This window comes from Alosa alosa, chromosome 18 (assembly GCF_017589495.1).
Source record: "Alosa alosa isolate M-15738 ecotype Scorff River chromosome 18, AALO_Geno_1.1, whole genome shotgun sequence".
NCBI lineage: Eukaryota > Metazoa > Chordata > Actinopteri > Clupeiformes > Clupeidae > Alosa > Alosa alosa.
In genome coordinates, this window is record NC_063206.1 from 13,967,757 (window position 1) to 14,075,256 (window position 107,500).

At 43.1% G+C, this 107,500-nt stretch overlaps 6 protein-coding genes across 13 annotated transcripts in view; 2 read left to right on the top strand and 4 right to left on the bottom strand.

The window, feature by feature from the left end:
* Positions 1 to 7,588, bottom strand: part of LOC125311624 (serine protease HTRA1A) — a 22,045-nt gene extending 14,457 nt beyond the window's left edge. Inside the window, exon 1 of the mRNA XM_048269856.1 lies at positions 6,971 to 7,588. Coding sequence (XP_048125813.1) covers positions 6,971 to 7,430 — 460 coding nt within the window. The 5' untranslated portion in view covers positions 7,431 to 7,588. The remainder of the gene's footprint in view (positions 1 to 6,970) is intronic.
* A 4,372-nt stretch (positions 7,589 to 11,960) lies between these two features.
* Positions 11,961 to 34,883, bottom strand: LOC125311528 (pleckstrin homology domain-containing family A member 1-like). 5 transcript variants are annotated; one of them, XM_048269687.1, is made up of 13 exons: positions 34,692 to 34,883; positions 27,653 to 27,842; positions 27,151 to 27,207; positions 26,603 to 26,648; positions 23,564 to 23,661; positions 22,401 to 22,532; positions 21,432 to 21,560; positions 20,674 to 20,742; positions 18,792 to 18,856; positions 18,522 to 18,585; positions 18,340 to 18,429; positions 17,719 to 17,789; positions 11,961 to 15,071 (listed from the first exon to the last, which is right to left on the bottom strand). In XM_048269687.1, the coding sequence occupies exons 2-13, from the start codon at positions 27,794 to 27,796 to the stop codon at positions 14,705 to 14,707; spliced, it is 1,332 nt and encodes a 443-aa protein (XP_048125644.1). In that variant the 5' UTR covers positions 27,797 to 27,842; positions 34,692 to 34,883; the 3' UTR covers positions 11,961 to 14,704. The 5 variants fall into 5 exon arrangements, with proteins under 5 accessions (XP_048125644.1, XP_048125643.1, XP_048125645.1 ...); XM_048269686.1 differs by having other exon boundaries at positions 21,432 to 21,563; XM_048269688.1 differs by having other exon boundaries at positions 14,831 to 15,071; positions 17,652 to 17,789; positions 21,432 to 21,563.
* A 944-nt stretch (positions 34,884 to 35,827) lies between these two features.
* LOC125311511 (deleted in malignant brain tumors 1 protein-like) lies at positions 35,828 to 51,420 on the bottom strand. 2 transcript variants are annotated; one of them, XM_048269642.1, is made up of 23 exons: positions 51,350 to 51,420; positions 51,215 to 51,250; positions 50,903 to 51,004; positions 50,661 to 50,693; positions 49,676 to 49,990; positions 49,385 to 49,486; positions 49,210 to 49,281; positions 48,752 to 48,766; positions 48,369 to 48,380; positions 47,745 to 47,840; positions 47,578 to 47,616; positions 47,277 to 47,288; positions 46,830 to 46,844; positions 42,832 to 42,933; positions 41,776 to 41,820; positions 41,219 to 41,317; positions 41,048 to 41,089; positions 40,166 to 40,316; positions 39,858 to 40,066; positions 39,485 to 39,660; positions 38,893 to 39,290; positions 38,137 to 38,381; positions 35,828 to 36,059 (listed from the first exon to the last, which is right to left on the bottom strand). In XM_048269642.1, the coding sequence occupies exons 1-23, from the start codon at positions 51,408 to 51,410 to the stop codon at positions 36,001 to 36,003; spliced, it is 2,436 nt and encodes an 811-aa protein (XP_048125599.1). In that variant the 5' UTR covers positions 51,411 to 51,420; the 3' UTR covers positions 35,828 to 36,000. The 2 variants fall into 2 exon arrangements, with proteins under 2 accessions (XP_048125599.1, XP_048125600.1); XM_048269643.1 differs by lacking the exon at positions 46,830 to 46,844.
* A 3,113-nt stretch (positions 51,421 to 54,533) lies between these two features.
* On the top strand, positions 54,534 to 63,211 carry LOC125311512 (deleted in malignant brain tumors 1 protein-like). The gene is made up of 19 exons (XM_048269644.1): positions 54,534 to 54,631; positions 54,819 to 54,854; positions 55,295 to 55,327; positions 55,639 to 55,668; positions 56,137 to 56,293; positions 56,493 to 56,692; positions 56,789 to 56,887; positions 56,991 to 57,026; positions 57,505 to 57,525; positions 57,708 to 57,800; positions 57,890 to 57,934; positions 58,396 to 58,494; positions 58,617 to 58,661; positions 59,117 to 59,267; positions 59,361 to 59,569; positions 59,799 to 59,974; positions 60,169 to 60,566; positions 61,094 to 61,338; positions 62,981 to 63,211. The coding sequence occupies exons 1-19, from the start codon at positions 54,571 to 54,573 to the stop codon at positions 63,037 to 63,039; spliced, it is 2,193 nt and encodes a 730-aa protein (XP_048125601.1). The 5' UTR covers positions 54,534 to 54,570; the 3' UTR covers positions 63,040 to 63,211.
* Positions 63,212 to 64,965: 1,754 nt separating this feature from the next.
* On the bottom strand, positions 64,966 to 69,633 carry LOC125311521. 2 transcript variants are annotated; one of them, XM_048269667.1, is made up of 5 exons: positions 69,526 to 69,633; positions 66,161 to 66,360; positions 65,978 to 66,052; positions 65,507 to 65,593; positions 64,966 to 65,341 (listed from the first exon to the last, which is right to left on the bottom strand). In XM_048269667.1, the coding sequence occupies exons 2-5, from the start codon at positions 66,308 to 66,310 to the stop codon at positions 65,072 to 65,074; spliced, it is 582 nt and encodes a 193-aa protein (XP_048125624.1). In that variant the 5' UTR covers positions 66,311 to 66,360; positions 69,526 to 69,633; the 3' UTR covers positions 64,966 to 65,071. The 2 variants fall into 2 exon arrangements, with proteins under 2 accessions (XP_048125624.1, XP_048125623.1); XM_048269666.1 differs by having other exon boundaries at positions 64,967 to 65,341; positions 66,161 to 66,525.
* A 29,383-nt stretch (positions 69,634 to 99,016) lies between these two features.
* psda (pleckstrin and Sec7 domain containing a) overlaps positions 99,017 to 107,500 on the top strand; it is a 26,129-nt gene continuing 17,645 nt past the window's right edge. For both annotated transcript variants that reach the window (XM_048269645.1, XM_048269646.1), the window contains exons 1-3: positions 99,017 to 99,097; positions 99,739 to 100,185; positions 107,206 to 107,391. In XM_048269645.1, coding sequence (XP_048125602.1) covers positions 99,021 to 99,097; positions 99,739 to 100,185; positions 107,206 to 107,391 — 710 coding nt within the window. In that variant the 5' untranslated portion in view covers positions 99,017 to 99,020. The remainder of the gene's footprint in view (positions 99,098 to 99,738; positions 100,186 to 107,205; positions 107,392 to 107,500) is intronic.

Here is a 107,500-nt window from a genome sequence, read left to right on the forward strand (position 1 = left end):
GTGAAACGTACACTTACAAACTGCTGGTTCTTACGAGTGGCTTTATGAACCATCAGTAGGACTACCACAGATCTGCTGTGGAATGCCTCTGAATGTAATTGTGTTTAATTACAGACTGGGTAACGCAACATCACTACAGCTGCTTGTGAGAGAGTGTGCCGAAGAATGAAACAAATGAGACAGATGATTAGACGCTCTCGCTCTGATTGCATAGGGACCGAGTTTTGGGGGGCCTACAATGCTTTGTTATGTGATTTTACAAAGACGCACCCGGCTTTGAATGTGTAGTGGTGCTGCTCTGTGTTAATTACATAGCCAGCAGCCACGCTTCTCATGTCCAGAGGAGGGAACTTCCACACACACACACACACACACACACACACACACACACACACACACACACACACACACACACACACACACACACAGACACACACACACACACACACACACACACACACACACACAGACAGGTTTATTATTATAACTCAAACTGTTGGTTTCTGCCACTGCCAAAGTTCACTGGAAAAATCATGGTCAGTGTGACTTTTCATATGCCATTTTTGGGAAGGGCAGAATATTTAATAAAGACCATTGTCATAAATAACATGCTGAGTTCTGAAAGCCCTGGTTTGTAAAAGTAAAAACAGGAAAGAGGAACAAACGCTACGCCACATATTATTATCCTAAAATTCATTTCTCTTCTCAGGGTTTTCAAAACTGATTCAAAGTGATGGAAATGGAGCAGCCAAAAGCTATGATATTTACATAGGCATAATGCAGTTAGGTGAACCCAGCAGGATTTAACAAGTGCAAACAATGAGCTGCCGTTGCGCAGTAGGGTCACCAAAACAACACAGCTGCTTATCATCACATTGCCACGGGAACAGAGGACATCTTGGGTTGGACCATCAAACTTGATCTGAAAGACTTCATGACTCCAACCCATTACTGTAAAAGGAATTCCAGTCTTTCTTCCAAGGCCTGTAAAGACGTTCACTGTTGTGTCCATCTGAATGAAAGAGGACACTTCTATTCTCCTCCAGAGTCGTCGTCAGACACAATCAGAAGAGACAGCCCAAAGCCCTCAACTGTGGAGGTCCAGATCCACCTTTTCACCTTCAGTTTGTTAGTCTAACGGACCTGACTATTGTTGCAGTTGTTTTTTTATCACAAACTGGCACAGGTCTTTGAAGTCATACTTACCATGCACCATATTTGTTTCCAACAATTGTTTCTCAGAATTTGGAGACAAAACTTATTTGGTGTTGAATCAACAATGAGGTCAACACTGGGATACATGCTAAGTTCCACTGTGTGATCTGGGAGCCACCCACAAATTTCCAGAACTGCTTTGACAATGTGAGGCATCTGTCCAGCGAGGAAGGGTTTCAGCTGACCCAGGCAAAACCACGACAAACCAGACCAGACCAGACGTGGTAGCCGAGAGGCCCCTGCATCCAATATTCCACAGGCTGTTGACATGGACAAATTATGAACTTTTGGGCCCCTGGGCCCAGATGTATTAAGGGCCCCCCACTAATTGTTGCATATGTGGGAGGGTGGGTTTGGGGGTCCTCCCCAGAAAATGTTTAATTAGTTTGATGCGATTTCCTGTATTCTGGTGTTTTGGGGGTTTGGGGCCAATACTTTAATTCAATCAGATTCATAGCCTACACCCTGATCTGTTGATATTGAGGCAGTGATTCCATGCAAAGGCTTGGGCTTCAGGGCCCCCTGACCCCTTGGGCCCCTGGGCCTGGGCCCGGTAGGCCCGTGCAGTCCATCCCTGGCTGTTGACCACGGTGTGACAGAGGGCGCATGTTTATGACATCAGCATTCTGCATTCATGGTACTGCTCTGATGAGAGAGGAAGTTGGGAAAGCCAAAGACAAAGAGGAGACACAGACATTTTGGCATCTGCCATGCCAAAGTGCGCAAAGCCATTAAGAGCACAAAGACATCACACAAAGACATCTAGAGCACATAAAATGCAATATCATTAAAAGGCAAAAACTGCCAAGATCTTTAAAAGTCTTCAAAGAGGACCTTTCAAATCGAATGCCTCCAAGTGCTTACTGAACTTGAAGACCGAAGCAGAGTTGAATTCAACAGATGCCTGAAAAAAAAAAAAAGACGACATCGACCCACATAGTATTTTTTTCCACTGGATATTTTTTCTCTCTGTTGTCATTGAAATCCTGCCAGATGAGTGCATATGTCCTAACTAAAACTAAAAACTAAAACAGTGTATTTTTCTGTAGCTCACTTGGTCTCATAGCTCCAAGTCAGTCTCCGAGAGAAAGGGATTATGGGAAATGCCCTGTCTAGGGAGACATATCAGCACCGTGACCCTACTGCGCAGTGCATTTCGAGGACAACCCCCGACAGCGCTTCATCTCTCCAAATTTACGACCGTCAGACCTTCTGTCCATACTTGGACCATAATGAGGAAAACCTTGATGGGTGTTTATGTCCTGGCAGCAGAGTGAAAAAAGAGTGTAAAGAGACAATTATTCTGCTGTGAAACTCATATCTATTGGGGAAAGTGGGTGACTCTTGGTAGGGCATAGTATTATACTCTCCAGACTGAAGTCTTAAAACCCATTCCAAAGCTGCTGAAAGCAATGCTTGCCTTCCTTCTGTTGTTCTACAGCCTGTACCCACTCTAGAAGCACACTCCTTCCTGTCAATATGCTGTGCACATGCTCACTAGTAAACAACCATTTGAAAGTCTCACAGTGTCTCTGACTTGTTTCACTTACTGGGTGTGTGTCCCAGAATCATTAACAGAAATCTAAATAAAGAAAGAAAGAAAATAAAGATGTTAACACCAGTTAAATTGGAAACAGTTTAAACATGCCGAGTAAAATAAATGCTCTACATCCTCCCCGACTCTGCAGTGGGGTATGCATGAGATGCTTTTGGGCAGGCAACCACCACATCCTCGGTTCCAAAAAATCATCAGCCACCCTTATCTCATGGTCCAGTACACTGCACGTATGCCCCTAACTGCTCAAACATGATGGAAGAATCTAATCCACTCCATGTGGCGACGCCATGGGGACACATGTGGAGGGCGTCAGTGGCCTTCAAGTGCAAATCAAACTTAAGACTTGAAGAAGACTTGAACATTCAGTCACACAGGCACACTATCTCATTCTGTCCCTCATTATTCCTTTCTTACTCCCATATTCTGATCGTGTCCAATCTAGATAGATAGAGGGAGACAGTTCTGAGTTGGTTCAAACATCTGTGGACTGTATTTATTTGCTGTGGGCTGAGACCTCAGGAGAATACGTCACATTCAAATTTTCTGTTCTCATGCCAAAACGCTTGTTGGTTTTGGGCACGGATACAAATGTTTCATCAACATTTTGTTTGGCCGAGTGAAATTGGCAATATGGAAGGCCCAGGCAGAGAAAATAGCAACTTTGGCAATCTAGGGCAAGTGTTTCAAGACTCGCTTTCAGTTCGTTCTCAGAGGAAACGTGGCCTTAGCGATTCCAAGATGGGGGGGGGGGGAGGTTATCAGTTACAGTAATGAATTGTCAACATGAACAAAAGCATGTAAAGGACAGTAACATGGTGTCTGAAGGAGAGGATAATATCTACAGAGAGTCAACATCAGGAATATATGGACGGCTCGTCTCTTTCCTGACATTTACTCGTCCAAAAACAGAGTGGATGCAAAGAGGAAATTGCTTTATGGGACCCAAAGAGCTGTTCCCACAGTCTCATACCACCAGGGGAAGCCCTGGACACACACACACACACACACGGACATACAGCTCTGTGGAGAAATAGGAAATGGTGTGGAAGCATGTGGGAACCCAAGTGGTCCGCACACAAGGATGACAGTGTTTTATTAAGTCTGTCATGTCATGTCTATACATCCAGGGAGACGCCACAAAGGGCCACTATCTCAATCTAGCAATCAGTTCCAGTTGAACACACACACACACACACACACACACACACACACACACACACACACACACACACACACACACACACAAACACACACACCTGCCTGGCACTTTGTCTTAGCCCTGAAGCTTTATGAGTATTTTCCAGCAGGAAGTGAGTGCAGAGTGAGGGATTGGTTTTCTGTAGCAGGGGTCACATTACGGTAACTCTGTCCCCTCTCTCTCTCTCCCTCCCTCTGTCTCTCTCTGTTTTATACTGCCTATGTGAGCTGGCAGAGGACACACACCCACCTGTCACAAACAGCCTAAATCATCATAGCAACTGTTCCCAGAGGACTGGTAGTGATCTCTCTCTCTTTTTCTCTCTCCCCCAGTTTTTCTCTGTACACGTGTATGTGTGTGTGTGTCAGTGTCTGTCCGTCTGTGTGTGTGTGTGTGTGTGAATGTGCGAATTTGTTGTCACAGTGTCTTTGTGTTTGCTTCAGTGTAGATGTGTCCCTCTCCAGTATCAACATTGTCAAACGGTCATTGAGTGGGGGTCTACTTGCCCATCTATTTATCTCTGCACCATCAGCGGAGCGAGACAGCAGGAAGTCTGCATAGGACCACGGATACAGACTCCGCGGCTGCTCTATCAGGGGACGGGATCTAATGGAAGGGGACTGCAGATATGGAGTGGGCCACCACTGCGTCCGGGTTCACAATATACAGAGCGGTGAGAACCGTCTTATCACAGCCATCAAAGAGGAAATGATGGCAGAGTGGAAAATGGAGGCAAAAAAAGGAGGGTGAGATAGAGAGAGAACGAGTGAATGTGAAGGAAAAACACACCGAGTTAAGAACGAGGTTGAGAGAGAGTGATGCATGGATAATGGAGGTACGGAGAGATACGGCCGTCGGGTCAGAGAGTAAAAAAAAAAAGTAGTGGAGAGTGAGACGCGGACAGACAGTGATAAATCACATTGAACGCACTCCTCCATTTCACAGGGAGCAGGGAGTGAAGCGGGCAGAGAGCGATCCAGATGAGAGTTAACCTCCCGGCCCGGCACATGTGAGAGACACGCTCTTGCACTCAGTGACACTCCACATCAAAGGCTGCGGTCAGTCGAGGCCCTCCCTCAGATGGTGCACCACGCACGAGAACTCCCACGGACGGCATAGCACAGAGATCTCAACCCCACTTTCCAAGCCAACTCATGTCAGTGTCAGCTTTCTTGGCTTGATAACAGGATTTAGCTTTTATTTCATATCTGCTCTACCCCCAACCTCCCTCCACTGCTTCGCCTCCACGTTTGCCTTTGTCTTAAGAAAACACTTGAGGCACCACTGGGGTGTTTCTGGATATTTCCCATGCATGTCATTCGTCCAATTAATTGACTTTCAAACTCATGTGCGCCACGATGACTGCAGAATTTGACCTACATCCAAAGCCAGCCAAAATAACTTGCATAACCCCCCCAATCCCCACCCCCTACTTCAACTTCAGAAACAGATGCAAATGACATCATATGAAGTGCTGCCCGGCTTATTTGCTTTTTTTTTGGAGGAGAGGCCTCCGTCCAGAGCACTGGGACCTCTAGCAGCTTGGCACCCTACTGTACTTCTTCATTGGACCAATATGACAGCAGCTTGGACTGTAGGAATATATTGAGACGAAAACGTATCCTAAACGTTGTCAAGAGCACGGCTGGAATAGCACCTCAGGCACGGAGCAAAACACTGAACGCAGGGAAACTCCAGCTTAACTGAGAATGAATAAGCTGCATAGCATTAGGAGACCTCAGCGGTGTTACGTCTGGGATGAGAGGAAAAGTTGCATGTAGCTTTTTTTCTCCACCATTTGGGCAACAAAAAAAAAGCTGGAAGGCAAATTTTTTAACATTTGTGGTGCATGGATCATCTGAACCGCAGACACCTGTCCTACTAGCACCACCGTGCTGATGATAATGACAGGCTTCATAGCATGAAAAAAGCCCTTAGCTCCTGGATATGTACCTAAATAGTTATTAGGGAACACGTCGTAGTGAAGTTAAAGGGTCAAAGTAATGGGAGAGCTATTGAAAAATTCAACATCCCATATGACATATGGTTCAAAACAGACAGGAACACATAATAATCTACATCTGTAAATCCAAACAATTTACTTCATACAGCATTTTCCAACTTTAAGCATCTGTTTAAGACACTTCACCAAAACCATATGTGTTTTTGGTAACATCTATACAGTAACCGTAGCCTCTCTTTGACTTCCCTGAGGAATGTTATAAAATACATGCACACATACTCAGAGATACAGAGACTAAAACAACAGGGGGCCTTTAGAGTGGAGTGCTGCTGAGGCAGGCAGACACAACTGTGAGACTGGTATGGTTTGTGTTATGTCACATTGGCCCAGATAGAGAGGGGACTTCAACTGACACCAGGATGTAGGCGTAGGGGTCTACTTCAAGGACAGTAGACCTATGTGAATAATAATGTTAATGTTTGTAATAATACAAATACCAAGAACCATATACATGGTTAAACCCCATCAAGCTGTCTCTCTATACTATGTGCATTTTACAGAGAGGAGCCGGAGTACCTTTGATCTCAGCAAGCAATTATTTCCCCTGTCACCAGAATAAAGCAGTTCCAGACAAAGGGATCAGACACAAGAGTCACATTCTTGGCCAATAATGTTGAAGCAAGCATTTTGTATGCGTGTTAAATTCAGCATAGACTTTTAATGTGTGCTACAAATCAGTGTCAGATGCAATAATAAGAGTCGTTCATATAGAAAAAAGTCCCGTCCACCTTCAAAGAAAAGGAACAGGATTCCAATAAATGTTATACTTATTATGACAAAAGTGATGGAAGGCGCATCAGGACAAGCTACCTCATCAGCTCAGGACACTGGCACGGCAAAAGTGATCTGTTAACTTTTTTTTGCTCCTAATTTTGGTTTCAAGACATTGTTTTGCATTCAAATATAATTATGTTGTGAACATAGTGGCAGCTCATTTGCTGTCTTTAACTTGTAAGTGTCCATGTGAATAACTTACACTTTCCGCAAGCTCCACGCTGGATGAAAAGGACTGGCGGCTGCTGAAGTTTCTGCGCCCGACTACTGACTCGCTTGAGTTCGCAGATATTCCGGTAGGACACTCCATCGCTTCCACAGACGGGCTCCGTGGTTTTGCATACACAAGATCCAGCTTTGCCTCTTCTCCGGACCGTCGCGGTGTACCCTACCCCAGTCGCCACAGCGCACTCTAGTCCCTCACCGCACACCGGGTCTCCTAACTTCCCGATGCCGCCACATGCTTCGCCCTCTCCAGAGGCGCACACGGGACAGCAGTTACACTGGTCCAGAACTTGTCCCGTTGAACACTCCTTTGATACGGTCGGACACATTGTCTTATCGCAACGGTCAGGGCACCCGATTATATATCTTTTGGTAACTCGCGCTTCAACTGAAAACGATGCTACGAATAGACTTAAACAAATTATTATGAAAACCATGATTAAAATAATAAACCAACGATAAATGTTCTAAGTTTCAAATGTGCAGTTTCCAAACGTAGCCTATATGAACCAGACTGTCAGGGAATTAGCTGATCGCTTATCACACTCTCGGCCTGCTACCTTTGTGCAGCTAGAGGGCAAATCGGTCTCTCCACTTTGCAGTGCACACAATACGCAAGTTTGCATAGGGCCTGGCGAAGCGTTTATAAATGCGCCCCCAATTCCACATGAGCCGGCACGCTTTCTCACAATATAAACAAGCGCTGTGATTGGTGGCTTTGTGAAGCTGAAAAGAAAGGAGGGTTCGGTTCATCTTTGTCTGAGAGGCGTCCCCATCTTTGTCTGAGAGGCGTCCCCTTACGCTGTGCACAATTCCGGATGGTATCAGATAAACCTTGAATCAGAAGGTTATGTAATGTTATGTTACGTTTAATGAGACAAAACCTTAGCCATATGGGCGAGGTCCCCAGCACTGCCTTAAACGTGCAATTTGGGATCATGAGGGCTTTCTTTTTTTTTTTTAAGAGGTGCACTAGGGGCTACAGCATATATATATATATATATATATATATATGCTGTAGCCTAGTGCACCTCTTACAAAAAAAAGAAAAGCCCTCATGATCCCAAATATATATATATATATATATATATATATATATATATATATATATATATAGAGAGAGAGAGAGAGATAGATAGATAGATAGATAGATAGATAGATAGATAGATAGATACTTTATTGATCCCTAGGGGAAATTCAAGAAAATTCATTTCACACTCATTTAGATTTTCTGGAATCCTTACCTTTGAAATTGCTTTATTATGAAACTAATGTTTTGATTAAGACATAGTTTCACAAAGTAATATTCCAAAATGCAATTCAGCACTTTTATGTCACAATCTTACCCATGATCCATTTAAAACTGAACTGTTGCCATTGACCTATTATTTCATATAAAAGATCTCTGCAGATCTCTGAACTTGGCTTTGGGTTAATGTTTGTCTTTGATCTGTTCTCTCTCAGAGTTATACTACAGCAAATCATGTGATTTTCTTTCTACTGTGTAATCCTATGCATGTGATAATCGGATGGATCTGTCATACGTCTTTCTCTCACTAGTTTCAAAGTCTCATGATTTGCTCACATGCAAAGATCACATGTTAACAATCAAATCACAAACAAATATACCTAAACTCATCAATCTTTGGAGAACACAATACACATGGGCTTTGATTAAGGATCTTGGAGTAGAAGTAATCACTGAAATGTAGCTTTTTGATGATGGTGTGCTTTTTCATACTAACAGTCTGTCCCTTTACGTGGCCAAAATAAACTGTGAGGTAATTCCCAAATCTCCAAATTAGTGACATTCTCAGCTGGTTGGTGATGAAACATATAAGAAGTGAATGAGAGTATACATTTAGACTGGGCACAAGAGAACAAAATCTGTGCCAGACAGTCTTGGTGCAATTTAAGATCATGTGTTTGCATTCTTTATTGGTCCCAAACACTCACTTACTCAACATCTCTTTTTCCTCTCTACTGCGTGCCAACGCACGCACGCACGCACGCACGCACACACGCACGCACGCAATGGGAGAAAATTCAGTTTGTATGTATTATATGGATGGGATTCCAAGTGTAAAATAGACTAATTTATGTACACTTCAACACATATTATGGAATATGGCATTCCAGACTGGTGAGTAAAATAATATCCCATCTATTTATTTTGGATGGTCCAGGGATATATAAAACAGTCTGCAAAAATGTAGAAAAAGGGACTAAGGACTCTCCTGTGATGCTTTTTAATCAGGCATAATGACATCATACTAAAGAGCGTACAGAAACCTTAAGTGAAAGTAAAAAAAAACAACTCCAGGATTTAAGGCATACTTTAGGAGAGTGGCAAACAGATCTATTATTTGTGGTATCAGTGGTGTCTGTTTTTACCTAATAAAAACTGTGGAAAATTAAATGACCCTTAAATGCAGATTTTGGGAACATGTGCACACTGGGGGTGGGAATTCAGGGGAGACATTTAAAACGAATTTGCGGTCTGAAATAATGCACACACTGACCAACAAATTGCAGTTGTGTTTTCATGAGGCTTTGTGTCTAGAGGCTTGTATACAGTATACTCCAGCAGGGAGGGACCAGGAGCCCCGGCCATAAACCTGTTTCTTACACTGCGATTGGCGACTGGCCCAAGATATTTTACTAACAAGGTTTTAACGAGGCTATTGGATGATTAGTAAGGCCCCTCCCACAAGCCCATGAAAATAACTAATGGTCCCTGTTGCTAGGCAGTGCTGTTCTTGACTGAACTTGTCACTGTATTCCAAACCATGAATATCTTTAAGGCATCATGTCTCTGCCACTAATAGTCGCTTCATAAAGGGGAATGAGTAATTCTGCTGGTTATTTACATCCAACGATATGAACTCAGTCAAGTCATATTGCACGTCACGTTGACAAGCGACCATGTGGGTCGCAGAACTCCATTTAGCACCATGAAGAATGGTCAGTGCTTCAGTTGATACAGGCCTAGTGCTGATCTGAAAAAGTTTTCTAGCTACTGTAACAGTGACTTAAGATTCCCTTGTTAGTACTGTACAAGCAAAAAGAAAAGACTGCTAAATCATTATTGATGGTTAATGCTTGGGAAGGGGCATGGTTGGGTTCAGAGATGTTTTCTCAGTTACAGACACTGACGTAGTCTTGTGGAGGGTCCATGAGGGTGTGATGCTGTTCAATGTCATGCATGTCTGAAAAGCTATGCTTAATTTCTTCGTCTCAAAGAAAGCAAGACTCACATGAGGCGGGTTATTCCAGATGGCTCGAGAAAGAGACAGACAGAGAGAGACTTGATGTGTTTTTCCAGCACTTTCCTTCAGCCATGGAACCCGCATGGATTTCGCTGTTGTCACCTGCCATGGTCCTCTGATGTAATTGGACTTAGGTTAGGTCATACTGCAAATTCAGCCTCCATCATTTCTGGTTAAACAGAAGACAAAACTGAGAATGATGAAAGTATTGAGTATTTCCCAGAAATGTTACAAAAAGAATACCCATTAAACATGGCCACAGGTGCAGGTTAAAGTTGCAGTTGGCAACTCTGACAGATTGAGGGTATTTAGCCAAAATTTTGAATGTTTACAACTCTCGTGCCCCTCCCCCACTACCACCGAGCACCCTCTCATCAAGTTTGTGCTCGTCAGTGCGCACCAGGCTGCACCAGACTGTAATTGACAGTCAGATCTTACACAGCCCTGCTCTGATTGGACCAGAAAAAACGGGAGCTGTTGTAAAACAAATAACAGGCTCTAGGTGGAGGTAGAAGTGCGTTTTTTTTTCTTTCTAAAACCGACTGATTTATGTTGTTCTGTCGGAGCATAGTGTCGCTTTCAGTGAATATAATCAAAAAAATCTTGCCAACTGCAGCTTTAATCCATCTAATGCACAGATACATTTCAGTGACACTTACTGTATGTTGTCTAAGCCGGTGTTTCCCAAACTGTGTGCCATGAGGGCTGTGAAGGCGTGCAACAGGAAAATAAATCCACATTTGCCCAAAATTGTTGGCTTTTGAAATCACATTTTATAAAATCGCTTCTAAACCTGACTTGTTAATCTGACATTTTACACATTGTCCATCTTTCTTGATACTTTTATTTAGGCTTATATTGGTCAAGGAACTTGCATAGCCTGGCCTCGTCTGCCTCGTATTTCAGCTCATTTTCAGCTCACAGGGATACTAGTCTGGCTCCTCCTAATGTGTTTATGTTTAATCAGAAACAACAGGGAGGATGCTGGTTTCGCAGTTGAAAGTGACTGAGATAAACAGCACTAAGAAGAATGTGTACATTTATACAGCAAAGGTAAATACATGTATGATGCAGGTTATTATCAGTTTGTAAAGGTTAGGCAAAGTTGGAAGTACGGTAATGTTAGGAATCTCTGATCAACATTTGAAATCACTGGTTCAGCCTAACCAAAGTTAATGCAAAGTGTACTCCATTACAATGCTAGGGTTGGAAACATTTGCCAATGGGGAGTAACCAGACTCTCTTCAAAGTGAAACTAAGTGAGCGGGACTGGTGAAACCTTGCATGCAACTAACAGCCAATCACACCTCAAATGCTGCACAACAATATACGATGAACCTTACTCAACCCCTTCTGAACAGAAAAAAAGCAGAAAAGCAGAGCAACAGACGGATGGTAGGATACAATAATGCTGGAGATTCCTGACATTGTGTGAGTTGTTTGGTGGCAGGGTGCATATAAACAGCAACTAACTCATGTTGTGGCTTTTTTATGCTTAATATCATGGTATTGTGCCATGAGATGTTCCCAGAGTAAATACAGTGAGCGAAAAAAGTTTGGAAAACACTGGCAGGATTTGCTGAACAGGTGCAACATCCAATGCTATGGCAAACACACACCAAGAGATGGCAGCACAGTCTTATTTCCAACTACTGCTGGTTTTTATGTGGCCCATATAGTTCAAAGACTCAATTGTTTGAATTAAAAAATGTTTATTCCTCTTTTTGTACCATAGAATAAATAACACAAAATTAACAAAAAAAATCAGTAACACCAGTTGTGTTGAACCGAGTGGAATCAGGATTAAAACAATTTGATTATTTTTAAAAGTAGAAATTACGCAGGCACTTTTTCAGACAGTAATACAGGTTTTGCAGCAAACTCACAGACCCTATTAAAACACTCACACAAATAAACTCATACAAGCAAGGGGCTGCTTACTTCCACATAATTACACACATATAGTTTGGCAGGGCATGTACAGGCCCATGTACAGCAGTAATCTAGAGGAAAACAGTGGAATACAAAAGGTCCTGACATGAAACCAAACACAGCAGTATCTCCATCCAAATACAAAAAAACGGTTTGCAGTCTATATGGTCACAGACACCAATGGTATGATCGTCAATGGGTATAAAATGGGCCAATCACACAACAAAGATAATCAGCTGACCACATCCAGTCCTGCTGCTGTGACAAACACAAGAATTTGTACTGGTTAAATAATAAACCGCATTTCAGTTAAATGGTAACAGAATTAGTGGACCTCTTCAATGGAACTGTTGTCTTCCACTCTCAGTACGTCAACAAAAAGTCATCAACACGTCACTTGTCGAGACAATGCGTGTTTAAATACTCTCATACCTTTAAAACACATGTAAAATGCTTTTTGTGCCTTCCATTCAGCGTGTTCATGAGCAGAAATTATATCGAAAAGGTGTGAACCATTGCCATTTCATTGGCATCCATTTCACTCAAGCCTTTGTACAGCTTTCTTGAAACCATTGAGATCACAGCAAATGCAAGCAGGAAAGAAAGACAGCCTAGGATAACAGAACATCTGAAGAAGGCAATTCAGTATGCCTTTGCTGGCACATGTAACACAAATATATAAACACTTGGTCAATTCTCCTGTGCTCAATATTTTAAAAAAGTATACAGAAGTAGAGCAAAAAAACACAAAACACAATCATGGAATCCACATCAAGTGCTAGACATGGGTTCCATGGACATTGAAGTTCTCTTCGCCTCTGGTTTAGTCAGTAAAAGTAGGAACCATCAATCTAATGCAAGATTAGATTTTTAAACATTGTTATAAATCTCTTTATTAAGACTCCCTCAAACCAATGAGCTGCCACTGTCTTTGATTGTTTGTTTTGCAAGCCAAAGCGACTAGTCTGCAGCTTGTAGTTTGTAGAGTGTACCACACACACACACTCTTCGCCCCGATAGGTAAAACATACCTCCACTGAGGTAGTCTTCAGTTCGGAGTTTTGGGTACTTCCGTACTTTCTCTCTTTGTGCTTTCCGCAGTGAGCTCAAGTCCAAGCAGACACGGTCCCAGGATGATGCTTGTTCTGCACCCTTCATTGCTGGGCATGCAGCTATTGGGCTATTGGGGTCACAGTGCAGGGCTATACACCAGACCTGTACGCATGCTCAGCCAGTATGCATTTTTGGTAGCCTATTTATCATAAGAGCTAAAGGCGTGCTGGGGTAGGGGACTTCTTTTCTGGTACGCAGTGACACTCAAAAAGTTGTTGCAAAAATATATATTTTAATTCCTCACATACTGCCTTTCATTTTAAATACTGTATTCAAGGTTCCAACTTTGATTGGCTGAACCAGAAACTAAATACAGTGACTTTCACGGTTTTCAAACAGTAGATTTTAGAAATTTTAAGGGTAGTACCTATAATTCTATATTTACAACACGGGAAGATACATCTGTTTGTTTTCAATGTTAGCTTTAAAATCTATATGAAATATAAGCCAGGACAAAATCTGATTGTTAAATTGTGTGTGTGTGTGTGTGTGTGTGTGTGTGTGTGTGTGTGTGTGGCATGGCCCATGATTAGTGAGTAATTTAAGGCTGTGAGCTGAGCATGTACAAAACACTTGCCTGCTTCATTTATCTGTTTAATGATAGCATATTTAATATATGGTTAGAACAAAGTTACGGTAGAATAAACTGGTGACTAACTGCTTGGGTTTTTTAGGGGGTTATTTTCACAGCTTTTTGCCTGTGTTGAAGTCCTGGCTTCAGATCATGTCAAGCAAAGAAAAAGAAATAAAAATGTAGGAGGAAAAAAGGGATAGACAGTTCATTCACTCAAACAAATCTCTCTTTCCACATCATCAGTAAGAATCCTAGAAAGGATATGTTCTCAGTGGACAGCTGTCTGTCCACATTGCCTTTAAACTATTTCCCCCTTTTCCAGTCCCTTCATTACCAGCCTTTTCCTGCAGCCTATAATCTCCACTGGCCTCCCTCTGCAAACCTACTAGCAGCCTGCTAGCCTACAGCAATCACACATTGGAGTCCTGCCATTGCTATGGTTCAGGGCTGGCAGCACGGCCACTATGGAAGAAAGCCTGTCCAAATTTGAAAAGATAGAATAAAATGAGAGGGGTCGGAAAGAGCACCCCAAAGTATGTGCTGATCGGTCCTTGACGACCATCCACACTGTCTGTTAGCTTGCCTGGAGGACGATGCAAGTGAAGAGCCCCCATTGTTAATGAATCCCCCCAAGCTTCTCCAAACTCTTCTCACCTGACAGGCCAAGACTTCTCTCTCCATGATTCCAGTTTCGTCTATCCAGTCGCCACACTCAATCTCTCCAACTGTGTTTTCCACTCCCATTTTCTACCAACAACCAATGCAAGGGGAGGGGTGTGTGTGTTTTGTGTGTGTGTGTGTGTGTGTGTGTGTGTATTAAAGATCAGACCAAACTGACAGGCAGCTCAGCATCATCCAGATCCAGGGGGGGCTCTGTGGAAGGGCATGGCTCGAAGCTGCTGCGGCGGCGCCACGGCGACTCGTCGTCCTCCTCCTCCTGCTCTTCCTCCTCCTCCATCTGCTGCTGCTGCAGCTGCTGGCGGCTCACTTGGAGAGACGCGTCTCCTGCAGGGACAGGCGGGCCTGCGGCCGGGGGAGCGGCAGCAGGCTCATGAAGTGCTCGCTGTCCCAGGCCAGGCCGCGCGGCACCTCGCCACTCGCCGCAGGGTGGCACGCCCGCCGCCGGGCGGCTGAGGGGAGGGGCCGCACGAGAGGGAGCGGTAGAAAAAGGAGGACCCGACAGAGTGCTCCTGCATGAAAAAAAGAAGAGAGAAAGACTTATCATATGTATGCTAAAGTTTGATATCTGTACCATTCAGTCTTTAAAATATAAACATCTACGGAATAGCTAAAATCCTCTATGCTCATGAGCTTGTTAGAGAAGTCACAATTGGTTGAGGGGGGAATGACTAAGGACATCATAGGATACCGGCACTTCCACATGGTAGCATTTTTCCGGAAACCTCTCATTTCTCCACACATGTACAGCCAATGAAATAAAAGGGCTCACACTAGACATTTAATATGCTGGCAACATGAAATTAAACGGATCGTGATCTATGAAGTGCTTTCCTCCACCCCTACCCAGATACCGCGTGCATCCCAGTCAGCAGATATCTTGCTTACAAGGCCAGAGAGTCACAGTGTGTGAGAGCAGAGGGGGAACTAGCAGTGGAAGAGCAGCACAATCCATTAAGGGTTGGTGGTCGTAGCAGTAGCAATAGTTCTAGTGGCATCAACAGCAGTTGTGGTAGTACCAAAAGCAGTGGCAGTGCTAGTAGAAAAAGCAGCAGTAGTGATGGAAGATAGGTAGGTCTGGTAATAGCAGCAGTTGTAGGAGTAAAACCCTCCTCGTGGTAGCGGCCATCATTGTCAAGGTCTGAGAAACACACGTTGTGGAGTTGTCAAGGCTGTGGTTAGTCGCAGTCGCAGGAGCAGCCATAGACTTAATTATGGTAGTTGTGGTAAGTGAAGTCAGTTGAGAGCTAGCCGAGTAGCATTGCGGGTTGTTGGTTTTAGCGCTGTCGTTCCCGTAGTAGCCAGTCACAGTGATTGCAGCATAGGCAGTGGTGGTAGCAGTCGCAGTAGCAATTTAGAAACGGTAGAACGGAAGCGGCACAGTGCTCATTTTTGAGTTAGTGTTTCTGTATTAGGCCTCCCTTTCTGAAAGAGAAGAAGGGGTGTAGAAGGAAGAAAGAGAAAAGTGTGAGAGAGAGAGAGAGAGAGAGAGAGAGAGAGAGAGAGAGAGAGAGAGAGAGAGAGAGAGAGAGAGAGAGAGAGAGAGAGAGAGAGAGAGAGAGAGAGAGACAAGGGAGGAGGGGAGACAGGACTAGTGTGAGAAAGAGAATAGAGCATACAGCTGCTCATGTAATGAGTTTTGCAAATAGAAATGAAAAGAGTCGCAGGGAAACTATAATGTGACATTGTTATTGGATGAAAATGACTAAAACCCCCGGTACAGGCCCTGCCCCCGACGGACAGACCGTAAGCAGAACTAAGTGAGTAAGTGAGCACACACACGTACTGTATGTGTACTGATTAGCTTCTTATGATAACTACAAACCTTCATCCAGTGGTCTGAGGTACGCAATCCCATTTTAACCCACAGACCGACTTACAATGAGGTTCCACATTGTGGCTGTGGCAAATCAATGTGGGAATAAATTGGTTGTGTGTCGATTTTCCTGTTCCTCTTTATTTACCGACATTATTTAGAATTGTAACAACCTTTTTCAGTGAAGGTTAGGTTTTGAGAGGCTCCAATGAGTTTCAGTCAACAGTACGTGTGAACAAATAACCTACTACTTTTGGGAGCACACATGATTTAAGTATTTTCTAGGTATTGAGCTTACATTGCTTTGAATAAATGTCTCAATTAAGAAAGGTAATTTTTTGTATGCTACTTATATTAATGTAGTAGGAGAGGCTCTTTTGATATCAACAGTTATCAAGTCTGATGTTAGACTATTTAAGGTCATATCAGTACAGACCACAGAGGATACATTCACTTGATTAGGCTTACTATATTTCACAAAAAAATACATATGCATAATACAACTAATTGTTTATTCACCATCATGGTTTACTGATGAGACTCAAAGTGAGGAAAAATGAGAGGGTCCAGTCCCTCCAGGATCTTGCAAAGGATTATTTGTTTGTTGTTGCCGTTAAAAAAAGTGATTTTCAGCTAAATCAAATCAGCTGCAAATAATGTTGAAATATTGTGGTAACAAGAGGAAATGTCTTCTTTAATTTCTTTTTAAATACTTCAATTTGAATTTCTGAAAATGCAAAAACGCAAAATCTGGAGGAACTGAGAGTTGAATAATGGTAAGACAGGGTTTAGGGGAAAACTCAGAAACAATGCACCAACATAACCATCTCTTCCAACTCCGTCCAATAACTAACGCAGGAAGTAGAAAAGGGGAGAGGACATGGGTTTGTTGTGATGCAGAGAGTATCTGCTAGTTTGGTTGTGGGGGGGGGGAGATTGTTCACCTTGTTAAAGTGAAATATGTGGTGTGACACTTTGCCGTTGGGGTGTAAGCATTAGGGAGAGATGGGAGATCAGGTGATGACTGCAGGGTAGAGGGAAGGCAGATGTAGGCTCATTAAGTAGTTAAAAAAAGGATACACCCTTTACAGCAGAGACATGTTTTACCCATGTTGGGTGAGGAGGAGAGACAGTATTGAATTCAGGCTGAATGACAAAAGAAAGACAAAGGGGAACATAAGAGGAGGAGGAGGAAGAGGGGAGAGGAAAGGGGTGCTGAGTTTTGAGCGTGGGAGCGTGTGAGATGGCGGGCACGGCTGAGCTGCACTGAAATCACCTCTAAACCACAGGGGAGAGAGAGCAAAGGCCAGAGAGGCGGCTTTGAGGTAGCGGAGCTCACATACGTGCTGCCTTCAGCGACGCGGGCCCAATACCTCTGAATACAAGGGTTCGAATGCCGTCTGGCCTGACGCATCTGAAACAACACAGTGCAAAGCCGCATTAGAAAAGAGAGAGAGGTCGGGGCTGTCTGGACTCTGTCAAACCCCTTCAAAAAGAGATAGAAAGAGAAAGAGACAGAAAGAGAGAGAGTGAAAGAGAGAGATAGAGATGGAAAATGACAAAGAACAGGAGACAAGAGAGAAGAAAGGGCTGTGGGTTGCATCTGCAAGTTTTTTTTCCCTTTCTCAGCAAGGACCATGTTGCTAGCACTGACTTCTGTCCTTCACCTGCTGCAGTCAGTGCACACTCACTGCCACATCTCCCATTTCTGTGTGTGTGTGTGTGTGTGTGTGTGTAAGATAGTGTGTGCAAGTGGAGGGCACAGGTGGCACACACTGTGGAGGGCAAAAGAAGCACGCATGGACAATGAAGGTCATTTGAATAAGTCATTTGGTCACATTCATTCATATTCAAGATAAATGCTATATCATAGCATGAATTTGTGTGTAGGTGCCCATACAATTTATGTGTTTATGGCAAGTGTATGGGCGTGTGTGTGTGTGTGTGTGTGTGTGTGTACATACTGAAGCGGCTGTTCTGCCAGGCCCTCTCTGGGCTACGATGGCCCCTGAGATGGCTTTGATCCAGCTGTGCATCTCCTCTGGGCTATCAGCCTGTGGTGGACAGATGATGAAGTCAGGAAACTAAACGACACTGTCTTGTTAAGAACGCTGTTACGCAGTGGTACCACTTTAGGACAGCTCACCTGGATGTAAAAGGTTCTGGAGGATGTGACTACTTCAAATAGATTGTCTCTCATCATTATGTCACTGTAGATATATAAAGAAATGACATGTTGCTCAAGTTTATGATGACAAAACAGGAATAGCTCAACCGTGATAAAATGAAGGTGGTAATGACTTTTTAATATAGGACCCTAGAGAGTTGTCTGTGCTTTTTTAATTAACAGTAATAATATAGGGAAGAGAAACTCCATCGGTTGATGATATCAGTGCTTAGATTCTCACTTCCTCACCTCTGCTTGCACTCCTGAACTTTGTGGACCTCCTTCAGCGCGATCAGACGCAGAGGCTCCTTCTCCTGTCAGGAAGGGAGAGGGTTAACAACATATCACGCTCACTTATTTTAGCCTGAGGGCTGAGCTACACCAGGCACGGAACTGAAGCGCTCCGTTCGCGATGCGTCTGCTGCAACAATTAGCTTCCATTATAATCAATGGAAGTAGCTACACCAGACGCAACAGTGGGGCGACAAAAAAAAAAAATTAGACCATTCATCTAAAATGGATTTTTACGCGGTCGCTGAACGAACGCTTCAGTTACGCTTCTGGTGTAGCTCATACCTGAGAGCAAACGTGATGATAATGAGGGCATAAAGAAGGGTGCGTGTACATGTGCAAACACAAGCACACACACACACACACACTTCCTATAACGCATCTTGAGCTCAAAGGTCACACGCTCAATGCAACAAGACACCCACAAGACGGAAGTGAGAGTATTATTAAATAAGTCTTGCAACAGAGACAGGAGAGGTAGTATGGGTTGGTCTCTGGAGTGATGGCACCGTCTACTGTAGTTACCAACTAAAGCTGAAACCATCATGGTCCAACATAAGATTTCCCTCCCACTGGCCCCTCGGGCCAGTACATCTGATTGTGCTGCAACGGAACGCTTCAGTTACGCGCCTGGTGTAGCTCATACCTGAGAGCAAACGTATGATAATGAGGGCATAAAAGAAGGGTGCGTGTACATGTGCAAACAAACACACACACACACACACACACACACTTCCTATAACGCATCTTGAGCTCAAAGGTCACACGCTCAATGCAACAAGACACCCACAAGACGGAAGTGAGAGTATTATTAAATAAGTCTTGCAACAGAGACAGGAGAGGTAGTATGGGTTGGTCTCTGGAGTGATGGCACCGTCTACTGTAGTTACCAACTAAAGCTGAAACCATCATGGTCCAACATAAGATTTCCCTCCCACTGGCCCCTTGGGCCAGTACATCTGATTGTGCTGCATTTATTTCAGTGCTCGATGTGTCATGCATGCAGTTGTGACATAAACAGGACTCTGATGTCCGTGGGCCTCTGACATTTTCAAATGTTTGTGATTTTGGGGTCATGTCATCAAAGTTTTATCATCATAAATTTAAAGCCACCTGTTCAGACAAATTCATTTGAAAAAAATACAAAAATAAAAACGTCAGCTGTTGTAAGTGGCATCAGCCTCAAAGCAACATTGCAGGGTAAGAACACTTCACAACATGTAGAGACTTGCCTTTCTGAGGATAATCTCAGAGCACATATGAACACTCCCACTCAATGAAGAGGTGGAATTTCAGAGGCAAAGTCCTTTGCATGTTCTGGCATGTACTGCAGCATGCATGTATATGTATATGCATATGCTCATGTAAATAGCCTTCCAATGTATTGAGTACATCAATCTCCACATACACATACATGCTACAGTTGTGTTCAGGTCCTGATAATTATATCATATATATAAATTTAATATATAAAATTAAGACCACTGCACATTTTTCTGACGTCATCCTACGGTTGCTGAGTGACATTCGAATGAGTTGACCGTCATATTCAAAATTAAGAGACCACTGCATATTTGAATATGGCCGTCAACTCCTTCGAATGTCACTCAGCAACCGTAGGATGACATCAGAAAAATGTACAGTGGTCTCTTAATTTTTTATTTAGTGAAAGTATATATATACACTTTCACAGGTCTGGAAGGCTACTCAGCCACTTGGTGTTGCTGGGACCAGGGATCAGACATGTTTGGGTGGGTGGCAGGTGACAGTGCCATGTGTGGGAGGGAGACTAAAGACTTTTTGAAGTGCTGTGGGAATTGAAAGAATGAAAAGAACTCACTAGATCAGACTTGAAGTAGCTCAAGGAGTTCTCCTCCAGGATGAAATATCTACGCTTCCAGTTCTTCATCTGTTGAGTTAAAAGCAAAAAATAAAACAAAAATCACAACTTGACGTTGTTAAAGGTGTTTTTTTTGTTATACCCTAAACAACGCAATAATCTTACCATTCAAATAACTTTGTATTCAGAGAAACAGCATAGTGAAAATATTTACCATCTACTGCCACAATGTCAGTTAAAGCAACAATTTGGACTTTGTTAGGTATACTTTTAAACAACCACTTTTGGTACCATGTTCAAATTCATTTTGATGGAATATGAGTGAAGAACATACAGACACCCTCATCACTATGCATCAGATAGTTCTGTGACTCTGGTCAGAACACCGCAAAAATGCCTTCATAGCACATGGCAACAATATTGCCAAAAGACACCAGTTGGAATGGAGGCAAGCTCATATCAGTGCAAACAGGACTGTTGGAGGTGTTTTTAAAGTTGTATTTTATGTGGTGTCTATAAAGTTGTATATGCTTTCTAGGTAGATAGCTCACAAGTTTTGGAGGAAAACTCCAAAATGCTCTTCTTGACGTCAACCTTAACCAAAACTGCAGCTAAACTAAAACCAAATCTTGCTGCATAAACCAATTGAGGCTTTAACGACAACAACCACCGTACTACATGGTTGAGTCAAAGTCACACCTCCAGCCTAAGTTTCATCAGTAAGCCAACTGCTGCTGTCGGCCGCGTGCGGTGCTCACCACAGCTCCTTGCTTGACGCAGTAGCCGGCCTTGAGGATGGTCTGCTCCTGGGCTGGCCGGTAGGGGTGCTGGCTGTGGGAGCGCTTTAGCGCCTCCCGGTCGGCGCCGTTCTGGCCGTCTGCTCCCTCCTGCTGAAGAGTGACGCGCGCACACACACAGGCACAGGTTATCACACTCACAGACACAAATATATAGTCCTCAAACTTCAGCATCTCACTCACCACCACCACCAGATAGAGGCAGACATGCAGGTACAGAGATCACTCATGCAGACACAAACATACAGCAGACAGACACACCCGACCTTGCCATCATGAACAGACACAGAGGCAGACACACATGCTCCGCATCACTGCCAGACACATGCATCAGCATGACTGACATACTTCAGCTGGGTTTCCACTGAGTCCATTTGCATATCCTATGGGCATTAAATGAAATTTGGCTTAAGAATACCTTCATTGGTTCAGCTGTGTTATGGGAATTGGGCTGTGCTATGTGGGCTAATGTAATGGTAGCCAGCTGGTCCGTAGCTGGTTCTTCCCTACTTTTCTTTCTAAGACTACAGTATCTCCTTTGACCACACTTTGTCTATTGCTTAAATTTCTGGACGCTCATCCTCTGGTAGTAATATTTATTATAGTATACTATAGTTACCTAAGGTTCCCTTTTACAATGTAGCTTATTCCTCATTTTGTAAGTCGCTTGTGATTTAGCTTCTGCTAACTGACTAAATGCAAATGTACAATGTAAATGTAAAAAGTTGGATGGAAACCCAGTTTCAGACACACCCAACAAACTCCACATCACTGACAGACAGACACCCCACAATTTACCCAAGCATCTCAACATAACTCAGCCCCTTCTTCTCAATCCTCTGGCCTGGTTCACATCAGAGACTGAAGAGCAGGTAAGCACACACATCCTCCACAAATGATAATCCATTGCCTTGAGAGCAGCGACTGTACCTGTGTCTGTGTGATGATGGGGACCCCTCCTATGATATCAGTCCTGTAGGAGACCTGCTTCCTGGAGCCCAGGGCCTCACACTGGCCTCTCTGCAGTTCACCTGCCTGGGCTGCCTCACAAGGCTTTGGCACCTGGACACACACACACACACACACACACACACACACACACACAATTATATAATGCACACGCACACACACTTTACAATTACTTCAGTCATAGAGTATGAGTGGTGTGTGCGTGTTTGTCTGGCGGTTATTAGCTGGTAAGTTGAGATTCCCCTGACTGTAAAGCACTTTGGGAGCCTTGAAAAGCACTATATAATGTGGCACAGTTGTCGTTGGTACATTAGTCTATGTGTATGCATTCTGGTGTCTTCAAGGGAGTTTGCATCACTTGTGTGTGTGTGATTACGTAAGGGTGAGTACAAGCACATGAGTGTCTATGTCTGTGTGTCATGTGATTGTGTGTGAGAATTTGTGTAAAATTATGTAGTGTGTGTGTGTGTGTGTGTCTGTGGGAGAGGGGTGTGTGTGTGTGTGTGTGTGTGTGTGTGTGTGTGTGTGTGTGTGTGTGTGTGTGTGTGAGCATGTGTGAGGTCAGCTGAGGAAGTGATGATGCAGGAGCGTGGTCCGTGTAAACAATACAGCATCCTGTTGTGCAACCTGCGGGTGTGTTTATGTGACATAGAGGGTCTGAGCCACTTTCACAGTAAAGACAAGACAGACAGATGGATCCAGACAGAAAGACATAGAAAAGAGTAATAAAAGAAAGAAAGAAAGAAAGAAAGAAAGAAAAGAAAGGAAGGAGGGAGGGAAGGGAGCTAAATGTGAAAAGGGGTGAACAGAGAAAAAAAAAAAGAGGGAAAAACAGTCGCACACAAAGGGTGTAAAGAAGTAACAGAATGATGAACAGAAGAGGGGAAAATTAGGAGGAGGAGGAAGAGGAGGAGGAGGAAGAGATAATGGGGTGGGGTGGGGTAGCAGAGTGTGTGTGTGGAGGCATATTTGTGCTGGCAGCTGGGTGCACGGAGGCCTCTAATTTCCCCACTGTGAAGCCCGCTCCACTAATCATAGATACCAACACATTACACACTACATTCACTCACAGCAAGGACAAATAGGAACCAAGGCCTGTGTGTGTGTGTTCACAAAATACTCACAGTGATTTTGGTTGCATTGTTGAGTGCATTGACCCACTCCACAAGGTCCTGCTGATCATTCGCCTGCAGGAAGAACTTCCTCATGCCGGCGTTAATGACTGCAAACACAGGGAGAGAAGGGGAGAGAGAGAGACAAACAGAAACAGAGGGAGAGAGACAAACAGAAACAGAGGAGAGAGAGAGAGAGAGAGAGAGAGAGAGAGAGAGAGAGAGAGAGAGAGAGAGAGATAAAAGTTGGAAAGGGCAATCAATGGCCATTCAGCTCAGCACATTTTGAACTGGGGAAAGCTGCTTGTAATTCCAGTGGGACACTTTTCAACTGAGCACCTCAACAGTGGTCCATTTCAGCCCCTAAAGAGTTCACGCCTAGGACAGCGCTCACACTCCCAGTGCACATCTCTCCACATTCCCCTGCAGCGCTCCGCACCGCAGAGAGTTCCGCGCTGGCTAGAGGGTTGTGGAGTGAGAGCGCACATTAGTTCTGAGTGAGTGAAAGTGCCCCAGAAAGAAAGGGCCTCCCACTCCTGTTCTGTCATTTATTTTCTGCTCACTCCTTCTTTGCTGAAGTAAACTCGGTTACTAAAGGAGGGGATGGAGGAGGGGCGTATGGTGTGAAGAGGTCTGCAAGCACAATGGAGGCCCTTCTTCCTCCATGAATGTAAATTAGTACGAGAGAGAGAGAGAGAGAGAGAGAGAGAGAGAGAGAGAGAGAGAGAGAGAGAAAATGGAGAGACTGAGCAAAGGAGAGAGAGGGTGAGATGGGAGGTCAAAAAAGCAAGGGAGAGGAGAGAAAGAGTGACAGACGGAGAAAACGAGAGTGAGTGTGGGCGAGTTAATGTGTGCAACCATGCGTGTAATGGGACTGTGTGACTAAGGTTGGCAGTGTAGGTGTGCATGTGTGTGTCTGTCAGAGAGAGAGAGAGAGAGAGAGAGAGAGAGAGAGAGAGAGAGAGAGAGAGAGAGAGAGAGAGAGAGAGAGAGAGAGAGAGAGAGAGAGAGAGAGAGAGAGAGAGAGAGAGAGAGAGAGAGAGAGAGAGAGAGAGAGAGAGAGACCATGTGTCCGAGTGATACGAGAGCATGTGTGAGGCCTTCTTGTTAGTTGTGTGGTGTGTTTTGATGCCTCAGGGTCAGCCAGGCGTGTTTATCTCAACATTTATCTCGGCAGAGACCTAGTTACATTTTAGCCCAAAATCTGTGGAGGGGAAGCATGCACAAATGAGCCATACTGCCTGGCACAACCAACCCATAAAGTGGAACTCGAGATTCCACACACACACACACACACACACACACACACACACACACACACATCCATCCACCCACACACACACACACACACACACAGACACAAACACACACACACTCACGGGTCTCTGTGGTTGAGTCACTGTGCATAACCCACTCATAACTCATGCTTTTGGCCTGGGCATCTGTATGATTCACACACCGTCGGCTTTGCGGGCCTCCTTACCGTAAGGCACAGATAAATAGCCAAGCAGCCCCCACCACCATAACAACATGCAAACAGTGCCACTCCATAAGTGGAAACACATTTGGGTTCGGAAACACAACAATGGCAACGGACATGCACGCTCAATTCAGATTAAATCACCACAACAGACTCACATTCACAATCTTCCACTGCACATCCAGATGGCAATGTACAATGACTATTCTGAATGAACACATCGAAACCATCCATATGCATGGCTTACAGTCAAGACACTACTGAATAGAACATTACAACTAGGTTACTGCAAAATAACAATAAAAAAGCACATGAATACTGAAAGAAAAATTGAAAGAGACCTGGTACAGGTCGGGGTTAATCTATTATCCTGATTGACTGAAAGAATGACACAATGATACACGTGCACTGCAGTCAAAGCCGTTTGCCTCACATATGGATGGCGATGTTAACTACCTTCAACTCCATGTGTTCAGCTTTTACCACCATACCGCCAAGAAAGCATTCACCCAGAACCCCTTGCTCTAAAGGACATTTTGTAGGTAATGGCAGAATCACACCTTAATCCAGATTATTTATAAATACTCTACACTAACAAAGAAAAAATTCTGATGAGGATGCCAGCATCTTGTGAGAGATGGTTGTGTGTTTGTGTGTGTGTGTGTGTGTGTGTGTGTGTGTGTGTGTGTGTGTGTGTGTGTGTGTGCATGCGTAAAACACTTAGAGAAGTGTGTGTTAAAATCTATGTGCACTGCCAGGCAAGTGTGTCAAGCATACCATGCATGCTTTAGAGAGATTCCTGAATAAAAGTGTGTACTACTGTTTAAGTTCCTTACTAACAGCAGGTGTGCCCAAGGGCCAGTCCCCTGCTCCCTGTCTGGGCAGCATGGAGGAGGAGGAGGAGGAGGTGGAAGAGGAGGACAGCCGGGTCTGGCCCTGCCTGAGACGACACCACTGTTGATAAGACCAGCAGCAGAGGACGTCCCGTCACGTCCGAGGAAATCCCACTGTGAGCCTTTGTATGCCTATATGTGTGTTCACACACATGTTCGTGTGTAACAGAGAGTGCATGATTGAGTGTGTGAAAGTTTGTGTGGGAGTGTGTGTGTGACAGAGAGAGAGAGAGAGAGAGAGAGAGGGAGAGAGAGAGGGGGAGAGGGAGAGGGAGAGAGAGAGAGAGAGGGGGAGAGGGAGAGGGAGAGAGAGAGGTTGCATGTCTGAGTGTTTGCAAATATTTATGTGCGGTGTGTGTGTGTGTATGTTTCTGCATACGAGGGTGACTGACTGTGCAAGTGTGTGTGGGACGAGGACGGCCAGAAGGAAACGGGAGCGTGTTTGTTAAACAGAGCTCACTGTGAAAAGGGTCAACACTGAGCCTGGGCCTGGGACTAAGCGGGCAGCTCATCGCACCCCCCTCCTCCACTCCCTCCCCGGTTTCCTCTGCCGCTGAGAAAACCAGCAATACCAGAACACACCCACGAGCCACAGGATGAGCCATACGAGGCCTGTGTCTTTGCATATTCTCACACACACAGACACAGACACAGAGGCTCGCACTGTACAGTACTCACCGAAACAATACTCGGCCTTTGGCCTCAGCTTGGTGGCATCACTGACCTGAAGTAAAAAAAGAGAGAGAGAAGAGAGGAGGAGGAAGAAAGAGAGATGGAGAGAGAGTGAGAAAGAAAGAAACATAGAGAATTCATCATGACAGGCGTTGGTTGCCTTCAATCCAGCAGGAACTCAATGATACACACTTTCATTGAGCAATGCCAAAACTACCACAAACCCACCAATGCCATAGTTAAGTTACATCAACAACAAAAAACGAAAACACAGTAAAAATAGGTTCTATGGGTCAGACGATGTGAAGAGGTCTGCAAGCACAGCAACATGTTCTAGTCTCTTGACAGCAACATGTTCTAGTCTCTTGAAGGGCTGACACAAAGTTGGTGTTAAATAAAGGATGCTCTGCAGACTGAGGCTGAGACAGAGACTCAGAGACCACTACCAACACATTCTTCCAAGGAAGAGGCCTTACATAATTTACACTGGGCTGTGTGATGATGGTGGGATAGAGAGAGAGAGAGAGAGAGAGAGAGGGAGAGAAACAACTCACCTTGGAGATGTAGGTGAGCTTAAGTGAACCCTGACAGGCTGCACCTATGGGCAGATTCTGTCCAGACATAAAAAGAAAAAGTGTCAGACAAGAATGCAAAATGTAGTTCACTGACACAGACAAAAAGCAGAGGACTCTCAAAATAGACATTTATGTATTATTGATAAAGGGGATTCTCAGAAGACAAGACTATTGTGACAGGGTTGCACACATGTTTAGTATGCCTCGGGTGATGCTCAAGGGATGCCAGGAATGTACAAGTTAAGTCAAAGCTAAAGCTAAGGTGCAATCTAACATTTGAGACAAGATGCTTATCATTACACTTTTTATTTTTATGTTCATTTTTTGGGCAAAATATATGTTTAATTAAGATAGGCTAGTAGCAATTTTTTTTAAAAATAATATTAGGCCGAAGGTGTGCAAGTGCTTCACAGCATAGGCCTAGATATCACGTCAAATTGATTTTATCTGCATGCAACTTCTCCAATGACTGGCTGCTCACCTGTGGGTTGTCCATGTACCAGACGAGACTCCCCTGCAGCCCCGTGTCCAGGATGAAGTAGCGGCGCAGGAACTTGCCGCTGCCCTCCTGCTCCTCGATGTCCAGGAAGCCACAGATGCGATTCTGCCGATCCACGTAAGGCATGGTGCCGGCTGCTCATGCCACAAGCACGCAACGTCGCCAGCAAATGCTGTAGTGGAGGCAAGACGACACAGGGCACTGAGTGTCTCGCAGCGGAGAGAGAGTGAGCGAGAGAGAGAGAGAGAGAGAGAGAGAGGGATGAGATCTCCCTCTCCGTCTGGCTCTGTTTTCTTTTCTCCAGCTCTCGCTCTGTTCTAGCTAACGCTTTCCCTGCTTCTCCTCTGCCTGCCTGCCTGCCTGCCTGTCGTTCCTGTGATTCCTTCCTACCATGCCTTGCTCCACACAGCACAGTTTGGGGCTGGATCCAAACGGCCACCCGAGTCTCAAGAATCCCATTCATCGATTCAATGTGTGTGAATCACACAGCAGACCCACGTCACATACCCCAAAATCTCTGGAGATCAGTATCAAACAGGTGGCGTTCCAGGCAAATTTATCAGTCTAGATAACAGACCTACTGAGGGTAGACCTACAGACTGGAGCCTGCATGCGGGCCTGTAAGTCAAAGAGAACTGCACATACCAGCTGTGTCTGAGTGCAAGGCTAGTCTTAGTGTACTTACTGTACCTACCAACATGGACATTAACCTACTTGAGCCACAATGCTAAGTTGGTCAGTGATATTACCCAAAACGAGAACAGCGTCAACAGCAGGAACAGCATGTGTTATGTCACCATGACCACAGATGATTGCTGGAACAAAATGTCTGCTTCTGGCCAATCTGCATATTCAGCAAAAGAGATAACTCACAAATTATATCAGGCGTTGATACAAAAAAAAAAAAGCTAAAATCACTCAATACACTATCGGTTTAAACAGACAGCCTTGCCACCACCCCAGACCTGTAAACTCACAGGACTAATAACACACATCCGCCCTGCACCCTTCAAGACCTGAGTAACAGTCTAGTGCAGATGGGACCTACCCACGCTGGGGCCAGGCTGAAACAGAAGGAGCTGGAGAGCACAAATGGTGAAAGTTGCAAAGAAAGGGTGGAGTGGTGGTGGTGGTGGTTGCGGGTTGTGGGGTGGAGGTGGGGGGCATGAGGAGGGAAAGACTCAGACTCGCACACAAGACAAGAGTCTGCAGCTGAGTGGGCGGAACAAGGGCCAACAGTGTGAGCACGAGACGAGTGAGAGCGAGGAGGAGGGAGGGAGGAGAAGGGAGGGAGGGAGGGAGGGAGGAAGAGCAGGAGACAAGAGAGCGAGGACAACACTTCTCTCATTTATAAATAGCGAGCGTGAGGAGAGAGACACAAGCCAGTGGGGCGACAGGGAAAGACACGTCAGCCTGTGGATGAGGGGGACGGTACTGGACAGGACTGAGGGAGGTGAGAGAGAAACAGAGAGAGAGAGAGACAGGAGAGAAAAGAGATAGAGTGATGGAGAGTTAAAACACCCTCTGAATTAAACAATGCTCCCACAGACAGATAATGGCAGCCGTATCTCCTTCTAAGACTGCGGGCCTGGACACTTCAGGCCTGCGAGCAACAGAACGATGATATGGAAAAAAGGAGAAAGAAGATGAAGCACACAAAGGGCTTGTCAAAGACACAAAGGCAGCTGTGTCACTGTGTGTGTGTGTGTACTGTGTGTGTGTGTGTATGTGTGTGTGTGGGGGGCAACAATGGAGGGGCAGAACTTTAGCATGATTCATCCAGAGGCCCTCCTCAGATCACATCGTGCCACGTTCTGGGGCCTCGAGTATAAAGCGGTCTCTTGTCTGCCGGAATGTCCCCCTGCCCCACAGAGTGTGAGGGTTGGCGTCACCCTGACGAAGGAGACATGGACGTGCCCACTGCCCAATGATTGACTGGAGAGGCAGCCCCATTATCCTCTCATGATAACAGGACGATTCCAAATTGAAGCTGGAGGCTCTCTGTCCTCATCTGTTAGGACTGTGGGTGTATGCCTGCCTGTACCTTATCGCTTACAAAAGTATTCTCCTACACACACACCCTCACACACACACACACACACACCTCATCTGATTTGGAGAGGAGACAGGGAGGAAAAATAGGTCAGGTTTAAATAAACGGAATGAGTGAAGTCACACTAAGGACATCAAAGAATGAGGAAGTGAACACAATTTTGGTGTAATGACTGCAATGTAGTCTCTGGATGCACAACCCCACTCTTTATCACAGCACAAGACTGGGTTTTTATCAGTACGAGGTAGAACTACAGCATTCAACATTCTGTTATGTTGTTTAAGTTATGCGAAAAACATGTTTGAGAAAGTTCAATCAAAGAAATATTGCCTTAAAAACAATCCTACCACCAGATGTTGTGCTGTGCAAATTATCCCTGATCTTAAAATGAGTTATTCTTGAAAGTGTGTCACCTGAGAAACAGCAGACCAGCTCAAGAGGTGTGTTAAGGAACTGGAATACGGAGGAAATAACAGCACAGCATTAGCCTAAACACATGCTATCCTCACATTTTTGAAAATACAAGCAACTAAAGCAATAACACATCCTTCTAACACAAAGGATGCAGTAGCTCAATTGCTTAACAAAATCACAATGCAAACTGCATACAGTGTAACCCTAGGGGTCATTGCACATCAATTCAACCAGGGCCCACGCATTTAGGTCTCAAAAAAAATCTGAAAAAAAAAAAATGACCAGCTGTACCTATGTTACCCAGGAGACACACTGCAAAATTACTTTTATGTAAGATCAATACTTTCCAAGTTATAGCTAGTTTTACAGGGAGAGGGGGGTGTCGATTTTGTTTAGCCTCTTTTTTTTTGTTGTCAAAGTTCACAAGCCCATACTTCAAGAACTAAACCATGTAGGAAGCTCAAATCAAAAAACATAAACAAAAATGTCAAGCTTGGTCTGGATGATCCTGCATGGTCATAGCTGTCCCTCAAAGTTGATCAAAATGTTATTGGAGTTTTTGGCTGTGCTCTGTTCGGGCTTTCAGAAGACATATTTGTACTCAACATAGGTTCTTAATTTATTTTCCTTACTGAGATAAGTAGAAACTCTCACAAAACACTGAATAAAAAAGAAATTCCTTCAGGGTCTGAACAGCAGACCTCACAAGTCTGAAAAAATACTTTTGAATCTCATTTTCAGAGCACCCTAACATCTTGTGGGAATGTACGAAGATTTAAAAAATCTTTCTCTTTTCCTTTCCACCCTGAACATGGGCAAAATGCACCATTGAGATCAATATGTTTTGTATAGCATTGATGGCCATTTGTAGTGTGGAAAATAAAAATGGAAAAAAGACGAGTAAAATTGGTGTTCTAAAAAGAAGGAATTGTGGAGAATAAAGAAAACAAACCTCTCCTATGAGTGGGAAAAAAATATTGAGAGAGCAATATAATATATAGAAAGAGTCCTTATTTTTCTCCTTGTATATAATACTGAGAGGGCAATAACTTGTATAACTTGCAATACATTATTGATATACTGGCATCAAATATCAATATTTTAACTAAAATATTAAATTCTATAATTCATATTTAGACTAAACAGACTAATCCGGCGCTTATCAAATGAATAAGGCTAATACTGTACTCTACACACTGTTAAATTAGCTTCATATTTTAAAGCAACACCAAAGAACTTTCCCTCTGTCGCACGCACGCAATTTGTTTATCCAGCACCGGCTTTGCAAATAACGATTTCCACAGACAAGGTAGAATATGTTGCACAATTTATGAAAGTACGATGTATTGCGACATCAGATGCAAGTCAAATTTGTAGTTTCTTATGTCTCAATCTATCGAACTACAGATCCGCTACCCGATCTGGCAAACTTACATAGTGCGGTTATAGCTGATAAATGGCCGCAAAGCGAATGCAGAAGTGCCGTTCACCCTGTTACAAGTTGATGAACCACTGAAACGATTTTGGAAACATTATTTTAAGGTACAAAAAAACTCTTTAGTGTTGCTTTAAGAGGCACTAGACCTAAGTTAAAATACTATGCACTTTGTACACTGTTTCAATTCAGTTGCCAGTGAATGCAGTGAATACATCCATAATTCCAGCTTGTTGACCTTTTCTTTACTCTCATTACTCTGAGCAAAATACTGGGACAGTATTGATGCACATGTCTCATACAAAAGTGTGACATATCGGTGCATGTGTCGCTTGTCAGGAACTCTTGGCTCGGTGAGCACAAAAGACACAGGCTATAACAGGCTATAACTTTCCATTCTGAAGTCTTCGTATCAGAAAAGCACCTCAGCTTACAGCACACTGCATGTGTGGGAGGCTATTGTGTTTGACTAGAGCGCAACAAGAGGCAAGCCCGGTCATGTTCACCTCCAACTTCCGTAAAGCACACCAAAAAGAAGTTTGAGAAGAAAATCAAACTCAAGCACAGGCCAAATGCACAGGCCACTGTACAGGCTACCACCTTGACTTTCAAAAGCTACTGCAGCAAGGTAGCTTTCAATATCACACATTACCATTACAAGGCTGTGCAAAAGATAAGCCAAATAAATCACCTAGACTGAACACACCTTCTACATAACTCTAGAAAAGCCTGTCTTTGCATTTAGAACTAAAATAGTTAGCGGCTTAAGGAACCCCAGGGATATCAGCTTTTTGTTCTACTCATTAAAATATTGCTAGCAGGAAAGTAATGCGTCACCATTTAAATGATTTTGCAGTGAACAGGGAGAGGCAGTGGGCATGTTGGAATGACTGAAGGGGTAGACATATGCGTTTGCAGGGTGAAATGCAGCCTGCATTTTTATTTATTTTTAAATCTATCACAAACAATTCCAATGGCATGAAGGGAGACGAGTGTCCCAGATGAGCCCAAAACACGACTGAAGTATGTATGTGTGTGTGTGTGTGTAGGGGAGGGGGGATCTTTTTGACCTACTTTATACAACATTGCAGAAGGAATCAGTAGTATGCAAGGCTGTGGATGATTGCTGTGTGTGTGTGGACGTATGTGTGTTTGTTTGTTTATTATTACATTGGATGACTATTTGGACAGGGTCAGGGAAAATAGGATATACTTGCTCTAATCTCCTAATCTTGCTGAGTAATTCCATTCATCCCGCTCTTTAATATATGATTTAATCCCTTCTATAGCTTTCTCCCTCCTGAATGTTACATAGCTAGTATCTGCCATAACCTAGGCCCATGTTCTGAATGTCTTCAGAATAAAGGTCTCTAACACACACTTCTTACTCTTCTCCTCAGTTAAAAAAAAAAAAAAAAAAAAAAAGAATTCACCCTAAAACCCTCCCTGAGCACCAGAGAAGGTAATCCAGACCTGCCCAGCATCTGAATAGTATGTAATAGTAGCTGTGTGCATTTTCTTTTTTTTTCTCTCTCTCTCTCTCTCTCTCTCTCTCTCTCTAAAAAGACCTCTGCAAACAGCCAGCAACAGCACAAGGTGAAAACCAGGTCAGCATTAGCTTCAGGCCCCAAATCCAAACTCTGCCTCTCTGGCAGTTGTTAGGCTGGGGTCAGCCAAAAAAATATATAAGATAAAGCTAGCATAGCACTGAACAGGCATGAATAGCAGTGTTTTGGCTGTTTGAATCCAATAAACAAATAGAAAAACAATAAGGTAACGTTGGATTTTCCCCTAAGGAGAAGTCTCTTGTGATCGTGATCTCAAATATCTAAATGGACAAAATTATGACAACAGACTTTTCAGCAGTGCTGAACAACAGTTTGCATTTCACTACATTCTACCTGTCTGTGTAATGTCTCTGAGAGACCAGTGTGGCTTGCCTAGTTTGCAGCAATAGGTGTGCATGGCCAGGCCACCTTGCAGCCCACGTGAGTTTCCTGTGTTTTGCTGTGAAAAGGAAGGAAGTCAACTTAGGTGAGCTTCTGAGTTAGATGTAAGGTGAATGGTATGTAAATGGTAAATTCTTGCATTAATCCCATCAGTAAACTTCTGACGTGGACATACCACAAAGGCAAACTAAATGATTGTCCACTTCAGTACAGGTACATAGATGTGAATCTATCATAGTTTACCACACAGCTTATATTACAAGACACATAGGTCAGGATGTTTAGTATTTGGGTATGGTGCTATGATTTTCTATTTAGCAAGGCTTAGTCAAAGCATGGGAGTGCTTTACCTAACAGATGCATTATCAATGTTAGATATGAAGTCGTAAAAAGACGGGCGAACATGATCGATAAATGTATTGCATCTCAAAAGTCACCACAGCAAAAAGAGAACTTGTCATATCAATATCGCTGTTAACTATTACAAGCACGTGTACACTACACACACGATATCAAAACAGTGATACTTTAGAACCAACTTTGTCAACCTCACGAACTAGCAACCACACAATTTACAAGTTAGCTTTTCCTTTATTCTAGTCTTTCCAACATCTGTTGTGGCCTGATTACTTGTGTTTGAGACTTCCCCAGCAGATTCACTTTAACAGTGCTTTCAGGACGAACATCACAATCTGTAAACATATGGAGCGAGACTTACTGAAAGGCTTTAATCGCCAAATCTCTGTCCAAAGTGAGATGGTAACTTTGACGTAAACCGTACACAAAAAGTTAGATTAGCCAGCGTTTGCAAATGTTATCCTAGCCAACCTCACTGGAGGGAGAGCTAGCCCTAGCTCCCTTGCACGATAGCGATCACTGTTAACGTTAACCATAACCAGCTCCTGTCAAGACCCATTTCCACCATATCTATAACATAATTTCTATGTAACGTAAAACAATGTTGAAACGGTAACTTTTCAGTTTCCTTAACGTGGTCGTATGGCGTACCTTGATAGCTAGCTAACTGGCTACGCAGCTAACGTTAACTTCTGTCGCAAGTTTGAACAAGTTCAAAATCAATGCTAAATCTGACAACAGAGGAAGCCAGTTTAATAAATTTTTATAAACAGTTTACACGAGTGAAGACGCTAGCGTCAGCTGGCAACTTACATGGTTCTGTACAACTGAAGAAGTTGGGTAGACAGCGTGTATAGGATTTCAGCCCATCTCCCGTTTTCACCTTGGTGCCTGCGTGAGCGTGCCTGCCCTGCCTGTCTGTGCGGTGGCACCACAGCACACTAGCGTAAGCTCGTTGAACTGCGTTACGTTTACAGCGTGCTGTATCAGTAGTAGACAGTCTGATCTCCGAGACTATCCTACTATCAATTGACATTAGACCTAGGTCAATAAATACAATGTGCAATAAACAAGGGGGAAGGATCAACATTGGGACAATAAAGATCAGTAACGTATGATTTAAAGACTAACCTACATTAATCAGAAACAGTAGGCCTACAACCATGTCACCTGCATTTTCTTTACTTTAATTCGGCCATTTTGCTTAAAGTCTAGAATATTGTCTAATTAGGATCGATCGTCTATTGGCAGTGATAGTCAAGGAGCATCTGTGAATGGAGGTGCGTCTTGGCGTCTCCTACCTAATTGCACCTAACCTATAAAGTTGCTTGAGATTTTAGGATAGTTGAAGTTCAGTTGGTCTACACAGAGTGTAATTCTGTTTCTGTTACAGAGTGCCATCTGTTGGTGAAAAGGGGGCTCTTTTACCATCGAATAGCCTATAGGGGCCCTAGGCCTATCAAACAGCACAGCTCTCTATGGGGCTAATGATGTCATCCTCAATTGGAAAGCCTTCATTGTACAAGCAAAGGCAGTCATAATATGCATCTTACATAATTTCCTTGTGTAGTCATAGAAATTAGGCTGTGTAATGTGTGCTGGAGTGCCCTTATAGCCATTGACACCTTTTTAGGTGTGTGTGTGTTTCTTTCCTGTTCCGTCTATCTGTTTATCTGACCATTTTGTTACTACTCTGTGTATCTATTGTCATCCCTGGAGTAGCTAGCAAGTCTACCGTAGACTATTAGTCCTAGGTTGGGTGTCTTTCGCCAATTTATTCTTGTATTGTAGTTACAGGGGGATGATTGTATTGTCATTTGGGAATAGTTTTCTCTTCTTTCATTTGAAAATGACATTTTGAGTCAAAAATCTTAATCAAAATGAAATGTCATGAATAATACTTGTTGCTGTAAAGCCAGCACACAACAAAGTCTGCACAACTCTGCTTGTTGCCTTTTTGGAATGCTTTAATCATTTTGTTGACAGACAAAGTTTTGGAAAAAAAGAGAGTAATTTGCAGTAAGGCATCAGAGAGCCACTCTGATATACATGATTTGTAAACAGAAAATAATGAGATGAATTTATTGATGAATTTGGACCGGTGAGAACATGAGTGGCTTCTTCAGACATCCACCTTAGCCACGTTGTCCTCCATCTGCTTCACCATAGGATTCTCCACATCTGAACACAGAGAAGTCAGATTTGGTCCAGTTCATTAATCCGCTAGCAGTTAGTCTAACTACTACTGATATATTGTATTCTAATGCAATGGCACACCACATTAACCATAACACATTCCCATACATTGACTTATTTGAGGCGGCCCACCACAGTATCCACATTGACCACCACACAGTGATTTTCCAGGTTGTACTAAATTGTGCTTAAATCTGGTTAGCATCATAACCATGCTATGCTAATTTGTTAAAGGAGAATTCCGGTGTGATATTGACCTAAAGTGTATTGAAACATGATATTGAGTGTGAACGTATGTCTCATAGCCCATCTCAGCTTGTCCCCAGCACTCCAAAATCTGGCGCTAGTTAGCCGATGCTACCAACAGCTTTTTCAATAGTGGTGCTTCGGCATCGGGCTAGCCATGCAAATAAATCACTGTTTTACACCCATTTATGAGGCTCAATGTATCTCCACACTTCATTGGTAGACTTCGAGGGCCCTGACATTTAAAAGCGAGACATTGAGAACTTTGAAAAAGCACTGGTAGTTTACTTACAAGACGATTTATATAGACAGTATCTTCTAAGTTTAGCGTTTGCAGCCATCTTGAATTTAGTCACGATAAGTTCGGCGAAAGTAAGAATGAACAGGTATGATAAGGGATCAGATTCCAAAAATAATTCAGTGGAAATGCATGGATTCCAGTTTCTTCCAGTAGCAGCAACTGGCCCGATGCCGAAGCACCACTACTGAAAAAGCTGTTGGTAGCATCGGCTAACTAGCGCCAGATTTTGGAGTGCAGGGGACAAGACGAGATGGGCTATGAGACATACGTTCACACTCGGTATCATGTTTCAATAAACTTTAGGTCAATATCACACCGGAATTCTCCTTTAAAAACTGTTGCATTCAAGTTAATTCTGCAAACCTACCACCACAAATATAATTTAATTCTGTGGGAAACACTGACAAGTATTTAAGTTTGTCATGGTCCATTTGACTTTCAAACAGGGTAGTGATCACAAGTTTTAAGCGAGAAACTGAAACAGTTATATTCAATCTCTCAAATATCACCTTCTCCATTATGATATACATCTCCAAGCAAAACATTTCACACATAAACTGTCATTCTGCCTTTTGTCAGATGCAAGGTTTGTCCAAGTGTTCCTAGAAAGTGATTTAATATGTTTTGCTTGAATTTATGCATTTGGTTCTGAAGAAAGACATTTCTGGGAAAAAGTTCCAGTAACACTGGTGCATGAAAAATCATTCAATCATTAGAGATCCCAGTATGTAATGGATTTACAGTGGCTCAGCCTATAGTTGCAGCTGGAAGTGCATGGAATGCATGTCTTTTGCCTGTGGTGGTAATTAACACCTTTACACCTTAAACTACTATGTTAATTAAGTATATGAAATTGATCAGTGATAAAGGATGTAACTTACAATACTTAGTAGTAAATCATGTTGGACTCAGTATTAGAATTTTATGTGTTAAACATACTTTCATAACTTAATTCCTTATGACTCATATATTAACATACCATTAATCTTACATCAGTTAAAGCATTAATGATCTACCACATAGATAAGCAATAAGCACAGAGAGGCCATAGTTTACACTGATTTTAGAACAGCTAAGGGGCGTTGTTAGGCACGACGTGCAAGCAGATTACTATAGATCGAAATGCGGTCAAAATGTATGTTTGTGTTGGATCTTATACAACCGCATCAAACACGATTCAGCCAAATATAATCAAAGACCGGAACTATTCGTTTTAGAATGGAATTGCAAGTGCACCATCCCTTACTCCAGGAACTCCTTGCTAATTTCAAGTCTTACTTCTGTGAAGGGACCATGGTGGCTGTGTGGTGTGTGTGTGTGTGTGTGTGTGTGTGTGTGTGTTCAAGTGTGTTTGCTGTGTTTGCAAATATATTTACCCTACATGGGTGCAGGTTCTTAAGGGATATCCTAAACAACATTTATAACAGGCCATGGGCATACTTCATGGGTGTTTACACCTATATGACTGCGCTATGCATGCACTGCAGTGGCAAGTAACCTAAGTTGGTACTTAACCTTTCAGCCTGATAGGCCCCAGGACCATGGTGGCTGTGTGGTGCTCAGAGTCCAAACTTCGAGCTTTGCGGGTGCGGCATCCGTCTCGACAGCGAGAGTTGTAGTCATTTTTAGGGCAGATGATGACCTTGCACTGCAGGTACACATATTCATGTGCCCGCAGGAACTTGAAAGCCTGGAAGCGAAAGCCTGCGTGACTCTCAGAGCCGCTCACATAGGAGTAGTATGTTGTGTCTTTTGGACACCTGTGAGAGAAAAACAGTGTCATTGCAGAGTTACCTGTTCTGTCATACTGTAGGCAGCATTACCAGCTTGGTCATGTGCAGGGATGGATTACTGGACGGGCCTACTGGGCCCAAGGGGTCAGGGGGCCCTGAAGCCCAAGCCTTTGCAGGGAATCATTGCCTCAATATCAACAAATCAGGATGTAGGCTATGAATCTGATTGAATTTAGTATTGGCCATCCCCAAAATGCACCAGAATACAGGAAATCACAACAAACAAGTTAAAAAAATTCTGGGGGAGGACCCCCAAACCCCCCCTCCCAAATATGCGACAATTAGTGGGGGGCCCTTAATAGATCTGGGCCCAGGGGCCCGAAAGTTCATAATCCGTCCATGGTCACGTGAGCATTATAGCTGAAGATTTCAAATTAAATTCTTCATAAACCAACCATAACAAATTTGGCCCTTATGTGTTATTGTATTATATAATGATTAAACACATGTAGAGGTACTGCAATCCTAGTAGTCTTACCCATTGACCAGTAGATAATAGGCGCGGTAGTCAGCATAGTCATGTGGGTTTGGTGAGGCCACACACGTATCCAGAAAGAGGACGAGGCTGCTGTCAGGTCTCCTTAGGCTCACCTTAACGTACATGTACTGATTGAGAGTTACATAGTACGGATTATCATGAATTTGCTGGTAGAAGCTCCCAGAGGTGTAGAAAGCCATGGTAGTATTGAATCGACCAGTTCCAGTGATGGTAAAGGTGGAAATTTCTCTGGCAACATACATGATCTGTGATACGGAGTCCTTTTCCATGTGACAGGTAACAGACAACTTGAATTCACTTGAATGACGCGTGATCTCCCCAGAGCTGGTTGAATATGCCCGCACAGCATTTTCATAAATTACACGACCGTTGTCAAACTGAACAGAACAAGGGGTAGGGGGTAGGGGCCAAAACAAATACCAATTATTCAGTTAATCCATGCAAATCATAACTAGGATTTTTAAACAAACTACATTCACTGTATATTCTACACAACTGACATATCTGAAGAGAAACACAACAAGGTTGTATTTGTGCTGTGAAGCGCACCTTCAGGTCGAATACCACGTACCTTTCTCACTGTTCCACAGCGGTTGAGAGGAAACTCAAACATCACCTGGTAACTGTTTGTGGTCGGCCGACAGTGTTCATCATTGACATAAAGATCATGACCATTGAATCCCTGACTAGCCAGGAAAGATCTTGAAATAACAATGTTCATGTTGTCTAAAACACACTGCACCCTGCCTATAAAAAGAGTTGAGTATAACACAATATTAATATTATATTAATATGATCACATTATATGCATAATAATCCTCTATCATAACATTTTGTAGCCACATGCTCTAAGTTGTTTTTCTTCAGAGTGGAGTTCAGTTGAGTAGAAGACTGGGAGTTGATGCTGTACAGTGGCTGATTCAGGTTTCTCAGATGTCACTCACCTTTATCAGTCGGCAGGGAGCTGATGAATTGAGCCTGGAAGCCACGACCTACTACACTACTATCACTACGGAAACGCACAGTCATGTAGTTGGAGGAGGAGTGGAAGGTGTCCAGAGAGGAGTTGTGGCAGAGCCGACCCAGCTGGTTGTGGCCCACTGAGGAGCCGTCATGCACAGTGATGTAGTCACAGCTACAGCAGCGCTCCATCCTGAAGACATAAGTGCATGGGAGCAATTGTGGCACACATTTGCAGAGTAATAGTGAATGTTTAGTAAAAAATAAGGCAATAATGCATCTCTCCACTCACTCCAAATCTGAAAAAGTGAGGAGGATTCTTTGTCCATAAGGAGCTGACAGACTCCACACACAGTAGGCATTATCATGGTAATAGCCTGGATAATATGGGCTGGAGAAAGTTCCAGAACCATTCAGGTGTCCTCCACATTGTGGATGGTCCGCTGGAAGAATTTTAAAGATTTTAAAAATAATGGATGTCCACAATGGACTTTTGCCTTCACAACTATTTGTTTACTGCCTAGTGAATAGAGGATAAAAATATTTTAGGATCAGTGCAGTATACCAGGTTTTCGAATAGGGATGTTTTTAAAGTGAAGTTAAAATGAAATGTTATTTTAATAATCAAAGTGTTTCTCATTTGAACATTTATATAAAAAGTATAACATCCTTTTCCCAATATGTGTCGATGTAGGCTATAGTCATCGAAGAATCAATGCAGAGTAAGGAATAATGGCGAATACATCAAACTGTTAAATTAGGGGCAGCCGTGGCCTACTGGTTAAGGCTTCAGACTTGTAACCGGAGGGTTGCAAGTTCGAACCCCGACCAGTAGTAGGCACGGCTGAAGTGCCCTTGAGCAAGGCACCTAACCCTGCTTAGGCACTGCTCCCCGAGCGCCGCTGTTGTTGCAGGCAGCTCACCGGGATTAGTGTGTGCTTCACCTCACTGTGTGTTCACTGTGTGCTGAGTGTGTTTCACTAATTCACATTTTGGGATAAATGCAGAGACCAAATTTCCCTCACTGGATCAAAAGAGTATATATACTTATACTTAATACTACATCATGCATCTAAGTATTGTATCATGCATCTAAGAGCAATACAGGGTGTACTGTATACATCAAACAATATTGATATACTATCTAAAGATAACAATCTGAAAGTAAATGTACGTGTTGAGGCTGGTGGGTCCCAGGTTGTGCTGTGGCAGTAATCTAGAGAGATAGGTGGCGAGAGAAAGAAGACCGAGAGAAAGACAGAGATTAATTTCAAAGCACAAACCAACCATTATCAAATTACTTTAAAGAACCAATCAAACCAACCAATCAAAGGTGATTTATTACCATTATAATCATGACAGCAGTTTCCATAGTATTGACATGAACTTGAGCAGGAACAGCTACCAAAGTTGTAGCCACAATTGTACCGGCAGGAGTTGTAACCTAAAAGGCAGAATATATATGAATATACTGCATAGTAAAATAGTCTATATATTAAAGGTACAGTAAGCGATACACAATTTCAAGCCCATCATAATTTTTGTCACATTCAACAACCATGTCCTCATGATCCACTAGCTATCCAGTCTGTAAGTACACTGTGAAAAAACTCGGTCGCAGCCCAGGCTCCGAAAACAAACAAAGTGGGGGCAGGCTTTCCCTCAAACAAAAAGGAAACCCTGTTTCTATGAGAATACTGAAGGGAGGGGTTAGCTCTCTGGTGTGTTTCGTTTGGTCCTTGGTTAAAATACAGTATAGCCTACACTGTCTTGGACAAAAGCATCTGCTAATCATTTTAAATATAAATATAAACGTAAACAAACGAGATTTCCTGCGCAGACTGCAACTTTAATACTGATATTCTGTGGGATGGTTCTGCAATGAATATGTAGTAGGCCTACTTGTGGTGGCTGGTTGCTCTGTTGTAGACCTACTTCCACAGTAATCTAGAGAAAGAGAGAAAGAGAGATTCATTTCAAAGCACAAACCAACCCATATCAAATTACTTTAAAGGAACATGCCACCCAATGTCAGTAGTAATATATGTTCTTACCTTAACTTTCACGAGTTGAGTCATACCTCTCTCGTGTCGGTACGTGCACTCAAACGCTCTGGTGCGCAGCGCGAATGTGTTAGCATGTTTCTATGCTAGCGGGCTCAGACGTAGCCATAGAGGGAGGAAGATAGCAGTAATCAAAAACATCCACGTTTTCCCTACTTAAATACAATTGCACGAGTAGTTGATAAAAATGTGTAAGGTCACACAACATAAAACGTGGCGATTTTCCAAGCGAATAAACAGGAGAACTACAATGTGTGGCGCAATAGCACTTGGGAGTACTTCGACCTAGCGTAGTTATATTAATTAACACCTAATTGTAGATCCTATCCACCACAGAGTTCAGCCGACCCCTCAGCCTCCCCCTCCCCCTCCGAGGCACACACACAGTCATTTCCGTAAAAAGAGACCTGCCCTGCTGTGGTTAGTTTGAGCTGACTTAGCAAAGTAGCAGGTAGTGGTAAAGTAGATTGTGAACAATCATGGTTATAACATGTATTGTGAAGGGTTGTGATAACAATAATTAATATTACTACACTAGGTCGAAGTACTCCCAAGTGCTATTGCGCCACACATTGTAGTTCTCCTGTTTATTCGCTTGGAAAATCGCCACGTTTCATGCTGTGACCTTACACATTTTATCAACTACTCGTGCAACTGTATTTAAGTAGGGAAAACGTGGATGTTTTTGATTACTGCTATCTTCCTCCCTCTATGGCTACGTCTGAGCCCGCTAGCATAGCAACATGCTAACACATTCGCGCCGCGCACCAGAGTGTTTGAGTGCACGTACCGACACGGGAGAGGTATGACTCAACTCGTGAAAGTTAAGGTAAGAACATATATTACTACTGACATTGGGTGGCGTGTTCCTTTAAAGAAAAAGGTGATTTATTACCATAGTAGTCGTAACAGCAGTTTCCATAGTAATCGCATGAACTTGTGCAGGAACAGCTACCAAAGTTGTAGCCACAATTGTACCGGCAGGAGTAGTGGTGACCTACAAGGCAGAAAATCATCATGCAAGTGTAGTAATATTCCATGTGTAAAGTGAATATTCATGTGGTAAAAACCTGCAAGTCTTAATGAAGTCAATTATCGTTCATATCCTAGATGTAGGCTTAAAAGGCCTTGAAAAAATGTGTGGGTAAACAAGAACACTAAACAATTGACAAGCTTGGAGTTCTCACTTGCACCATCTTTTTCAGCATTCACGCCTCTCTCCGAGAGTGAAGTATCTAGACTCCTGACATGCAGCCGTCCTACCACATGCTCGCTGGACCCTATACCTACGAGCCTACTTCAGTCCATCAGCCTGACCATCGCTCCAGCTATCACACATGTGATCAATGCCTCGCTAACCTCCGGCACATTTCCAAAAGCGTTCAAAATGGCCCGGGTAACACCGCTACTTAAGAAAGCTTCTCTCAACCCTGCTCAAGTCGAGAACTACCGCCCTGTCTCACTCCTGCCTTTCCTATCCAAAGGCATTGAACGAGCAGTCTCCAAACAGGTCTCTGACTTCCTTTCACAGAACAACCTTCTGGATCCAAGTCAGTCTGGGTTCAAAAGCGGCCACTCTACCGAAACGGCTCTGTTGTCTGTAACAGAAGCCTTAAAGAAGCCAGAGGCGACGCTTTCGGTCATCAGTACTCATTCTGCTTGACTTATCGGCTGCCTTTGACACGGTTAATCACCAGCATCCTTCTCTCTTTACTTTCGCTAACATGGGAATCTCGGTTCTGCTCTCTCCTGGTTTGAATCCTACCTCACAGGGCCTTCGTTTAGCGTATCATGGCTTGGTCAGCTATCTGCACCTCACCATCTCACCACAGGGGTCCCCAGGGCTCAGTGCTGTGCCCCCTTCTCTTTGCTATCTACACCACCTCCTTGGGACAGATTATCCGTTCGCATGGTTTCTCATACCACTGCTATGCAGGCGACACACAGCTCATTATCTGTCCTTTCCACCTGATGACCCCTTGGTTTCAGCACGGATCTCGGATTGCCTCTCAGACATAGCTACATGGATGAAGGCACACCACCTCCAGCTGAACCTCTCAAAGACTGAACTGCTGGTCCTCCCAGCTAAACCTACCATACATCCACGACATCAACATCAAATTTGAATCCCTGTCTGTTTCACCTACCAGGACTGCAAAAATCTAGGAGTTGTTATCGACAACCAACTAAACTTCTCAGATCATGTTGCCTCATTAAGCCTGGTCATGCCGTTTAGCACTCTACAACATACCGGAAAATCAGGACTTACTTGACTCAAGATGCTACCCAACTTCTGGTTCAGGCAATAGTCATCTCACGACTCGACTACTGCAATGCCCTCCTGACAGGTCTCCCAGCCTGCTCAGTGAAACCACTTCAGATGATCCAGAACGCGGCGGCGCCTGGTCTACAACCAACCCAAAGGGCACATGTTACCCGCTGCTCATCCAGCTACACTGGCTACCTATGGCGGCCCGCATCAAATTCAAGGCTCTAGCGGCTTGCCTACAAAGTAGTCTCGGTTCTGCTCCCACCTACTTGAATGCCCTCATACAGACATCACGCTACCTCCAGACATTTCGCTCCTCAGACTGACGGCGTCTAGCTCTACCACCCGATGCACGCTCAAGCCAATCAAACTTTTCTCATCTGTTGTTCCTCGTTGGTGGAACACACTGCCAGCTCCTACAAGGGCAGAGACATCCTTCTCCATTTTCAGAAAACTCCTGAAGACCCAGCTCTTTAGAGAACATCTCTTCTCATAGCAACACTTACAACAAGTCTTACTGATCCTAGCACTCACCAGTCGTCTCAAACTGACAAGTAACTGTTAAAAACAGCACTCACTGATGCACTTATTCTTACTGTACTCTAATGTTTTTAAATTGTCCTAAAATTGTTGAGAACTGCTCAAAAACTTAAACTGTTTACTATGTTGTTAGTCGCTTTGGCTAAAAAGCATCAGCCAAATGTAATGTAATGTAATGTAATATTACAAAAAAAAAAATTGTATCAAGTGATGCCACTTGTAACGGTAACTGACTCGGTGGTGATCCAGTAATCTGGAGACCGTAAAGAGTGTTTAAAATGCACCTTTGACTCATTGACTCATGAAAGACATTTAGATTAAGATAGCATCTCTTTGTATTTGAAGGTTCATTACATTTTAACAGATGATTTAAAATGAGACAATGAACATATGTTGTTTGTTTTGCATGAAAATGAAACTTTAGCATAAGTTACCAGGAAGACTACAATGCTATGTCACTCATTCAGTAACCTCAACCAATCACCTACTTTCACCTGCCTTATAACGACTTTTCTAACATACCTGCTTCACCGCCTCAGGTACTGTCTACATGAAGATCCCACCTTCCTCCCCACCACCACTAGTTTTGTCCCTGTCAACCTGTCCCAGGGGGTAGCTCTGCCCTGCCAGCTTTCACCATGTAGGATTTGCCAGGTCAAGCCACTTCAAGACCTGAACCACTGACGGGCTGGGCTACGCCAAAGACTTTTACTATTTCATCGCACATTTACCAAATATTGTACATTTCAAACCATCGAGCCACAACTTTACTCTCTGAGTGTTTCTGGTAGAACTAAAGCTATTGTGTGATGTATGGGAGCATTGAGCTGATCCACCAATGTTTAAATTTAGGATTGTAGCAAAGGGAGAGAGCAGTGACCCCTACCTGGTCTTGAACCCAGGTCTCCAGGGTACTAACCCTGCAGCTTGACCGCAACCGCAAAGAGCCAGGCCGGTTGGCGAGCGCACATACTCAACTGTAGTGACGGTACACTGCCCTCCCCTTCGGGAAGCTGGCCCATGCACTTCACGCACACTGACGACCCTCGTGCAACCACCAGCCGTACTTTTCCAATCTCAGGTTGCCCCACACACAAGTGCTTCACCCATCTCTGGGATCCCTCACACAGGGGTCAACCTATCCTGGGGGTCCCTCATACGGCTCACACACTGGGCAAGCTTCCGATGACCTCACAGCAAGCCATCCCACTGCTGCCACCAAATGTTAAGGGTAGATGTGTCGGCGGTTGTGAGGTAGATGGAACAGCAGGTGGAAGATGGGATTTTATTAATCCCCCAAATAAGGCCAACATAAGGCAATGATAAAGTAAGTAAATGTGAACAAAGCACTAAGGAGAAATAAAATACTTCTCAATAAAGAAAGAAAAACAAAAGAGTTGATAGTCAAAACAATACAATATACAAAATATTCTAATAATAAGATGAGTGCAATGGACTACAAAGCTAGTGACTTGGGCTACACACATAAGACGAGCTCTCGAGACTTATACCTATTCAAATCGCAGCTCTCTCTCCCAAACACCTACAGGCATGGGTTTAAATAGGGCCTGATTACACTCCTAATTGGATCAAACCAATCCATCATAACAGCACAGGGGTGTTTCAGGATACCCACAAGCTAATACAGCCAATAAATAAGTCTACGAATCTAGACAACATCTACTGAAGATTTAGCATATCTGCTGATTTTTGGCATAACCAAAAACTATATGAACAGGCTAAATAATCATTAAAACCCAGAAATCATAGCACGCACACATTTAAATGTCTCTCATAGTAGGCAGCGCCTCGCTGCCGTGACGGTGGCTACTCGCCCCGTCACAAGGATCTTGCTCAGCTGAAATTTGCAAATAGATTTGTGTGTGCAGTTGTTTCATTCAATTCAGTTAGACTTAAGACTTAAATTAGGACCATAGCCTCAAAGTGTCTCAGATAATATTTCAGTTTTAATCTAGAACACTAAACAAAACTATTTAAGTTTTAAACTACTAAACTACTAAACAATGCACACACTTTGTGAAACTTATTTTAGGAAGAACAAGTGATGCTGACTGGAACAATACCTGGAGTGGTGGCCTCTTCAGTGGTCCAATAATCCGGAGACAAAATAAAGAGTGTGACTCATGACTCATGAGTCATGACTCATGAAAGTGAAGTATTCATATGTTGTCTATGTATATTTTCTGTTCACAAATTACTGTTATTGGGTAGGCCTATGTATTGCATATGTATTGAACAATGACGTAAATAAAGGGTAGGCTATAGATGTTACACAAATTCACCAATGTAGCACCAATGTAACACCAAGTAGAAAGAGATGTTGCCTTGTTATTAAACTAGCTTATGTTTAGTAGTTTAGTTAAGACTTTGCACTTTGCCCACTTTTTAAATTAAGACCATAGCCTCAAAGGGTCTCAGATAATTGTTCATTTTTATGCTAGAGCACTAAACAATGCACACACTTTGGAACTTATTTTGGGAAGAACAAGTGATGCTGACTCAAACAATACCTGGAGTGGATTCTTCAGTGGTCCAGTAATCCAGAGAAAAAATAAAATGTTAATGAGCAACCTTTCACTCATGAAAGAGAAGCATTCATGTCATCTATCTATAAGATATATTTTCTGCTCACAAATTACTGTTATTGGGTATCAGTGTGACACCAAGTTCAGTTGGTCTAGTTAGACTTAAATCTTTGCACTTTGTTTACTTTTTAAGATCCAAAATGTATTGGATTACAGGGTGTAGGCTATACATCAAACAATACTGATATACAATCTGAAGACAACAATCTGAAAGTAAATGTATTACGTGTTGTTTGTGGGTCCATGGTTGTGCTGTGGCAGTAATCTAGGGGGAGAGAAAGGAGAGAGAGAGAGAGAGAGAGAGAGAGAGAGATTAATTTCAGACCACAAACCCACCATTTTTAAATTACTTTAAAAATCAATCAAACCAACCAATCAAAGATTATTTATTACCATAGTAACCATGACAGCAGTTTCCATAGTATTGGCATGAACTTGAGCAGGAACAGCTACCAAAGTCCTGGCCACAGCTGTACCAGTTGCAGGAACCTAAGGCAAGGTGTTAATGATCAACCTTTGACTCATTTGCTAATGAAAGTGACGGATTCATATGTCGTCTATATGTATAAAATGTAGAACGTAAAAGTATGACTGCTTTTGGTAGCCTATCAACATGACACCAATGTGACACAAAGTTGCACAATTAATCTTTTTTTTTTTGAGAAAAAAACATCTTTGCACAAATGTACAGTTGCTTCATTCAATTCAGTTTGACTTAAGACTTTGCAGTTTGCTCACATTTAAAATTAGTACCATCATAGCCTCAAAGGGTGTTTTTAGATTATTTAGTTTGTGGTAGAATTGTTGTATAAAAGCAATATAGCATGATTGAGAGTGGGATTGGTCATGGATTTTCCCACAACTGTTGTTGCCATTGTTATCAAAACATTTTGTACATTTTGCCTTGTTATCAAAACTACCGGTAATATTGTTATTTAAACTGAAACACTAAACAATGTGCACACTTCTTCAAACTTTTGTGGGGAACAACAACACTGATGCTGACTGGAACAATACCTGGAGTTGTTTCTTCAGTGGACCATGTAATCCGGATACAAAATAAAATGTTAATACACAACCTTTGACTCATTGCTAATGACAGTGAAGTATACGTCCTCTATGTCTAAAATATATGTTCTGTTCACAAATTATTGTTATTGGGTATCAATGTGACACCAATATGACACCAAGTAACATAAATGGGTCCGTTTTTCCCAAAAAAAGATCTTTGCACAAATTTGAGAGTGCAGTTTGTTGAGTTGAGACTTTGCAGTTTGCCCACGTTTTAAATTAGGACCATAGCCTCAAAGGGTCTCAGTTTAAAAGCAGAACACTAAACAATGCACACACTTTGTGAGCCTTATTTTAGGAAGAACAAGTGATGCTGACTGAAACAATACCTGGAGTGGTGGCCTCTTCAGTGGTCCAGTAATCCGGAGACAAAATAAAGAGTGTTAATGAACAACCTTTTACTCATTGACTCATGAAAATGAATTCATATGTCGTCTATGTCTAAAATATATTTCCTGTTTACAAATTACTGTTATTGGGTATCAATATGACACTAAGTTATGTAAATGTGTCCTTATTTCATAAAATAAAAAACTTTTTACAGATTTGAATGTGAAGTTGCTTCATTTCAACACATTAGCAAGCCAACAATATTTTAACTTAAATTTGCACTTTGCAAATTTGGTGACTTGTTATCAAATTAGCACTTTGCCCATTTTTTAGTAGATATAGTAGATCTTTAGTTGTATATTTGAACATATTTTCATTTGCCTTTAAATTGTTTTGGGTAAACATGCACTTATTTTGAAATATGTGGAATTCTAAAAGCTAATGTATGATATGTTACCTGTTGATGGTGTAGAAGGTGTTGTTGTTATTGTTGTTGGTGGTGGTGCTGTTGTTTGCACTGGGCAGTAATCTAGACAGAGAGGAAAAGACAGGAAGAGATGTTGGAGAGATAACTCCCATGTACATTTTCAACAATCACAGCAATATCAGTAGTCTTCCACAGTATTTCTTACCAAAGAAGCCAGGGCAACAGTTTCCACTGTAATGACAGAAGGAACTACAAGAACATGTATCAAAGCTGTTGCCACAGTTATTCCGGCAAGAATAGGGTCCAACTATTCAAAATAGAAAGAGACAGCTTAATAACAAGTATTTCTAGAAGCATACAGAGTTCTGGTATCAAACTCCAAATTGTACATGTGGTTGAATCGGTGTCATACGTAAGTAAGCATGAGATAAACTGAACAAGTTAAATGGAGTCTTTGCCTCTGAGGTTTTTGGTTCCTAAACCCTTGTAGCCTTACCTTCACACACCACCCCAGCATCTTCACTGTGTCCACAGTTGCTGATGCCGTAGCCATTATGCCGACACTGAGCCAAAGAAGTCTCACTGCCTGTGCAGTAAATATTATCCAACCAGATCTGTCCGTGGCCTGCTCCAAAATGAGCATGTGTCAGAGCTTCCAGGGCTGGCCCGCAACCCACCTGTCTGCAAGCCACTTCAGCACTGGCCATGTTCCACCCGTCATCACACACAGTGCCCCAGGTGCCACCGATCTGGACCTCCACTCTCCCAGAGCAGGAATTGTTGTGTCCAGTTAGTCGTATATTTATGTCTTCTATAAATGAAGAAATAAAGAGAGGGACAAAAGAACAGGAAGTAAGGCATCACATTACTAAATTGTTCGTCAGGGAGAAGAATCAACTTGTCTGGGATTTTTCAATCAGACTTGCAGACAGCTCTGTTGTGGCTGACATGGAAACCTGTATACTTGTTACCTAATGGATATCCACTTCTTACTTACTGTTTCCATTACTGGAAGGTTAAAAACTTAATGTGCTACTCTAAAAAAACTCTTAATGTGCTACTCTAAATAAAAAAAAATAATAATAATAAAAAACAAAAAAAACAATATATATATATATATATATATATATATATATATATATATATATATATATATATATATATATATATATATATATTATATATAGAAAAATATTATTCTATATTACTTTTTTCTGCTGTTAGTGAATGTGTGTGTGATGTCTGTATGCTACTGAGACCTTGAATTTCCCCTGGGGATCAATAAAGTATCTATCTATCTATCTATCTATCTATCTATCTATCTATCTATCTATCTATCTATCTATCTATCTATCTATCTATCTAAAGTAAGGAAGGAAGGCAGCACATGATACATTGATACTGTATGTTTACTTTTGATTGATGCTATACAGACGTGATACATGATGGGATCATTCTGAAAGGAATATATAATACTGTACCTGTTGGTGCTGCCGTTGTTCTGTAACAGTAATCTAGTGAAGAAAATTAAAGAGAAAAGATCAAATATTTCCAAAGCAACACCTTTATCAATGCCAAGAACCAGCCAGCCATATAAGTCCAGGGGTGCATTTCCCAAAACCATATTTGCTAAACTGTTAGCAACTTGGTTGGCAATGGGAAATTGCATCAGAACCAACAAAGTGGTTTTGGGAAATGTGCCCCAGATGAGTGGTTACATTACCAAAGTAGTCGTCACAGCAGTTCCCATTGTATTCACATGAATCTCTACAGGAGCAGCGGCCAAAGCTTACACCACAATAGCCATTGCAGGAGTTGTAGCCAGCTACAAAGTAAAATTACCAACCTCATCAAACTTGAATGTTAGAAACAGATGTTTCTAAAATATGAACTGCACAGTTGATAGCTACTGGATATTTTTCTAACCAGTGTACCAGCCATGTACCGACAACTAACATATGACAAATAAGCATATGAGAAAGTTTTTTTTAAGAAAAAAACCTGAATGTCAAAAAAGTAACTAAATGGTTGTCACCTGGATCAGTGCCAATATCTGGTGTTGTCCAGTAACCTGATAGACCAAATTGAATATTAGTTCATATTATCAATAATATGCCTATCTATACATTATGTCTGTTATGGTAACTCAGAGAATATCTGTAACTTGAACCTTGAACATTGTTCACAGCAGCAATGGAGCAAAGCACAATAATAATTGGTCTAATCTCCATCGTTCCCCTCAGCGTGAATGTGTCCCCAGTGTCTGGCCTTATATAATTTATTCAGACCTCGAGCAGGATCTATCCTTATGGCAGTCATAACCCTAGGGAAAATGGCATGTGTCAACCAAACCTTTATTGGTGGAAAGTGCACATCTGTCAAGTTGAAATGGATGAATCACTTGTATAGCCTAATGCATAAACCATCCTCAAAGACGATAACATGAGAAATAGGAAAAAGTATTTTCAACATAAATCGAGTTGAGACAGCAGATAATAGTCTTCCTCTTCCTTTACACAATATAGTGATACGTAATGATGATATAATTAATGTTTTTGAATGGGCAATTTGAGGATCATAGGACTATAATGCAAATGATAAAGTGAAAACACACATTGCAGACATAGCTGCCTGACAGTAATATGTGAAGAAAAAAAACATTGCTTTGATTAGAAAACTGCAAATGTTCCATGTTGTTTCATCTTGTTGCAGACTTTCCCCTTGATATAAAGAGGCTTCATCTCTCTTCACCTGTCTGCATGAATTGCAGTGTCATTTATGAGCATCAACTACACTCGCTGGCTGTCAATAAAATTGTGCAGTAGTATCAGACTGTATCATAAAAGACTATGAAGGCATTTGCTCACATAGAGCTTTAAAGTTGTACATGTTGGCTTCTGAAACTTGATGTTTTATAACCATCAGTGGCACATCCAAGAGGGGTCTATGTGTTCTATGATGGGAACTCAAGTTTAGCCCAATATATTGATTCAGCTGTGCAGTATTGAGTGATGTTTCTTGCTGTTACAGGTACAATGTGTGTTTGCCACTGACATAAGAGTCAACAATCCTTTACTGGTTTCAGTGTCATAAGACCAATATTTCCTTTTCTTGTCTCATTTAATCTCTCTGAAATGCACAATGTGGAAAGAGGACATCATTTAGCAGGGTGAGTGGTGGCCATTGGCTTATGCAGATACATTTTTTCACTACAGCCTTTTCTCTGGGGGCCCCCTGTCAGTGCTGGGCCCTTAGAATCATCCTAACTTCCTCCCTCTAGCGGCGCCCCTGATTATGAAACCCTCTAAATGCATGCCTGCAAGTTTCGTGGAATTTTGTTCATGGGGGACCTATGCAATTCATAGAATATATGAATGTGTACATTTAGTGACTGTACACTATGCATGCACATATCATGAACACACGCAAACACACACATAAAGATACATGCACACACATGCAGGTACACACACAAACACATAAACACACACAGGCACACACATATTTTGTAACGCTTTGAGGTACATCTAGTTAATCAAAATATCTCTTCATAATAATTTGGAATGTGGAGTTTTGGTGGTTTCCTTGGGAAATCAAGACTGGATTGACTGGGGGAAAAAAGACACAATGGCAAAAATTTCTTTGCTATTTAGAAGTCATTATTGGGAGAAAACTAAGTTGCCTGTATGCTGTGTTATAGTATAATTAGATACATCAAGGACCATGGATCATGTGGACCTAGCACAGCAGTGATGCATATGAGTATGAATGCAGCCATGGCTACCTTGAAAACACTGCCATTCAGCGTTGTCCAGTGGCATTGTTGAGCTAGAGTAGTTTTGGATTTGGAGTCTTATATACTAATGAGTTGTGATAACACTATATACAAACTTGAATGCCATGTATATTTAAAGGAAACTTGCATAAATAAAATGTGAGGAAAGATGTTGTGAATATACAAATGTCTTATTATATGCATCTGGCCGTGGCTTTGACTTTCCCTTAGATTCAATCAATCAAACAATCAATCAAATCAATCAAATGTTTATTTGTCACATACATTATACAGGTAGCCTATAAATGCAGTGAAATGCTTGTTCCACTGACTCCAAGAATACTCCAAAGGATATATAAAAAAAGGGAGAAGAATAAATAAAGAAAGTGCAAAGTGTTTAGGCTATGCTGGTGCTCCTGCTACAATCCTCATTTAGATTCCTGAACAGGGCTGTTTTTGTGGTTTATGTCAGGAGGCATGCGTGATCAGGGACAGTAAGATACCTGTACTACAGTTTAAAGAGCGCTAATGCAAAAAAAAAATTCAAGTCTATGATAGTCTGATAGCCTACAGTACCAAAGCTTTAGTGAAATATATTGCGTGATGCATTATAGCCTATTTTCAAGCTCCATTCTATAATAGAAGTAAGGGATAATGTATTGTCCACTGGTCATAATCGGAAAATAAGTCCCGCAGGGCAAACAGGACCCCGACACGAAGCAGACTATACATTTTAGAGAGAGTTAGCAATAACACTGAGAAAATGGCATGCTGGACTTGTTGAAACTATACAGTAATAAAAGATGGAGAGATTCCTGGCTGTGACCATGTCAGTAGCAAACACACACCAGTAATAAAGACAATAAGGAACTGACTATAAGGATCTCTGTCACTGCACAACTGAACCAATACACCACATCAAACTTGAATTCTCATCACATTGATTTGCACAAGAATGTGCAGTGCTAGAGCTCTGTTCTAGAATCTTTGGTTGGGACACAGCAGTGACAGCAGCAGGTATAATTTTAGAAGCCAACATGTGCAAATGAATATTACCAGTGCACTCAAGTAAACTACTAGTCTGCTATTCATATGCTTATATGCAGTGCATGTAACTAAACCAATTACAATAACTTTATTGGCTGCCATTTTGTGCTATATAATATGTAAAGCTAGTACCCATTCAAGCAGAGTGATGAGCCAGCGACATTATCACAGACAAAACAATGGAAACAATTCCCTTTTCCTGATATTGTTGGGCAGTTATATCAGATGCAGCTTATTTCATATTTCATTTACTCATTCATTCATTCATTAATTCATTCATTATTAATTAATTCATTCTTGTCAATGAATTTAACACAATGCTGGTTGAAGACACACACATATGTATGTATGCAAACAGCTGCATGTACTGTTTAAGCCGACACTTGGCCTAACTAAATAAATTAAATGGCGGTAATCTGTTAATTTCAGTGTGACAGATGTGGATTTCCCATCTTTGTTAGCATGAATTTATGACTGTCATAAAGAAGGATCCTGCTCTTGAGGTCTCAAGTTGAGCATATATGGCCTGACACTGGGAGCTTTGGGACACATTCAAACTGAGGAGAAAGATGGAGATGAGATCAGTTGTTCTTCTGCTCTGCACCTTTGCAGCTGTGAGCAATGGTCAAGGTAAGCGAGCTTTTTGGATTGTTACAAGTTTTCTCTAAGATGTCTGAGGCAAAATATAAGATTAGTTATGATACAATACAATCGGTTATGATCTTTTACAGCCACAATATGTCTACACATCAGTATCAGTTCACTATTCTAAATTCAGTCAACGGTTGTTTATTAACACTCTTTTGTGGCTCTCCAGATGCTCCACGTTACTGGTACACCAGCCCTTATCCAGGTACGTTTCCAGTCAGCATCACTTGTTTCCAAAAATGTTTCACAAAGTGTGTGCATTGTTTAGTGTTCTAGTTTAAACTGAAATATTATCTGAGACCCTTGACGCTGTGGTCCTAATTTAAGAAGTGGGCAAAGTGCAAGTCTAACTTAAGCTAATTTCATAATGAGGCAAAATGTATTTGCAAATTTAATCTCAAATATCGGTGGTTTGGCTAATGTGCTGAAGAGTCAAACTGAATTGAATGAAGCAACTGAACTGCACACTAGAATCTGTGCAAAGATCTTTTTATGAAATAAGTACCAATTTATGTAACTTGGTGTCACATTGCAATACCAATCATTTGTAAACAGAACATGTATTTTATACATAGATGACAAATTAATACTTCATGAGTCAGTTAGTCAAAGATTGTTCATTAACACTCTTTATTTGTTCTCCAGATTACTGGACCACTGAAGAGGCCACCACTCCAGGTATTGTTTCAGTCAGCATCACTTGTTCTTCTCAAAATAAGTTTCACAAAGTGTGTGCATTGTTTAGTGTTTAGTAGTTTAAAACTTGCATATGAAGCAACTGCACACTGACATTTGTGCAAAGATCTTTTTTCTGAAAAAAAGAGGATATTCATTTATGTAACTTGGTGTCACATTGGTGTCACCTTGACACCCAATAGCTTATTTGTGAACAGAAAATGTATTTTATACATAGACAAATTATGAATACTTCTCTTTCTTGAGTGAATTAGTCAAAGGTTGTTCATTAACATTCTTTATTTGATCTCCAGATTACTGGATGACTCATGATGCCACCCCAGGTATGGTTCCAGTTACCATCACAAAAAGTTTCACAAAGTGTGTGCATTGTTTAGTGTTCTAGTTTAAAACTGAAATATTATCTGAGACCCTCTGAGGCTATGGATCCTAATTTAAAAAGTCGGCAAAGTGCATGGTCTAAACTAAAGTAAACCTAAAGCTAGTTTAATAACAAAGCCAAATCTATATCCAAATTTGATTCGCTGGACAAGATCCTAAACTTAAACATCAGTGGATCAGCTCAATGCTCTCAAATGCCACACAATAGCTTTAGTTCATGCACACACGTTGCTCATCGAGTGACTTTGCTCTTTTCCCATCATTTAAATTAGGGTTATGTTCTTTCATTCTCCCATTTAAGTTACTGGTAATCTATTTAAAAAAGTAATGAACCTTCAAAGATTAATACAAAAATATGTTATCTTAATCTGAATATTAATGAGAGACTAACACAGAATACTATCTTAAAGACCCATCTGCACCACCATGTGGTGGGTACTTGACTTCATCATGGGGTGTGATTGAAAGCCCTAACTATCCTCATGGTTATGCCAACAATCTTCACTGCACATGGAGGATCCGGAGTACAGGAAACCGAATCATATCCATTAATTTCCTAAACATCAGGTAATTTAATTTTTTAAACAAACAATCCTATTTGGAGACAGTCACTTTTTTGCCAAACAGACCTTGAGTACTTTCTTTACATTGCCCATGTGCTAGGGAGCAGCTTCCTGAATTCCGATATCCTGTGGCAGGCATCAATGAAATTCAGAAATGTTGCTCATGTTTATTAATCTATTCTGTCCTTCTGCTCTACATTCAGTCTAGAACAAGCTACTGGCTGCATGTATGATTCTGTCAGTGTCTACAATGGCCCCACAACATCTTCAAGTCTCCTCAGCAAAATGTGTGGCAACATCAATGACATGGTATTGAATTCCACTGGAAATGATTTGACAGTCATTTTTAGGACTGATAACAGTCAATCTCTGTCAGGATTCCATGCCGAGTACACTTTTAACGGTAGGTCATAAGAATGTTTTTTTTCACGTATACACGAAACAATCCTCATTTATCCACCAATTTTTAGTAATTAACTTCTTTCTTTCATTTTTATAGATGTGCCCTCTTGCAGATACAACTGTGGCAGAAGTTTTAATGCATGTTCTTGTAGTTCCTCCTGTCTTTTCAGCGGAAATTGCTGCCCTGACATCTACAGTAAGAAATGTTGTGATAAAGTGATACTATGGCTGTGGTTATTGTTAAAGATAGATGTGCCAGCTCTCCCTCATTATGTTTCCTTCTCTTCCTTCCTGTCAAGATTACTGCCACGTAGATACATCAACAGCATCACCAGGTATCCATTATGATACATAGCTGTCAACAGCAGGTATCATACATGACACATAGCTTTTATGATAACGGATAAATATTGACTTAAAACTATAAAAACAAATGACAATATCTTCATTATTTCTTTATACCAAAGAAAAAACAATGCTTCTTTTGTATCAGACTTGGCTAATGTGCTGAGGACACTGAATGGAATGAAACAACCACACAATCAAATCTGTGCAAATATATTTTTCTGAAATAAGGAGACATTAGAGTAAAACTATAAACACAACTGATAATAATTTAATTATTTCTTTAAATCACATATATAAACACATATTCAGCTACTACACAACATAAATTATTTTGCTTGGATAAGTTTTATTTACTTTGGTGTCATATAGATAACCAATAATATCAGAAGAAATATGATTACTTCACTTTCATGAGTCAATGATTCAAAGGTTATGCATTTTAAACACTCTTTATTTGGTCTCCAGATTACTGGACCACCGGTTCAGGTACAGTTCCAAGTGGCATCTTACCCAGAAATATTTTTCAAGGCCTTTGCAGGATATATGAACATATGACCATTGTTCTATGTTGAGACTGGCAGATTTTGTACCACATGAATATAAATAATCACTTTACACATTGAACATTACTCCATTTTCATGAGGTTTATGATTTTTTTGCCTTGTAGGTTCCTGCTTATATAATTGTGGCTACAACATTGGTAGCTGTTCCTGCACAAGTTCATGCCAATACTATGGAAACTGCTGTCATGATTACTTTGGTAATAATAAATCACCTTCGAAAATTCTCTGGTAATTTGAGAACGGTTGATTTGTGCTTTGAAATTAACCTCTCTCTCTCTCTCTCTAGATTACTGTGAAAGTATCTCTACAACATATCAACCAGCCACCACGAGTAGGTCTACTATTTATCGCAGAACCATCCCACAGTATATCAGTATTAAACATGCAGTCAGCGATTGCGCAGGAAGTCTTGTTTGTTTACATTTATGTTTAAATTATATTTAAAATTATTAGTAGACACTTTTGTCCAAGACAGTGTAGGCTACATTGTATTTTAACCAACGACCAAACAAAGCATTCCAGAGATGTAGCTAAACCCTCCCCTCAGTATTCCCAGAGAAACTTCACACAGGGGTTCCTTTTTGTGTTTGCTGCCCCAGTTTTCGGAGCCTGGGCTGCCTACAGAGACCGATTTTTTTTACAGTGTAGTCACAGAATGGGCAGGTAGTTGATCAGGAGGACATGGTTATTGAACGTGACAAAAATATAATGGGCTTGAAATTGCGTATGATTGCTGACTGTACCTTTAACAATATTTTACTATGCAGTATACATATCTATTCTGCCTTTTAGTTTACAACTCCTGCAGGTACAATTGTGGCAACAACTATGGTAGCTGTTCCTGCTCAAGTTCATGCCAACACTATGGAAACTGCTGTCCTGATTACTATGGTAATACATCACCTTTGATTGGTTGGTTTGATTGGTTCTAATTTGATAATGGTTGGTTTGTGCTCTGAAATTAATCTCTGTGTCTCTCTCTCTACCTGTGTACTTTCTCTCTCTCTTTCAAGATTACTGCCACAGCACAACCTGGGACCCACTACCAGCCTCAACACGTACTACATTTACTTTCAGATTGTATTTAGTTTATCAGTATTGTTTGATGTATACACCCTGTAATCCAATACTTTAGATGCATGATGTAGTATTCTGCACTCTGCCTCTAATTTCATAGATGAACAGTTTGATGTATTGGCCATTATTCTTTACTCTACATTGATTCTTCAGTGATTATAGCCTACATTGACACATATTAGGAAAATGATGTTATACTTTTTTTATATTAATGTTAAAATGAGAAACAGTTTGATTATTAAAATAACATTTCATTTTCACTTCACTTTAAAAACATCCCTATTCGAAAACCTGGTATACTGCCTAATGGTGCCCTGATCCTAAAATACTTTTATCCTCCATTCACTAGGCAGTAAACAAATAGTTGTGAAAGCAAAAGTCCTTTAAAAATAATTGTGGGCATCCATTATTTTAAAAATCTTTAAAATTCTTCCAGTGGACCATCCAGAATGTGGAGGACACCTGAATGGTTCTGGAACTTTCTCCAGCCCATATTATCCAAGCTATTACCATGATAATGCCTACTGTGTGTGGAGTCTGTCAGCTCCTCATGGACAAAGAATCCTCCTCACTTTTTCAGATCTGGAGTGAGTGGAGAGATGCATTATTTTTTTTACTAAACATTCACTGTTGCTCTGCAAATGTGTGCCACAATTGCTCCCATGCACTTATGTCTTCAGGATGGAGCGCTGCTGTAGCTGTGACTACATCACTGTGCATGACGGCTCCTCAGTGGGCCACAACCAGCTGGGTCGGCTCTGCCACAACTCCTCTCTGGACACCTTCCACTCTTCCTCCAACTACATGACTGTGCGTTTCCGTAGTGATAGTAGTGTAGTAGGTCGTGGCTTCCAGGCTCAATTCATCAGCTCCCTGCCGACTGATAAAGGTGAGTGACATCTGAGAAACCTGAATCAGCCACTGTACAGCATCAACTCCCAGGCTGTCTTCTACTCAACTGAACTCAGAATAAAAATAATCCATCACAGTAATCCACTCTGAAGAAAAACAACTTAGAGCATGTGGCTACAAAATGTTATGATGGAGGATTATTATGCATATAATGTGATCATATTAATATAATATTAATATTGTGTTATACTCAACTCTTTTTATAGGCAGGGTGCAGTGTGTTTTAGACAACATGAACATTGTTATTTCAAGATCTTTCCTGGCTAGTCAGGGATTCAATGGTCATGATCTTTATGTCAATGATGAACACTGTCGGCCGACCACAAACAGTTACCAGGTGATGTTTGAGTTTCCTCTCAACCGCTGTGGAACAGTGAGAAAGGTACGTGGTATTCGACCTGAAGGTGCACTTCACAGCACAAATACAACCTTGTTGTGTTTCTCTTCAGATATGTCAGTTGTGTAGAATATACTGTGAATGTAGTTTGTTTAAAAATCCTAGTTATGATTTGCATGGATTAACTGAATAATTGGTATTTGTTTTGGCCCCTACCCCCTACCCCTTGTTCTGTTCAGTTTGACAACGGTCGTGTAATTTATGAAAATGCTGTGCGGGCATATCCAACCAGCTCTGGGGAGATCACGCGTCATTCAAGTGAATTCAAGTTGTTTGTTACCTGTCACATGGAAAAGGACTCCGTATCACAGATCATGTATCTTGCCAGAGAAAATTCCACCTTTACCATCACTGGAACTGGTCGATTCAATACTACCATGGCTTTCTACACCTCTGGGAGCTTCTACCAGCAAATTCATGATAATCCGTACTATGTAACTCTCAATCAGTACATGTACGTTAAGGTGAGCCTAAGGAGACCTGACAGCAGCCTCGTCCTCTTTCTGGATACGTGTGTGGCCTCACCAAACCCACATGACTATGCTGACTACCGCGCCTATTATCTACTGGTCAATGGGTAAGACTACTAGGATTGATATGTCTTGTTCCCCTCCCTCCTCTACATGTGTTTAATCATTATATAATACAATAACACATAAGGGCCAAATTTGTTATAGTTGGTTTATGAAGAATTTAATTTGAAATCTTCAGCTATAATGCTCACGTGACCATGGACGGATTATGAACTTTCGGGCCCCTGGGCCCAGATCTATTAAGGGCCCCCCACTAATTGTCGCATATTTGGGAGGGGGGGTTTGGGGGTCCTCCCCCAGAATTTTTTTAACTTGTTTGTTGTGATTTCCTGTATTCTGGTGCATTTTGGGGATGGCCAATACTAAATTCAATCAGATTCATAGCCTACATCCTGATTTGTTGATATTGAGGCAATGATTCCCTGCAAAGGCTTGGGCTTCAGGGCCCCCTGACCCCTTGGGCCCAGTAGGCCCGTCCAGTAATCCATCCCTGCACATGACCAAGCTGGTAATGCTGCCTACAGTATGACAGAACAGGTAACTCTGCAATGACACTGTTTTTCTCTCACAGGTGTCCAAAAGACACAACATACTACTCCTATGTGAGCGGCTCTGAGAGTCACGCAGGCTTTCGCTTCCAGGCTTTCAAGTTCCTGCGGGCACATGAATATGTGTACCTGCAGTGCAAGGTCATCATCTGCCCTAAAAATGACTACAACTCTCGCTGTCGAGACGGATGCCGCACCCGCAAAGCTCGAAGTTTGGACTCTGAGCACCACACAGCCACCATGGTCCTGGGGCCTATCAGGCTGAAAGGTTAAGTACCAACTTAGGTTACTTGCCACTGCAGTGCATGCATAGCGCAGTCATATACAGTAGGTGTAAACACCCAAGAAGTATGCCCATGGCCTGTTATAGCCTAAATGTTGTTTAGTATTGTTTTCAAACCCTTTCTTGCCTTCAACTAATTATACATGTTATATCCCTTAAGAATGTATCGTAAATATATTCTTCATTAGAAAATAACCCAAATACACATGCAAACACATTTGAACACACACACACACACGCACACACACACACACACACACACACTTAATGGTAAAGTAGTACCTTCACAGAAGGTGTAAGACTTGAAATTAGCAAGGATTTCCTGGAGTAAGGGATGGTGCACTGGCAATACAATGGGGCGGTCATATTACACACCATTCTAAAACGAATAGTTCTAGTCTTTGATGATGATTGGCTGAATCGCGTTTAATGATGTTGTAAAATCCAATACAAACATACATCTTTACCGCATTTCAATCTATAGTAGGCTAGCTAATGCGCTACCACAACTTACACAAACGTTAGAGTAGCTGCAACTTGATGTTGCTTGGCAACCATTCAGATAGAGGAAATATATTTCTTGGCTGAAGAATGATTATCTATGAACAAATCGTTACATTTCTCGTTGCTTTGCCTTTACTTTATGAAACTTTGCCAGGTATTTATAGCAACAGTTTTAGAAAAGCAATTCTACAACAGCTAAGGGGGGCTCCGCTAGCGCGTTGTGCCTAACAACGCCCCTTAGCTGTTGTAGAATCAGCGTAACCTACGGCCTCTCGTGGCTTATTGCTTAAATAAATCGTTACATTTCTCGTTGCTGTGCCTTTGTTTAATGACATCTTGCCAGATGTATGTAATAACCGTTGTAGAAAAGCAATTAGCCACTCCATAGTTTACACTGATTTTAGAACAGCTAAGTTAATTAATGTTTTAACTGATTAATGGTATGTTAATACATGAGTCATAAGGAATTAGCCTAAGTTATGAAAGTATGTTTAACACATAAAATTCTAATACTGAGTCCAACATGATTTACTACTAAGTATTGTAAATTACATCCTTCATCATTGATCAATTTCATACACTTAATTAACATAGTAGGTTAAGGTGTTAATTACCACCACAGGCAAATGACATGCATTCCATGCTCTTCCAGCTACAACTAGGCTGAGCCACTGTAAATCCATCACATACTGGGATCTCTAATGATTGAATGGTTATGCATGCACCAGTGTTACCGGACCTTTTTTCCAGAAATTTCTTTCTTCAAGACCAAATGCATAAATTCAAGCAAAACATATTAAATCCCTTTCTAGGAACACTTGGACAAACCTTGCATCTGACTAGGCAGAATGACAGTTTATATGTGTGAAATGTTTTGCTTGGAGATGTGCATCATAATGGAGAAGGTCATATTTGAGACATTCAATATAACTGTTTCAGTTTCTGGCTTAGAACTTGTGATCACTATTTTTTGAAAAGTCAAATGGACCATGACAAACTAAAATACTTGTGTTATGGTTAATGTGGTGTGCCATTGCATTAGAATACAATATATCAATAGTAGTTAGACTAACTACTAGAGGATTAATGAACTGGACCAAATCTGACTCTTCTCTGTATTCAGATGTGGAGAATCCTATGGTGAAGCAGCTGGAGGACAACGTGGCTAAGGTGGATGTCTGAAGAAACCACTCATGTTCTCACCGGTCCAAATTAATCAATAAATTCATCTCATTATTTCCTGTTTACAAATCATGTATATCAGAATCGCTCTCTGATGCCTTGCTGCAAATTACTCTCTTTTTCCTATAACTTTGTCTATCAACAAAATTATTAAAGCATTCCAAAAAAGCAACAAGCAGAGTTGTGCTTACTTTGTTCAGTGCTAGCTTTACAGCTAAGTATAGACCTTTTTATCAACTTGTGTTCTATTGAATATAACCAGTTTTGTACTTCCATTTGCTATGTATGGCCTGTAGGCCTCACTGACCTGATGCAAGTCAGAAAGGGAAAGATTGGGGAAAGGTTCCAATGGGGGCTGGCATAGAAGCAAAGAGGGGGAGTGAGGGTGTGCTTTTTTGTGTGTGTTTTAATGTACAGAAGCACATACAGTCCATCTGATCAATAAGTATGTGCCTGGACTCAATTTTATACACTGACCATTTTCTCATCCATTCATTTCTAATGGTCGGTCATTTTTGACCGGAAATACACATGGGTGTTCATAGTTAAATAAAACGCTCAAATTGTCATAAAAATTATCAAAATTTGTTTTGTGTGTTCAGATGCCCTGAACAAAGTCAAGGAGCCTCATGGTAGTCAAAATAGGTTAACAATATTTTTGAGAGAAAATAATTCTCAATCGGTCACATTTGACCGCGAACACAACAGGAGGGCTATATTAGGTAAAAACATCTAATTTTCCCGAATTGAGTGATAGGGTATACAAATTAGAAAAAAAACAACGGTGGGCCTGTTCACTAATTTATATATTTTTGTAATGTAATAATCATCATGACATTTTTTTAGCCGCTAGGTACTTGGGGCCCTACACGCTCTGCGTACTCTGTGTATGGGCAGCGGCGGCCCTGGTGAAGACTGTAAAGTCAGGGCTGTCCAATTTATCAAACCACATTACACTGCAATTACGTAAACTAGTCTAGTGTTGAATGAAACGCAACATTATTATGTTCAATTTCTTGCACTGTTCACTTTTGCACTACCACCCTTGCACACACTCCACCATAGCACCTTAACATGGTCAATTCATCCAATGATCAGTCCATACCAGACCTGTGTGATCAATTCACATGCCCCTTTAAATTTACACATTTCTGTATATATGATCTATCATATTTTGCCTCAGCAATGAATTTATCCAACAAAATCATATAAGATGAATATGAAGCACCTTACTGTACTTCTGAACTGCAAGGCAAATGATCACCATCCTTGGTGCCACTACTTCATTGTGTTCTTATGAGCCTTTGCTTACTGAGATAATCAAAGAGCTAAGTAAGTAAGTAAGTATATAAATTATATATACTCTTTTGATCCCGTGAGGGAAATTTGGTCTCTGCATTTATCCCAATCTGTGAAACACACTCAGCACACAGTGAACACACAGTGAGGTGAAGCACACACTAATCCCGGTGCAGTGAGCTGCCTGCAACAACAGCAGCGCTCGGGGAGCAGTGAGGGGTTAGGTGCTCAAGGGCACTTCAGCCGCGGCCCACTGATTGGGGTTCGAACCGGCAACTCTCCGGCTACAAGTCCGAAGCGCTAACCAGTAGGCCACGGCTGCCCAAATCTAAGCTATCAGTGTTGCCAAATGTTTTCACATGGGTTTTCTTAATGGTATCCTTAGAGACCAGTAGAATTTTACCGAATTTGATGCATATGACTGACAGCATGCCAGGATTCATGCCCCCATTAATTCTAAATGTACAGTATATAAAAAACAAAATAATTCCAAACACATAATTTTAAGCATATAAAAATATTTTTGCTCAAAAGCTTGTTTATCTCAGTGCAGATACCTTCATGGTACAAAAACATTCATTGGTAAATCATACCAATACAAATACAACATGTACAACACACAATATTGACTAAAGATGTATTTAATATATTACTGTGATATTTTTTTATTTTTTTTATCAGTAATGATAATAATGTGACTTTCACTGCCGGGTATGAGACATGTTTTGTCACATCATTCTTTTGCAGCTGAAGACAGAAGCTGTTTTGGACTGTTTTCCTTGACTTCTTCATCCTTATTCCTTGTTTTCTTTTCCTCTTTCTTTGCTCTCTTCTTCTCAGCCTTCATCACTTTCTTCTCGGCCTTCTTTGCCTGCTCTTCTGCCTTCTTAAGGGCTTTTTGCTGCTTTTTCGTTTCAGCCTTTCTGACACGCTCCTCCAGCTTTGCGATCAGCTGCAGATCTGCCATTTTCTTGTCTGCTGTCGCACTGCTGGTGTTTGCATTCTAAAGAAAATAAAGCACAATTCATGAATCTTTTGAAAAGAGTGACTCACATGTTAAAACTTCTTAATCTGTTAAGAACATTTTTATTCACAATTCAAATACCATAAATATCCACTAACAGATCATAAGCAGAGCACGCCTGGGAAAAAAAGTGAAGTGAAGTACCTCAGAAGCAGCACAAGAGGAGCAGCATGAGAGGAACCACCATTTTCTGGGTTGTTTTCTAGCTGTTCCTCCCAGGTTAAGGGCACCCTGTGTGAGAAAACATGCAGACATGACAATGCTGAAGAGACTTGGAAACTCTAGAAAAGTCTTGTACATCAGTAGACACGTTCATCTGTTTGTGAATGTGAAGCACTATATATCTAGACTTAGTGTAAGGACCTATAGACAACATAAATAGCCCGCTTTCTGCGTAGTGTGTTTGTAATTGCACTTTGTCATATTTGCATATTTGTATATATATAGGCCTATATTATATTATATTATATTATAATATATTATATTATATTACATTATATATTTGTATTTAAATACTTCTTATGTGTCTTGCACCATTTCACCAAGTAACATTTCTTGTTATTTCTTTTTTTGTGTGGAATAAAATGATTCTGATTCTGATTCTGAAGAATATACCTGAGGAACAACATGAGAGGTGATAATGTGTCCAGTCCCACTGGTTTTGTCCATGTATTTGAGACTGGTGGTACTCTAAAGAAAAAAGAACACTCAATTTTTAATACACACTACAATGGTTAAAATGTTTTGTGTTGCCATTAAGTAGCCATATTTAATCAACACAACAGCAAAGTGTCTTACCATTTTGGCCATCAGGTCTTTCATCATCTTTTCCCTTCTGATAGCCACAGACATGAACGCAGACTGCAGGGCCTCCTCTCTCTCCCTCATCTGCCTCTCCCACTCCATTCTCTCCTGGATCATTTCCCTCTTCTGGGCTTTCAGTGCCATTTCATGGTCTTCCTTCTGCTCTTGCAGGAGATCCTGGAGGTTTCTCCTGTCTGCCTCAAGAGCAAAAAAGTACTCCTCAAGCTCCCTTAGCTCAGAGACCCTAAAAGAGGTGGTGGTCTCCAGTAAGGATGCTCTGTCTTCCTGCTGCCTCTCTCCAGAGGTCCTCACCTCCATCTTTATCTCAGATGCCTGAGTTTCCATGAACTTCTACAATGCTGTAAGAATAAGTCCATATCACAGACTCATAATATAGATTAACATCATAATTAGCCTACGAGTTGTTTGCAGTAGGCTATGATCTAAATGGCAGGCTGTCTTATGCTATTCCAAAGTAAAATTTCAGTAGTTAAGGCTTTATTTGAAGGATCATTATGTGTCTCTTCATTCACGCCAATTAAACGTATGAAGATTGAGCTAGTTTTACGAAGAAATAGAGTGTATGTGGGTGTTGGAGAAGCTTCCTCATGAGACAATGTGCTGTGTATTGGGGGCAGTGTGCTGTAAGTATGTTGGGGATGTGTGTTGGGAAGCTTCCCTGATGAAATAATGTGCTGTGTATGTAGGGGGCAGGGACTTACTATTGCAAGCAGAGTACTGTATGTAATGTATGTGAGTGATGACAGTGAAGATGTGTGTGTGGGCGGGGAGGAGTGGAGCAGTGACTGTGTATGTGTGTGTGTGTGTGTAGTGTGTAGGTGGGTAGGTGGGGGCAGTGTGCTGTAAGTATGTAGAGGGATGTGTGTTGGAGAGATCCACAAGACAATGTGCTGTGTATGTGGGGGGGCAGTGTGCAGCAAGTATGTAGAGGAGGCTTACTGTAGCAAGCAGTGTGCTGTATGTATGTGAAGTGATGACAGTGATGATGTAAGTGTGTGTGTTGTGTTGGGGGTCAGGGACCTCTTGCAAGCAGAGTACTGTATGTAATGTATGTGAGTGATGACAGTGAAGATGTGTGTGTGAAGTGGGAGTGGAGCAGTGACTGTGTGTGTATGTGTGTGTAGTGTGTGTGTGTGTGGGTAGGTGGGGGCAGTGTGCTGTAGGTATGTAGAGGATGTGTGTTGGAGAAGATCCACAAGACAATGTGCTGTGTGTATGTGGGGGGGCAGTGTGCAGCAAGTATGTAGGGGAGGCTTACTGTAGCAAGCAGTGTGCTGTATGTATGTGAAGTGATGACAGTGATGATGTAAGTGTGTGTGTTGAAGGTCAGGGACTTACTATTGCAAGCAGAGTACTGTATGTAATGTATGTGAGTGATGACAGTGAAGATGTGTGTGTGGGTGGGAGAGTGGAGCAGTGTGTGTGTGTGTATGTGTGTAGTGTGTGTGTGTGGGTAGGTGGGGGCAGTGTGCTGTAGGTATGTAAGAGAGGATGTGTGTTGGAGAAGATCCTGAAGACAATGTGCTGTGTATGTGGGGGGCAGTGTGCAGCAAGTATGTAGAGGGAGGCTTACTGTAGCAAGCAGTGTGCTGTATGTATGTGAAGTGATGACAGTGATGATGTAAGTGTGTGTGTGTTGGGGGTCAGGGACTTACTATTGCAAGCAGAGTACTGTATGTAATGTATGTAGTGATGACAGTGAAGATGTGTGTGTGTGGGAGTGGAGCAGTGACTGTGTGTGTATGTGTGTGTGTGTGTGTGTGTGGGTAGGTGGGGGCAGTGTGCTGTAGGTATGTAGAGGATGTGTGTTGGAGAAGATCCACAAGACAATGTGCTGTGTATGTGGGGGGCAGTGTGCAGCAAATGTATGTAGAGGAGGCTTACTGTAGCAAGCAGTGTGCTGTATGTATGTGAAGTGATGACAGTGATGATGTAAGTGTGTGTGTTGGGGGTCAGGGACTTACTATTGCAAGCAGAGTACTGTATGTAATGTATGTGTAGTGATGACAGTGAAGATGTGTGTGTGGGGTGGAGCAGTGACTGTGTGTGTGTATGTGTGTAGTGTGTGTGTGTGTGTGGGTAGGTGGGGGCAGTGTGCTGTAGGTATGTAGAGGATGTGTGTTGGGAAGATCCACAAAGACAATGTGCTGTGTATGTGGGGGGCAGTGTGCAGCAAGTATGTAGGGAGGCTTACTGTAGAAGCAGTGTGCTGTATGTATGTGAAGTGATGACAGTGATGATGTAAGTGTGTGTGTTGGGGATGGGGGTGGAGTGGGGGGTGGGGGGCAGAAAAGGCTAGGCAATCAAGGACATGGGTAGATGGAGGAGAAATCAAAAATAATAAATAAAAAGTGTGCAAAAGTTGGAGAAAAGTCAGATATATGTGTGTGTGTGTGTGTGTGTTTTGACGTGTGATGAAATAAGAAAATAAATAAAAGGTCTGTAGCATAGGGAGAGGGATGTAAAAGTGCTAAAAGTCTTGTAGGTGTGTGTGTGTGTGGGGGGTCATGAGTGCTGAGGGTGAATGAGTGCAAAAGTCAGTATAGTGTGAGTTCAGAGTTGGGAAATGTTTGAGAGTGCTGAGAGTGAATGTGTGCAAAAGTCAGTATAGTGTGAGTTCAGAGTTAGGATGGCCTGGGGATAAAAACTTCTCCTGAGTCTCTCAGTTCTGGCTTTGTGACTATAGGCGTCTTCTTGATTTCAGCGGTAGGAATAATCCATTGTTAGGATGAAGAGTCCTTCAGAATCTTTTGGGCTCTTAGGAGTACTCTTCTGGAATAGATATCTTGTAGAGCAGGGAGTTGAGTTCTTATAGTACGTTCAGCTGAGCGCACTACTCTCTGCAGAGTACTACAATCTCTAACTGTGGAGTTCCCATACCAGGTGATGATGCTACCAGTTAGAACACTCTCAACCGCTGAAGTGTAGAAGGCCTTCATGATGGATGTAGAAACTTTGAATTTCCTTAGCTGACGAAGGAAGTAGAGTCGTTGTCTGGACTTCTTCAGAACATATTGAGTGTTAACAGTCCATGTTAAGTCTTCAGTAATGTGGACACCAAGGTATTTAAAACTTGTGACTCTCTCTACAGGTTGCCCGCTGATCATTAGTGGGGTGTAACTGTAGTTCTGCTGCTGCCTTAACGTACGGCGATTGACTGATGTGAAGTTAGGTTTGGGCCTTTTAAGTAAATGTCTGTTTCAAGTTGTCGGCGTCGGCGACCTACAGCCAAAGTGTTGTTGAGTTTGGGCCTAGAGCCGGTAAATCGAACGCATTTCCCCTTCGCTGTAAAAATTGAAATAGTATAATACAGAACAAAAATAATTGATGGAGCTCACCTCTAAATCAGAAGAAGGTTGTAAGATCAACGTGTCTGAGTTATGTCGAAAATCACTATCAAAAATCAAGCCAAAAAATCTGCGTGCCGATCGCTTTCCAAAATGCAATGCAAGTATTTGATAGAATGTTTGGTTGTTTCCATGACATTGACTGCAAGATAGAATGGAACGTCTTAAAACGTAGGCCCAGAACTGAAGGGTTCTATCATAGAACTTCTATAGCTCATCCTCATCGGCCAATCACACATGCCACCGCGATTTTGTCATTTCAAATAAAACACCACATTAACCTGGTACAGTTATCATACTATTATATCATTTTAAATTCATTGAATTGTACCACACATAACGCTACTAATCACGCTGACTTTGTTGAACACGAGACGTGTAATATAGCTCATTAAAGGAAAGTGATCCGACACAAGTTCGTGACAAATCAGTAGGCCTACTGTCGCCTTCCATATGCATAGGCTACTGTATAAATCAATATAAATTGATGGATTTGGAGTTTGGAGAACTATCCTCATCCATGTTTAGCTGATTGTTCCACCTAAAGGAGAAGCTGTTAAAGCATCTTCACTCGTACGTGATACCCAGCACAGGTAGCAAGACATTGTTTCCATTTTCCAAACAAAGCATGCATCGCCGTCCTGAAGTTTGGAAACAGTAAGGATAGGCTATTAAATCCAGGCTAAAGTCCAGTCTAACTGGAATCAACAAGAACAATTATTGGGGGGCTAGTTGTTGTTTGACGTGTAGCCTCCAGCTAGGTCATGAATCGCCATCCTACAACAGGTCAGCAGCTCGTCAGCACCTTGGACAGCGACTAAAACACAGCTCCTTGCATCATTGCTCTCGCTAGATCCTGCAGCCACACCAGACAGCTGATTGCAGGATCTTACTTACTACCCATTATGTCTATGGCGTGTAGGCCAGCAACAAAGTTTATCCACTCATCTCTGTTCTTAAGTCAAAGTAAATCCATCAAACATAATAAAGAAAATTGCCCTCTTTTGAGGAACCACAAGTTTTATATATCATACTGTGAAGATACAAAAGGGTTCCTTTTCCCTATCCCACTCCATCTCTCTCCAACTTGCTTCCTGTCAGGCTACACTGCCCTGTCAAATAAAGGCAAAAACAACCCAAAATATACTTTGAAAAGGAGAAAGGGGTTTCTGCTTTGGCACAAAAGTCCTCAAAATGTTCTTACAGAATAATAATATTATCACATTCTGTCACTATCTGTTCTGGCAAACATTTCTAAGAACAATGAATAGTTCCTTCTCTGTGCTAGTCCTTACACAAATGAAATGTTTTGCAGCAAAGTTGTGAGTGCTTTGTGGGAAACAAATGAGGTCGCTAGAAAACATTGGCAGAAGTAAGTTTGCCAATGTTGGCTGCTAGAAGCAAACTTCCAGCAAAGTTCTTGCAATAATGACAAGTTTGCCACTAGTGGCAAATGTGTTCACCAGTGATTTGCCACCACACTTAGCCAATAATGTCAAACTTCTAGTGAACTTTTGGTGACAAACCTAAATTTGCTGCACCATTGCCAAAAGCTGTTTGCCAAAAACCTAATTTGCATGTGAAAATACAGTGGTGGAATGTACTGTAACGAAAGTACAAATACTTCGTTACTGTATTTAAGTAAATTTTCCACGTATTTGTACTTTACTTAAGTAGAATCTATAGTATAGTGCATACTTTTGACTTTTACTTCGTTACATTTTGCAGCAATTATCTGTACTTTTACTCTGCTAACTACATTTCTACAACACCATCGCTCCTTTTTACATTACATTTTATGATCAGTTTTTTTTTTTCTCTGACAAACACGTTTGTTTTACCAGGGGGCTGGGTTGCTACCAAAGATTCCAGAGCGCTATGTGCCCCGCTTCCCCGCTTCTAAATCTTTGAAACATAGGCTTCTGCATTCCGTAGGCTATAATATTTGTCTTATATTCAATCATATATATTATATATTGCCTTATTTCACATTTTCTTATATTTTTCATTTCTTATATTTTTGGGTTCACTGTCATTTCCGCCACATTGTACAAAATAGAATCCTGGGATCATTGTTTTAGATTTGCATATCTAGTAAATTCTATACGATAGCCAATCTACAGGGTATTACATGGATGTATTTTTTGTATATCTAATGCTAACTCTAACAACTTGCATCAAAAGACTAAAATATCATGATATTATATTTTAGAAGAAAAGGGGTCAAATTTCCACTACTTTTTTCATGGTGGTGGTGGAAATTACATGGTGACAGGTTGTGCTGGAAATGACATTGCCCATGCTAAAAAAAAAAAACAGTTTATTTGCTTCATAGTACTAAAGAATCTAGTAGGGGGGAGATCATAATTACATAACATATAGTAGGGATGCATTTTTTTATTCTTAATGCTTTTGTTTATGTATGTCATGTCATCTCCACCACACTTTGTCTTTTCCGCCACACACTGTCATTTCCATCACAACACATATTTTAAGTTAAACATATAAATATAATTGTGATGTATGAAACTTTTGAGTTTTGGTATTTTGGTAACTTGGTTGGGCCGTAGGCTAGACCAATCATCTCAGCCTAGCTAGTGAATGCTGAGATGTCTGTATTCAGTTCCTGCTTGAGCCGAGTAAAGAGCGAACGTGCCGCAAGAGTGCTGACTGTTTAGCCTACTGTGTGTTATTTAGTGGAATACACTACAAAAAAATTGACGACGAGGATAAAACGTCTAAAAGTTAGACAATATGGTGTTAATAGGAACCGCGATAGGGGAATTCATCCCAAAGATGGAGTCGTGGTCGGCGTATGTGGAGCGCTTTGGAACAGTTCTTCGTGGCTAACGACATCGATGCAGACAAGCAAGTCGCCTTGCTAAGCGTAATGGGTGCAACCATAGATATTAGAAAGCTAGACACCGCATTGGGCTCCAAAACGTACGTAAATAGTGACGCCATCTTGGTGGGGGCAACAATCACTGGAGGCCAATGGAAGAGCATGTGACTCTGACTGGAAATCAGACAGGTGTCTCTGATTGCCGGCAAGTGTTGCCCATAGACAGTAAAGATGTTTGCCCCCAGCAATATGCCGGCCGCGTTTAAGATGCTACCTAATAGAACTTGACGGAAAATGTGGTATCTAGCTTTCTAATATCTATCGGTGCAACGACTTATGGACTATTACCACATGACAAGCCGATATGGTTGCCAAGTAAACTTTTAGCATGGACGGGGCTCGGCTCAGGTCAAAAAGATGCTGCAGAAAATGTCCTCGATCTCCTCGAAAGATCTCCTCGATCGGGCATGTTAAAGCATGGAGCGCTCTCTCTCGACACCAGTCTGCAAACACTTTTCACTTTAGAGAGTATAGCGATCGGGTTGACAAGGCTCTGGCACTCTGTATGGTTTCCACCACCGAGAGTGGCAACCCCGCGCTAAGTAGCCTCAGCCTCTCGGGCCAAGCCGCCAGCTGCCATCTCTCCGGCGCCGGATGCCAAATCACCATGTCCGCCTGGGACAACAGATCTTTGCGGGCTGGGAGTTTCCACGGCTTGCCGTGCAGTAGAGCCATTAGCTCCGGAACCCATATCTGATCCAGCCAATGAGGGGCTATCAGGATAGTCTCTTGCCTGTCTCTCCTCACCCTCTCTAAGACCGCCGGTATCAAGGCCTTCGGGCCATTCGTGGGCTAGAGCGTCTACTCCCAGCGGAGCATCACTCTCCGTCAGCGCAAACCACTTCGTGCAGTGTGTCGTCTCGCGTGAAGCAAAAACATTGACTTACGCTCTCCAGAAGCTGCCACACCCCTCCACTACTTGTGGATGGAGGTGCCACTCTTGATGTGACAGCGGGCCTCTCGACAGCATACCTGCCCTGTTCTGCTCGCCCGGCACATGAACTTCGCGGACTGAGGGGAGGTGACACCTCGCCCACAGTAGCAATCTCCTCGCTGGCCGAGGGGGAAGCGCATGCGCCGCCGTCGCCATTAGCCCCAGAAGGAGCTGGCATATGCGCACGGTGACCATTACATCTCGCCGAAAACTGCCAATACAGTGCTGAAGGCCTGCCCGACGTGCCTGAGACAATTTCACTGTCATGCCCACCGCATCGAGCTCCAGTTCCAGGTAGGGGATTGTCTGCGTGGGCATGAGTCGGCTCTTTGCCCAATTCACCTGAAATCTCAGTCACCCAACGGCTACATGCTGTTCCAGGAGGGCCCTGGAGTCTGCCAGTAAGACCCAGTCGTCCAGATAATTCAATATGCGAATACCTCGCCTCCTTAGAGGGGCCAACGCCTCCAGAATGACTTTAGTGAAGGTGCGGGGCGCTACAGCTAGCCCAAAGCATACAGTAAGACCGAAAACTCCCACACCTCGTCCTCAAACGCAAAGCACAGGTATTTTCTGTGCCGAGGATGAATCAGAACATGAAAATATGCATTTTTCAAGTCTATCGTGACCATCCAATCCCCCTGCTGCATGCTCTGAACAATGTGCTGCAGCGTCAGCATCTTGAACGGACTCTTTGATAGATATGCGTTCAGTGGCTGCCATCCTTCTTGGGAACTAAAAAAATAGTGACTGTACACCCCTTCTATCCACTGGCCCCACGGCACTGAGCATATGGCCTGCTTGACCGCTAGCTCCCGGATCTCCTTGCGGAGCACTGGGGCGCGCACGGGCGAGACCCTTGTCCGCCTGATGCCTGTGAAGACGGGTGGGGCACGGGCGAACTGTAGCTCGTACCCGTGCTCCAGCGTATGGAGAACCCATTGGGAGTTTGTGCACTTCCACCACTCCGCAATGTGGTTTGCTGGATTCAGTGGTGGAATGTAACGAAGTACAAATACTTCGTTACTGTACTTAAGTAAATTTTCCACGTATTTGTACTTTACTTAAGTAAAATTTATAGTGCATACTTTTGACTTTTACTTCATTACATTTTACAGCAATTATCTGTACTTTTACTCCGCTAGCTACATTTCTACAACACCATCGTTCCTTTTTACTATACATTATGATCAGTTTTTTTTCTCTCTGACAAACACGTTTGTTTTACCAGGGGGCGGGGTTGCTACCAAAGATTCTGGAGCGCTACGTGCATTCTTAGAAACATAAGCTTCTAGTCTAGACCAGGCAAAGTGTGAGCTTGTAGCCATCTGCATTCGGTAGGCTATATTCACCAGACCCATGGCTACACTGTACATGCAACTGTGTTCTGTGCCTTTCTCTGTCTGTTATCTGCAGCGTTAGGGCCTCCTCTCCGATGAGATTGCTATCCGCGGATCAGCGAAGTTACAGGCTATGCCCATGCTTCTGTCACACGTCTGATCATTTGCGGCACAAATGAATGGTAGACTATTAATGAACCGGTGGTTTCATTTTCCAGATTAGGAAATATTCCTTAATTGTGTGTGATCAAATAAATATGCATAGCCTACAATTGGGGGGTAGTAATGTGAGCGCTCATTCAATGTCTATGCGTCTGCGCAAGTGAAACTGAACCTAATCATAAAGATACCTTTCTCAGCAACTTTTCTGTTCAATCAGCATAATTGGCATTACGATCCACCCGACGTTTCCCTTGTCTACCCCGTTAAACTTCAGGCTCTCGTGTTTTGCTGAATGATATTACTCAGCAGATCAACCAGAATTACAGTCTCTAGAATTGTAGGTCAGAATGTAAACTGAGCCACAGATGGTAAGCACAATTGGATTAGCTTAAAACTATCTAGTCGAGTATTACCTAAAACTAGCTTAATTAAAATGCCACAGCCCATACTGATTTTTCGTTTTAGAATATAGATATTAAGAGAATAAATCATTATGCAAATACTTTTACTTTTAATACTTAAAGTACATTTAAAAGCAGGTACTTTTTACTTTTACTTAAGTAGGGTTGTCATTGTGGTACTTTTACTTTTACTAAAGTAAATATTTCTCTGTGTATTTGTACTTTTACATAAGTACTGGGTTTCAGTACTTCCTCCACCACTGGCCGGATTAGTGATGCACCGATATTGACATTCTGGGCGATACCGATTAAGATTTCACTTCGGCCGATAATGATACCGATAATTTTATTCACATTTTTTGATACACCTTTGCTGGCAAAAAAGTATTCAAAATACATTTTTAAATTTTTTCAACAAGAAAATTAGAAGAGAGAGCAGGGCTTAAAATTCAATTTTCAAAATGGGAAGAATTCCCCCTTAGGTTCTTCATTTCTTCATGTAGGGGGAATTTACACAATTTGGGGACATCAGTAATATTGAATATACTGTAGTGTGATCATTCACACCAGTGGCCATCCTAGATTTCTATATTTAGAAATTCATATAAACTGTATTTAGTTAATGATGTATAGTATTTTATAATCTGCATATTACTAGTATCTAAACATATTTAGTAATTTGAATACTTTAAGCTGCAGTTGGCAAGATTTTTTTGATCATACTCACTGAAACTGACACTATGCTTCGACAGAACAACATAAATCAGCCGGTTTTAGAAAAAAACCTGCACTTCTACCTCCACCTAGAGCCTGTTATTTTATTTCCAAAATCCACAGCTCCCGGTTCTTCTGGTCCAATCAGAGCAGGGCTGTGTGAGATCTGATTGTCAATCACAGTCTGGTGCAGTCTGGTGCGCACTGACCATAGAGGCACTGACGAGCACAAACTCGATGAGAGGGTGCTTGGTGGTAGTGGGGGAGGGGCATGAGAGTTGTAAACATTCAAAATGTTGGCTAAGTCCCCTCAATCTGTCAGACTTGCCAACTGCTTTAATATTGATTTTTAAACTATTACTTTTCATGTGGTGTGTAGGTCTAATTGAGTGCACATTGGTGATGTGTAGGTGTAATTGAGTGCCTGTCACTTTAAGAAATACGTGAGTAATTAGCCTTCAGTCTTATGGTTTACAGTGAATAAAAGTTGTGCATAATGTATAAGGATATGTGGATTCATTATGTTTTCTATGTCATTAGATAAAATAAATGTTCAAAAAAGTCGAATAAAATCTTTCTGGGAAGAGATAGAAGAGAGATGGGCTAAGTGTCTTGCAATGTTCATTAATTACATTACATTACATTACATTACATTACATTTGGCTGACGCTTTTTAACCAAAGCGACTAACATGGTAAACAGTAAGTTTTAGAACAATTCTCACAATTTTAGGACAGTTTCAAAAAAACATTAGAGTACAGTAAGAATAAGTGCGCCGGTGAGTGCTGTTTTAGCAGTTACTTGTCAGTTTAAAGCGGCTGGTGAGTGCTAGGATCAGTAAGACTTGTTGTAAGTGTTGCTATGAGAGTAGATGTTCTCTAAAGAGCTGGGTCTTCAGGAGTTTTTTGAAAGTGGAAAAGGATGTCCCTGCCCTTGTAGGAACTGGCAGTGTGTTCCACCAACGAGGAACAACAGATGAGAAAAGTTTGGATTGGCTTGGCGTGCGGTGGTAGAGCTAGGCGTCGTTCGTCAGAGGGCCGAAAGCGGTCTGGAGGTAGTGTAAGTCTGTATGAGGGCATTCAAGTAGGTGGGAGCAGAACCGAGACTACTTTGTAGGCAAGCGTTAGAGACTTGAATTTGATGCGGGCCGCCATAGGTAGCCAGTGTAGCTGGATGAGCAGCGGGTAACATGTGCCCTTTTGGGTTGGTTGTAGACCAGGCTGCTGCAGCGTTCTGGATCATCTGAAGTGGTTTCACTGCGCAGGCTGGGAGACCTGTCAGGGAGGGCATTGCAGTAGTCGAAGTCGTGAGATGACTATTGCCTGAACCAGAAGTTGGGTAGCATCTTGAGTCAAGTAAGTCCTGATTTTTTCCGCGATGTTGTAGAGTCTAAAACGGCATGACCGGGCGACTGAGGCAACATGATCTGAGAAGTTTAGTTGGTTGTCGAGAACAACTCCTAGATTTCTTGCAGTCCTGGTCGGTTGAAACAGACAGGGAGTCAAATTTGATGTTGATGTCGTGGTGTATGGTAGGTTTAGCTGGGATGACCAGCAGTTCAGTCTTTGAGAGGTTCAGCTGGAGGTGGTGTGCCTTCATCCATGTAGCTATGTCTGAAGGCAATCTGAGATCCGTGCTGAAACCAGGGGGTCGTCAGGTGGAAAGGACAGATAGAGCTGTGTGTCGTCTGCATAGCAGTGGTATGAGAAGCCGCTTGAACGGATAATCTGTCCCAAGGAGGTGGTGTAGATAGCAAAGAGGAGGGGCCCAGCACTGAGCCCTGGGGACCCTGTGGTGAGATGGTGAGGTGCGGATAGCTGACCAAGCCATGATAACGTTAAACGGCGTCCTGTGAGGTAGGATTCAAACCAGGAGAGAGCAGAACCGGAGATTCCCATGTCAGCGAGTATAGAGAGAAGGATACGGTGATTAACGTGTCAAAGGCAACCCGATAAGTCAAGCAGAATGAGTACTGATGACCCGGCGGTCGCCGCCTGGCTTCTTTAAGGCTTCTGTTACAGACAGCAGAGCCGTTTCGGTAGAGTGGCCGCTTTTGAACCCAGACTGATTTGGATCCAGAAGGTTGTTCTGTGAAAGGAAGTCAGAGACCTGTTTGGAGACTGCTTCGTTCAATGCCTTTGGATAGGAAAGGCAGTAGTGAGACAGGGCGGTAGTTCTCGATTTGAGAGAAGCTTTCTTAAACGGTGTTACCCGGGCCACTTTGAGCGCTGTTGGAAATGTGCGGAGGTTAGCGAGGTATTGATCACATGTGTGATAGCTGGAGGCGATGGTCGGGCTGATGGACTGAAGTAGGCTCGAGGGTATAGGGTCCAGCGAGCATGTGGTAGGACGGCTGCATGTCAGGAGTCTGGACACTTCACTCTCGGAGAGAGGCGTGAATGCTGAAAAAGATGTTCCAGCAGTCCCTAGAGGTTGTAGGAGTGTGGTATCTGAGTCAGATCGTTGAGTGGGCATGTAGAGAATTGACTGCTGATTGCCGCCACTTTGTTTGTAAAAAATGAGGCGAGGGTATCTGCAGTAAGGCTGGATGGAGGAGGAGGCAGCTGAGGGTTGAGTAGCGATTTGAAGGTTGAGAGAAAAGTTTTCGAAAGTGTCTGTAGCGCTGTTGATTTTGTCATGGTAGAAAGCAGTCTTAGCAGCAGTGATGCTGGCTGAGAAGGAGGTCAGGAGTGTCTGGTAGTTTTGAGGTCGTCAGCTAGTTTGGATTTGTGCCATTTCCTCTCCGCGGCTCTGAGTTTGGTGCGCTTTGCGATCGGAGGGTATCATTTAGCCATGGATGAGAATGTTTGGATCGAGCTGGCCTTGTGGTAAGAGGGCACAGCTCGTCTAGACACGAGGTCAGTGTGGAGCAGAGCGAGTCAGTGGCTTCATTAACCTCCAGAGAGGAGAAGGTGTTGAGTGGAGGTAGACCGGAGGCAACCACAGAGGAGAAGTCGTTGGAGACAGGTTCCGGATGTTGCGGGCGAACGTGACCATCGGCTGAGGAGCCGGAGGCTGTTCTGACAGGCTGACGTTGAACTGGATGAAGAAGTGGTCAGAAAGATGGAGAGGCGTCACCATGAGGGTGTCTGTGCTGCAGTTCCGAGTGAAGATCAAGTCAAGCTCTTTGCCAGCTTTGTGAGTCGGGTGGGCTTTGAACCAGTTCGAGGTCAAAGGAGTGGACCAGAGCCAAGAAGTCCGTTGAGCCTGGGGCATCTAAGTGGATGTTCATATCCCCGAGAACAAGAAGCGGACAGTCATGCTCAGGGATGGAGGATAGCAGAGTGTCAAGTTCGCCAATAAAGTCGCCCTAGTTGGCCTGGAGGGTAGGTAGATGACCAGCGTAGAGTTTTGCTGGGGCTTATCACTGTGATGGCATGGAATTCGAATGAGACATATTTGTTTGAAGGCAGTAGCGGGTGAATTTCCATTTGTTGGAGATCAGCAGGCCGTTCCGCCTCCTCGTCCAGATAGGCGGGGTGTGGGATAGTGTAAGGTTAGTGGAGAGTGCAGCCGGGGTGGCAGTGTTCTCTGGTTTGATCCAAGTCTCAGTGAGAGCAAGGAGTTCCAATGAAAGGTGGTTGGCATAGCCAGCTATGAAGTCGGTTTTGTTGACTGCGGATTGACAGTTCCACAAGCCCATGGAGAAGGAGGTTTCTGTCGGTGAGGACCGTTTAAGTTCCTGGAGGTGAAGGGGATTTCTGCCCCTTTTGACATTTCTGCCCCTTTTGGCATGATGCCGTTTTCTGCAATGGCCGGTGACAACTGATATGGTGGAACGGCACATTTTGCCTTTGTCGGTGCCTGTGCTCGGTGCACTTGCACAGGTCAACTTGCTTGTCTTGACCGTGTCCGTCTTAAACGCGGCTGGCTGAAACGAGGGCTGCCGCTTATGCTGCCGCTTCAGCAGCAGCCACTATTTTTATTCTGCTAGGAATTGCATGCAGCTGTCCTCCTGTCTCACTAATGATGCATCAGCGTAGACCGCCCTCTGACGTTCGCACAGCTTAGATTGTTCAAAAGGGTGTTAATTACTGTCAACTGAAAGTCCGCTCGCTCACACCGACCGAAACTCACAGTTTCAAGTAGCCTCCTCCCTCAGCTGTTCCCAAACGCCCAGAGTCCAATTCTAACAATTGGAGAGGATTTGGCCAGTAGTAGCCTATGTGTTCTTGCTTTCTCTCTCCCAACTCACTGCAGTTGTTGTCAATGAGTTTAGTGAGCAATACTGAGTTTAGTGAGCAATACTGACAGACGTGACCTGAGCCAGTGGGATAGTTAGCAAGGAGCTCTCTCCAGATGTAAAAGTTTGTCATGGTTGCGTAGCCTATTTGTGTAAGCGCTAAGTGGTTCTCTCTGTCTGTGTGTGTGTGTGTGTGTGTGTGTGTGTGGCTATGTTCAATTCAACTCGGTAGTTGATCCATCTGGTCAATAGCCCCGCATTCACTCCTCTTCATGATTAGATTAACGTCATCAGACAAAAGTGTATGCGGGAATTCCTCGCATTATGATGGCTAGACTTCAATCCCGCAGTGAAATTTAGGCCCTGGAGAGAGAAGAAAAGAACTTTAATCTTGCATATCCTTCTGCTACTCCCTGGAAAGTTTTCAGATCTGAGAAAATCTGGGCTTTTAGAATAGGTTGGTGACTCTTATCAGCGATTTTAGTCGTGGTGGCCAGCTTATTTGAAAATATTGGCAACTAATATCGGCCGTTTCGCAGATGGCTGATGGCAGCAAAAAAGGCCCATATCAACCGATAGCCTGCCAATATATCGGTGCATCACTATCATGCCCTGATGAAAATCCCCTGTGGGTTGAAACTGGTCCACGTTTTTGCCATTGATATGGCCCAACCCTCAGTAAAGGGTTTTTCAACTTCATCCTTGACTCGATGCGAGTGTGCACAGGTGACCATCTCTATAATTAGTGTTTTTCATCTGGCTGAAGCCAGTATGCTGAAGGAAATACTCCACTCTGTAGTATTGTAGGCTACATCTGTCATTTAGAAATCAGCTATATCTGGTAGCCTGCAGAAGGTGTTGGAGATGTAAACCTGAGTTCTAAATTAGAAGAATAACAAAATACTGACTTAATTGCAGTACATAAACATTTATTGCTGATTACATCATATGAGAAATGTTTTCAGAAAATAATTAGAAAGTAGAAAATAATTTCTGATATATAATTAGAAAGTAGAATAAAATTTCTGATATATGCTTACACAAGCAGCCACTGATTGCCACTGGGTGGTGGGAGGTTCCTCTTGGTATTGCAGTTCATGAACCAGCCCAAAGTAAAGCCAAAAGCTCAACATAGGAAAAAGAAAAGAATGCCCATCTAGTATGCCTTCCATTGGATCCATAAATGCATATGGGCCAGCATACACAGACACGCACGCACGCACACATTCACACACAGGAAGGAAGTAAGGTCATGCTAGGCAAGTAAGACATCCTCATTCAGTATAGAAGCTTATTTAAAAACAGATGTCGGGTTTAATGACAACAAAAAATTTGGAGATGGAAAACTAACTAAAATGCAAAACTTTATTGGCTATAGTCTTGATTATCAGACATTTTCCCTCTCTTGCAATAAAACATTTGCTTTCATGTATACAACAAATGGTCTACTGAAAAGATCTGGAGTAGAGTAAAAATCCACTGAAAGTATGAATATTGGACTTCACGCTGGCTGCAACCTGGTATCCTTTGGGGAGGCGCATGAACACCTCGTCCCCCACCTCTAGCTCCAGTAGCACTGAGTTGGAGGCATAGTCCTCATTGTCACCTTTGTCCTGTGTCTCCCAAACCAGCAAAACCTCCTCATTGTTCTTCCTCAGCCTGACACCGATGTCTTTTTCTGCCACCCAGCTGTAGGTGGTGAAGGTAAAGAAGTAGACTCCTCTCACTGGAGCGGTAAACACACTTGTGACACAAGAGATAAGCTGGCATGACTGACCATGCAGGTGCACACAAACTAGGGCGGTGGTAGCGTAGTGGTTAAGAAGCTGGGCTAGCATGCAAAAGAAGTTGTGGAAGTTGTGGATTCAATTCCCTGCTTCCACTATGAGATTTGAACATTCCAACAAAAGATCCTGCTCCGCAACAATTCAAGGTTCTAACATTCTGTCTTGAATTCAATCAGATCTCTCTCAGAGAATGTCTAATAAGGGGAGAACTGCCACTCTTGGAAAACTTCCGGTTTCTGAACTGGTTGCAGTTCCTTCAGAATGCATGGAGGTCTATGGAGCTGTACCCCTCAAAATCCACTTTTCTTGGGATATAATTTGTTTTCAAGTCATTTGAATATTGTATTCGAAAGGGGAGGCAAAGAAAATACACTTGGTTGAGTATTATATTTTTTAAAGTCACTTAATTGTTCTAAAAAGCCTTTCAAACGTGTCAATGACGTCATTCATTAGCACAATGCTAGCGTGTTATGGCAACAACGACCCAACCTGTAAGAAATCAAAAGGACATAAGTACTCGTTCATTCAACTTTTGACCTAACCCATGTTGAAGTTATACAAACTACAATCAAATATGAGATTTGTCAACGACAATCAGGTGAAAGAGACAAATTTAGCCGTCTAGCTCCATTGACTCCCATTCATTTTGCACTCATGGCGATCGCCCCCAGTGGAACTGTGGTGGAACTGCAACCAAAATTCGGTACAATGGGACTTAATACAGAGTGGCCAGGCTCTCCGTAGACGGGCTCTGTCTCTCTCTAGGGCTTCATTTCCAAATGGCCTATAGACCCTTTCATCAATAAAAACAACAACAATGCTTGAACGTTCTATTTGGGCCCCAATCTACTTCCTCTGCATTAAGATAACATATGGAATGTTAAAAAGGAAGTCTTGTGGGGCCAACTATGATGCTGATAATGGAACTCTCTTGAAAGGGTCCATATATTCTTTTTTTCTGTCTGTCATTTCAAGTCAACCTCAATCATGTTCCTATAAATGTTGAAATACAGTACTAATTACGCTACCTGTTTTTTGTGCCTGTTAATTATCCTATGGGTCACCCCTCTCCCTATCCTCTCCCAGCAGACTGCAATATGAATCCCCTCAATCCTAAAAACGTTCTGCAACAAATGTACCTTTGTTTGAATAGGCACCTCCAACATTAGTCAGAACGTTGCCATGTTTCAAGGTGATGTCCGTGTCAAAAGGTCCTATTACCCCATAACCACTACCATCCCATGATGAAGGCTGAAGAGCTGCAGTGAAGGCCACCTCTGAACACAAGAGCAAGTCAAGCACACATTCAGTATACAGCATGCCACATGGTTCAAAAATTAAAGTGATACCTTATTCTTGTTTAAGTGTTCCTAATCAGGTTATTTATGATCACCAATGACAGTTTTATTAAAAAATGACAATTATGAATGATTATACTAATATACTATATATTATACTATGATACTACTATTGATCATCTGATTCATTATGATCAGTATCTTTCACAGTCAATTACTTTGAAGGAAATGAGGACCTTTCCTTGTACCAGTCAAGGTAGTTGTTGTAGTTGAATTTACCTTTGTGATCTCCTTGTACTGTATCTTTTGCAGGTGGTGTTCACATGTTCCCAGCCGAGCAGACAGAATGTTCAGCTTATTTTGTTGATCTGTAAACAGACTATTGTTATATACTATATACTATTAATGTGTATATGGTTTGTTCATTATTTTTGAACAAGTGTGATTATAGTGATTGAAGGAATGATCGATAATAGAATAGTTTAATGTTCTTTAAAACTAGCTTCATTGCCCTTTTTGGTTTTGATTATCTCTTCAATTTTGTTCTCAGTGTCAGCTGAGCCCTACTGTGCCGGGTCCGCCTCTACTTTGCTGGTTTTGCACTGTCTTGTGGCTTGCTCGTGTTTTTTCCTCTTTTGGCCAGCAGGTGGAGATGTTGGGTTCTGGCCAGGTGCGCTAATTGATGGCCTAATTTGAGGGTCGATTAAATCTGTGCTCTCCAGTCCGCTGACTCTCACGCTCACTCTCACACTCTCGGCAGCGCTGGTATCACATGTCCATAATGCTGACTTACACTGCAGTTTTGCTGATTTTTGCAAATATTTAATTTAATAAATCTATTCACATTTAAAATATACGTTGGTGTGGTCTCCCCTTCATGTTGCTTCCACCCTGAGTCAAGTGGTTACAATATCAGTGATATTCGGTCTGGTCTCGATGGCCACCACTTCCTCACTCTGTCTAATCTGTCTCAACAATCTGACTCTTCAGCTCCAAAGTGTGTGTGTAACCAAAGAGTGCAGTGCAGACAACATGAGCGAGTTATGAAACTAAAAAATAAACCAAAGAGAATAAATATTCAAGAATTTTTAAAAAGCTATTAATGTACACATATCCAAATGAGTTAGTTAGTTAGTTAGTTAGTTAGTTAGTTAGTTAGTTATTGGACTAAATCATTTTATAATACGTGTAGGACATTTTTTTTACCATTATTTACCATTATTTTTTTACCATTATTTACCGTTATTACCATAAGAAGCATTGTATGCAGATAAAGTTCCCTAAAAGAAAAAGTACAGAAAATTAGAAAAGAGGAAACTGCATTATAGGGGAAATCACACAAGGACGACAAACAAAGACACAGTATCTTTCAAAGTAACTTTCAGAATTCAAATATGCTCTTTGACCTCTAGCCCTTCAGACCTGATTCCACCAACTGTGTTAGACATGGACACTTAAATAGGCCTACAGTACCTTATATTTCACATTCCAACAAAAAGCTACGGTACTCACAGAAGTATGGTGTGTGTGAAGTCTGTAGATTATGCATGCTTCTACCACCAGTCCACACAGTGCTAAAACCAGTATTAGAGCAAGACGTCCAAGCCTCTTCTCCAGGACTTGAACTTTCAGCAAGACATTTGAGGTTTGTTCCTTCATCAGCTGTAATGCAGGGTCTTGCAAGGTTTCCTCTGGAGGATTTTGATAGGGATCATCTTTGGGATTTTGAGCATCTTGGCATCATACCAACTTTGACATGAATTGGATCAACCGTCTAGGAAAAGTGTGTAAAAATTGATCATGTCCACAACGCACACGATCTCAATTATCTCACTTCCTGTGAGCATGGCTAATGCCATGTTTATACAAAAGTCAGAGTGACATAAGGGGGCGTTATGGAGGTCTTAGCCTGGGGCTAAGCCTTTATCCCTGCATATTCACTGTACCACTTGATGTGTGTGTCAAAAAGTGTGTCGAGTTTTCGCCCATGGGAAGCACCTCTTTTGGCATCACAATTCATCATATCTTAGTGCGCATGAAGTCCCAATTATCTCACTTCTGGTTGGGTGTGGCTAATGCATTGTATAAAAAAAGTTGTTCATCTTGGGGAGATACACACACCTACCAAATTTGGTGTGTGTAGCTGAAATAAGCCATCCACAAGATGGCTACCTTAAGGGGGCGTAGCAAGTCCCTGGGCCACGCCCGGGGCCAAGGTCTTGTACCAAACTGCTTTCTGTGACGTGCTTGCAAAATTTTTGAAAAGACTTTTTGACCAGGTTAACCACCTCAAAACGCTCTGAGACAAATCTAAAATCGGAACAATAATAATAATCCTTCCAAAAACAATAGGGCCTTGCGCCCTTCGGTGCTCGGGCCCTAAAAATACCATTTGTTGGCATGAAACCCCCCTTTCGGTCATTTTCAGTCTCAGAGTGAAACTACACCCCTTTAACACATTATATATTAGGCTACTGTGGGCAGAAAGCTGCTCCAGACTAGGACATTCTTTTTCATCATCAGTGGTTGAGTAACTAAAAGAGGAAGCTGTGGAAAGCACATCAAAGAGGAAAAAACAAACTTTCAATTGGTCTGTCCATCCTCCTCAAAACATTCTCTGATGAGTTAGCTCCAGCTTGGATCCTTCTATTTCAGCTCTCTGTTGATACTCACATGAACTTACACGAAGAAAGCTATTATCATTCCTTATTATCATACCAGTTCCTAAGAAATCTTGCCCGAAACACAACAACAAACTAAAAGAGGAGGCTACGGAAAATACATCATACAGGAAAAAACAAACTTCCTGTTGATGCTCTTACAGTGGTCTGTCAGCAGCAAGTGATCCTAATAGGACCTTCTGGTTTAGCCCTATTTGCACATCTCCAGTTAGGGTCACCTATGTCACTCATGTGGATTGGTGGTTCAGCTGGCATTTTTCTACAGGGGGGATCAGCCAATCCAATAGAATAGACACATTATGCACATAATTGTATTCAAATTATGTCGTCTATCTATGTGGATTGGGCAGCTCAATTTGTAGCGTCATGTGGCATGTAATCTGCTTGTTACTGAAAATGTGAGCGGAGGTGAGCAGATGATGGAAGTCATTTTTAAAGCTCAATGAGTTTCAAAGTGAGTGAGTTTTTGCTTAATTAGCTAGCCTAGCATTACCCATTGAAATGAATGAGGGCAATACTTTCTTCCTTTCTTCTCTTTCAATACTTTCACTTTCTCCAGTTCTATATAGGCCTACCACCATGGCAGGCACCCATCTGGTCCTAGGGTAGCAGGAGCCCATTGTAGCCACTAGGTGGAGAACTCCCTCTTACAATAGGGCATATTGAAATATCCGTGCAAAGAAAATATGTTATGTTATTTAGTTGATATGTTACCTACACACGTGTGAGAAGCCGATAGATAGACCAGAAAGAGGAAGAAATGTTTACACTAGCTATACTATTTTTTTCTAGATGACAGGTTGGAGAAGGTTCCTTATTTTATATGGCAAGCACAGTCTATGGATATTTTTATTTAGTTTGACACACTACTAAATCCATCTCGTTGTACCTTTGACTCAGATGTGTTCAAGACAGTTTGCACTTCTGTCTTACAATATCGCAAGGGTACGAGGCACCGAGCTGACATTAAAATGATGGGGAATCGTCAGTTGATTTTGATTGGTCTTACTGAGGACCACTCGTGAAACATCAGCAATGGAACACCTGAATGCAGCCGACGTGACATTTAAAACGTGTGCGTGCTTAGCTAAATCTCATACCACAGTATTTGTAATTTTAGTCGTGCTGACTAGCTTACAGATAGATGATCCAAGTATGGCTGTGCGCGTTAGATTTCTCTTCCCATCCCAGCACCCGAGGGAAGCAGGCGGAGCTGTTCATTTCAGAACCGAACGCATCCTTACGAAACACCGCAAGAGAAATAAACTCTGCATTCTTGAATGAGAAAGCGTGTTACACAGCGGATTTTGAGGACCGTCATCCTCAAGCCTATCTTTATGAACACCGTCGATGATATCACACTTACAAAAATCCCTCTTTTGGAAGTTGTTTCCGTGGCAGGGGTAAGTCATGGGCTTTTTTTTTTTTTTTTAAGGCTATTTCAGTTTTGTGACCATTGAGATTTGGAAGTTCAACTTCTATTGTTTAACTGTCAAAATCGGCCTCAATAGCAAGTAGAAAATATCACAGGTCCACAATGTTGGTAGCAATGTTGGCCGAGTTTAATGCAAATAATCATAACTTTTGATTGACATTAACATGTTCACATTAGTTAAAACTGTGACTCATTTTGTTATCCCTAGTTCACAAATGATTCCACTATCAAGCAAAGTCGTAATATTTGTAAAGTTAGATTCTTTACATGGGACCACAAGTCATTCAACAACAATATGATGTCCCAACTGATATGGCTTTGGAAGCAGATATTTACGCAATCAACACACTTGCCAAGTTTTTGTAACCTACATTCCTACCGTAAACTGTATGAACATGTATTAGACCAAAGCATGTGCTACATGCTGGTCTAAAACTACCTAAAGGGTATGCCAAAACCTTGCAAACAACAGTAGCATAGCAGTCACTGATGAAAGCTTGTTTGCATGCTCACTGGTGATGATGTACTGTAAGTGAAGTAGTTGACTATAGAAGTTGTGCTGTGAATGTTTTTGCTTACATTGTCATGGGGTGGTCTATCGCAGACCACAGCACTGTTGTACACCTTGCATAGCCTTGCTGGCCAGGTATCATCAGAATGAATTTGAAGATGATGCCACACTTAAAAGCAGACTTTAAAACGTGGGAAATAGCAAAGCAGTAACACAGCATGGTTGTTCTACAACTCCAGGCACCTGTAGTGTGTAGCAGTTTATGTTCAATGATTAGTTTGTATTGTTGGTCGTGTGAGATAGGTGACCATAGCTACAATAAATAACATCTGAATATATCTGACATTAGATGTTTGGAAAATGTAATTTTTGTTCAGTCACTTTTATGAGGCACACACAGAGCTATGTGCTGCCCCTCCAATAGACACTAAGATCCCACTGGTGCTTACAGTACAGTAAGATAATCTCTGGTTTGTCTTGGCCCTCCCCTCTCTTTCCTCAGGCATTGTAAAAGGATTTTAATTAACATGCTATTATACTGTATGTTGGTATTGAGTAGCCTACAATAGGAAACATTCAATGATATCTGTAGAGTACAATATGAAGGCACAGTCATAGAGGGATGACTTACTGACAGGATATGAGTGGCTCCTATGAAATGCCCAACATCAAAATGATTTGAATTGTTATGCACAAAAATACAGCATGCATACATTCTGTCACATGTATCACATAAACTAACAACTGTGCAGAACTGGTGCATGCTGGTATATAGACTGATGTGAGGAAATATAATGCTGAATTGTGTTTTAAGATTAAGATCTCAAAGTGTTCTACACACACACACACACACACACACACACACACACACTGGCACACACACTGTGAAGCAGCATAAAAGAGGTATGTAGTTTACGACCACACACTTTTTTACCACCTCTGCAGATCTGCCTGGTACTTCATTGCCTCTCAGAATGAATTGTTCCAGTAGCAGAGTGCAGTGCACCATTCTCCAGCATATGGCTGACTGTGTCTGGCACTTAGCTGAAGACATGAGTCATTGATCCACGTTCCTTTGTAGCTTCTTGCAGTAATACTGCCCCTCTCTTGGTAAACATGTATATTTTTTCTTACCAGTAACGTTGAGTCAAATGAATTCTGTGGCAGATTGGTCTTCATGGTTGCTTAACCACAGAGACTGTTGGTTTATGATGAGTCAGCAGTTTTTAATTTATGGAGTTTTTTTTTTCCCCACTTCATGAGGAATGCAACGATGACACCCTTTTGCAATTCTCAAATCCAAATGAGGTTGCATGAATGTGTTGCATTAACCTTATTATAGTCACCAAACCATTTTCAGATGAAAGAAAAGCTGCTTAAATCACTTAAGATGTCTGTTTGTTAGAGCCCTCTTTACAGGGGGAATCCAGGATTTCATTGGATTTTACCCCCTTATCAACTGTTTGAAAACAAAGGGCGACACGCAACAGCAATCCTATCTCTTGGTTATGTTCATGGGACTGATGCCAGAATATGAATGCACTATGTGTGTGTGTGTGTGTGTGTGTGTATGTATGTGTGTGTGTGTGTGTGTGTGTGTGTGTGTGTGTGTGTGTGTGTGTGTGTGTGTGAGGAGTGCAGGGGGGGGGCCTGTGTGTGTCTGTGGCTGAAGCCTCCACTAACTTGCACTAGGCATATGGAGTTGAAAAGGATGGGGCAGTGGATGTCTTAAGATGCCCAGCGCTGAGTGGCCCTTCACTGGCTTAGCTGTCACTTCCAGAAGGTGCTGCCGAGCAAACAATGAAAACATGTAGTCTTGCCTCGGCGGGAAGATCAGATATTATCATTCACATCAGGTAATTGAGTAGGAGGTCATCTTTTATTTGACAGTTCACCAGGCTAAAACTCCACCCCTTGTAGTGCCACTGGGGTTGTGCCCTGTGACCTTATTACTTCCTCCTGCACTTTGAATTGAACCGCCCTGCACCATCTGTCAGTGTGCTAAACACTACTTTACTGTACTGTACTCAAGGAGGGCTGGGTGTTAAGGATCCAACTGGGCCACCTGATTGGCTGAGAAAGTGATCTGGGAGGAGGGCCTTGAGGAAGTGACTGGCTGGCCGGAAAAGATAGAGCCCTGCTGGGTTTAGGCAGGTCTGCAGGGGAGGAGGGGCAGGCAGGGAGGGAGGGTGGAGGAGGGTGGAGAAGACTCTCTAAGTCGTGTAGGAGGCGTAAATCCAGTACGATGAACCGGCAAGCCAGGCTGTGGTCTGGGTGGTAGGGAGAGAGACAGAGAGATACAGAGAAAAGATAAGAATTTGTATGTCTCACTCTCTGTGTGTGAGAGACGTGAGCGTGTGTATGTGTGTGTAACGTGACAGGCTGAGAGAAGAGGTTGCTGCCTCTGCTGTTGTATATCAGGATGCTCAAATGATGAACGATAACAGAGAAGCCCAAGGTAATACAGAAGTAGTTTGTTTGTGTGTGTGTGTGTGTATGTGTGTGCGTGAGTGAGAGAGAGGAAGAGAGAGAGTGAGTGGGAGTATGCGCATGCACACACATATGTGTGTGTTTGCGTGTGTGTCAGTTTCTTGTGGCACGGTGATGGTGGAGGGAGAGAGAGGGGGTGGGGTGGGGGAATCCTATTAGCCAGTGTACAGAAAAAGTAGGTCTAAATGCCCAGCTTAATAGTGCAAAGGCGGAAGTGTAGCTACTGCAAGTGTCAAACCTTGTGTGTGCTTTGAATTAAGATTGCTTTGTTGAGTTATGAAACCAGCATGTTGATGACTTGATAAGTTATGAGTCAAAGTTATCCTTTCTAAGTTATCCAAGTTGAATTGTTTTTAGGTCAAGATGTACAGTATTTACCTGCTGGATACTTGCCTGTCGATTGGTGAATATCATCTGAGAATCATTTTGGTCTTGAATACAGTATATGTGAATTATGAAGCCATACAGATATAGATTCATTAGAATCCTGTGGCTGTGAGAGTGATTTCATGTTCAGAGGGACATAGACACAGTTTCTTTTTTTGTTAGAGATATTCAAAATGGGCTAGAAATTCCACTAGAGTTACTGAAATAAAAGAAACAGCCCATAAACATTATAAATATCAGTTTGTTTGAGAAATAAGTGTTATTGGAATGCCAGAATCGCGGTGAATCCTGCTTAATTGCATTATGTGGGTGGCCTTACTTTCCTTTGATAGACCTAATTAGTAGTTGTCACTGGCATCTTTAGTCCTTTTGTTCAGAGCTCCATTGAACTATTATTGTAATTAAGAATAGCCAATTCCCTTAAATATTCCACTGGGGCTCTTGGTGGCTTCCATGATCTAGTCAGTATTCTGGACTGGGCATTACACATTCAGATGGGGAATTTGATCTGCAGTCTTGGTTTTGGTTTCAGGTGGTTCTCTATTACCTTGGTGTGTGTTTGTGTGTGTGTGTGTGTGTGTGTGTGTGTGTGTGTGTGTGTGTGTGTGTGTGTGTGTGTGTGTGTGTGTGTGCGTGCGTGCGTGTGTGCGTGCGTGTGTGTGTGTCTGTCTGTCTCTGTCTGTGTGTTTATGATTTGTGTGTGTCTGAGTTTATGGATGTTTGGACTACGTTTTGAAACGAGGGGTTGAGGGGGTGACACACACACAAACACATTATATTATTACATATTACACATATACACATGATATTATTTTCAACACACACACATAGAACTGGATTGACAGAAAAACTGGAGGAAGTTGTTACAAAGATAAATAGCTCCCCAAGCTAATCAGTGAATGTACTGTAATGCATTTTGTATGTGTGTGTGTGTTTGCATGTGTGTGCGTGTTTACATTGTCCAGTACGTCATGAACATCTGATGTGCTTCAGCCTGGCATCTTGCCAATTGAAAACAGGAGAATGTTGATTCATTAATTGAGTCTTGGAGTATAGAGTATCACAAAGTGTTTGCTAAAACAAAAAAGCTAACAGTTATGTATGATTCATTTAATTGTGTGTGTGTGTGTGTGTGTGTGTGTGTGTGTGTGAGTCTGTGTGTGTGTGTGTGTGTGTGTGTGTGTGTGTGTGTGTGTCTGTTCATACTTGTTTGTTCTATGCCATATACATTGATCCACTTATATATTATTGAAGGCATGTGCAAGGATTTTTTATTGTACATGTGGATGCAGTAAATGTTTGCTTGTGCATGCAGCTTGTGTGTGTGTGTGTGTTTTAGCCTTGGCCTCATATAACCCCACATTCAGAGAGGGGTGGCCACAACACCACTGCCTCCGCACCCTCTCAGCTGCTACCCAGCTGTGCAGTGTGTGTGTGTGTGTGTGTGTGTGTGTGTGTGTGTGTGTGTGTGTGCAGAGCATCAGTGTAGGCTTCATGTCTAAGTATATAGGGCTGTGTGTTTATGCATATTTATGTCTGTATTGAAGAGAAAAGCAAGTGTGTGTGTGTGTGTGTGTGTGTGTGTGTGTGTGTGCATGTGTGTGTCTGTGCGTGTGTCTGTGTGTGTGTCTGTCTGTCTTTCTGTTTGTGTTTTGTGTGTGTCTGAGTTTATGGATGTTTGGACTATGTTTTGAAACGAGGGCTTGAGAAGACAGCATGAACGTATAGATTTATGTTTTCATACACTAAGGCTAAGCCATGCACATAGTAACCCTACTTCCCTATGCTGTTTGTTCTCAGAGTATCCTAGAGTATGAAATAGAGTATGTTTGAAACCATCTTTGTATGTTTCCATTTATCTTACACTCAGACATGTTTGACAGAGCCTTGCAGCTACATCGGGGGTGAGCAACTGAAGCATTCCGTTTGCAGAGTGTAAAAAATAGTTTTAGAAGGCTGGTGTTATTTTTTCGAATGTGTGCTGGGTCTTGTGTATCCACCACATCCAGAGCAGCAAGTTCCATTGATTATGGTGGTGGATGATAATTGTTCTAGAATAGGCTCTAACTGTTTGAGGGTAACATTTGTTGGGAATTCCTTGGGAATTTAATACTAACTTGCTCCAACATGATAAAACAACAAATGCATTCATTGTACTGAATTTGTGTGTTGTCTATTGTCATAGTTTTTATAATCTGTGTGGTATTCCCTCAATCATCTTAATTTATACCACATGCATGAGTTAACCTTTAACCTTTAACCTTTTTTGTAATCAAAAATATGTGTTGTGACTTTGAATAATTGATTCTTTTGACTATGAAAATTCAAAGAAAATGTGTTTTGCCCTACAGCCAAATGTGTGGCCATGAATTGTTCCAGCAACAAGAAGCTTCTAAAGTGACTATTTATAGCAGACCTAACATGTGTGGGGCACACAGTGCCTGCCAACTCACTGGTTCCTAGACAATCCTGCATGGGAAAGTTTGTTGAAAGTACAGTTTCCATAGTGACTCTTTTGCTGAAAGCTATTGAGTGTGGCCATTACTTTTAAAATAAAAGATTCTTGCTAATATTGGTACTGGTTGGTATCTTATGCCTTCAACTTTTCCCCCAAAGTCTCAAACGGGTATTCCTTTACAGAAATAGAGAATAGAACAGAAAGGCTATTTCTTTCAAATTAAATATTGTGTTTTAAAGACATAACACTATAAGTGATATAGGATGTGTAGCACTGTGTGTTATAGTGTCTGTAGTGTACAATATGTCCAAGATTATGTTCACAGTCACACACTGTTTGATGGTCTGAGTCTCTTTCTGTGTGTTGTTATCACTCCTGCTAAATCCTGATCTTGAAATACACCAGTGTTTGGACAAGAGGCCAGAGGGAGACGCGTTTGCTTAATCTGTTAACTGCATCATGCTCAGTCAAATGGACACATCATACATACCGTAAATCGCCAGCAACTTTTTTTCTGGACAAATTCATTGTAGTATGACTGTGTGTGTGTGTGTGTGTGCATGTGATTATGTGTGAGTGTGTGTGTGTGTGTGTGGGGTGGGGCGGTTGGAAGAAAGTGAGAGAGAGAGGAAGAGAACAACTATGCAAACCAAGCACTTCCTATAAATGCGTTAGGACTACACACACACACACACACAGACAAACACACACACACACACATACTGATCAGACCTCATACATGTGCAGACACACACATGGCTGAGCCTGAAAGCGAAAGCCCTTATCTGGATGTGTGTCCCCAGCGATCACTGTTGCAGGAGGCCCGTCTCAGACTTTTGATGGTCAGCCAGCATCCTCCACTAAGATGCACCGCATGTGGCAGTGGATCCCAGGCTTTTAATTAGCCACAAGCACATTTAGCTCCTCCACAGTAGGACATTACCCAGAGGACCTTGCTGCAGTCGACTCTGAAACTCAACCCCTCCACTTTAGTTATCGCCACACTTTTATCTGGTTGATATCTTACAGTAAGCCTTTTTAAAGTGGTCAGCATGGCAGCAGTTTGTTTCATAGCTGCAGGCTAAAATGGGGTTATACTCTTTGAGGATGTTTTTTTTCAGAGTGTGGTACCCATTTAATACTTACATGACATGTCCAAATTCAGTCTTTATTGGCAGCAGTCCCTTGGCATCATATACAGTAGCATAGTGCACTGTGGCGTACTTTATCCTCCTAGCTCTAAGATGTACCACATGCAGTGTGTTTTGCTGCAGTGTAGTTTGTGATGGTGAAATCTACTAAGTGTACTGAAGGGTGTCCAGACACTAGTCTGGTCAGCTGTACACACGCATGTCTGTGTCTTACAGTCTGTTTCTCCCTCTAACAGCCTGTGTTGAAGATGAGCTCGGAACCTCGTCAAATCTTCATTGCTGTTCTCCTGCAGTCCAGTTGTCGACACAGGGGACTGCAGTAGCAGTAGCCATTGCTCTGGGAGGTGTTGAGCAAGAACACCAAAAAACACGGACAGAATTTAGGTGTGACAGAGAGCAGTGCCTTCTCGAGGATCATGTCTCAGTCGGGCAAGGTCTACCACGTGTACGTGGAGGTGCGGGACGGAGAAGGGCTGGACCCCTTAATGCTCCAGGGGCCGGACATGCTCCCGCAGTCCCAGCGGACGTCCCCCCACCATAGCCATAGCCATAGCCCCGCTGTCTCCCCTGGGACGTTGCATAAAGGCGGGGGCAGTAACCAAAGCCTCTCCTCCTCGCGTCATTCGGTGAACTTTCATCTGGGGCCCATAGGGTATGAGCAGGGTCGTGGCGGGGGGCCACACCGACAGAGCCTGCCCTGCGATGGGCTCGGCCACCTGCTGTCGGGCCAGAACGGCATTCTGATGCGCGCTCACTCCGCGGAGAGCGAGCCTTTCTGCTGCCGGGAGAACCACGTCTCGGGGAGGTACACAGCACCGCCCGACGCCCAACGTGGGCCGACGCTCCTACTACGGTGCGCCCGGCGGGGGAGGTCGGAGGAGATGGCAGGAGATCGGTGGTCACCTTCAGCTACATCGAGAAGGGGAGCGTCCAGACGTCGGCAGATGGCTCACACAGTTCCCTGTGTCAGAGCGAGCCAGAGAACCCCTTCAACCGGGCCCTGGAGGAAGAGGAAGAGCGTTTGGCCGGCCTCACGCGGAAGAGGCTCAGTGACCCGGTGCAGTTCAGCAGCTGGGAGTCGCTGGGCGGCTCTGGGTCCAAGCTCACGTCCGCTCAGAGGCACTCGCTGAACCTCCGCCGCGCCACCCTGGACTCCATTGCACGCGAGGCCACCTACCGCGCGCTGGAGGAGTTCGGCTCCCCGCAGATACGCCGTCGCCTGGAGGTGCACAACCACCACCCGTACCCCCACCGCCAGGACCAACTGCCCCACGACCAGTCCCGCTCCCGCTCCTGGGGTGGGTCTCCGGTCCTGCCGGTCCGAGGCTCCTGCACCCTGCCCACCAACACCCACCTGGTGGACCTGGACCGGAACCACTCAGCCTACGGGCTGCCCAGGAGCCCGGCCACTGAGCACCTCTCCTCCCACGTCAGGCAGAACCACTACACCATGTTCCCCCCGAGTGGACGGCCCCATGCCTATGGAGCTCCCAACCACCAGCGGCAGTGGCACGGTGAAGACAGCCCCAAGCTGCCGTACAAACATGGCCCCGCTCTGCCGTCGTGCAAGCCAACTGCCATCCAGCACGAGATACCAGCCATGACGGTCACCAAAGCCCCCGATCACCACCACCAGAAGTCCAATCACCAACCGGCCGACAGCCCTCGCTCCTCACACCGGGTTAATTTCAACCTGGATGCCTCCAAAAGCAGCAAAGCTGGCACTGACGAGGGCGCGAATCACCTGAGCGGGCAGAGGAGCGTCTCGCCATCCACCAGCCCCGACCTGGCGCGCAAGCTGGCCGAGGAGGCCTCCAAGCTGTCCACCATCTTCATGGAGCGGAGGAGCCCATCGCCCGCGCCGTCCAGCGGGGAGGACACCAACCGCTCGGACAGCCCCAGGTCCGGCAGCCTCTCGAGGGAGTCGCAAGTCTACCCCGGCCTGCAAGGCCTGGGCTCCCCAGCGCAGTCCCACTCTGACGTCAGCCTGCCCTGTGGGCAGCAGGGGGACCACCACTGGGCGGCCGAGCGGGAGCCCGTGCGGAGCGCGTCTCAGTCGGGACACTCCTCGCCGCTGCCGCCCTACAGGAGCGGCGCCACCCCGTCCCCGGCCAGGCTGGCGCAGCATCGGCTGGACATGACGCCGTCCCCCATCAGGGACCCCCGGCTTGAGATGGGCGAGTCAGCGGGCAAGGCCAGCCCCACGCCTCACCGGCACCAGCCGCCCCAGTACACCGGCGACGGCTGGTCCCCTGGCACCTCGGATCGCCGGCAGCAGCAGCCGCCCGCCACGCGCTTCAACCCGCAGCCACAGGACAGCAGCCCGGAGACCCAGCGCAGGGGCTACTACGCGGGGCAGCATGCCAGCGAGACCCCCGTCAGCTGGACCTCCCAGCTGCAGCGCTGGAGAGAGGAGAGGCAGATGAGGGAGCTGGAGAGATCCGGCCAGCCTCCTGCTGCCGGGACGCCTCCGCTCGCCTCCTCCCGAGAGGAGGAGAAGCGGAGAAGAGACATACCAGCTACGGAACGAGGAGGAGGAGGTGGTGGTGGTGGAGGTGGTGGCACTCCAGGCTTATCCAAAAGCTCCAGCGGGGTGACAGGAAGCCTCGGGGACAGCAGCTCGCAGCCGGAGAGAGACTGCCTCTCCACAGAGTCGTCCAGCCAGGGCAGCGACAGTGGAAACAACACTGCTGGGGCGCAGGTGAGGGGGCCCAGCAAATCCCATTACGCCCCTGGAGTTCACCTGAGGGTGTTTGTCTGCAGTCAGTATACTGTGTGTGTGTGTGTGTGTGTGTGTGTGTGTGTGTGTGTGTGTGTGTGTGTGTGTGTGTGTGTTTCTTAGGTTCACCTGCTCGGTTCTGCACCCACCAACCAACATAATTTCTCTCTGTACGGGAAGTGGCCCACTGTACAGTCTGTACAGCCGTGGCCCACTGGTTAGCACTCTGGACTAACCTGAGGGTTGCCGGTTTGAGCCCCGACCAGTGGGCCGCGGCTGAAGTGCCCTTGAGCAAGGCACCTAACCCCTCACTGCTCCCCGTTGAAGCAGGCAGCTCACCAGGATTAGTGTGTGCTTCACCTCACTGTGTGCTGTGTTTCACTAATTCACGGATTGGGTTAAATGCAGAGACCAAATTTCCCTCACGGGATCAAAAGAGTATATATACTTATACTTATAGATATATCTGGGTGATATGTGTTAGCTGTGCTACTTGTCATTCTATTCACATGCAAATTCACTCTTGTCATGGTAAGCCATGTGAATCTAAACTTGCTATGTTATTGTGCTCTGTACTATTCTGTACCAGTCTGAAGGCTCGTCTGATTTGGGGTCTTCCGTGCGATCTCAGAAGATAGCTCGTGCCAAATGGGAGTTCCTGTTTGGAGCGCCCACTCAAGACGAACATGGAACCAAAGGTAAAACCCACCGACTCATCTCCTGTTGTATCCCAGGCGTGTTCTCCCCCTGCCCCCTATATAATTACACCAGATCCTGGCTCCCCCATTCACTGCTGCTTATCTCATGCTTTCATCGTCCTCCCCTCACAAACAAGCCATTGGCTTTAAAATGCACGTGTAATCCAATTATCTGTAGGGATAGAACCACTCAGGCATGGTTGCCCAGATTCACTGACGTTGTGAGTCACTGTTGAGCTACATATGGTTGTTGTTGTTTTTGTCAGCTTTAGCTATTTTCCCTCTGGTCAGCATAGATTAGATCGATGTGACTACACGCTTTATCCATAAATAATTAGGCTAGTGTCCATCTGCCTTGCCTGCTTAACCCTCCCCTCCATTCATAGTTTATTGAGGAAGTGCTCCCTTAGCCACAAGGAGACAAATCAACACATAATCAAATACTTCCATGCCACTTACTTCACCTCAAAACATCCATAAAACCCTGTTAATTAAACTGGAGTCATATCATTCATCATATCAAGTCATTGATTATTTGATTAACTGATTATCAAAGAACTGAAAGCACTTTGTATTTCCTAAGTTCGTCTTTTTGCTGAACAAATGTATTCAAATATCCATATAATGTACAACTCACACACAAGTCACACTTCTAAACCTTCTTTTCTTTTTCTTGCTCACTCCTTTATAACCTGGATTACGTCAGACCCTTCTGGTGCCTCCACTGCGCCCTCTAGTGGCCGCTCCGGTAAGCCCACCACAACGTCCTCTCCGTCCTCGCTGCCAAGGAAGCCTCAGCGGAGCCGCAAGGCCCTGGGCCTGAAGAGGGACGAGCTCCAGCGGCTGAGCTACCACGAGGTGCAGCATGTGGAGGTGGAGCTGGTGGCCGAGACGCCGACGTCCTCCCGCCACGCGTCGCCGGGCACCTCGCCGCGCATGGGCATCATCCGCCGCACCATCAAGTACTCGGAGACGGACCTGGATGCCGTGCCCATGCGCTGCTATCGCGAGACGGACCTGGACGAGGTCATGCAGGCCGAGCACGAGGAGGACGAGGAAGGGGCGGTGGAGGGGGCCGGCGGCGACGGCGGCGACGGCGACGACGACTTAGCGTTCGGGAGTGAGCGGAGCGGGAGTGGGCTGGCAACCTGGGGCGCGGCTGGAGGGGGACGCGGGCCAGGGTGGAGCGACTGGTGGAGGACGAGGAGGGAGTGGTCAGCTGGGCCACCGTCCGGATGCTGGGGGACAGGAAGAGGCAGGTGACCACGCGGCCACATGAGGAGGATGAGCTGCTCACCCGTCTGCTCAAAGGGTGAGGGGACTGTCGCTGTGGATGCACATATACACACACATACACACACACACATTCACACACTCCACACACACACACACACACACACACACACACACACACACACACACACACACACATACACACACTCACACACACACACACACACATACACACACATACACACACACACACACACATATATATACACATACATACACACACACACACACACACACACACACACACACACACACACACACACACACATATACACACAAACACACACTTTTTTATCCTTAGGGCTGTATTCATGATGCATTCCTTTAAAGAAACCTATATTGCCTGTGTCTTGACTGTTTGCACACACTCCACACATTCATCAAAGTATACTGTGATGTAAAAGTGCATATTGTGTATACAAAATACATAACCTCAGTAAAACAACGGCACATTCACACAAACACATGAATATGTCGTGCTACCCATATGTATCTGTAATTCAAAACCTAAATTCCAGTCTTTGTTGTCTCAGCAAGGTGTTTTTGGCCTTCCAAAGCCATATACAGTCACAGCATTTTCCTGAAAATACTGTACTTTGATTCAGAGTGGTAATGTGTACCCTGAATGTGTATGTATACCCTGTGTCTTCACTCGCACAGCCCTTCAGACAGCCATGCCGACAACCAATCAAACCTTAAGTCCCCCGTCACCGTGGGCAACCCACGCCGTATCTCGGCTGAGGGCCTGGACACCTTCAGCCGTCACTTTGAGAGCATCATGGAGTCACACCGTGCCAAAGGCACGTCCTACAGCAGCCTGGACAGTGACGACATGACCCCCAGCGTCCCGCCCGTCTTCACCTTTGACCTGCCGACCCTCACGCCGGAGATCCAGAGCCAGATCTGTGTCAGCGCGCGGCAGATCGCTGAGCTCGGCTTTGCCCCACTGGCCCGGGCTGAGGCCCTGAGCCTGTCGGACCGGACTGGGGGCTCGGACCCAACGCTGGCGCCCTTCAAAGAAGAGGCGGGCAGTGGATCGGAGGACGACACCACCACCAGCGCCATGAACACACCCATGTCCGATGACAACCTGGACTCTGCACTCAGGTCAGTGTGATGGACGCTGCACATACAGAAATGTATACGCATCACACTACACACAAATCACTGTACCTACTGGGGATGTAACGATTACCGGTATAATGGTAAACCGCGATAAAAATGTTGACGATAACAATTACCGTTTTCTTTTCAAATATCATAATTATCACGGTTGATTACCGCGGTGTGGAAACCGTGTGTTTAATCCTTCCCAGCTTCATCCGAGCCTGCTTTTGACATACAGTAGGCCTGGTACAATGAAACAAAATTGGTACACTACTGATTCTGTTTGATTCTAATGAGTCTAATTGATGGTTTGAACTATGATTCGGATTAGGCTACACCTGATTTTAAAAGGCGGAACATATACACCGCAAAATGTGCACTGTATCATGTAGCCACACTGGGTCTCTTTATGTTCGCGTCCACATTAAATCAATTCCACTCACGTTATCAGGAGAATACAGTAGCCTAAAGTTTTATTTTGAACGCTTACTTTGGTCTCACTCATTGGATCCAAATAACAGAAATAGCAAACTCCAAGTTATGATAGGGTAAGCTATAAGCACATAGCCCATTAAACATGACCAAGAAAAAAGTGAACGGTGAAAGTGACACTTTTTGGAACTATTTCAGCTTGTGTAGGCCTATCAGTGCTTTTTGAACATATTGAACACACTTTTAGAAATACCGTGATAATACTGTAAACCGTAATAATTTTGGTCACTATAACCGTGAGGTTAAATTGTCATACCGTTACATCCCTTGTACCTACTGTACACTGTGTCAAAAATAAAAGCCATCTTTGTGTTATTGTGAAGAAAATGTTTTATATAATTTACACAGACACTGCATATACACACATAAACACATTACAAACTCAGTCACACATACACATTACACACACACACAAATACACACACACACATACTAGTCTACACCCAGCACTTTCATGAACACCTGGTAGGTACACTTTTAAAGGCATTTTATATACATTTTCTACTTTATTTTGTACTGACCTTCTATTGGTCTTTTTGACATTCTTAACTCACATTACTATACACAAATAATAGGTGTTGCATGGGAACCTCCTACAGTATACAGTTACACTCTCTTTACATGTAGAGAGGATAATGTCAATAACCATGTCCTCTTTCTCTCTCTCTCTCTCACACACACACACACACACACACACACACACACACACGCACACTGCAAAATGCTGCAAAAAAAGTGCCTGCAGTGCTTTCGTGTGTCTGTGTGAAAGACTTTAATCCGGCCGAGGCAGATGTTTGACAGTGAAGCAGATGGTAATAATGGACTTCCCATTACTCAATAATGGAGCAAATCCACCCGACACGCTTCATGTACTTTCCTTGCACCAGTTAGAATATTTCCACCGTTTACTGCTCTTTCCTCTCTGTGTGTTTCTCTTTTCTGCAAACTAGTGGGGTCCATAATGATCTCCACTGTGTCAAGTGGTTGCTTCCTTTCTTGGCTTAGATATTAACTCCTCAAGCATTTATTGTCAAGATGACAAATTTGTCATTCTGGTGTCAGGTTTTTGCGGCTTCCCAAATTATGAATCTATGCGTGTGTGCTACTTGTGTGACTCATTTGGGTGGATTAAGTTATTTAGGATTCAAACCACACGAACCACTGTGAAATGCAATGCAAACTGTTGTTAGGACATTTGTGTATTTCAGATACTCCACTAGGGGGCAGTAGAGAGTCACCTTGAGCATTGCCGGTTTCTGTGTCCTGGGAATGGAGGCTGAGATTGTTTTCATTCAAGATCTGGGACTGTTTTGGTTCTGAAAAATCCTTTGTCTGCAGCTTGTCTTTGCGTACTAGTGTTGATAAACATTTTGTGTGAATAACAGTGTCCCAAAAGTGCACAGTTTCCCAAAAGTGAGATTGCTAATGTCTTTACATATTGGTGTGGTGGCTTCATGTGTCAACATGACTTTGCCATTATTTAACTGCCATTCCTATTTGTAATTGTTTCCAGTGTTTGAGAACTATATGCTAAGTCCTTCTAATGGCTTTTGGCTGTTGACTGTTTCCAGTCTGTGGCTCTGCAACTCCACCCCCTGCTGCTCTGACACCTGGTTCCTTCAGCACATTCCTCTTCCTGTTAAGCAGCCAATCAGATCTGGACTTCAGCCAGACATACTTGGTCCTATATGACATCTACATGGACTTGGTCCCTGTGACATCTACTGTACATAGACTTCCACATTCTACTCTACAGGCTTGAGATAATGCTGATGAGTCCTTGATAGTAGATCAAACAGTTTGAATAATGATTAGGACATTAGGTTATATGGCATAGTATACCTATCATGAAGTAGTCATGAAAAATAGGTAACACTTTACTTGACGGGTGAGTTCATAACACATTCATAGCAGCTGTCATAAACTGCACATAAAGCATTCATGACTGTTTCATGAGAATTATTTACAAAGTACAGTATTTACAAAGGCTGGAGAGATTAAATTAATGGTATCCAGGTTACACAAATACGATGTTGGACTTTTATTTTGACAAGCTGTCGTCGTTCTGTCTTCCACATTCATGAAAGGTTTGGTATGAATGTTGAGTCATGTCTCATGAAACAGTCATGAATGCTTTATGTGCAGTTTATGACAGCTGCTATGAGAGTGTTATGAACTCACCCGTCAAGTAAAGTGTTACCGAAAAAATTGCATAAAATAAGTAGTTGCAGTGCAGTTGAAGGAACAAATATGAGCATTTCATTGAAAATCTCATAGCTAAACAGCAAAGGCAAATGGGCATTGGCTTAAGCTTTAATCTTATCCCCTGAAGTGTCTGATTTGCTTTCCAATGTCCCGGTAGAGTTCTCATTTTCAAATCTCCAAGAGTAGAGAGAAAGAGACTGAACAATGCCAGAGGAGGAGGAGTGCAAGGGAAGGCCAAGGTAAAAGAAACAGACAAAGAGAGGAAGAGGGAGAGGGAAGAAAGGGGGGGGGTTGACACAGTGAGAGGAAATGCATACCGTATCCCAGCAGTAGAAAATAGCCTGGCTGGCGAGCTGCTCAGAGAGAGAGAGAGAGAGAGAGAGAGAAAGAGAGAAAGAGTCAGATGTACACAAACAGAGAGGGAGCAGAGCACAGATGTACAGACGCTGAGACACACTGACAAACACAGAGACTGGGGACAACACAGACCTGCAAGGACCTTCTTCTGCTCCAACTTCAGCCAAAGGAGCTTAGAAAGTTGCTTCGAAAGATAGATAGACCTTCAAAAAGGAGAGAGTAAGAGCGAGAGAGAGAGAAAGAAGAGTGAGATAGAGGGAGAGAAAGCAGGAGAGAGGGATTCTACACGGAGTGCAGAAGTCCTGTCAGGAGATTAGTAGGCCACCCAAGGAGTGCAAAGGAGCAGAGAGGTACAAGGCAGACGGCGCTGTCCTCTGAAACATGCGGTGAAATGCGGCGCAGTGCTCCTGAAGGACCGAGCGGAGCTGCCGGGAGGGGGGCCCAGCTGGACCGGGGCAGAAGCCAGGGGGGTCGCAGGGTGGGGGTCCATGAGGAAGGAGAGACGGCAGGACGAGGTGGCTCGGCGCGGATTGTACACTGCACCGGTTGCGGGGCGGGGGTGAGGGGGGCAGGGCCCTGCTGACATGGCCCGCTATGTGCTATGCTGGGGGGGTGGGGCTTTGGAGGACAGCTACCTGTACGCTCCCTATCCAGCGACATACAGGTGAGTACCAGGAGCATCGACCTCACCTGTTGTGCTCTGGGTAACTAGTTGGTTTATAGGCTGGCAAAATAGACTACTATTATGCCTCACAAACTACCAACCTCTATCTACTACATTACTATATCTCATCAGATATAATGGCATCAGCATTACAGAGTGTAAGTGTAATGGAGGAAACATATATGCTGTATGGAAAGTGTGGTTAAGACATTGCATGCTCACAATGTCTTCCAAAATGCCCAGGTTAAACAGAAGGTTACTTACTGTGAGAGCATTATAAGATCAGTACTCACGCTGGACTTAGGGGATGGGCATGACTCACTGGTGCTTTTATAAAGGGCAATCCCCGGGCCTAGTTTGAGCTGAAGGAATGAGCAATGATAACAGAATCCCACATATCTGTGTACTGAAGTAGCACATTCCTCAGTGGTCAATCTCTTCTCAGCTGTAGTAATACTTTTCAGCTTGGAAAAGGCTCCCCTGGACATTTTCTTCCAGAAGTCTCTGTAGAGTCTCTATCCTTGGGCAAAGACTGCCCAAATCTCTGAATCCTCGGTTCAATTAAATAGATGACTCACTCAAGCTTAAGCATCATTTGGCCTGTGTGTGTTTTTTACCCTTGGAGGGAAATGTTGCTGGTAAGAGGCAGCCTCACTATCGTCACCTGTACTGGGTGTCCTTAGGTATTAGTGGAGTCATTCCTGCCTTGTGTGTGTCTGTGTCTCTCTTTCTCTCTCTTGATGGTGACACCCTAGAGGTGTGATGCATTCCTCAGTAACCATGGCGCCTTTGTCTAAAATGCCTGTATACAAATGAAGATTCCATCTATTTACCCACTGCTAGCATCATGGTCTCGTCATTGACCCATTGGAGCATTACTATGTGGTAGTTCTTGTTCTGGCTTTTCAGCCAGTCCCTTGAAAGGGCGTGGATGTTATTCTGTCTACACTCTTGTGAATAGCTACAAAATACTTGTTTTCACTCTGCAGTAGTGGTGACTGAACTTGTGAACTGCCTTCTGCTCCTTGGGTTGGACTTTGCTCACTGGGTATGCTGAATCTAACAGGCTCTTTGAAAAGGACGGAAAACTGGAGGAAACTTGCGTCTGACACTCCCTCGGCATGGCTAACTGTAGAGGAATGTTCGTGTCTACCCTCGGAACCCGGATGGAAAGTTCTTTTCTTTCCCTGTCCATTTTCCTTCTGTTGAAAGAGAGGAGCACAAAGCCATTGTTTTAAGAATAAACAAACCAGCCCCCTTTGAAACTCTCCCTGCCTCCTTTCCCTCCTCCTCTGAGTTGGACTATCCAGTTGGGAAAGAGGTGACTAATGCGAGGTCCTTTTGGAGCAAACCATGCGGGTAATAGTGAGGGGTGTTTAGGGTTGTGGATTCATGTGTTGTCTACGCACCTGAAGGAATGCTGGTGAGGAGAGAAGTGGACAAACAAGACCGGTGTTCAGTCTATTAAAGAACTGGCCATGTTGTTTGTGAGGTAGGCCTGGTTCTTTCCGACTCATTCCACTTGTGCAGTTTCTGCACTCTGTCTTGGCAAGACTATTTGGAACTTTGTTTATGGGAAAGGCAGCTTTGCATACTCTCTGTGAGTATTGAATGTCAGCTGTTCTACTTTCCTCCGCTGACAGACAGGATCATTCTTAGAGAAGGTTTGACTTCAGATGACAAGGTGATAACTCTTCTGTGTTTACTAATATATGCTGTACTGTAACACTGTATCTGCATTAATTACCATTTTCAAGAATTATTCAAATGATAACTCAGATTCACATTATAACTGCAATCAGTATAACTTTTTAATTATTTTCCAGTCTTCGGATGTGAGAGAGAACTTACTGTGAGAAGTAACCTGAAATAGGAACTAAAGAGTTCTGGCAGGGGGTCCTATTTGGGTTACAGAAAGAAATGTTTATAGTTGCCTGCCATAAATAATAAGCCTGGAGAAAGGAAACGGCAGTTGTGGAGCACAAATAAACTCCCCCATCTGTTACGTATGAACACTGCACTCAACAGCAAACCACACTACCAAAAGTGTGACAGGTCCCGAGGCACCAATTGCTTCTGCTGTAGGTGAAAAGGTTATAATGAATTATATCCCTGAGATGTGTGATGGATATAGCACCATCTATTCATGCTACTCTGGGTTGAATATTAATATCAATATACCTATGCAGTATGCCTGGCTATCTGTGATGCTTTTAGGCTAGAGTTTTACTGTATATTCTGGCTGTACTTTATAAGTATAAGTATATATACTCTTTTGATCCCGTGAGGGAAATTTGGTCTCTGCATGGTCGGGGCTCGAACCGGCAACCCTCCGGTTATAAGTCCAGAGTGCTAACCAGTGGGCCACGGCTGCCCCAATATATTCTTGCTGTACTGTATTCTTGCTATTGAATATGAATGCATGTATGAGGAATGTATCGCCTCTTTCCTGTTGTATATAGATATGATATAATGTGGATTACAAGTGTCCCGATTGGCACTGTAAAAGACAACCCAAAGTCTGTAAAAGCTTGACAGAAACCAGAAGCAATCAGTGACATGTTTTTTATGTTTCTATTCAACTTTCAGTAATTCCATGTCATGCAGGGCAGCAGCAGAAGAAAATTTATCAAATGTAGCGTAAGGTCCTATAAGGCCAAAACTCACCAGATGTAGTGTAAGGGCCTATAAAGCCAAAACTCACCAGATGTAGCGTAAGGTCCTATATGGCATGGATGACACTGGGCACTAAAACAAGGCTCTCACACAGCAAACATGTTTGCTTACTATTCCGTATCCTCGAGCCCATATTTAGTTTTAGTATCCTTTACTCTCCTTCCTCCCCTATGTCATTCTTCATCACAACACTCTACTGCAACATGATGCACTGCATTACGTCACATTGTTATCCTCATTCCTGTGAATCTCTCAAATTCACAGGAAAACTGTATTGGCAACTGCTATTGAACAAAATGTTGGAACAGTTGGAGGCAGGAGACACAAGTCAAACAATAGCTGGTTCAAGACAAACAATAGCTGGTCCTTTCATCTCCTTCAAAGGGTGACTCGTCAAGACCTGATGATCAAGTCTTCATATTCTCTCAGTTCAATTGTTGTAAAAGCCTATTTGGGACATTTTCTACCTATAGTGAAAAACAGGTGCCTTTCTCATATGTGCTGACCTACAAGACATACACAAAAACTCCCGCTAACTGCAGAGTTCGCATCCCTATGTCCCTATACACAAACTAACACTATGTCTACATTTCTAACGTAAACATCTGGTGGTCTGCACTCTACAGAGAGAAGCCATGCCTTCACATCCCGGAGTCGGACCCCGAGGTGGCCGAGCGACTCGCCCTGGGGAGTCCAGACAACCTGTCCAATGGGAACAAGGCCGATCTGGAGGCAGCCAAGAGGCTGGCCAAGCGCCTCTACAAGCTCGACGGCTTCAGGAAGTCCGACGTTGCCAGGCACCTTGGCAAAAAGTACGAGTTTGCAAGTGGTGAATGACAAAGAGAATAGAAGGAACATCTACCTGGAGTGAGCTGAAAAAAAAGCTGAAATGCTTTGTTATGGCATTGCTTGTGATACTTT

What these genes read in the sequence shown, in the direction of transcription:
- LOC125311528 (XM_048269686.1), bottom strand. Translation starts at nt 27,796, where the DNA reads ATGCCTTACGTGGATCGGCAGAATCGCATCTGTGGCTTCCTGGACATC. An exon ending in CCATCATCACACAGACACAG is followed by an intron (nt 21,564 to 22,400) that starts GTACAGTCGCTG and finishes GTCACTCTTCAG; the next exon opens with CAGGAGGGAGCAGACGGCCA. An exon ending in GTTCAGGAGTGCAAGCAGAG is followed by an intron (nt 18,586 to 18,791) that starts GTGAGGAAGTGA and finishes ATATATCTACAG; the next exon opens with TGACATAATGATGAGAGACA.
- LOC125311511 (XM_048269642.1), bottom strand. Translation starts at nt 51,410, where the DNA reads ATGGAGATTAGACCAATTATTATTGTGCTTTGCTCCATTGCTGCTGTG. An exon ending in TGCTGTGAACAATGTTCAAG is followed by an intron (nt 51,251 to 51,349) that starts GTTCAAGTTACA and finishes TTGGTCTATCAG; the next exon opens with GTTACTGGACAACACCAGAT. An exon ending in AGAGCAACCAGCCACCACAA is followed by an intron (nt 41,318 to 41,775) that starts GTAGGCCTACTA and finishes TCTGCCTTTTAG; the next exon opens with GTTACAACTCCTGCCGGTAC.
- LOC125311512 (XM_048269644.1), top strand. Translation starts at nt 54,571, where the DNA reads ATGGAGATGAGATCAGTTGTTCTTCTGCTCTGCACCTTTGCAGCTGTG. An exon ending in ATATCAACCAGCCACCACGA is followed by an intron (nt 57,935 to 58,395) that starts GTAGGTCTACTA and finishes TCTGCCTTTTAG; the next exon opens with TTTACAACTCCTGCAGGTAC. An exon ending in GCTGTGGAACAGTGAGAAAG is followed by an intron (nt 59,975 to 60,168) that starts GTACGTGGTATT and finishes TGTTCTGTTCAG; the next exon opens with TTTGACAACGGTCGTGTAAT.
- LOC125311521 (XM_048269666.1), bottom strand. Translation starts at nt 66,511, where the DNA reads ATGGAAACTCAGGCATCTGAGATAAAGATGGAGGTGAGGACCTCTGGA. An exon ending in AAGACCTGATGGCCAAAATG is followed by an intron (nt 66,053 to 66,160) that starts GTAAGACACTTT and finishes TTTTTTCTTTAG; the next exon opens with AGTACCACCAGTCTCAAATA. An exon ending in CCTCTTGTGCTGCTTCTGAG is followed by an intron (nt 65,342 to 65,506) that starts GTACTTCACTTC and finishes TATTTTCTTTAG; the next exon opens with AATGCAAACACCAGCAGTGC.